This window comes from Cuculus canorus, chromosome 1 (genome assembly GCF_017976375.1).
Source record: "Cuculus canorus isolate bCucCan1 chromosome 1, bCucCan1.pri, whole genome shotgun sequence".
Taxonomy (NCBI): domain Eukaryota; kingdom Metazoa; phylum Chordata; class Aves; order Cuculiformes; family Cuculidae; genus Cuculus; species Cuculus canorus.
The window spans coordinates 60,116,390-60,260,568 of record NC_071401.1 but is presented as its reverse complement, the minus strand read 5'-3'; the positions used below and the strand labels follow the sequence as shown (position 1 = coordinate 60,260,568).

The window sequence follows — 144,179 nt, the reverse complement described above, 5'->3', positions numbered from 1 at the left end:
CTAACTCCACTCCATGATAAGCAGCCTCTCCCAGTCTTTCATGTAGGCCCTTTCTAAGTACTGGGAGGCTGCTACAAGGTCTCCCTGGAGCCTTCCTGCTCTAGTCTAAAGAAGCCCAACTCTCTCAGCCTGTCCTCATAAGGGAGGTTCTCCAGCCCTCTGATCACTTTTGTGGCCCTCCTCATGCAAATAGTTTTTCAAAACGGCTGTACCTTTGTTGTCTTGATTTTGTTGTTGTTTCAATAATATGAAACATAAATTAAAAATAACAAATTGTAACCTTATGATAATTTATTAGAAATCTATTATTGGTGGAAAATGTTTTAATGTTCTGTAGTGCATCTATTAAATAGATCAAGAATAAACTGACTGCAATGTGTAAAGAGGTAATTTAACCTGAATTTAGGACATGTATGTATATATGTGGTACCCCCTCCTAAATATATATATAAGAAAATATAGCTATAAAATACTTATAAACACCCCTCTTTTTCCCAGAAGAATCCATACCAATGCCTACCAGAAAACAACTTCCAAAGGAGGTGATTACCTTACAATGTTAATGTTTTTAAGCCTTCTGATACATGCTCTTTATTTTTTTCCAAAAGCTTTCATTGTCAGAGTAAAGTGATTAAGGAGGAACTTCAGGTTTCATTAAGATTGTTAACATTGGCTCCTATCTGACAGGTCATACAAATGTATTGCCTAAACCATTTGACTTTTGTAGTCACTCCAACTTTAACCGTCACACTGCAGAAGCTGAAATGGCATCTTCTCAGTGTTTGGGTGTCTGCATATCCTCCCTTATTTCAAGTCATTCTCCAACTGTACAAATACCTTGATAAACAAAAGAGGCCATGATCCCCTCGGACACTGGATCCTTGATTTTCCGTATTGCTTAAGTACAATTTCGTTCCCTGACTCCATTTTGGACTGCCCCAATTAGCTGCCACTGTGACAAAGCTCAGGAGTGGTGAAGGAGGGTTCATTTCAGAGGACATGACTGTACCAATCTGCCCTCAATCTATTGTAAACAATCTTCTGACAGCATTCCAACCCTCAAACATCCATACAGGCCTTTGCAGTACCCATTAAAGAAGGCAATAAATAACCTCATTCTTCCCTGGCAGATGTGAGACAGCCCGCATGCTATCTTAGACACTTTTAACTGGAACAAAAAATGAAATTGGTAGTAAGAACATCTCAGGGACTCATAGTACCAAAGAAGACTCTCGACCAACAGCTAAGTAGCATGGGCACGGTCAGCCAGTTCTAGGCGACACTAGCCCTGAGATCAGTGACACTCTCTGAATAGTACAGTGGGCTTTGGAAAAAGTGGCTTCTCTGTTTGTATACAAATGTAATTAGTGCATTATTTTTCATTATACCAATTTTCCCCAGCAGCCAAGCCAGATCTCCATCTACCAGATCATTAATGATTTGTGTGATAATCAGATCTGTGTGATAAATTGATTTTAACTGTTTGTTTTAAATCCCTGGGGATTAGAATACATGGGTGTTTTAATGCTGTTGGGGACCACTGAAAATCTCACCAACTAAGTAATGCTTGGTATGTTTGTTCAGTTAATCCTAACAGCTCAAGCTTGCTCCAGTTAATTTTATACCCAGACAACTGCCTGAACTTTTCAGTGTATTGTAACAATTTGTGTATAGATCTTTACAATTCACTTTAAGCAGAGCAGTTTGAGCCCCACCTTTACTGAACAGAAAAGTTTCAAGATTTATGGAATGTTTCTCTGTGCACTAAAAGATAGGGCTCTGCTTGATTTAGCCTGTGCAGCAAGTATTCATGCCTGGGCTTAGCTTCAGTACATGAAGGGTTCTACTGGAACTGGTGGGATTTTATCTATGCTTAAATCTTAGCCTCTGTTTACAGCTGCATTTGCTGGGTTCATACAACAGCTTGCTCATTTAGGACAGTCCCAAAGGCCATTCTTACTGAGGGACTTAAAAGTCATAAAGGAAACATGTAGTTATCGGCCCATTTTCCTCCAAGTTCAGTTTGCAGTAAGCAGAAATGGCAGCTCAAAACCATTCTGATACAGACCACTGTTTTTTTCTGGGGCTAGCGCAGATTAGGCAGAGTCTTGCAACAGAACCAGAGGCAGCCGAGCTTCCCCACTTATGAGGCCACCTGGTGTCCCTCTTGGTCCTATCAGATTAAATGCACTAGGAGGCTCTTGACAGGTTAATGGCCTTCAGCATATTACGAGGAAAAGACGGGCAACTTTAATAGATGCAGTGTTCTAGCTTGGCCCTTAGAAACAAGGTCTCCCATGGTACCAACACATTTCTGCAGGAGCCTTGCTAACAAACTTGGGGGCTACTAGTTTATTTTTCATTCAGCTCAGGTAATTCTATTATGCATGAAATAAAATTAAGGGAAAGTAAGCCTAAATTTCCAAAGAGATCACTCAAGTATTTTGCCATGCTCTCCTGCAGGGTTACATGCCCAGGACTCCCTTCTTTTCTACCAGCCTTGCACCATCTACCTCAAGACACAGGTGCTCACACAGGTGCCTTTCATGGCTTGATCCTTGCAGACACTGTTTCCTGACTCAGGTTTCTAACATTGAGGCTGTAGAAGCCTACAAAATCGGTAGGTGTTTAGCCAGTGTAGCCATCTCTCACATATTTAGAGGAAGTAAAGTAGGACTGCTGCTGAGGCGGAACAGATGGATGAGTGGCCTTCCCTCTGCAGTGTATAGTCCAGTCCATGATTTTAAACTGCTAGTCCACTTTTCTTGTATCTCTGAGTTGCTCCGTCAGAAAATGTGGGTAGTCCTAATAGTCTGTGGTTATCATGGAGTCATGACTTATTGGCTCTTGGCAAAGTTGTGAGCTGCCCGATTTCTTTCCTTCCAGCAAAGCTCCTCCACAACCTGAACCTTCTTTGCTGCTTTCAGAAGCTGCTGGATGCTCTCAAAGCAAGGAAGCCTGGTCATCCACAGGAGAGACTTGTGGGGAACAGCACCTTCTGCAGTGCTACCAGTCCTCGTTATGGGGCAGGAATGTGTCTTGCAAGTTCACAAATAGACTGTTACTGGACCAAACAGTCCTTTAAGTCAAGAGGCTATTCTATACCAGCCTGTCAGACACTTAAGCCAAAGGTTCGTTTAAGGAAAACCTGAGGTTTAGTTCAATGCCAAGCATATCCATTATCTGATCTGCCTCTCTTGCACACAAACGGATGTCTTCTCCTCCCTGCACACATTCTGCTCTGCCTCTGCAGGTCCAGAGAATCAGAAATTGACTCAGCAACACCCTGTTCACTGGTGCTACTCCTATACTGCACCTCTTTGGCAATTCACCTATTCAAGCAGATGAATTGGGACATGAGTGACTTCAGTGCACAACTGATGATCTGCTGTCTGGTGATGAAGGATGGGCTGGCTGAAGAGCTAGGGGTTTAGTGAACAAGAGGAGGCTGGGAGGAACTAATGGACAGGACAGTGCCATATTCATATGGAAGAGAGGGCAGCACGTCACGCCAAAACATGTTGGAGGAGGATACTATGCCCAGTAGTCACTGGGGTCATGCGTGATGCTAGTGGCCTGCAGAAAGTTATCACTATCAGAAAGGTATCAGCAGATCATTCTCAGGCTACCTGGAAAAGTCTGCTGGAGGATGCTGGGAGAGGTGGGTACACCCTGAGGTATCATTTGCATTCAGATCTTAAAATATTGGTCTGAAAACTGCGTAAACTGAGGGAGTTCACCACTCACACCAGGAGCTAGTATCCCAAGACAATTACTGCAAGCACTCTGCAGAGCAGGGAAGGCACCTGTGTTCTCTCTCAGAAATACAGGCAATTTAGAGATGCTGAGTAAAGGAAAAATGTAATAGTGACCAAAATGACTGAAAGTAAGAAGCTACTGCTGACTGCCAGTCTAAAGTATTCTGGCTAGATATTTCTCACTCGCTTTTTCTGCCTCCAGAGCAAGAAAACAAGCCAGTGTGTTTTTGTTGACAGCTGCAAGAAAAACAAAAGGCTGGGAAAAAGCTTAGTCCAAGCTCTCCTTACCTCCTTCACAGAGCAGAGAGCTGGAGTCGGGGGGAGCTCACAGCAGGCGGTTTGGAGAGCTCTAGCAGGGCTTGGGAAGGAGATGACAGGAGGAAGCAAGAACCAAGCGTCTCCCGGCCCTCCACAAACACGTACAGACTTAACCTGCAGCTGAACTTTTGCCCTTGAGTGACCAGTGCCATTAGGACGCGGGTCAAAAGGTTGCAGGGTGACAGAAAATGGAACTTTATTGAATGAAAGAGAAAATGAAAAAATTCCTTTGTTTGCTTAACTCCGTGTGGTTTGTATAGCCACTGTGATCCCATAATGGAGTCCAGAGTGAAAAAGTAACTTGATTTATCACAGGCAAAGGGGAAAAAAAAGGAAAAGGGAGGAGGATTTTCACTGAGGGAATAAATAAAAAAAAAAAAAAAAAGAATAGAATCTCCAAATCCCTAAAACATTAGAATAAATGTGATTTTAATCAATAAAAGCCCTTTTATATAAATGAGGCAGAGAAAGAATTTTCATTATTTAGGAACAAGTGTATATTAAGAACACCAATGTATATATCAGTGTATATTAAGGACACCAGTGAGATGCATTAAAAGAATATTCTTCCTGTTTGAGTCAGGAAAAGCGTGCATATGTATGAGCATCTGGCTTAAAAATATTTTGGTTTGACACATGTTTGAGTGCCAAAATCATAGCTTTATATGCATAATCCATCTGCATTTATATGCAAATGCAAACCCCTGATATTTAAAATCAGTCTGAGGAGAAGAAACATCTCTGGATAGGTAGAGAGTAAAAGGGTACCACTAGTAGGGCTTTGCCTGAAACTGGAGATTCCAAATGAGCTCAGCTCAATTTAACCTGAAATCTCAGCACATTTGGCATGTTTAATATGTGTTGGGTTTATTAATTTCTTGACAGAATGTGGTCCATCATTAAAGATATGACTGGTTAAACTCAGATGTTTTAAAATAGTGGTTTTTTTACTTCGGTGGCACATTCTGAATCAAATCCAGGGAGTTACAAAGGTGCTAATTCTGAGCTGTCTCACTATTGAGAATTCAGTGGAGCTAGAGCACAAGAAATCTAACAAAATCCAAAGCTATGCCAGGTAGTAATTTTCAGGATATATAGATACTCTCAGAAACAGCTAAATAAAAAATGTGCGTCAGACCTTTAGGGAATTAAATTCTTCATGATCTGTCTTTTCAGAGCACCAAGGAAAAGATTTTGCCACTGTGCATATATAATATAAAAGTGCTGTGAGTGTGATGAGTGGTACTGTACCCAGTGTGTGCATAAATAGGACTTGAGGGGCAGGAGTCTGAAACTCTACTTGATATGAACAGGGCATCAGAAGTTAGCCTCCAGCTGGGACCCCTGCATCTCCGTTACTCCTCCTGGTTCCTTTGCAGTGTCCTCCTTTCTCTCTCCCTACCCTTCTAGTCAGTTAGCCCAAGACTTGCATGTCTGCAACAATTACATCCATGTCCTCAGTATGCCTCAGCTTCTCCTTTTTTTATCACTATGAACAATTTAACCATCTGGCCTGCACTTAGCTCCAGAGAGTGACATACTCTACAGATTGTGTCTCCAGGTGTCCTCATTTCCAGAATATGTCTACATCTTGCTAATTCTTTTTGTGTTGTGCCACAAGTGCAGGCCTTTTCTTCTCATCCATACAGCTAAAACTCTTGTCCAGACTAATTTTCGGTGATGCAATTGTGTATCTCAGTTACTGCGCTATCCTGTATTTTTGTTCCTGACAAATGCAGCCATGCTCTCTTCATATCTATTTGGACTGCTGCTGTCAAGATCGTTATCCCCATCTGTTGCCTTGAGCTTGTCATAACTCTGCCTCTACACTGTCTCCTCATTCTCCACTGCAACAAATGCACTTCTTTTCCCTATTCACATTTAAATTATGCTGTAATCAGTAATAAAAGGCCAATTGTTACCTCCATTTGGACTGTGATATCAGTTTCCATCTCCTTTTCAATTTTCAGACATGCATGCCCAATTTTTCATCCTTCTCTCCAGCCAGGTGAAGGAAATCCCCATAAACACATGCAAACCTGCTTCATTTTCTGACCTCAAAAAGTCTATTCCACTGACTGCTGCTATTACATAGTTTCCTTCAGCTCTCCCATAAGGCTGTCTAGTTCCATCTAGTGTAAGTGCTCATATACCAAAAATCTCCCTTTTTGTTCTCATTGGTACAATGCCTAAAGCAATGGGGTCCTCAAACCTGACCAAGGTTTCCAGTCTGCTTGGGTAATACAAATAGCAGTTATTATTAATAACCTTCATCAAGAGTAACTCCATTAACTCCAGGTATAAATAACACATGTTTACATGGGTATAAAGCAGACCAAAATTTTCTCCTTACTTTAGGTTTTCTTTCCACCTACAACTTGGTGAGTACCATATAGGTTGCCTTATATCCACCAAGATTGCAGGAAATATGGCGTTAAGGAGAATACAAACCCCAAAGTACATAATGGAGCGTATTTCACATGCAAAATTATGAATGAACTTTGAGGCTGTGAATGAAATGCCTATGAAATTCCTTAAAATGCTATTTTAAAATAAACTTGTTTCTACATGAAATCTTGAAGACACTCTTAAGTTTCTTTTCTCACTGTTTTTTTCTCACAAGCATAGTTAGACACATCATAGTTTACTGGCTTGCAACATGTCACTTTGAAAACAATGAAAGCTGCTTTTAGGGTCATGGAAAGAATCTGAAAGAAGGTTTTTATATTTTGCAAAGCAAACTTGCCTCTGGCCTCACATCCTTTATGCCAAGTTTCGGTGAATTTTTACAGCCAAGTTATACACTTCCTCTGACAATTTTATAATGCTACCAGATAATTTGGCTACATGCTATTGTTATCAAAATGTTAAAAGAAAAACTCAGCAGCTTATTATGTTGGGGAGCTAGTGGCACTAGATAGTTATGATTTTTAGTGTTCTTTCTGTTCAGCAGGTATTAACATGTTTGGAAAAAGGGAAGAAAGGATGGTAATAAAGGCTAGAATTTTTCGTGGGTGGATGAATGATTAGACCTTAGCACACTGCCAGAGACAGTAGGTAATTTGTGGAAGGCATTGTTCAAAGCAGAGACATTTTGGGAGTAGAGGTATTGTGCATTGTATACCATATGCCAACCTTTTGGGAGGTCACGTCAGAATGGTGGAAGAAATACAGAAAAAACACCCCAAACACCAAAACCACTGCATTTCATAATCTTCACCTACTCACCAGGGATATGGTGCCTGGAAAATATGAATCTAGGAAGTAAACTTGCCTTTCTCAACAATAATGTCTACTAGACAATATAGATGCATCTTTATAAGCAAAGCTAGTATATTCTGTACAATGATAGAGGTTCTCTGCAGCTATTGCAGAAGAGAATGTAAAACACGTTGAAGACTTGGAGTGGAATTCTTCTGTAACCTTCTAACACTTTTGTATGGACAAAGCATCTGTAGATGCACTTTTTCATAGAGAGATTTGGAGTACAGGGGCAGAGTAAGTGATTCACTTAGACCATATAATAAGATTATCTTAAGATAATAGGTGACATTGGATATAAGACTTTTAGGTAGTTAAAATTAAAGGGTATGAATCTCACTCACAGAAACTACCTATGTTTGTTGTTTTGGCACTCCTTATTGTGTGTAAAGAACCAATCTCAGATCACTACCAGCAACCCCTCAAGAGTAGTCAAGATGTGTATGTAGCAGAATCCATTTATACAAAAGCAGCAAGATGATCCTGCTTAATATTAAAAAAAAAAAGCCCACTGTGACAAAATATGGATCAGTTGAAAACACAAATGCCCTCCTAAAAAAACCCAAACTGAACAAAAATAGGTTAATTACTTTTCAGGTATCTGCAAGTGCCACGTGCAATCAGTCCATATCTCCTCTGTGAAAACTGCCAGCTTGTTCTGGTACTGCTAGAAAAGGGCTACTGCTGGGAAATGACTAAGATGGTCCCTCATTTAACACAGACCACAGAACAGCTGCCGGATATGAATGCCTTTCAGTCACCATTGATCAGGGATTGATTCAAATTAGTGACCTAGAAATAAAAGGCTGCATATTGAAGAACAAATTTCCTATACCATTCTGTCTTCAGTAATAAGAAATGCAACTGTCTGCCACATTTAACTTTCAACTGTCAAATATAAAATAAATAGACAACCTCAAAGCATGCCAATATGAAAATATCTCTAAAACTTAGGGCATTTTTCCTGTTGAGTGCTTTTATATTTTGTGTATGTTTGACAGCTTCCTTACTGAGGTTGTTTGCTAAGTGTTTACAATGTTAGGCAAATGTAGGAAACTAATACTTTGTTTTCAACATTTTCTCATAAAAACTTGCTTTAGAAATGGTTTCTCAATACTAAACTTCTTATATTACATTAAAACCCACAGGGAGATTTTCAATTGGTAGCCTAGAACACTTAGGATTTGGATTCCAGTCCTTGACTTTACATGGAGTACTTCCATGGCCTTGGAAATCTGCTTATATTTTCTTCATCTCAGGTTTCTATTTAGAAATGGGAAAAGTAACATTTCCCTATACTGTAAGTGTTTTGAAACTAAAGTTACATGTAACTGAAAAACACTTTCCTACGCATATACAAATGATCAATTTGACAGTCTTATTGGACTCTTTTGACTAGGTAATGTTTCCTTTGAAGGCTGAGTTTGGAAAACAAGGCTAAAATGCAGGATTTATGGATATCATTTTCATGCTTATGGTCCTTGGAGATAAAAACAAATAACACTCCTCTCTCCCCAACCACTAAAGAAAATGGGTCAATCGAAAATTATCACAGTGACAGGTTTTTCCTTTCATTAGGATTACAAAACACTCAGCATTAGTAAGAATTGTAGAGATTTTTCTGACAGAATTAATTATTCTGAATGATTAGTTTGTTATGCTCCTTGCAGTCACCAAGTTTGGAAGAGGAAGTGCTTTGTCTTTCGATTAAAAATATCCAAACAGCTCTGTGGAGTCATGATCTGAGAAACCAAAACAAGTCCTTAACCATAGATAAATGAAGGTTGGCTGATCCCAGTTTGTAGAAAGCCAGAGGAAGCCCTCTGCTCTGACCTCGTGCCCTCTGGCATCACAGCTGGTGCACGAGCACAAAGACAACTTGGATGTAGATGCTGCTGTGGGCACTTTACACAGGCTAGATTGTAAATTTGTCCATTTATGAGTGTCCTGCGGGGGTTCCCACCAACTCAGAAGACAAAGCAAGGGCTGAAACTAACAAAGCATATCCGTAAAAGCTCCTCTGATTGCCACTATTAATAAAGTGGAGGCCATAAACAAATTTACTGAGCACTGTTTCTGAAGTGGGGGAGCAGGAAAGACGGGGATGCCTTCCTTGAACTGAAGGTGTATGTGCTACACAGGATGACTGCAGAAAGTGTTTATGCTCTATGAAAAATAAATCTGACTGCCAGAAATGTTCTCTTTTACACTTCCTACTACTAGGCTGTGGGCATGAATTTAATTCTACCTGAAATCTCAAATTGCCTTGGCAGAAGCCTGCAAGTTTTCATATGCAACATGTGTAGAACAGATACACTGGGATTTCTGGAGTGGTTTTTGTTTTTCTTTATATATATTCAAAAAGAAAAGAGTAGTTTTGAAATTGTCCTGGCACATATCAGCATACTCCAGTGTACTTCAAGGTTCACCTTCAACTTGCATATTTTTCATTTTCATTCAACATTTCTGGTAATAAAGACAACACGCTTACTTTTTAAGCAGATGCCTATTATGAAGCATTAGATATTGTCCAAAAATCACAGCAGTTTTATACAAGTGACTCAATTTTGGGGCAACGATGGACAGAGAAGGATACACTTCTTTCAAAATGCCAGACAGGTCTGATGGTTCCCAGTCCCACATACAAAGAGACCAGTTCACATACTGGTTTCACTCCACACCATAGGTGTTCACACACTTTCCAGTATACCCTGTTCTGGTTTTGTACTCATGCTAAGGAGTTCTGTGAAGTACTGCAAAGGCTGTTCAAGTGGAGAATGAAGCTTGGATGGAGGTGGTAACGCAGCAACGTTTTCAGTTGGAAAACAGGTTTTTTATGACTCTGACTCCGAGTTGGCCTTTGCTGCTGTAGTCTACCTCAGGCTTCAGGTACCCATCCAGAAAACTTGACTGGTTCCCAAAGCTGCTACTGTGAATTTCAGTACATTGATTTCTGACTGGGCAATGAAGACTCAAAGGGAAAAACAGTGGATATTCCCACTGGGTCTGCAAGTCAACCAGGTGGTAAGGAGTATCTGTGGCCCAGCAGTGGGATGTCCAATAAAGGGCGTAGACCTTTAGGACATCTGGGTTCAGCTCCTGCCAATATGACCCATTGAGGTGCACAGCAAATGGCATGTATTAGAACATGAAGATACTACTTGTGCTGTAGCTTTCTGCATTGCACTTGGATCTTTTTTTTTTTTTTTTCAGATAATTGCTTTCTAAGACTTAGGAGAAACTTTATACTGAAGAAAACTGAATAACTAGCATGGCACTTTATCTGCTGCCCAGGGACCATGCATCAAATATAGCCAAGAGGTCCATCTGGATTTTTTTTTTGTTGTTTTGCTTAACTTTAATAAGTGCCAGGTAAGTTCTGGGTGGAAACTGAATACCTAGCTTAGCTGGAATTCATGGTCTGGAAACCACTAAGAAAAGCCAGTTCCCATGTTTAAGATCTCAAGCCTAACATCACGTGGCCACACTCTATCATCCAGTAATGCTGACAGGAAATAGCAGGAAATAGCTTGGAGAAACACCCTCATTCTGTTTCATTTGGAGCTCATTTGTTCTGAAACTTCCAGTGACAAAATTATGGTGCGGTTTTAATAGGAGTATGTGTCTAAACTCATACTCATGTTTTTTCTGCAAATCCAGGTTAGAGGATCTCATTTTTCTCCTCCCACACATACAGTCTCTGCCAACTGCACAAACAATGACCTGTATTCATCCACACTGTAGCTGTGTTGACATCATCAAGCTACAACGGAGATAAATTTGGTCTAGTGAGGTAAAGTGCTATGAAGTAGTTTGATTTTTCTCTTTTGCCAAAGGAAAATGCATCTGGAAACATCATACTTTCATGCTGACACACAGGGGTGTCTTCATCATTATCAAGTGATTGCCATTGCTGCAGATTCAAGAGTTGTTTTAAATTGATGCTTATATTTCAAATACAGTGCATATTTTGTTTTATATTGCAATACAAACCTATATACTTATGATGCCTATAGTATTTTTAGAATTTTTAGAATTATCAGCATGATATTTTTTTTTCCAAAATACTAGGGTTTCCCTGCCTTCCTTTTGTTTTGGATAACATTTGACTTCACTTCCATGAGGTCCATGATCCAAAGATGGAATATTCAAAGTGCCTAAGTGTTTCAGGTGACTAATTTGCATTTCTAAAAGTACCTTTAGTAATGACATCAGTAAGAGTCAGGAACATAGAGTCAGGAAGAGCTCAAGAATAGTGTCACTCAGCACAATAAAGTCTTTCAGCTAGTTAAATGAGAGTGGTGCACACAACCTGAAGTTCAGAAACCTGGTTCATGAATGGGTAGCAGTAGTGCCGAAGAGTAGGATTTGCAGCACCTAGCATGCTGAGCAGAAGTATGCTGCTGTGAAAAAGAAGAAGCTGTGAAAAAGATATATCTGAGATTGTGTCTCCTGTCCAAGCACAATAATTTGCTACATCCTTGAGATAGATGCCTCTGAATTGAAGATCTACAGCCAGATGTTGTACATGGATACACATGACTGGGTTGCTGTTTTTCTTTATAAATGCAGCTTGGTAAGAGTAAAGTATCCTTTACTTGAAGGAATGTAAACTCCTTTTTCCATGCAGTACTGCATAACTGGAGAAAGGGGGATTTCCTTAAAATGGATTTTATTTGTTAACCTCAGATTTATGACGGAAAAAGTTATTCGCAGGTGCTGTTCACAGAAGAGAAAGCTCTTAGATATTCTAGCTAATATAAGCAATAAAGTGTGTTGCTAATAAAATCAGTTATCAGATTTTATACAATTAGATATGAATGGCCAAGCCATGATACCAGCAGATTTTTTTTCAGAGCTCCTCAAAATTTCAAATGCTGCTATAAAATGTGTTGCAAGACCAACATTTCAGATTCACATGTAAACTACATGTTACAGGTGGGACTTAGAAATGACAATGTCTTAAGTTTTTTAGTTTTCTTTGGCTTTGGTATAACCAAAATTCAGATTATTCTCCTGAAAACAATGGCATAATAGTAGTTAAACACTTGCAAAATAATTAATTAGTTGTTTAACATTTATATAGTCATCAGAGATCCTTGCCTGCAAGATATAATGCTAATTTTACTACAAGAAATTTCACTGAGAATTTAATAAAAAAAATTAATACAAGGGTTTAAATGACTTACTGTATTTGAATTAAATGTATTTAAATTATTTTATATTACTTAATAAAAAAAATAAAATTTAATTAGTAGAACTCCTCACCCACATCCCACCTCTCCAAAAAATAAAATCAGGGAATAAAAGCTATGAAAACAAGTGTATGGGAGCAGGAAGATTTTGTAGTAAATAAAGAATCATCCAATGAGTTTGGAAGGGAACCAGATCTTCCTCCTATGCCCTATAAAGATGATTTTCATCTTGTTGCCTGGTTTATACATACTACAAATAACCCCATGCAGAGAATAATTCTGCATGATGGGAATTCAGCCTCTAGTGATAATCCTTCAAGAAGTGACTCCATGTAGTGCCTAGAAAACTGAATGAAAATGAAAATGCCTGGCTAGTTCAGAGTGAAGCTGTTGTCGGATTTGGGACCACTTGCTCTCAGCCCAGATAACTTTTTGCAACTGTTTGATTTCACTGTATGTGCAAGGGCAGAGAGTCCTAAGCTGAAACTCAGGTGCGGTTGACCATGAGGTTGATTTGTGACAAAGCTGCCCACAGTGCTGGCTAACCAATTTGGAGAGTAAATGAAGTACAACTAGAGTCCATGACCTCCAGATAAACTGAGCCAGCACGGTACACTACACAGGCTCCAAAACAACATCTCATGGAAATGTGAGTGTTTGCCTCATAGCATGTCCTTCAAATACCCATCTTCAAGTTTTGTATGTAGTGAGGAAAAAATACCAGAAAAAGAAATCAAGCCCTAGGAATTGGGGAGACTAGCTTTTGTCCATATCTGATGGAGAAGAAGTTGAGAAAAAGTCTATTGTGCCCAGGCAAGTAGAAAACAGTGACTATCTGAATCCATGTAATCCATCACCATGTCAGCCTTTGTCAGGCTGACCTATGTGAGAGCACTGCAGCTCAGCTCAGAGTGAGGCATTGGTACCAGATCACAGCAGTACCTGTGTTGCTAAGGAGTCACGCACAGACTGCCACAGGCCATTTTCATAAATTTCTAAACTGAGAGGAACTATTTATTTAACTGAATTACCCCGAATCACAGGAAGTTTGAGGCTGTTTTGAGAAACTCCAGAAGTGTCTCACCAGGACTGAGTAGAGGGGAATGATCACCTCCCTTGACCTGCTGGCAAAGCTCTACTGCAGCCCTGGAGCCTGTTTTACCTTCTTTGCTGCAAAGGCACACTGTTGACTTGTGGGTGAATGCAGCATCAACCAGGACTCCTTGCTCCTTTTCTGAAGATCTGCTTTTCATCTGGTTGGCCCTTAACATGTATTGATGCATGATGATATTCCTGTTCAGGAACAGGACATTGTGCTTGCCTTTGGGAAACTTCATGAGTTTCTTGTCAGTTCATTTCTCCGGCTTGCTGACTCCCCTCTGAATGCAACCATCTGGTTTATCATCCAATGTTACCAATTCTGAACTGCCTGCAGACTTGCTGAGGGAGAAGTTTGTTCCATCATCCTTGTCATTAATAAAGAACCTTTACTGTTTTCAGTGCAGAAGATGTTGTCTTTAAAATTAGTGGATACCTGCTTATTTGTGAAGATGATGTGTGTATCACCATATCAAATGTCTCAAAAGAACTGGTAGATCATACATACTTTGTATAATTGTGTGATGACACATTTCTTCTCTATTTGTATTATAACATTTTGGATGGCCTTTCTTTGAATTGTGTAGTATAAACAATTAATGAGCTGGTTCTGTCACTACGCAGATCATATGCTATTTCTCCCTATGGCTAGGAAGCCAGTCTCAAGTGAGTTGTTGGTATACCTCCACAAAGAATTAAAGTTGCATGATATACAACACAATGTATGACTGGAAAATTATGGGAAAAACTTACTGATAGCCCTTATTGACAAATTCAGTCTCAAAAGGTACTCTATTCAAAGCCAAAATCTGTTTAGATCTAGAGTCCAAGAAATTCTAGGTATCTCTATCTGTGCCCTTTTTCTGCACAAAAAAAGATATCTCTCCAATGTCTTATACCTTGTGAGATCAGAACCGTAGGTGTGACAGTTTGAAATCTCAGTAAACCTTTCAGCTACATAAAAAGCCCACTCCCTGGTGCTTGTGCTACAGATTAATTCTTTGGGGCTGGGCATGTGAACAAGACTGCCATAAGAAGACAATAGGGAAGAACACCTGGTGCTTTCCATGGCTAGAAGCCATCTCTGACAGACGAAATTTAAGTATGGCAAGAGATGAGCATGCTCTGAAAAAAGGCAGTAAGCATGCTCTGACACACATGTGGACATCCAGCTGGCTGCAGATGACATCTTTTGAAACTGGTCAAATACTGAGGAAACGTCTAACTTGAGTACTAATCAGTTTCTTCAGTAATCTTTCTGATGTATATTATGGCTAGAAGGAAATGAGGGTGTTTTCACTTCCAGTTCTTTGCATGCCATCTTAAAGGGCTGCTGAGTGATTCAATACACAAATCCCATTACTCCAGAGCAAATGAATGCTTGAAAGATAAATCTACCCATCAGAACCTGCAAGAAATGTCGGACTTGGGGAAAAAAAGATCCAAAGGGAAAAAAAATTACCCACACGCTGATTGCTCGGGCTTTCATTTGCCATCTGCTGATGAGATATGGGCTGAAGGTGATAATTTCTTGAAAGACTGTTGCATATTGATTCCCTTCCTGAGGAAAGGAAGATGTGATGCATCATTATTTCCTACCTTCCTGTAGCACTTCTTACATACTGGGAGTGCTATGCAAGTTTTCTATATGACCTGAATTGTAGTCCTCGAACCCTGTGTGTATATGTTGTGTGACCCACCAATCCAGCACTGTAACAAATCTCAGAAGCAGCAGGACTTTAATCTTGTCTTTTGACACTGAACTGTGATCAGCCAGGTCAGCAGCACTCAGTCGTATAAACCAAGTCCTACTGCCAAACCAAAGTTTCCTGTAGGTTTTGCTTTCTAAGCCTTTGATCTCTTTACTAAAGAGACCATCCCATTTTCTCTCTCGGTTTCGGTTATCCTCTGTGTCCACACAACATGGATCACTTCTTTCAGTCCTGCAAGCACATGCAGCTGGCTGCTGTGTCACAATCTCACATTCACAGTACAGCTCAACAACTCTCTTCCACTTGAGGGACCACTCATTATTCTGTTTTCTGAAGCCATGAAGAAATGTTGGTCATTTCTATGACAGTCAGTTCTATGCTCAACTTTTCTGGAAGGCATCTTTCATTGTGTCCTGGTTTAAGCTAAGGTAGAATAAGTTTTCTAACTTTTCAGCTAGGCCTTGCCTAAGTAATTTCATTTTCTGTAAGTTAATTGCATGACTTTGGACAATGTCTGTCTCAAGAACTGATAACAATTAAAAGTTATGATTATCACCAAAGTAATGGGGCATTGGTATGCAGAAAGGCTATTATTTATATCTATGCCTATGGAGACAAAGGTCATCCTCAATTTGTTGGAATGCCATAAATGAAAGGGATGAAAAAGAGTTGCATCTGCAGGGAGGGTTGGACAGGTGACCCTAAACTGACCAACAGAGTATTCCTTTCTATGTAGGCCATACGTAGTATAAAACTGAGAGATCATGAGTGTCAAGCTTTCTTTTCTGATGGCCAGCATCTAGTATGGAAATTGTCTGTCCTTTTATCCCTGATCCTGGATCCATCTGTTCCTGAATCCAGTTCCTGAGTCTGGCTCCCATCTGCTGCTGACTCCAGCCTGGGACCTTTTCCCTGTGCCTGCTCTGCAGCTTCAGTGGTGACATAGTCATCGAGTCGGGACCAATTTCATGTATTTATATATATTTTATTATTTTCCTATTAATACTGTTTTTCTTATTATTGTTTCATCAAAGCTGGCTTAATTTTAGTTTCCAAACTGCAAGTCTCTTTCTCTCATTTCCCTTCCCCCTTTTCCCACATATGTGTGTTGGGAGCGTGTGTGGAACTGGGGTCACAGCTGCCCATGGTTAGCTGCCAGTCAAGCTGTGCTGGGGCCAAACCATGACACATTGGTAGAAGCCCAACTGAAAGCCTTCTCCACTATGTTCTCTCACAAGCCTATTGGCTCACTCCTCAAACCATGCCAAGAACCTGCACATCAACTGCATGATTTCAACACCTCACATGGCTGCCTTGTCACCAAATTAGGAGGTTTGTCAAGCATCTGAGTGAATTACATTTTCCCCAATGTTGGTTATGTAAAAATGTTTTCACCTGTTATTCCTTAGCTCAAAATCTGCTCCTACAAATTCTTCATCAAAACAATATTATTAAGATTCAGAAATGAAGTATTTATTTAAAAGATATTTCTGATAATGTGGTTAATATTGAATAGGCAAAAAAAAATGAAATTAGAATGAAATTTTCAATTAGAACCTAATGTCCTAACAAATATAGTCCTGTTGATTTCAACAGAATAACATGAATTAGTAAAATGAGCAAATTTTAGCTGAAGTAAAGCTTTAAATAAAAAGTTGATGGAACTCTTGATATGAGGGACGGTTGACTGAATTTGAAATACATACCTCTGATTTTGGAATAATTTTTTACTTTAAGACTTAGTATACTTGCCTATATACATTTTATCCAGTGCAGAAAAAAGGAGTGTCGCATTAGACACATGAAAAGTCTGCATATTTCGATATTTCTCCTCTTTGCTCTTGCCTGGATCACTATTCTATACATGCTGAATCCTGCTTTCAGTGAAGCAGTGAAGAGACTGCATGGCCCATGCCACCATCTATTATATGTACGAATGTAAAGAGATACATTCCACAAGGGTATGCGTATTCCTACGCACATGGATGTGAGTGTGTGCAGACACACTTGCTCATGCACGTGTGCACTTTGCCCTCTCTTTGAGAGCCTGATGTGCAGCGAGAGAATTTTAATCCCATTTATTGACCTTTCTGAGATGTGAAGGGAAAGAGGGGAGGGGCAACCATACACACCTGAAGTTTATTTCCTTTAAAGAGATGACTTTAAGATAATAGGGATGAGATGGAAGAATACTGCCCATTGCCAAGAGCTTTGTTCACATTGCATACAATACACAGCCTCAGCAGCTGATAGTGAACTGTTGCCTCTGGAATGAAGAATAGTATTGTTGGGGGGTAAAGAGCAGTGAGTGCAATTGATTAGAGGCATAAGTCTTATGATGGCAGCAGGGAAAATGTTCAGTGACCAAATCAATCTGCTAAATGACCTTTCCCCTAGATGTGTACAGAGTTATTATTTTAAAGCTGAATTTGCATTCAGGTGCGTTAGCTCAGCTAGTTTTGAAGGCAAAGGAGGCTGACTGAGCAACTGTCTGTGGAAAAACAATTTAGAAAAAAGGGATCCGGAGAGCATTTATTTAACATGGAAAATAGCTGCCTGATATTTGAAAATGGAATTACAAGGGAATCCAGAAACATGGTGCAAGAAACATCATTTAGCTAATGTTTATTTGTGATAGGTAGTCAATTGCCATTTAAAGGACATTCCTAGTCCACTGATGGGACTGGATGGGCCTTGGATGAGCATCATCCCCAGTCTGTGGAGATCATTTAAACAATATGATTGGATACTATTTAAGGCAACACACTCCTAAATTAGATTTTTTGTGGCAAGCCACATTTAAACCTGATTAAGTATTTAATTCTCTGCATTTCTGTTATGAACTTCATGAGAGTTCAGGTATATAAACGTTAGGACTGAGATATTTGAACTGTATTAAAGCTGTGTGCCTCTTTGGCCTTGCTTCCTTCTGGTTGCAGTATGGGTTAAGTAAAACTTAACCCATTTTTGTATTCTTGTGACATATTTCTGTGCACTGTCATTCATTCCTGACAAAAAAGCCCCAACCCTATGTTTTAGTAATAAAATCTTTTCCAACAACAGAAATATTTTCTTCTTCAAATTCTGTTTATGCCATACTATGTCCTGATTCTTACTGATGTGGAAAAATTCACAGCTCTTTTATGATCTAAAGCAGATCTGAACACAACATTCCACAGATGAAAGCTGCATGAGCAGCAGCATGGAGTTCCTGGCAGAAATCTCTGTTCTCAATATCCTCGGTCAGAAGAAATGTTTTCAGCTACAAGACCAATTTATGCTCTTCAGAACAGAGTAGTGAAAGTGCTTACTCCCAGATAAACTGCAAAATTCTGCAGATCTGACTATGCTGTTGGAAGTGGCAGGAGAGTTTCACTGGTTGTGTTGATATCTTGTATTTGCACTAGAAAAGTTTCAGCCATGAAGACAAGTTACAGTTTTCAGCTTCAAATATCTCTTGATGAACTACTGAATATGAATATCTTTTAATTTTCTGATGGTTTCGGCTAGAATTCACTCTGCTAAGAGCCATTAATTCAGATAGAGTGAAAACTAGTGTTTTTGAATAAAACTTATAAAGCAATGTTACAACATTGTTTTTCATATTCTCCATGGCTTCAAGATCTTTTCGTAGGACAGCTTTTCATTTCTTTTAAGTCTGAACATGATCTTTGTTATGTCAAAGTATTGATGCTCATGTCTAAGAAAGATACTAAGCTGATGGAAAATGTCAGAAAATATTTCCATCCCCGCACTGAGAAGTACAAAGGTTACATCACCAGTACTGGTTGTGCTTACATGTAAAAATAGTACTTATTCAAATACCTTGAACTCCCACACTTGCTTCTCTTTTATATTTTTTATCATAAGAATTCCTACAGCTAAACTCATCTTTGAATAATATTTGTTGAAAATTAAATAGTGCTGGTAATGATATATTTCCCTCAGTGTGAGTATGCATATGCAAGAGGAATTTTGTTGTTCTCACATCCTGTTTCATTCAGTGTTTTCATAACCTACAGCTGGCATCTGGGAACAGACTAAGTACCTGGTATAAGAAACTACCAGCATTTTACTATCTTCAGAAACTACCCACAGGCACTACTCATATACATCTCTGCAATCAAACCCAAATCTCCTATTTCAGCTATGATATACAGCATTATATCTCCTAGTTGCTGTAGCCAGGAGAGAAGAATGTGCTCAAAGCTTTTTTTGGTTTTTTTTTTTTTTAAAGGGTAGCACACTTCAACAATCAAAGGGCAAAACCAGCTAAAAAGTCACACAGGACTGTATTTAAAATCATTGATTTGGGAATATGTTGTGTGTGTGTGTGTGTGGAGGTTATGTGTGGTAGAAATCCCCTTAACTAAACGCATTAGAAAAATGGAATGAATGTAAAATTCAACAGTTTAATTGGATCCTGAGGAATTATCTTGGAACCTGCAAACTGGCTTCCAAGCACTGCTAACCAACTTACCTTCATCAAATGCTTAAAGGCTTTCCTCACATTGTCAAAAGCATTTTAAGCAAGCACAGCGCTCAGCTACATACCATGACAAATTTTGCCTGTAGGCTGTTAAAATGGCTTTAAACAAGTGAGGCGTGCTCTTGAAAAGAAAAAAAAAAAATATAAATATATTGTACTTATTTCATCCCACTTTAGCTCCCTCTTCCCTAGCTGTTTTTTTTTTCTTTTTTTTTTTCTTTCAGCCTTTATATCTTCCGAGTCTGCCAGGGTTATTAATTAATGAACTTGTGTATTTTCCGTCTTTAGCTGCTGAAGAGTGAGGAACTGTCAATCAGCGGGTACCCTCCTGAATTAGGTGAATGCTGACATTTGGCAAGTGTCATCACAGTTGCCTGCCCATGCCCTTGTAATGCTCTAAGCCAGTGACCCTTTCCTCTTTGTCACACATTTCAGGTAGCACTCAGAGCTCATTGTGTGCAACTGAGGTCAACCGCCAAACAACCAAGTGCTCTGTCCTGCTTGCACAAAGCTTTCCCTGAAGGCAAGAGAAAAGAATAATAAAAGGGGGAAATGGCCTGCTGAGCAAAGGCTCTGAGTCTTTTATAACAGGAGGTCGTTTTTGATTATAGGAAGGAACCTTCAGTGGCCATGGAAACCAAAATGCCACACAAAAGCCAGAGGGTGCTTGGGAGGTAAACAAGATAGATGAAAGGTGATGGTGCTTTTAATCTCTGCAATCAATGTGCTTAGGTGGGTGACTTTAATTTAATCCATGTCTGATTAACTCTCTCCCTTTGTTTACACCATTATAGGAGGTTTTCTCCTGTAAAATTTTTAAACAAATGTTAAAAAATTCCAGGGGAGGGCTGGCCACTGCAATGTTTTCATCCTATTCACCCCCGTGATGTAATCATGGATGTTCTCATTATCCACATAAATGCCTAATCCTTCCTACTCCTGCTAAGCTTATCCTCAGTGCTATATTTTTGAATGAGAGAGTGAAAGTTCTTATACAAATACAAATTCTTGTGACTTTCTATTTCGGACACCTAGCAAGATGAAATAACTGGAAACAATGGCACTCAGTAAGGAAACCTTTTCCATCAAGATGCCTTGGAGCAGTTTGGTGAAAACTGGTTTTCATTTGGTTGAGTTATGAGCCCTTGAAAACTGCACATCGTACATGCTTAGACATTCTTAAATAACAGCAGTGTTTTTAATGACAGCTGAATGTTCGGAAGGAAGTTGTGCTGTGCATGCTTGCATGGCTAATTTACCTACTTACTGAAAAATGTACTCCAGGGTAGTGCTCTGAATGAACCCTGCCACATTCAGTTTGGGTTAGCTTGTATGACTGAAAATTCTCTCAGATTGTTGTGCAAAGTTTTCCGCAATAACGAGCATTCTATGGATGAGACTTTCTAAAGCCAGTCCATGTTTAGGAGAGCAGATCCCACTCAGACAGGAAAGAGAAGGGAATTTTAAAAAAGGCCCAATGTAATTTTTGTTTCTACATTGCTTGGAGCTAGGGGGTACATTCAATAAAGACAGACATTTAAGCACTTATCTCAGTCTCAGTGCCATTAGAGTATGAGCTTTAAAACCTCTCTGAATTTTGTCCAGGCTCCTGAATGAAAATAAAATGCACACTCATTAAGTTAAGCCTCCTAAACCATCTGAAGGAAGAGAAAGATTCTTCAAAATAGTATTTTCAGAAAGAACTGCCTAAGCTCACTGTCTTCAAATCATCTTAGCCCTTACCAGAGCTGTCTTTGCTGTGGCAGCCAACAGCTGCCTCAATCCAGCCAATAACTAGGTCCTTTCCTGAGAGTGGCTGCCTATCTCAATTATTTGAAAAAGCAAAGCTGAGCTTAATGTTTCATTTTAAAATACAGGCAGAGAAAGCACTGTAACTGATGCTCCCCACTCCGTGTGCAATAACCTGGCAGTAAGAGTACTTGATCAGGGAGCAGGAGAGCTGAGCATTGTGCCCTCCTCAATTCCAGGGTGCTTGAACCTGGTTTCCTGATGCCCAGCCAAGCAGGCTGAGCCTGGGGAAGAGGATGTTGCTGGAGCTAGGTTGTTCCTGATGACTGGAGACCCAGAAAAAAAAAAAATGTCTGTGAGCTCCTAACTCTGTAACCCTGGCAGAATGAGAAGGTTCCTCTGAGAAGATGTCACTTAGGCTTATCTGGGAGTGATGCACCTGAGTGCTAGGCCAGAGTAGTTCCTTGCTTGGACTCTAGTAAAACTGCAAATACTTATGGACTATCAAGGTAAAATAAGAAGTCATAAAAGAAAGACAAAATCCAAGCACAGCTTTCTGTCTACAATTTCAGGCTAATCAACCAGGTCTCTCTAAATCCTTATTTTTATCTTACTTTAATTCCATAAAGCGCCATAAATGTTTCAGTGCCTAATTTTTAGTTGATCTGCTGTTATTTGCTTGATGGTAATGTTGGATGCAAAGATTAAGGATCCTAATTATGAACTCTCCAGAAGTTACAAAGAAAGAGAGTCAAGCTGCCTCCGTTAGCCAAAAGGAAAAGCAAAGGAAAACGTCTAGTCCCTGGCTCTAGGCAGAGGAGAGGCTATTCTTTCTGTTAGGGTTGACAGCTGTGAACCGTCCTGTAGAGAGAGGCCTCAGCCAGGTAACAGTGTCTGTGGAAAAGCACAGATGTTGTTAGCTGTTTTCTTCTGCTAATAGTGAGCATTCAGCTGCCATTTGAAATATTCAGATCCCGCTCTTCTGTTAGGGCTGGGGTGTGACACTTTCCCCACAGCACCCTGGTGGGACCTCTGTCCATTGAGCTGTAAGACATTCTGAGGGAAACATCAGAGAGAGCTCTTTGGCCTAAGACAAACTCTTCTAACAAGGCGAGATACATTTCACTTTTCATTGAATATATGGCTGTTTGTTATTAAAGAGACTGCATACAAGAACTTAATGTATGCTTAAGCTAGAGTCATTGTCTCTCTCAGTCAACTGGCATCTGAATAATTTATTTCAGATGGAGCAGCATAAACAAGCAGGAATTGGAAGGGGACCTCACAAGCATCCTCCAGTAATTTTCACCCCAGCAGCAGAAATTTTGGGTTACAGTATCTGTGTGATATGAATCTGGTCATAGTTCAGGGACACAAGGAATTTCTCTATATTTTCTTTGATTAGTCACAGTCAGAGATTACATTCTGGAACTCCTTGTTGGCAAATCCCCACCATAGAGCTGAGCAGTGTCAGAAGTTTGAATATTATATATAAAATCAAAAGGACAAATGTCAGAATAGAGGGCCTTCCAGGTGACAGATCAGCAGTTATGGTCTGAAGGTACTTCCAGGATTGACTATCAGATGAACAATCAATATTCAGAGTCTTTGTTATGAATAAGTTTTACAACATGTATTCATGAGTCCTTCAATAACTGAAGCTCTTCAGCTCTTTCAGATGCCGCTAACATGAGGTGTTCTGTAGCTAATATTTTGCTAGGTTTGTGGTCACTCATTTGTCACAAGAATTGTCCTTGTGCATTAAACCTAGACGTGAAACAGTGGGAAGCAAAGAGCTTTCCTTCTCCCTTCCTGCTTGTATCAACGTAAAGGTTGCCTACAGCTGCTGTTATAAAGATTCAGATTTGAATTAAACTCTCTGAAGAGGACACATGAGCTGGTAAGCATGTAATACTAACCTCTGATAAATTTCTTCTTTTGTCGAAGTATGCTCAGGAAAAGTTTACAGAGATTCTCTGCAGCAAACAAGGTTTGGTTTGCTTCATCTAACAAACCAAATTTATTGTTGATGATGTATCGCCTCAAAGAGCCTGAATCAAAGAGCCTGTGGAATATTTCTCAGATGACTTTGCAGCAGGACAAGTGGGCAGATCAGCACAGTAGGATGGAAGAAGAAAAAGAAAGGTTTTTCCAGTACTTTGGTAGATTTCAAAAGAACATCCACTCATCTATTAAAGGGTCACATTCTCATTTTTGTCTTGTTTATTGGAATTTTTCTTGGTCTCTAAGAAGGTAAAGAACAAACATAAAAAGCAAATAAAGTAAGTGGTGGAAATACTCCCCCATATAATAGGACCAATGTCTTACTCTGTAAAGATAAAAGCAATGTATTACATCATTTAGACAACAAATTATAGAACGACTCAAGAAACAGAAGATAGTGACTGAATGGATGGGAAAAGGCTTTTTACTGACCTGAAGGAAATGTGAACAGTACTAATACTGAGAATATTGCTATGAGCGTAAGGAACTGAAGACAAAGATTGTAAAGTGCTATTTTAGATTTTATTTGTGCTCTTACCAGGAATTTTGGGCCATTCATCACTGTTTGTAACTGTTCCCACTTGTCTCCTTTGACTGCTTGAGTAACATTTTTCAAAAGAAATACAATACTTATTATTTTGTGTGAATCTCCCAACATTTAAGTTGTCAACTTTTCTGGTGTATTTTAAAATACATTATTTTGAAAACCAGAACCACCATGTCCACACTCAATAACTTGAACACATTGGAATGAATGCATTATTTATTATATGCTCCACTCTGCCGAAGGAGTTGCTGAGTTGCTGTGCATAAACCTGGGATTCTGAAAAAAAAGAAAATATCTGTTTTTTATTCACAGTGTGGTCGGATTGTGACAGGCACAGCGTCTGAATCCAGACAAATTGCTAGGGTCCTGTGAAGTTACAAGTGTTCATGCCTGCTGCACAATAATGTTATGATCTGGCCAATTTAGGCAATGCAGTGACCACCATGAAATCCATTGACGTTTTCCTTGACTTAATGTGGATACTCAGCCAAACCTCTTTGACTGAGCAATTGAGGTTTATCATACTCCTTTCCTCTTCTCCCAGCTAAAAATATAAATACCCTTATATTTATGCTAGTGCAACACCACCTACTAGGAGGCAAGGGTAAGAAAGCTAGCTCTTTTCAAAATTAATGAGCCTTGGAAGGAAATGAAGCTGAGAGAGTATGAAAGCATATGACTTTCTCCTATGCAGAAGAACCAGCATTCATTAAACTGTAACTTTACACTGTTCAAAGCTCCAGTCCACTTCAGCAGTAGATTAGTATGAGTAAAGACTATAGAGTTCAGGGTACGTGTTTTTCTCTTGCCTGGAAAAATATATTACTGCATCTGTGGGTAACAAGATTAGCAAAGACATTTGCTTTGTCACACTGACATGTGTCTACCTGTAGACTAGATGCAGTAAAATTTGGGTTTGCAATAGTCTGAAAAAATGGGAGATTTATAACCAGTGCTAGATTTAGGGCCCTTCGCAATGGTAGCATTGTAAGCATAATCCTATTTTTGGACTGTCAGATGATGGAAATCATATTAACTAAGGATTTTAAGAATGGCAGCCTGGAGTTTTTAGTCCTAGTTAATATTAGAATTTAGAAGAAGTGAAAATGAACGTTCTTACAAATAGTTCTATTAAGCAAGACATTTTTTAATTGTTCCTTTGTGGCTCCTTTTAAAAAGATTAAAATTTTAGTTGTTTTTAACCCTCTTTTAAATGCAAAGATGTGGAAAACTATTGGAAACCAATAGATTACATTATTTATAGATATTTATTTCCCAGATAAGACACGTAACTCAGATTTTAGTATGAGAGGTTGTTACTTCTTCTATATCATCCATCAAGAAATAGTCTCAAAGAACTCATGTTCCAGGTCAGAATGCTAAACAAGAGCATATTGACCTGGGTTCTTCCTGTTCTATACATTTTAGACTTTTTCACATATTCAGTCTTCTACTAATGGTCATTTCTATACAAAAAATTTCTATCAATATGTCTATATCAAACGAAAATTAACTGATATATTAGTGCAAACATACTGTGTTCATAGTTACATAGGTATAAAAGTTATTCCTAATACCATCTCAGATTAAGCTACACACATACAACACAGATCATACAGAAATGACTGTACCTATGCTAATGAACCATTTTACCTGAATCATCAAATGTAAATAAAGAAATACAGCCTTGCAATTCTGAAGGGAAATTGCTGTCAAATATGATGGATTGTATTTCCTGGCTCTGTGGTTGGTAAATTTATCTTATGTCTTCATTTGATTATCAGCTATCCATGTCATGTTTATTGCATCATCAGTCACTAAGGGATGATCAATTAATTTCCATGAAGACACAGATCCACCATTAGAAATGGAAATCTTTGAGGAGACTCGATTGCTTTTTCTTTGACAGACGAGCTATACAAAGGGTGATTCATCAAAAATTAAGAAGATCGAATCAGACCAAACAGCCACTGTTGCCATTTTTTAACAACATTAATAAATGCAAGTGAAGCTGAGCTGATGGAACCCAGTATCTGAAATAGTTCTGCTTTTCTCAGGCAAATACAGGATGTGTAGTTCCAAAATCAAAATAATGTTCAGGTGCTAGTCACAAGAGGGAGCTCAGTACTTCACAGCTATAATAGAAATAGATCTGAATTAAGAAATGAAATTTGAATAGTTTGTAAAGGATATAGAATTTCCAAATAAGAAGAAATTTTCGGTGCTTGGACTATGTTAACTCATCTTGGGTTTATCCTGGAACATTAGCCTTTGGCATCAGAAAAAGAAGAATCACACTCAGATTATATATAGCTTTCTCTGTTTTTCATTTTCCCAGTTCATCATATTTCTATTTATCTGTCGAATGTAAAGTTAAAATGGAGTGAAAGCTGACAGTTCATAACAGCAGTTAAAGGCAAAAAATTACAGTAATAATATATTGGTCTCAGGAGTGGACAAGAATCAAAATTTCTATCATAGTTAAAAACATTTAGAAATATAATTATATTGGAAACCATATGATAAATGCAGAAAACCAGAAGTGGAGTATTTTAAAAAAATCTGATTGCACACTTGAGAAATCCTGGCTTGATAACAGTACTTTGTAGATAAGCTACAAAGCATCACGGATATGGGCATCATATTGGTATGCACCCAAATGGTCAGCTACACCAATAGCCTAGAAATCAGAGAGTGGACAAACTGTCATGGAAATAAATTGGTTCCTTTTGGAAGTAACACTTTTGCTTGGAATATTTTGGTTTATGAATCTAGCATTCTTGAACTGAGGGACCATGAACTGATAAAATTGCCATCAAATAGACTTGAAAGCAAGGAATCATGACAACTAACATGAAATTTTCAAGAAATCCAAACTTATTCTAAACTTATTCCAGTCTTTGGACATGCGTACTACTTAAATCATGTTAAGACTGCCCCATAAGATATATCATGGGAAAAAAGTATGATTTGGGCATTTCAGTGTTTGTTGTTCCAGATTAAACTACCCTGATTTTTTAACAATGGTTCTTTTCTTATTTGCCTCACCCACTCCTGGTGTTGCCTAGGTGATACAGTTTTTCAAATGTTGTGGGCTTCTTTGAGTGTTTACTTACCAGTAGTGCAAAGCCTGTGGAATGGACTGGCTTACTGGATTGAATTTACAACTGTTTTCCTTCCCCAGAACAGTGGAAAGTAACTGAAATGGTCATATATTTCATGCTTCTTCCTGTAGATTCCCTTATCTTCTCATGTCTCTTAACCTATACTGTCTTTGACATTCTCTCCGTTTTTCACACTCTAAATTCCCTGGCATATTTCCCACTCCTTTTTGCAAAACCTGCATAATCCTCATCTTCTCTTGGCCATTTGTTTTGAAAAGGTCTGATCAAATGGATAATTTAAAAAGCAGACTCTGTACTTATCTCACCGGAAAAAGATTTGTGATGGTTGCAGACTACAAGCTAGAAGATACAGGATATCAATACAGAACAAATTTTTAATACTGAGACAAAATAACCTCTGTAACAACTTTCCTAGCAAGTTCTGGATCCTGTGACAGTTAAGGTTTAAAAGGTACCCGTTCAGGGTATGGTCATGGACTTGATGTCAGAAGGAGATGATTCTCCCCCTCTACTTTGCTCTCGTGAGACCTTGCCTGGAGCACTGCATTCAATTCTGGAGCCCTCAGCACAGGAAGGACACGGATCTGTTAGAGCAGGTCAAGAAGAGGGCCATGAAGATGATTAGAGGGCTGGAGCCACCTCCCATATGAGCAAAAGTGGAGAGCTGGGCTCTCTGGGGAGAACTTATAGCAGCCTTCTACTACCTAAAGGGGGCTTATGGGAAAGCTGGGGATGAGCTTTTTATCAGGGATTGCAGTGACAGGACAAGGGATAATGGTTTTGCGCTGAAAGAGGTTAGATACAGATTAGATATTAGTTTGAAATTTTTTTCCTGTGAGAGAAGTGAGGTGCTGGAACAGGTTGTCCCGAGAAGTTGTGGGAGGTGTTGAATGCCAGGTTGGATGAGGCTTTCAGCAACCTGATTCAGTCAAAGCTGTTCCCTGCCTATTGCAGGGGGATTGGAACTGGATTATCTTCAAGGTCCCTTCCAACCGAAACAATTCCATGATTCTATTCTAAGTACTTGTGGAAATTCTATGTTATGCAGTTGAGTAAAATAAATAAGCCTAATGATCTCTTCTTGCCTTATGAAGATTTGCCCTTTTAATTTAAAAGGGCCACCATGTCCTATCATTTTGTATAAGAATGAAGTAAAGTGTTTGTATGTAACTAAGGCAATTTACTAGGAAAAAAAAGCAGAAAATGTAATTGCATATTTTTTAAAATGTCCATTTTAAATAAATCTATGTATAGATTATTTTATTTGTCATTTTTAGGGAGTTTTCTAAATTTGAAGTGAAAGTACTGCAATTTTGGAGAACTTGTTCTTCCTAGTAGTTGCATCCTTGCATTAATTAAAAAGCAGCCTCAGTTATGAATATAAGCAATGATTCTATGATAGACATGCACAGAAAAGTTACAGAATTACATTTCCACATATATGTAATTGATATATAACGTATAAAGAAAAAAACTTGATTAAAATTTTCCACCAAAAGTGCCTTTGGCATAACAGAAGTCTAAGCAGCCTTCATTTCTTTATCTAAAATATCTCTTAACCATTAAAATTTTTCTTCAACATTTTTTTTGACCATTACATGTAAATGTCCAGCTTTAGGATTGTTTTCCCCCTCAGTTTTTGATAGAAATATAGATGTCTCATGAGTTTATTCAGTGTTAGCCAACTGTTTGGAAGAAAGGGTCCTATTTAAGGAAATGTGTACAGAGATCTTGTCTTTTCTGGATGAATGTTCAGAAGTCAAGATGCAACTACTATCTGAACAAGTAGGATTTGCATAAATAACTAGCTAATCAACACATAACAAGAGGCAGATATAACAGACAGTGCCTTCTCTTTTCCAGGAAGTGGACAATTTGGGAGGGAAATACAGATATTCCAGTGTATGGAACAGAAGACACAAATCTGTAAGAAACTTGGCTACATTAGTTGCTGTTCTCAATCACAAAGTCAATTCACATGACAGAGGAGGAGCCTTGTCATATGACCATGAAGTAAGTTCCAAAGAGGCTGGCTGGCTTACCCTGAGAGGAACTTTATAAATCCTGCTTTTAACCATCTAGAGGTTCTTGCAATCAAGGCAACAAGCAAAGCTGTAAAATTGCACAGGATAGTATGATTTAATTCCAGTAGTTTACAGACAATGTCTTTGCAGCCAGGATGTGACAGCTGTGAGGCTCCTTAGCCACACTTCATCCTAAAGACTGCTAGATGTACCCCTTTGGTTTCTGAAGGAAACCTGAGGAGGCACAGATGGTCCAACCGTACAGCTGTAAAGGCACTAAGAACATCAAAGTGTAGCTCAGGAAGTAATCGCAGTCTAAACTGGCAGAACTAGATAACTTCAAATTGGAAAATGCGCAATTAATTTCCCAAATGCAAGGTGACATGGCTGAGAGGATCATCTGTATTTGAAATTAGGGAAAGTTGATTAAAAATTGTGCTCTCTACTAAGAAGGAAATAGTCATCCTGGATCTGTGATTTAGAGCATGATTTTATTGTACTCTCATCCAAGTGTGCATTGCCTGATTGGAAACGAAGCAAATCTAATTAATTTTGGCCTCCCACCATCATGCATGTGCACCACACTTCTTGAATGACAATCCTAAACATCAGAAAAATATAGAACTCTTTATAATCAACAACCTTATAAGCAACAAAATAAAAAAAAGCAGAACTCCCCAAAACGTATCCTATTGCTAAGAATAATCCAACGGTATTTAAACCAGTCTGCTGAACAGACAGGCCTTACATTACACTCTAAATTTTGCCAAACTGGGGCTCTGGCGGAGGGCCAAAGGAAGCAGGTTTCAGCGTTGCAGGCCCTTCGCTGCGAACACCCTACTGCTGGTCCTCCCAAGCCGGGGCACTGCACACACAATTTTATGTGTAGTGCTCCTGTGTTTCACAACTGCTATGTCTGATATTTTCTTTATGACTTCAGCTTATTTGCAGATTTGGCTGCAAGATGTATTTTCACACAGTACTCAATACAAAGTCTAAACCTGAAACTAAGAAACATAGTCTACCAAATTTAATTGAATTAATTTGATCTCTGGAAATAACAATTTTGGAAAGACAGAGGAATCTATTTCTATTCGATTTTGACAATTTCTGGCATGTATTATGACACAAAAAAGTGTTTACCAGAAGTATATACAATCTTAGCCCTCTGTCAGGTGAAATTTCTTCACAGATACCTGACAGAAATACAGAGAAGCCAGAAAAATAATGTTAAGTCACTAGTAGCAGGTAACAACCAGACCACCACTTTTGTACTGTTTCGTAGACTGGCATTCTAATCTGTCTAACTCTTCTCACTACAGCTTCTCTTTAGAAAGCTATGAATGGTGAGTATATATATATATTTTTTGTAGGTCATTGTGTGTGAAGGGATAAGGTGGGTTTTCTGATGGGGAGGTAAAAAATAAAATTGCCATGTATAAGGAGCAGAATCACAAGTGCTTGATCTGTGGGTATGGTGTCTCTGTTGTGTGTAAAGTTATGGATTGGTGGGTGGAAGAAGGGATATCTGTTGGGTGGCCATAGATTTTCTTTTCTTTCATTTCTGGGTTTCTATGTCTTTTGTATTGTAATTTAAAGATTAAGTTCCCATCTCAGAAAATATGAAATAAAAGTCAGCCTGCTGACAAATAACATTGCTTCAGATGTTTATCTTCTCAGCTGTTCATTGAACCCCATTCCAATTTGCACATAAACTTCCATGATGAAAAATAATTCCTTTTTTTCATGAATATGAGCACCTATTACAATAGATCATCATTCAGTGTTTCAAGAGGCTGAATAATATCAAATGAATTAAAATAGACACCTTAATTTCAGAACAACATTTCTAAACAATTAGGAGACTGCTGTGGTTGGTTTCTTCTTTATTCATGCTGTAAGAATTTAGGGCTTAAAAAGAAAAAACTGTATGTATATTTTCCACAGAAAACTATGCCAGTGATCTGACTTCAGTCAATGAACTCTTAAGAGAAAAGCACAGGTAGTAGAGATGGCTAAGAAGAAATGACTGGAGAAGCATATTTATTATTTTTATTCTGTGCCTTACAAACACTTGTTGATTAGTACACGGCATCGAACACTTTCCAACAGCTGGAATAAACCATTATTTTTTTATCTCATCATTAAAATTCCCATCAAGTGATGTACTGTAAAACTTCTGCCTGCAAATCCAAATGGAAAAAGGGTCACACAAAAATCAGTATTTTTTCATGCAGTAAAAGCTTAAAAAACTGTCCAACTGGATATCTTCAGGTCTGCTGTTAATATCTGGAGTGAATTCCATGGACAATACTTGGATTTGACAAAGTATTTAAGCACATGCTTGACTTTAAGCTTTAAATAATCCCATTTGACTGCAACAGAATTTAAGCAGGCATGCCAAACTAAGGGTGGAATTGGAGCCAGAGAGCTGTCCTTCTCACCCCTCAGTCAGCACCTCAGGGAGCTCTGCTACCTGGTTGAAGGTGACCTGGCTGTTTTGCCTGAATTTATGTTTAGCAAACTTTTCTCGGAGGACAGGATAGAAATGCCAGAAAAAAGTTGTCTGAAGACTATCATATTGATTACGAAGCAGTATTAAATGAATATTTTCTATGACATTTCCAGTCAATGCTGTGATAATAATTTTATGTATGACCAAGTGCTTGGAAACTTCTAACTGTACATTAAATAAGGAGTCTGAAGACAGTTATCTGAACATAAAATTGTATGAGTGAGAAATTCTGCTGGATTCTTCTGTCACAGGCAGAGAAGAAAGAGAAGGTCTCAATACAGTCTTCAGGGAGTCTTTGTGCCTCATTTCTCTGGTACAGCAATTCTCCTATCATTAAAACCAATTATGTAAAATTTATTAATATCCCCTATTGTCATGATAATCTATACATTGTTTGAATGTATATATACATGTTTACAACTGGCCACTAAAGTATCCAGTTATGGAGTTCCATGTTTGGCTTTTATGGATAACATGCTGCAATAAGGGAAAATAGTAATGTAACTACAGTGGATGTAATGAAAGCCTGAATTTTGCAATGTATTTTATATGCAAAATGAAGGATCCCTTAAAAGAAGCTTAAGAGTGGTTTTAGAGAGCTAATTTACTCAGAGTTGCTACTGGGTAATTGCAAAAAAGAACAATTGTTTTTTTCTTAAATTCTGATGATTTTAAATTCTGTAATCACAGTTGTTGATAAGTCTGTCCTCAAGGTTCCCCTGTCACTAAGAGTTTTCCTCCTACCTTCACAAGAGCAGAAAAAAAATTCATCAGTCTGGATTCATCATGTTAAAGGTCTGTGCTGGAAACTCATCACGTGGTCGGTGTGGGTTGGCGAGTGCCTGATTTTGTTAGCAAACTCTATCCACTAACCTTACCACAACAGCTGAACCTGCCAGAGACCACTTTCCCTGGTGGCACTAGTGACAGAGTCTTTGTCAAATCTGGAATGTGAAAATAAGTTTAAAAATTAAAAAAAATAGACTTAAAAATCTGTGCAAATCTCAAAGTGTGTTTCCAATGAATCAGTACTTTGGTTTAAAAAAAAAAAAAGCTGACATAACCTTTCCTGACTGTTTTTTGTTCTGTAGTCACTTTTCAAATCCCCAGTTTTAGCCAGGTCAGTAAGTGAAAACAGAAAATGCTACAGAGCTACCTTTCTTTGTGGGGATTTTTACAATAACAAAAAAAAAAGAAGTTGGATGAATCTCACAATCTCTCAAGAATATCTCTTTTTACAACTTTTACCATCAAGTTCTACAAATTCAAAATTAAGCTAACTTAAACTCAATTTCCCCCCTGCCCCTGAAAATGTGAATGGTAGAGACATTTTACATCAGAAATCTGGTGTGACTCGGGCTGGATTTAGACATGGATAGAAACTTCCTTAGTGGTTTAAGAGATAGAACTATTGCCAGAATTGTGCTGGTATGGGAAACAAAGTTTCATGTAAATAGCCTGAAAAAATTTTGTATTTTATATTGATAGCATCTGGATATAGCTGGGTTTGAGGGCTGGAAATTTTCTTCCCTTACCGACAGGAGGTAATGCTTTTATCATTTTTGTTTTGGCATAGGGTGAAGAGATAATGGTAGTCCTAATTATAGCAGATAGCTTTGACTCCTGAGTTGATTTAATTTAAATTAAATATAAAAGCAAACACAAAATAGACAGCAATGATAAGTCTTTGTTTCAAAAAGACAGGCCTGAAGAACTTTACAAAAACTATTCCCTGACCCTGACATCTAAGTGAAAGAATAGTTAGATGTGAGGTCTCTCAGCAGTAAAAATGGGATTTAGATTTAACACAAAACAGATAAGACACAAAGGGTGAGTATTTAGTGTCATCCAGAAGGGATGACATTGGCATAAGGGCCAATATATTAAGATAATAAGATAATTTAGGCAGTTAAAACTAGATGTAGTAGTTAAGAATATTGCAGATAAAATAGAGATCAAACTCAACACGTTCAACAAAGGTGTTCAGATCGTTTCCATCTTATGTTGCTGAAATAACTAACCTATGTACCTGCAAGATCTTGTAGCAAGGACTTACGATAACTTGTCAAGTTGAATGAGTTAATGCTTCAGGTGGTGCAACAGTTCAATAAAATTATAAGAACAGGTATGTCTCTAAGCCACTGCACTGCAAGGGATGATGAAGCCACTTTAAACTCCCCAGACTTAGGACAGAGAAGATTAGCCAGGAGAAGATGACTCCATTGACTTCTTTTCCTTTACTTTTGTGGGTTTTTCTTTTCAATAGAACCTCAATGAATACTGAATACACAGTTCAGGGTGCAGGTAAAGAGAGCCTAAAATCTCTTCCTCCTCTTAAAGGGCTGTGCTCATCACTAATTAAGAGAATTAGCTTTCTTCTTGCTTATTTTCCCAATGACCCCATTTTGCTTTGCACAGTGGAAGACCTTCAGCTCAAGGCTCTGTAGTGGTAACACCAATTACTGAGGAGGTGAGAGCTACGGGACTATGTTATCTGAAAGTGAAGGAGGAGTTCCTACACTTCTACTAAGAAACCGCAAAAGTCTGAGCACAACTTGTTCCTCTGCCTATGTGTTTAAAAATAAACTTCACAGATGCATAATGAGGGAAACCTCATTCTTACCTCCAAGTGTGAGAGAAGATTTCAAGCTGCAAAAGCCAGCTGCATGTACATTTTGGTCTCAATTGTGAAAAGATTCTTCCATGTATATGGGAGAGACAAGATTTCAAACATGCCTCATGCCTCCATTTCCTGGCTTAAGGCTTCCTTTCTACTTTAAGTCCAGACAACTCTCAAGTCCAGAGCTTAATACAGGTGAACACCTGACTGAAAACTGAATGACGTTCTTAGTCTGCACACTAAACTTAAGGTGCTGTTATGGTTAGCTAAGTAATGTCAACTAAGAATGACATTTAATAGAAAGTGTTTTAAAAAAATAAAACAAACAAAACACTCCATCATTTAATGCCTCTCTCTCCACCTTCTCTGTGTGCAAACAGCCTTTCTTACCTTTGCACATGTCTTTTAGATAGCTGAGAATGAAATTGACCCCTTAGAGCTTACTGCACCTTGGTACTCTCGGATTGCTCTTTTCCAGAACACAATATTATCTTTTCTGGAGGCACAACTGCCAGGAACAGCCCAGTCTGAATGATCTCTTTCTCAATTAATTTGAAATTGTCAGCAATATTCCTGGTTTTTAGAGGACATTGAGGATTTGATCCCTAAAAATTAAGCACTTTTAAGTGGTCGTGTAAGGGAAAGCCCAAACCACTAGCCACTTTTGAACACGTAAGTTTTGTCCCGTAGTTACAAGCTTGACTGGAAAAGTGTGTTATGACATTTCTTTGAGAAAAAATACAGGAGAAAATGAATCCCATTGACGTAGATGGTATAAAGTTGAAACAGGGTTTATATAGTGAGAACATTTTCTTCTGCTCTTTTTCTTGCTTTGCTATTATACTGCCGTTCATGATATTTTTACTTAATTCCTTGATGATCCTTCCTTCCAAAATAATATCAGTGGAACAACAGAACATAAGTTTTTTTTAGAGCGTCTGAAAGGAATGTAGCTACTAGCAGGTGTATGTTTGATGCTTTAAAATCAAGAACAAGCAGTTCATCTAACTTTGTATCCCTGGGAAGAAAGGATAGTCCCTCACCAATCGTGCTTGAAAATATAGATCTTTACATGTACAGGTTCAGGTTCATCTCTGTGAGTATTGGTTTTTTTTTTTCTATTTGAATTGCATTGATTTTAGCAGATTTACAGAGATGTGAAGTTGAAATAATACAGTGTCAAATCCAGCACTTTAAAAAAAGGTACCTCTATTGCTGTATTGATCCAAAATAAATGTAAAGTCACATTCTCCTAATCTTTGCCAGACACTTTATTTTACGTCTGCCTTTATTTTGCAAGCTTTTAGGGAAAGAAAACAACATCATTTATTTTTGTTTACATAAACTGCACTCTTTAGTGCAAGATAAATAATGCATAAAATCTATTCATGTTGTTTGAACAAGTTCGAGGAGACCTGCAAGGAGAGCTGAAAATGCAGACTTAATAGTTTGATCAGTCAAAGCACAGATTCCCAACAACTGAATCAGGTTGATTCCTAGCAATCACCAGTCACTGAATGCATTGTAATTTTGCATTATAAGTAGGGAATTGATTTAGTGGCATCCCCTGAGCCTTAATATCTTTCCTAATTGCTTGTGATGTATTTTTCAGGAAAGTGGGCAGTTTTGCAAAGGTTTGAGTTGCTCTGCTAAAGTATCTGTTTTCTCATCTAGTAGCATAGACTGACTGGGAATCCAGGGATACTGGTTTTTTTTTGTGTAATTTCCAGACAGATTTAATTAGGAGTAGTTAATTAGCAAAACAAACAAAAATACTTTTCTACTTAGCTTTTCTTCATGTTTCTGTCCCAAAACAAAACACAAGCATATGCTTCTGAGAGAAGAGGGAGGATGAGAAGGAGTGTAGTACCATCTCCATGTAGTAAAACTTTCTTGACTAGAGCGTCTGCATCCCATGGAGAAAAACATCTGATCTCTGGCGGACATACACATTTGAACCAGTCCCCTGAGTTCTCTTTAACAATGAGGGAAAAAAAGGTGCTTTTAAAGAATGGTTCATCTCATTCTAATGCAAATAGTTAACTGAAATGAATTGTTCTTTAAGAATATTTACTTCCCTCTTTGGCTATGGAAGAGGCTCAGAGAAATTAACTTAAATGAAGACATCTACACTGAAGACCGGCAGTTAGGTTAGGTGAATCATTTCTTGAGGTTTTTGTCTCTACTGGCAAATTATGCAGTGCCAGGGAATGTTCCTGGGTACTGGAATTCAATCATCTATAATATTCGATTATTTAAACAGACTATGTTGTGGTTTTGGTCTATTCCACTCAGAACTCCACCAAACAATTTGTTAGCCTGGTTTAGGAGCACACACAGGCTAGCAACCATTCTTAGTGGGCAATGTGAATGTAGTCACCCTGTCTTTGAAGGCAAAACAGTTTAAAAATACAGATGCAGCTTGGCCCTTGCCACCTCGCCTCAGTGCCAGAAAACGGTTCAAGTGATGTCTATTTTTCTACTAGAGATGTATCCTGAATATCTGAGGTTGAGAGTAATGGTAGGGGACAGTAAGCCTTTATTATGAAACATCATATAGTTTCATCAATGTGTTGGCTACAGCATCTTAGTTTATCTGTTAATAGCAAATTCATACACAAATGAAACCAGGATAAGTCTTAGACTACTTCCTCAATATACAGCGCAAACCACAGTGAAAAATGGTCCTGAATAATGTGATACATTGAAAAAATAACATAGCCTAAGTATCTCTGACCACTCTGATCACTTCAGTACAGCTTGTGCCTGAGAGTCCTGATATAAGGAAAATTATAAGAACAACCAGTCCATTTTTAGGTGCAACTTGCTATATTCTATCTGCTTCCTTTTCTTGTCTACATATTAAAATACATGTATTTTTATTAAACAGCTACTATAATAGCATTCCTCTACTAAGAAGAAGTGTTTGACTTTGTACAGTTAAACGACAGGTTATTATTCACACTGTTGCAAAACTTTATTTTAGTCTAGAAGTTGTTTTCTCTACTATAACCAGGACTTTCATATGTGATATGGAATTACTTGCTTGGAAGCTAGATACATATGTAAATTTTGCATAGACACTGGTATGGAGCAATTATATAGGTTTCCTCTCTATTGCCTATTTTTATTCGTATGCTATTACAAACAATGTGAATATAATGCTGGATGTCTTTTGAAAAACAGAAAGTCTAAAAGTGGATCTAAATTCTGGAATTAATTATTCCATGACAATGACATTTGCAACTCATTGACTTTACTGTGAAACTTTTATCAAGTAAATAAATTATTCCTTTTAAATATATTAAATTCCATGTATGGAATAGGTACTGTGCTCTCTGATTCAAAAAAAAATTACAAAATCGCTAAGAAAGGAGAACAGACTGTTGGCAGTTTTTTGAGAGCATGAAAAACTGCTGAGCCAATTGGTGATTTTGACCCACTAGCTTATTTCTCAATTAACACTCCTGTAAAATAAAGAATAAACAAGCTTTGCTCTGTCTGTTGCTTAATTAGCCATAACAAAACTTTCTGAAGTGTGGTACCTCAGCAACTGAAGGTATCGTGGCTGTAGGCAGTGGCCTGCCAACAACAATATGAAAAACTTCTGAACCTTGCCAAGGCTGCTTCTTAGCAAGGCTGAGGCTTCTCAAAGTAATATGAACAATTTCCTGCAGATGGGTTGGACTTTTCCTTCAACATAATTTTTTAAACTTATTTATCATATTCTGGGTATCTTCTCATAAAAATACCGTCTTGGGGTCATTCCTAGAAGAATTCAGATAATTAGATCTGGGTTCCATGTAGTAAGACTTTTAACTCAGGGCCTTGTGTTTCAGTAGATTCCTGCAGTTAGTTACACACTGTAGTATAAACCATATTCCACTGATTTTCCACAAGCAGCTGAGATGAATCAAAACTTTTCCATTACGTTCTGCATGGACTTACTGCTGGACAGTGGTTTGGATTACCCAAGTGAAACAGTGATGCCCAGAAGAATTGGTGGCCCTCGGTCAATGGTCTGCTGAGAGCAGGTGGACAGTGAAAAACTGGGATATGGTGGACCGGGAAGGGTTGAACATGGTCTTTATTTACTGGCTAGAGCATTTGAGCAAGTGCTGACAGGGAAGTAGTTCAATGCTGATGTAAGCCTGCAGTTAATTAGTAACATTTGGGAGAAAATGGGAAACAGGAAGGAAATTGTGCCTCAGCACCTCAGAAATGCTCTGATTCTCAAGACTTTGCTTCGGTAAGTGCCACTGAAGATGCCATTGTTTGCCCTGGAGAGGAGCTAAGTTAAAACCCAGATCTTGCTCGAGTGCGTGCCAGCCTCACGCATGCAGTATCCGCAGGGAGACTTAACCAAAGCCATGCACGTGTGGCTATGGTTTTCAGAGAGGTCTTTTTGCGATGAGATTTCTGGAACCATGGCTCTGTGTGTAACGTATATCTAGTAAATTCGTATGTACAGATATGCAAATAACCTCCTTGCCTGGATTCTCAGCGTCTTCCTTGGCTGTAAATATTTCCTTTCACGGTCATGGAATTCTAAACACACATTTGCCTTGCAACTGTAATACAAACTTGGCTCAGAAATGCTCTGTGTTTTCTTAGATTAAAATCCTTTCTCCAGCTGCATCTATTTTAAGGGTCTGATCAACTTTATAGTTGGCTCTTGTGCTTCCTAAGGGTAATGAAAAATCGTGGAGAACACATAGTTTGTTCCACAATTAAAAAAAGAGCAGAAACTCTCTTGAATAAAAGGTTCAGTTACTGCAGCATACACTGTGACACCTCTAATGACACTTGGATGAAAATGATAGACTTCCCATTAACAAAGAGACAGGTTAGGAAATGCTGGTGAGAAAATTTGCAAATCAAGCTATGAAAAATCAATGTGAGGCCTCTTCAGACAAACACTGACTGTCTGCAATTGTTTGCAGAATGTCCTAGGTACTGTTTCCAAGCATTTTATATTTTTCTAGCATTTGTTCTTCAATTGGTGAGGCCTGTTTGCTTGCTTAATGGAGTCTAATACATGTTATACTATAAAAGGCATGTCCAAGGAGCTTATCATCTACTTTGTCAACCAGCAATGCTGCCCACAACTTCCCAAACAGCCATCTAAATGCAATTCATTCTTAGCTTGCAAGGTCTGTTGGCATTGCAGGATGATAGAAATGAGGATGAGAGATACATTCATCATCACTCTTTTATAGCTAGTTGCCTTTGGGGAGACTGCCACTCGTGAAGGCCGTCCTTTGGCTAGACTCGGAATAACTGCAGAGCCCAATACAGCCACTCTTAATAGGCTAAATAGGAGTCAGCTTGCATTCTAGCAAGGCTAGATAGCCAGTACCAGGCTTAATATACCCTCAGTCCCCAGACCCAGATGCTGCACTTTGTGCCTGTACTGGCCTTGTAGGTGGTCTGGTTTGTGAGTCTGGAGGAGAAGCAGCTTGGAGAGTGGGGTATGTGTGCCCATGGCCATGTGACTGTTATACTGAAGGGAAGATGCTAAGCCAGAAATGAACAGTAGGGAGAATCTGGGAGAGGGTAGTGTTTGTGAAGTAAATACTTGTGAAGATTCATAGAATCATTAATGTTCGAAAAGACTTCTAAGATCATCAAGTCCAGCCGTCAGCCCAACACCATCATGTCTACTAAATCATGTTGTGAAGTGGCATGTTTATGTGCTTTTTGAACATCTCCAAGGACAATGATTCTACCACTTCCCTGGGCAGCCTGTTCCAATGCTTGTTCCAATGCACCCTTTTTTTATTAGAAAAAATATTTTTTACTATCCAATCTAAACCTCCCCTGGTACAACTTGAAGCCATTTCCTCTCATTGTATAAAGTTCACCTTTGTTTTTTGCAGATCTACAATTCTTTATTTCTTTGGAAAGATGACTTCAGTTTGGGTGCCAAATGAAAACCTGAACTGGTAGTATTTGGTGCTCATCTTGCAATTCTTTGGAATAATTGTAGGTGTGTGAACAAGGCAATAGATAATCAGTCTCCTCATGTAGGTAGGTATGTATCTTCCACTTTAGAAGTCAAGGAAACAAATTGTGTAATGTGGTTGCTTTGAAGGTGTTTTATTTTGCTTTTTAGCTGGTTCTCTGAAAAAAAAACAGTAGTGGCAAGCCTTCTCAATTGGAGAAAGAAGATAGATCCTTCTTATTTTGGGGTACTTATTGAAAAGATTTCAGGGAGGTGCAAAGAAGAACAAACTTGAAAAAAAGATTAATTACTGGTTAAAACTTTCAGTCAAGGTGTTTTTTTAAAATGGAATAGCTATTTAAATTTCCAGATGTAATATTGCAATGTGAGCTTTCTGGTATCAACTTGAGAAGAAAATTAACATCCATATTTATTTTTGGTAGATTAGCATTAAGTAGTCAACTAATTTTTAATTTTTAAGTAAGGTATTGGCACTCTTAGATCAAAGATTTATTTTTACTTTTCAATCTAAAGCTACTCTCTACCTACCTCAAAACTTTTTTCTTAGAAAAAAAAGATTCATTCAATTGAAATTTTAAATGTTACTTTGAAAAGAGCTTCAATCTGTACTAGCTCCCTTCTCTATAATTCTTTTGCTTCTTTGAGATTTCAATTTCCACTTTTTTTTCTTTCTTTTTAGTGAGAGGTGCATCTCAGCTTTTGCTGTCATCATCTCTCTCCATGTTACCATTGCAGCAAAATTACCAGTGGTTGTTGAATTAGATTTTCATTATCCCTTTTACAGTGATTCCAGATATATGGCATGTGAACTTTCTAATATTACTTGTTTGCTATATTCCTTTCTAATCATACTTGTCCCTAAAATATGAGTAACACTAGCACATCAGGTAAGGCAAATTAGCTTCAGCAAGTCTAGATGATTATTTCTCTTAACTCTTCCCAACACACGTTTGTGAAGATCAGCAACCTGGGTTGGTTGTACCTTCAAAGGACTTATGTAGGTAGACCTGGTGGCATGCAACAAAGGCTTTCTTTCAAAAAGACAGCAGCAGGAAGTGGAGAACAGGATCCCCCCTTTAGGCAAAAAAGTGCCTCTTGGCCAGGCAATTAAAGATGCTGTTGGTAGGATGGGTCTTGATTCCTGAATTTGGCTATCAAAATGGCCCCTCTCTGTGTTTGGGACCCAGACAAGGCCCCAGCCTGATACGCCCTTTTCTGCTGCACTGGAGTTTCTGACCAAGTTTGCCATTGTCTCTGAGGGCAATTAACACAAGCTTTGGCCTAAAGCTTGAATAAGATTACCATAAGCATCTACTACAGTAAATATTTCATTAATGCAACTTTGTCTTTTTTTCAGTCTAGGTCACATGTATTTTGTTTTGCATCTTAAAGTGATAATTTCATGTTGTCTATTGCAACTTTCAAGCAATGATCTCAAAGCAATTGGAAGACATCAGAAAATGTGTGCAAATTCCTGCAATCCTTTGACTGTACCCTTTCAGTGAAATCTCAGAATGAATTCCGTTGGGTTTTCCTTGAGCAACGAACGAGTAGGAGCTGGGTCTGTCAGAGTAAGGATTGCTGTCACCAAGGCTAAAATTAAGGGCAAGGGCTGCAAGCACAGTGGCAGGGACAAGAGAGGGAAGCAGAACCATTATGAACATCTCTCAGGTATAGCACAACAGCAGAGGGCTCAGTAAGGACTATAAGATGCCTCTCTTAAGCGGAGGGGAACTCCTGTCTGTCTACAGAGATTGCAAGTGGGATTCCATCTGGCCAAAAGTGGTCAGAAATTTCGATTGGCAGCTGCCTGGAAGTCTGTCCTCACAACAAGCTGCCATTTCCTGACCACATCCCGTGCAACATGACTGTTCTTCACTTAGTACAAATGTGTTCCTATAGAATGTTAGATAGTATGAATTCTCTAAATCCTGAGTTGATAGAAACTAAGGCAATTATATGAAGTTCCATACATTGTAAAAATAGCACTGCTTAAATGCATTTAGTATTATTAGACTGGATTTCCCAGAAGAAGAAATACTGCTATGAATGTAAGATCACTTCATGGGTTTAGCTTCTTAAATCCATCTGCTTGTTACAAATTTCCTGATTTTTTTTCATTTTTTTTTTAACCTCTGTTTCTGCAGTGGAGCTGAACAGTGTGTTTCGCATGTTTCTGTTAACATCAGTACATATATTTCCTCATACAGGCAGTCAATCCCTATCCAATTACATATCTTTAACCAGGTCACTAAAAATGGAGCTTAAAAAGGACATTTCTGTGTGTAGGGGGATGTGAATGAGAACGTAGCTCTTTCCCCAAGCCCATGTAATTTATGTGCAGTAACATCATAAACCTGTCTCAGTGTGGGAGGCTCCATGAACATAACATGAATCTGTCAAATTCCAGTCTCTCTGGTATATTTGGCACCAGTTCAAAATCTTCTAGAGACAGAAAAAAAAGAATCCTAAAACCAACATTTCCCAGATATATAAATTAGACACCACAGAGCGCAGTGATAAGCATTTCATGAGGAATATTGACAGAGCTTTGTTTTCTTCTTTGGCTGTGCTTCACTTCTTACAGGTTTTCCCCTGGTTATAAGCCTGTCTGCTTTATCTGCAATGACTCTGCATTGGTATTGTCACCTGCAGGCTGGTTACTCTTCTTAAGACTGCCTCCACTGGAAAGAAACAATAAATTGCAATAAAAGTTTTATCTATGTGCCTGGTCAAATACAATTTGCTGGAACTTTGAAAATCTACATCTGTTCTGTATACATTTTGTATTGCCATTTGTTACACAGATGTGTAACAAGACAAATACCTGTCCAGGCTTACATGTGATTCAGAAATGCATGTGTTAATCATGCTGGTGGAAGGAGGTGAAGGAAAAAGACAATAAATCAGCCTACGAATGGTTTCACTTGGAAAGGTCTAACAGAACAGGGTTATTTTTATCCTAGGATGCTTTTAATTTGAATCAAAAACGCTTTACCACATGTTCTGCCAGCAGTTCAAAAGGATTGGTAACAAACATTTAATCTTTTTTATTCTGGGATTGGCACTAAGCCCTCATCAAAAAGCGTATGCAGTCAAACAGCTTATCTCCACTGAGCTGTTTCCCTTAATGTGTTCCTAATTATAATCCTATATATTGCTCACTGTGGCCGATTGAACAATATGGCAGTAATTTCTTTACAGACCTTGCTGTTCTTTGAACTGTGAGTTGCAGAGGGCTAGAACAGAACCAGATCAATGGGATTGAGTGCAGGGGAATCCAGCCAGATGCACTCTCTGGAGAATGCTTTTCCAGCTGTTCTCCAGAAAGTGACTGGAGCAGCCAGCTGGTAACTGTGCAGCCCCTTCCATACAACCCCACAGATATGTGCTGCAAGGTGTAATCCTTCTTATCTTTATTGCATTCTGTACCTCTGGGGAAAGACTCACCCAAATTCCATGCAGAGTGTGTTTTTAACAGCGGGGATCGGAGTAATAGCCTGCTGACCCCATCCTCCTAAGATTTCATTAGACTACTAAAAAGTTTCTGAAGGGATATTTGAATCAAACTTGGGCAAATGATTCCATAAGCTGAAAGCTGTAATATAAATCTGAGAGGAAGCAGAAGTATTTGTGCTACAGTTTTAGGTATGTTGGTTTTTGGAACATTTTACAATACATGAAGTCTGGAAAGCTAAGCATTTTTTTCTTAAAGTGTCTGTAGCCTTAGGAATTGCAGCCTTCTCTGCCTCCTTTAACTTATATGGATGCCTGGTTCATAAAGAACACGTATAGGTGTAATATGACATATAACATGTAAAAGAAAATGCTTACAATTGAAGTTATGTTTATGCCCAAACAATTGTTTGTTTGCCAGCTTCCACTTAGCTCTGATAGATAACAGAGCAATGGTAGATAACAGAGAGAAAAAATTAGGATTTGATACTCCTGTGCTTTCAGTGAAGTTTCCCCTTGAGTGTCATATTCTTTCATTCCTGATAAGTTTATTCACTTCCTTTAATGTTATGTATTCCCATTACCCACATACCCCTCACGTACAGAGGGCCCAAGCAAAACAGAGTATAGAGCTTAAACTATAAACCAAAGCAGATCAGAGGGGCAAACTCCTCAAACTATCCCTGCATAATTTGCAAACTGGGTAGTCTGGGGCTATGAATCAGCTTTAAGGGAAAAAGGATGTACTGTACAAAGTGCTTCTAGTGACCCTCAAGCCCCTCTAGAAGAATTTTGGGCAGGTACTGCCTGCCATAATAGCCCCAAGCCTGGAAATTGGGAAGTGGTATATTTCATATGTGTATATTGCTTTTGTTAGAGGGAATGAAAGGCAAGTGAACTAATTTTTACCATCCCCACAAGATACAAATACAATGATTATTTATTTTAACCTCTGCATATTGACAGGTTGATTTACTGAAGCTCTGTAGGGGCATGTGGAAGTACTATTAGAGACACAACTTTCAGAGCTGCTGAAGCTCCAGCTGTGTGTTGTGAAATGAGGGCTATGCAGACACTGGCGTCAACAACCACAGCAAGAAGTAGGCACTGGGCAGCACTGAGGAGGTTGGAGGTGGATATGGGTCCCTGAAGAAAGTCCTTATGATCCAAAGTCCACTGGAGTTACTAGAAAGACATCTCATGATCACGATAGGCTTTGGACCTCCTCCTGCCTCTGTAGCATCTTCACATCCACTGACAGAGAGAGAATTGTAAAGAGACTGTTCTGAACTTACGACTTGAAGGTTTCATAAACCCCATTAATTTTGTACTTGAGTCTAGCTGCCTTTGCCAAACAATACTGAGATCTTCATAGTACACCACTTGCACTGTTTTAAAAGACCTGGTCTCTGTTAAGTTAAGGTGTGGAATAATAACACACGAAAACCAGCATTACTTAATGTACCATTGCACATACCGATAATTAATCAAATAATTAAACTTACTGAGGATGTTTAATTGGTCTGAGGCAGTCTAGGGTCACCGTGGCTCCCCAAGGAATAAAGATCATTGCTTTCAGAAGGTGACACTAGTTTTGTTTTTTTGCTTTCACGTCTTATGCCTCTAGTCCCTCAACTTTTGGGATCATTGCCTGCCATATACCTTAATTTTCCCTCTTCAGACAGGTGGAAAACATGTCACTGTTTGCCTATGATTCATATCCATCTAGAGTGCCAACTTCTTAAGACTAGACTACAAGGCATCTTACTGGTCACTAGTTCTGTTCATGTTAATCTTCCCCCCCCCCCCCAATAGTGTTTCACAGCACTATTGTCACAAAGCGTGTTCAGATATCAAATCATATTTTATGATACAAGATATGTGTCTATTGCTATAATTGCCTTTTAAGTACAGTCAAGTCACCAGTCACTTTGTTTCAATTTTAGAGACTGAACATTTTCCAATAAAAAGATGGGTAAACAACTTCATGCTGAATGTTGATCCCATCCCATTTGTTGTGTCCTCTAAAAAGTGTGCCTATAACTGTCAAATTGTTCTGAAAATCAGCCGTTTGTAACTGAAAGAGTATTACCTGTGGGGTCCCTATTTCTGGAGTGCCTTTTTAGCCTTGAGAACAACTTTATGGGCAGTTTTAGTCACTAGTATCTTTACATAAACAAGAGTATGAAACTTTTTATACCACTGACCAAGGCCAAAGCCCTCTCTCTTTGTGCAAATAATTGTTAGAATCGGTGATGAATAAAACACACGTTTCCAGTTTCTGTTGTGCTGCTATATGAAGACCAAGCCAATAGCTTGCTTGCATAATCTTCTAAGAACTTAATGTTGTTCCTCATGTCCTTATATTTCAGGATCAGGGCCTCTTTTCCCGAGTTTCCCATGTCTTTTGAACAGTTTTGCACTGTAAGATTACTGACTAGTCAGTTTAGGCTGTTAGACTAAGCATGTTTACATAAATTTCAAAGAGTTTTGTACCAGTTTCACATTTATTAAGATGTGTCTACTATTGATGACCTCAGCTTTCAAGTTACTACCTGAACACATCCTCGTGTTACTGTCTCACCTGCATGTATGTCTTACATAGAAGTTAAATTTCTACTTGTTTAGATTTACCCAGAGCTGCTCCATTCTTTTTCCAAAGCTTCTGATTATGCTGGATAACTTTTTCTTTGCATAGTTCAACATCATATTTATAGTCTTTTTTGTCCTCCATGCCAACAAAAAATGTTACATTTTGCAGTCAGACCCCTCAGGGGCTGGGAAGAACCCAAATGGTAGTCTGCAAAACCAATATTTCTCAAAAGGACTGTTGAGTGTGAACAAATATCTTATGTTTTTCTTAGGGCACCCTGTTGAAAACTATTTGGCATTATCCAGGTTCCCCAATACATGTCCTCTCATAGGAAGAAGAATAGTGTCCCATTTTATATATCTAATTGTTCGAATTTAAAGATTTGTCTCTTTTTTTAGTCTAAAAGGCTAGCAAATATAAACACCCTAGTGGGTTTTTCTTGTTGCATGATTTCCAGAGCAATAAACAGCGTAGTCAGTCTTAGGGTAAGAGGATCTTTCCACTGCATACAAGTTGCTGAATTTACGGTTCTTTAAGCTCTATTCCCAGTTCTGTGGAACTTTTCCTCTTCCTGCTCCCCTCTCTTACAGTGGTTTGAAACCTCTCACTGAAGTGTCAGACAATGTCCACCTTCAGTAAATATCATTTGCAACTTAGAGGTTTTGTCTCCTTTCAAACTCCGACTGTTCTATTAATACTGATTTCTAGATTCTTCATATGGATTATTATTCCCCACATCTCCCTGCCCTGTTCCCTGCTATTCACCAGGTTCTTGTGACCTATTTTCTATCAGGGAGTTGCCTGTTAATATTAAAAACATTTTAGCCTCAGATCAGTCACAAATTGCTATATTAGTTTTGCCCTCCTCCTGCATCATCTCCTAGATAAGACTGTTTCTGCAGTCTTAGATTTCTTACTCTCTTTTCATGACTAGCCTTAGCTATCTAAAACCTATTAAAACCACTAAGTGCTTCAGAATTAGCTGTTATAGAAATAAGCTGTTTTCTAGATTTTATTGTTTTGACTGTCATTGGTGTCTCAGAGACATGGGATGAATGGTCTGTTTCATCTTGACCCAGCCACGTCCCAATTTTCCAGAGAGTTACACATTTGACACATGTTCTGACTGCTGCACTATTCCAACATTCACATGACTTTGGTTACTTCTTGTTTCTTTAACGTACGATAACCATAAGATAATCATCGGCCACATTTACAAAGGATGTAGCATTTAATTCAATTTCCAGTTCAACATAAATATTGTCATTTGCAGCTTATGTGACTTTTAGTTTTATGATTTTAAATGTAGGCACCTAAGCCAGGTTTCAGTGCAAACCTTTTTGTTATATGATTCCATTGAAAAATGTGCAATATGTGAGCAACAAGCAGACTGAATGCACAATTCAGGCCATCAATACTTCCATTCCTAGTAGATTAGGACTAATTTTCCATCTAAGACTCACAGAATTTCAGCAAGCATGACGACTATGGTCAGCAAAGATGAGAACTCACAACTGCCCTTATAGAGGTCTGTTCTAATCACAGAATAACATGATAACAAGATGTCTTGATGAGGTAGCTTGAAAGCAATAAAGCCATTCATTTAGATTAGATTCAGTTCAAGATTAGGCTGGATTCATCCCACTGAACCTAAGAATTTAACTGTAAAGCCTAGTTTGCCCTAAACTCCATCTATATTCAATAATTCTCCCTATAGAAAGAGAGTGGGATGGCAAGGCTCCTATTTTAGGCATGCCTCAGCTAAATAGTTGAAGGCAAGTGGGTAGATTCAGGCCTGAGGGGTGTCCTTTTAGACATTTAAGACTCTAGTTCAATACTGCATTTAAGCACTTGCTTAAATACACTTCTGTTTGGAAAAGCACATAAGCATATGCTTGCAGTTAAGCACCTACAACTTAGGCATAGAATCCTGCAATAAATCATCTTTTTCATGACTATTGACTGTGACATATTTTTGAAAAGAGAAATGACTCTTGCACTTCTATTTTTCTGAAGTGATTTTAAACCTCCCTATGGTAAAATATTTCCTACTAAGCTAAACCTTATTAACTTTCTCAGGTTTTGATGTTGTGTTTCCATCCTGTCTTTCAGGTCTGGAAAATTCCTGAAGTTTATAGTTCCATTCACCTCAGTTTGGAAATCTGACATTATATATTGTACTCAGATTACTAGTTATATTTGAAGAGATAATCTGGCTATGTTTGAAAAGATGAACTAGAAGAAAATAATTATAAGAATGGCAGGAATATGTAAAACTGCTGCACTTTCTGTTTCCACAGATTGGGAAATCCAGCATATCAATAGAAGCATATTCAATATTTGTCTTGCTGATCTTTCAGTGGAACTACTTATTTATCTTATTAGTTAGCACCCAGTAAAAAACACGTTCTTTGGTTAATGAAAGTTTAGCAGTCACATTTGGGATTCTCTGAAAAAAAAAAAAGGATCTGATTTTTCCAAGCATAAAACATCTACAAGATACAATAACTGCAGAGATTACAGTATGTTTATAAAATGTAACCTAAGGTAGCATCCACCTATTTCCTGAATACAGGGATTGATTATGCATCAGCTAAGCTAAAAGAAAAATCCACTTCAGGTATTGGAAAAACACATGAGATCACTGGGCTGCCTTAGCCCTCTTGACTCCTAAGGGTCAGAATTTCAACCTCTATCACACTAATAATAGGGAGATTGCAGCAAGGCAAATCTGTGTTTTATTTCTGTATGTCTCTAGGCCAGAAACTTGAGGAGACTCTTCCCTCTCCAGCACTCTAACAGCATTGTCTTTTTCAGGCATGTTCCTTGTTTCCTAAGGTACCTTTCACTGACTTCCCCTGTGCTAAAAACGCTCCTTGTCTTTCCTCACTCCACAGTGGGCCTCCTTTCATGCTGTACTAGCATCTCTGTAATGAGCTTCTCAAGCCCTCTTTCCAAGCCAGCTTAACCATTTTTGTTTGTAAAGAGAGACCAAAGTATTTCCCTAAGGAAGGAAACATTTAAGTGAATGTCCACTTTGTCGGTATGATCGCTCTTTGGATTATGATAGAAACTAAAGTTATATACCTACCTGGTAGACAATGACTGAGCCTGAAATAATTTTGTATATTACTGTTTTAATCTATATTGTATCCAGAGATGGTCCCTGAAATTTTCATCTTCATCTTGATGAAAGTGTGACTAAATAATATCAAAATGAAACAGCCGAGGCAGAAGGTTTTATAGCTGTCGCCAAAATAAATCTATGGGACCAGATTTTTTCCCACCTAGATTGTTTCAGTCTAAACACACTGAAAAGTTTTCCCCCAGGTAAGAGAGAAGCCATTAAATAAGTGACTTTAATAGCTTAGTCACCCCCAATTTATTTGGTGTCCCTTTGAGATTATCGAGTGAAACAAAAATAATACCTATAGAAAGTAATGAATACAGAACATACTTTCACACTTTCCAGACTTTCCCTCCATGCTGCTTAGCCTCATTTCCTTATTTTTAATGATAAATAAATTAACATTAATTTTCAGTGTTCACAGCACGCCATATACATCAGCTAAAAAAGAAAAAGAAAAATGGTTAATAAATTCTTTTTAATGGAATGCAACATGTGCTGCCCCTTCTGTGAACTCACTGTTCATTCAGGAAATTGATTTGTCAAGATGTAAAATAAAAATGCATCATTTCATCACATTTTTAAAAAATATGGGTCCAATCTTATAAGATGCAGAGAAAGCTCAGGTCCCTTAATGCTTTTCAGTGGAAGCACTTAGCACCTCACGGTAACAGGCAGATTTTACATGTCATTTTAATGATTCTTTTAATAGTTCATTCTGGAACTAGCAACACTGAGTGTTGCAGTGCCTAATTCCCTTGTTCGGCCTGGCTCTAAGCCAGCTTTATGCTTTGCAGCTTATTTCTACCAACAATCTGTCCTTAAAAAATATTTGTTTTCCCAAGGATGCAGGTGTTGATATAGCTGCATTGTAGGTAAGATTCGTGGATCAGGTTGTAAATCAGGGCATGGTGCTGACTGGGGAACAGAGTCCAGTCCTCAGAGCAGATCTGAACAGTTGCTGCCCTCCTTCTCTGCAGTGATACTGTGCAGCGCAGAAGTGGTCCAAGAAAAGCAGCTTGTACAGGCACTGTAACGTCTGGAAAATCTCTCTAATATTGATCTTCATACAAGAGGGGTATATGTACCAGGCATGACTTTCAACACCTTACACAAGTTTTATACCAGTGCAAACGGACTTCCTTGAAACTTTGCTGTCACAAAACTGATACTACACGACAAACGATATCTCATTGCTACCAGTACTCTTCTTTTGCAATATTAGAAATTATCATCTTTGTTACATTTTAGAATATGACCAGTCATGACAGAATCATTCATGGACCCCTGATCCATCTAGTACTGTAACCTCCAAGGACACAAGTTGAACAGTCCTATTATTGTTCTCCAATATTAATAACCAAAAGTATCTGAAAAATGTATTGTAAAGAGCTAATATCTTGTTATCTGATCATATCTTTGATTTGTACTTGATATTTTGCACCTTGAACTTTGGCATTCCTCTCTGTTGATGGCTCTGCAATGACTTGCATCAATTCCTTCTGCTAAACATAAAACTTTTGAGTTCATAATCTTCGTCTGCAGTATTAAGTCAAAAACTCTTCTGGTTTTTAACTCTTCACCACCTTCATCCTCATTTGTTTGTACATATTTCTCAAGTGACACCCGGACACCTGCTGAATACTACAGTCCTACCCGATATTTCATTTACTCATTCATCATTTAATATTATTCTGTACTTAATTAAAGTTAGCAAATGTCTGCAAGCCAGCAATTACACATTATATCACTTTCAGCAAAGTGTGAGAAAAGACCAAATATACTAAATAAGGCACTAGAAGAATCCCTAGGAGTTTCAGAACAAATCCCTTCTTTATCCCTTTCTATGGTCATTATTCGAGTAGGATGACATATCTTGTCTGTGAATGATGAAGAAAATAATTGATATTTTGGTATGTCTACCAAATCCTAAAGTTGGTAACTGGCAGCTGCTGTTCTCTCTAGCTACAGAACTTGACCAGCTATCTGCAGCCCTCTTGGATCCTGGTACACACACATCTGCCACAAGATCAAGAAAAATTCCACTTCCAGAAACTCTGAGATGCTGAAAATGATAACTCGAGGTTTCTTACTGTTTTTCATCAAACCTGTATTTGTCTGAAAACTGCCAACCTCTTCTAGGTATAAGCAAGCAAAATACCACTTTATCTGATAGATTAGGAAACATGAATATTGTTATTTTTCTGTAGGATGTGATCTATTTCATCTGTGATTCAGCATAATGAAGAAGTGAAAAGTAGGTGAATAATTCCAGGAAAATCCTGTGATCTTCACCCTGATTTAACACAAGCTGGCTAGCTCTTGTCCATTCAAGGGAAATTATTTGAGTCGAGTCTGAGTAAAACCTGAGTAAGGTCCTCAGTAACTCAGAATTTCCTTTCTATTATTAGCCTAATGATTTCGGGAAAAGTAGGAAGCAGAGACAGGGTGTGTTCTGTGGGACAGTCATAAAATTTTGAGATCAAAGGCTGTTAGGAATTTTTAAAGATGGGTTTTCTGTGCCTGTGTAGTGTATGTTATATTCAGAACTTTGGGGTGATATTTTTGTAAGTTGCCATTCGCAGAAGAGCATGTGAGAGAAGCCAATCTGATCCTTGAAAGTATGAAATTGGTTTTGGTCTTTATTCTTAGTTCTCTGCAATAGATAATCTGTCCAGTAAAGTGATATCAAGAAATTTGAAAGGCAAACAGGTAATGGAAATGGTCTGGCACAGGGTGCAAAAGTGAAACTACATTAATATTTCAGAGGCATCTACAAGTTGTACATACATAACACCTCAACTATTAGTCTATGAGGAATGTGCAGCAACAGTTTACAGGTAATGTTTTATTTCAGAGCAGGTAGTGGTTAGTACAGGGCATTCAGTACATGGGATGGTGATGGCTGTGGTGTGACTTACACTGTTAGAACAAGGCTGTGGTGTGGCATTTTGCCAGTGGTTGAAGTGAAAACTGAAAAGTGACAACAGTATCATGCCAAAATCTGGTATTGTCCCACAGGTGTTTCATTTTATTCCAAAGGTCATAACATACCTTTTTCAGCCAAATCTGCTTCAAGAAATTCCCACTTGAGGAAAAACACTTCCTGACAGACTAAGTGCTCGGCTGCCTTTTTTTAAATTTTTTTTTAAAGGAATTTTCTTTGTGCATAAATAGGCTTGGAAAGTAGTGTCTGTGTGCTAGAAAGTAAAATCCTGTGAAAAATGTGGCACAGTAAATGGATAAATCTTGTAGCTTGGTAATTTGTGTCAGTGTTTTGCATAGGAGGAAATCCTGTGTGACACGTATCAGATAATGGAATCATTTCATATAAGGGTGCTTAGTGTATGAGGGCTCTACTGTTTGCAACACCATACAGTGGAGTACATCAGCAGTACAGCACAAGTTTAATACTAGGCATTGAAGGCTGAGTCCTGCTTTTAGTTATTGCATCAGCAGGAGTTAAAGAAGCCTTGTTCTAAAAGTAAAGGCCAGAGAGGCAGGGTTGAGAACTAGCAAATACCGAAGAGTGAGGCTTTTTGCATAACTTGGACCAGATTCCCTTTCCATTGCTGTTTTTACGTACTGACTTGTGCTTCTTATTTAGAAAAACACACTTCACAAACCACTAGTTTTAAAAATCAGATCTATTTTTCCATCTGTCTAGGTTCTTTCACTTCATTACCTAAGTGCCTCCATCATCCTAAGTACCTAATACCTCTCATTATCTTAGTGAGTCATTTAGGGGTTGGCTATTTAATATCATTAGTTCGTTATGAATAAATAGTAAGGCTAAAATCTACATTGGCTCTGGAAGATGGAAAGCCTTTTTAATTTCTGAGGTCTAGGTTACTTAGCAGCGTATGAAACCACTGAAAAGGTTTTATAAAAAAACCCTGAGAGTGAAATAAATAGCAGCTTCTCAATGAGATATAATATTTGCCTAATAATAAACAATATCTATAATTTATTTCTAAACTAACAGGTGCTGATGAACAGGTAGACTAATTTAGTTCTGAAGTGGATTTCTTTCCAAGTTGAACTTTTGAGCTCTGTAAGCAAAACTTTGCCCTCAAATGTGAAGAAGGATTCAGTCTTATTTCCTCCTATAGAAAGAACTCATGCTGGAACAACGGGCAGGTCGGACATACCAAAGCAAGGTGAAATGTATTTCTTTTTCAATGCTCTGTCAGTTTTGCTGGCCATTCAAAATGAAACAAAGCAGTAGTCTCATTTTCCTACACTGTCATTTTGATGGTTACCATCTAATGCTATGCTTTGATGAGGGAGCTCTGACCTCTGGAATTTTTGTTGTAGGATCATCAGGGTGCCTTTGGCCTCCAAAACTAGAATATCTGTTTCTACACTGCCTTGGGACTCTTCGGATCCAAAGTATATGCCAATAACATCAGCTTCTGCAGTTTTTATTTGTTTACAGTTCACAGAAATGCTTACGCACATTTCTGAGTGTGTCTTCCATAAGACATCCTAAATGGACACTTCTGCCTGTTCTACCTTGGAGGACAACCTAAGCTCAAGGATGTGACTGCAGTATAGATGGGCGGGGAAGACATAATCACAACGAAGTTATTCATCCAGTATCTGGTGATGCCTTATGGGAATGTCAGATGGTCAGGGTCCAGTAAGCAAGCAATGTGGTTGCCTTACTAGAAGGGCTTCATGTTGGCAAGGAATGATGGGAAATGTAGGCAGAATAGATTTGCAAGAGCATCGCTCAAGCTTTGTGATAGCCTTCTCTTAGATTCTCTTTGCAGATATCATGTATTCTCTTCATCTCACATTTTTTTCAATATTAATCTCCTTTCAGCCTGAATTAGGACTGAGACCACTGAAAATGCAGCTTTAAATTTGACAGTTTGGGTGAAGAAAAGGCGAGTTGCAGTTATTCGGAAAAAAAGTTATCTTGATTGAACAGAAATTTAGAAGTTAGAGGGATCTCTGTGCCTGTGTCTTTTCTTCCTATATGTCTTACCACTTGCTCAGAGCAGTACCTAAAAGGAAAAAAAAATTCTTTCCCATTGGCTATAAGAAACACTGCAAAGCTCAGACAGTGTACTACTGTATGGGAGCACAAGGCATGCTGCGTTCCAGCCTGAGCTCTCCTGGTTCCCTTCTGACTATGTAAATATCAGTCTTTCAGGCAGGTCTGGTGCCTACCCATTTCTTCTTCTACCAAATCTGAGCTTCTCTCTTGATCAGGCAAGAGCAGAGAGTTTCAGAAAGCATTTCATAAAAACTATCTACATTATGCTTCTAGCAGGCAACCGTTTAGGAGTGCCTCTGATCTTAACATTGCCATACCCTGCTATCCCTTTTGCTTCTCCCAGAAGCTTCTTGTTCTTTTTTTTGCTATACAAAGATCATTTCTCATAACTGTGTTTCTGCCTTTACTTTCAGGAACTGGCTTTGATTCTCTTGGGGTTTTTTGGGGTGGGTTTTTATTTTATTTATTTCCACTACCCTAATTCTTTTTGATCTTATTTCCTGAAAAATTCTGACCATCAACGTATGTCTTTGATGTCCTCATCCCTCACCCTCCAATACCTCTTGAAATCAACAACATTTGATAAAGCATAATCTTAAAAATACAAAGTTTGCTCTAGATTTGTACTGAACAATGGGTGATTAAGGGTCAAAGATTGCAGATGGTCTCATCTCTCCTCTCCTCTCCTCTCCTCTCCTCTCCTCTCCTCTCCTCTCCTCTCCTCTCCTCTCCTCTCCTCTCCTCTCCTCTCCTCTCCTCTCCTCTCCTCTCCTCTCCTCTCCTCTCCTCTCCTCTCCTCTCCTCTCCTCTCCTCTCCTCTCCTCTCCCTGCTTCCACCCATGGAAAAGCTGTGAATTGAACTTCACGGTATCTGCTCTGGCATGCCAGCTGACCTCTCCATATGTGTCTTTTGTCTAGCTCATCAGCACATATAACACAGGAGTCTATGGGTCTATCAATCAGGAAGGAGGAAGGCAGAAAATAAAGATATACTAAGAAATTCAGAGACCTTACCAATGGGTGTGAACCTCAGGTGGATAACTGTGTGAAAATTGCTATGGCTGATGGGAGAATGGAAGACACATATCCCAGCCAGTCCTGCTGCTCAAGAGACAACTAGCTTTCTGTGCTAGAAGGGATCTAACAGGTTATTTGCCCGTTATTCAGGACTTCTTTTAGCCATTCCATCACTAATTAGCATTTCTTAGCTTTGATATCAATTTTCATCTATGTCTGTACCACAGAGAACACAACAAGAGTGACGACCCTCGCTTGATTTCTAGCCATGCATGCAGCGTGGAGAGACCAGGACTTATTTTGCCTGTCATACTTACCACATTTTCAGGAGAGATAAATATTCATAGTCAAGAAAGAACTTTGATTCAAGAACTGAAGAAAAACACTGTTGAATCTCCCCTCAAATTTAGTTTAAATTCATGAGCCCAGTTTTCACTTTCAAGTTTTACTATTACTGTGGTTTTCAATTCTGTAACACTAGAGTTTTACAAGTCAACACAGAGTTTGGCAATGCATTTTTGGTTATTATGTATGGAATAGAGATGCCAAAATAAGTGCAGTGAACCTTTGTGCATATTATTTAATAAAAACATTTTTTTATCTTGATGTGGGGTTTCTTTTCAGTATAAAGAGTAAAATTGCTGATGTATGTTTCCAGGAAAACCCACCATTTTTATTTCTTAGCTCTTGTCCATTCAAGGGACATTATCTGAGTCGGGTCCTTTTGGACTATTTCTTTAAACCAAATACATTTCTTTCATGTAGATGCAAAGATTTGAAAGGAATAAAACCAAACATGGACTCAGCGTTTTGAGAATGCATTAAAGACTCCTTTTATAGTTTAATTTCCCCAGAGTGTTCATACGTGGTTACTTACTCTTTTGTCAGAAATCTCTAGGGAGTTGGGAAGCTGGCTGTCTTGTGATTGGGAGCATGAACCAAAGCATTGCTCCCAGTAAGTAACATCTGAAGTGTTTACTGGAAAATTAGCTTCTCTTGGATGCTACAGAACGCTGCAGCTTTGCAGTGCCTGTGCTATAGAAAGTAATTCATATATTGAACATGCGGTAATCCCAATGAAGATGTGATGTGTGAAAGTGGTCTGGGAAGACGGGATGGTTTTTTTCTGCTCACTGTGCCTAACAATGCTGAAATGTTTTTTCCCTGTCCATTTACTTTAACAATGTGCCATTCTGTACCTCATAAGCACTTAATTTATTCCAACTCTTTGGCCTGACCTGTAATCCCCCCTCTCCTTACCCATCTGACCCATCTGTGTTTCATTTCCCACTCATCAGCATCCAAAGAGCCAGGCCCAGGCCCCGTTTGGAGCCATTAGACAGAGATTGGCACTGTTCCCTCTTCCTGCACCACATCCTCTGCTGAAAAAAATGACCATCAGATCAGAGAACAGAGCCTGCTTTGTCCCCAGCAACCAAGATCTGGAAGCACTTTCAATCATTTGCACTCTATACCCACTCAAACGCATTAATGTGATCAACATTGGGCCTGTTGTGGGCATTTTTTTTCCAGCAAATAGCTTGCTAACATTCCAGGCATGTACTTCCCTGAAAACAAGACCGAGACAGGGCCCTGAATATTCAATTGGAAAATCACCAAGAGCAAGAGCTTAGCTTGGCACGGCTGGTGTTGATTCTTAATAAGTGACTTCCTAAAGCTGAGGCATGGGGCTTACAGCTTCAATGACTTGTTTGAAAAATATTTTGTAGGTGCCTCATACCACTTTATTTCCTGTGGTATGCGTCATATTGTGAGCTATTCTGAGCCAGGCTGTTTAAGCACACTAACATTTTTTTCCAAGATTGCGGTGTTTAACTAAAAATGTGCTTATACAAGATGAGCTCATAGCTATTAGTGCTGATGTAGTTTTAACTACTTGGATACCAATAGCCTGAGGCCTGAAACCTGCTGAACACGGAGGGAACCCTAAGTAAAAACCATCCTTCATGGTTGTTTAAGGCTTCTCGAAGACAAGGCAACAGGGAAAATATGTCAAAAGTCAGATTTTGTTCCTGGAGGATCTTTGCTATACTAAGTACCTTTTGATCTCGTTACAAAGGCTCACTATTGAAAATTTTACAGATATGAACAGCTGAAGTGACTTCAGACTGAAAAAATCATTTCTTTAGTGTTTCTGTCTGCGCTATGTATATTGCGTCCAGCAAAAGCAGCTTGCTTATATGTAGTCTCTAGTGCAGCTGGACAGACTAGGCACATTCTAATGTTTTATTCATTTGAGCGGGTCTTTCACTGACACAGCTACCATGACAAGGCAAGTTTGACTGTGCTGAAGGGGGTCAGCAAAGATTTTTGTCAAGGCTGTCCATTGTAGAGGAGAGTGTCTGGCTGTCACAGCGCTATTGTTCAGTGATGCTGTCTTGTACAATTCCCCATTCTCCCAGCTGAGAGAAGATGGCAGTATTTCGCGTACGACACTTGAAATATCAGGGGGTGGGTGTTTTGGAGCTTACCTTGGTGCCTAAAAAGGAATATGAAGAACGCTGTGAGACACCTCATGGAAGCCCAAGTGCCTCATTTCAAGGCTCATTTTAGAGAAACTGCACCTGCCGGCATCATAACAGGTTGTGTCAGGTATAAAGGTCTAAAAAAAAAAAAATTAAAAGGACAGAGTTGGATAGTTATATGAGATGTTTACTCTGTTCACTTTCAAGACAAAAGCTGCATTCTGGACTTGTTCTGCATGTAGAAGTTTGATGTAGAAGAGATGAAATGGAAATAATTACAGGAGAGAAAATGGAAATAATTTACAGTTTTCCAAAACATACTATGTATGGAGTAAGAAAAAAAAGAAAGGCAATGACTTGCAAATTGCAGATAGCATGATCACTTCTTAAACACAAATTATTTAAGAGGCAGGGATTCAACTGTAGAATAGCTTATATAAAAGTACATTTAAACTTTCATCCAAACTCTTTTCCCTGTATTTCAATGAAAAAGAACTCAGACAGATTTTACAGCTGAAAATGTCAACAGGAATGCTTTGCTATTTGCATTAAAAGATCTATGTAAAAAAATTTTGTAGAGATTACTTTTGTAATTAATGCATACATGCGAGTTAAATTCAGACCCTTTCCTAACAAGGGGTCTAGTAGTTCCTTCCTGGACTACCAAAAAAAAAAGACTTTTGTATAATTCTAGTAATTCTGCTTATCCTTTTCTGTGAATCCCATGGTAATTTATGGCACTGTGTTAAAGTGATAGTACTTTTTGACAGTATTCAAGTGTGTATGTTTGTATTTGCATATCTGAGTCTTAACTATGTAGATAATTCATAGGAGACACAAACCTAGATTCTGTCAGAAATGTGCATAAGTCAATGATTATGCTATTCTCCTCTCTAATCTTTATAAATAACTTCTCTTTGAAGTAGGTTAAGGTCCGGGTGGAGGATTGTTTCAGCTATAGCTACCCACAAACTCCCTGCAAAGGAAATTTCAAAGCCTCAAATTCCTCTTATAATACACTATGCTTATTACAAATTGTTTTTTATTACAGAAAATAAGCTTCCCAATTTAGCAAAGTAATGGGAAGAGAATGCCTGTAATAGAATGTTGTACTAACAAACTGTGATCAATCACGGTATTTCATGGCAAATCCAGTAAAGCTCTTGGTGTCTGCTGCAGTGGTGCTGAAGTTCTACCCTCACGATGTTTGAGTTGATTTGAGTTTTCCCCTTATTTGGCCCCATAACAGAGCTTTAATGTTTAACATGGACATAAATTCACTGTAGCCCTCAAGTGAAGACTATATTTGAGAACTGAATAGAATGCTTGAATTTACTCTCCAGATTTTTCTTCCATGATCAAGTAAAGTTCCATGTAACTTTCCTTCCCAGCACAGTGCACACAAAAATCTCAGGAAACAGCAGGGCTTAATTAAGACCCTGGTTTATGGTTTCACCTGAAAAAATAAGTTTTAAAAATCATATATGTTTGGCTGTGCAGATTTTTTAGTCAATAAATTCTTGCTAATTAATCACATTAACGGCACTCCTTAAAAGTTGAAACAAAATCACAAAACAAACCAAATACCCCATAAATATCAGGTATAAAGAACCATTCACCAATGCGTAAACTGCATGTCTAAAAACATTTAGAGGTATTTATTCTCTATTTCTTTCTTTTTCATTCTTCTTCTCTTTTTTTTTTTCTTTTTTTCCCCCCTCCTTCTTTAGTCCCTTTTGCTTCTTCATTCTCTTCTTCTTCTTTTCCTTTTCCTTTTGCATTTGAACTTGCTTTTGTTTTGTCTTTTTTATTTTGATTTTGCTTTTTATTTTTCTGATGGTGCTGATGTGGATAAATATGGATCTGCTGCCAGTGCAGAAAGGGTAACAGCATGTGGGGGTGCAGAGCTGAAGGGTGTGACTACAGCTATGGATATTTTTTGTGCGCCTTGGAAATGATGCTGAAATGAACAAAATCTGAATCATGCCTGGATCTGTGGCAGCATCTGTAAACATAATATTTTAGATTTGTTTGTGATATGTGACTTAATAACAGTTGGTCTCTACAGATGATTGCTCAAGATTTTCATGCCTAACAAAACATTCTGCTGGCCTTTTACCAAATTTTGTCTTTCATACAGGTGTTAAAAATGGGTTACTACAAAACTTGAGGCTGAAGTGGAACAGAGGTCTGGCTGGTCAAACACAAGATTCTACAAATGGTGATCAAGCAGAGAACTGGGAAAAATGGGTGATCTGTGCCAGAAGGGAAGGCATTGATGTAAATGGTGGATCCACCAATAAGGCCATGCATTAATTATTTTTTTGGGGTAGATGTTAATATAATATTACAGAGTTATTTGAACAGGTTGGATCAATGGGCTGAGACCAATAGTATGAGGTTTAACAAGACCAAGTGACAAGTCCTGCACTTGGGACACAACAACCCCATGCAAGCACTACAGGCTTCGGCAAGAGTGGGTAGAAAGCTGCCTGACAGAGAAGGACCTTGGGTGCTGGCTGACAGCCAGCTCAATAGGAGTCAGCAGTGTGCTCAAGTAGCCAAGAAGGCCAATAGCATCTTGGCCTGTATCAGAACCAGTGTGGCCATCAGGACCAGGGAAATGATTGTGCCCCCCTACTCAGTATTGGTGAGGCCACACTTCGAATCCTGTGTTCAGTTTGGGGCCCCTCTCTACAAGAAAGACATTGAGGTGCTGCATTGCGTCCAGAGAAGAGCAATGAAGCTGGTGAAGGAGCTGGAGAATAAGTCTTATGGGGAGCAGATGAGGGAACTGGGGTCGTTCAGCCTAGAAAAAGGAAGCTGAGGGGAGGCCTTATCACTGTCTACAGCTGCCCAAAAGGAGGCTGTAGTGAGGTGGGTGTTGGTCTCTTCTCCCAAGACACAGGTGATAGGACAACAGGGAATGGCCTCAAGTTGCAGCAGGGGAGGTTTAGATTAGACATTAGCAAAAATTTCTTCACTGAAAGGCTTATCAGGCACTGGACTGGGTTGTCCAAGGAGGTGGTTGAGTCCCCATCCCTGGAGGTATTTAGAAGACGGGTAGATAACTGGACAGGTATGGTTGGACTTGACGTCAAAGGTCTTTTCCAATCAAGCAGTTCTATGATTGTGTAATGAAAATGGATACTGTGAGTAAATAACTGCAAAAAATTACAAGTTTCATCATTATATATGATTAATTCAGTTTTTAAAAGTTTACTATAAAAGCAGGAATCAGAATGGACATTGCAAGATGGAAACAAACAACTTCCAAATTCCTAACATATATTTTGAGTTTCATATCAGTATTCTTCTGAGGCAGTAAAATGTCTTTTCCATTAAAAGACAACTCTGAGGGAAAGCCTAAAATTTCTTTGGGTCAGATCTCATTTCTTTAATAGCAAAAGGCATCTTATTCCTGCCTGAACACATAATAGTCATTGGAATTACAACTAGCTTCTCAAAGTAGAATTTAAAAAAATACTATATTTGTTACCCAGCTATATATATGAAGAACTGGGAAATTAGCAGTCAAGACACTCTTAGAGGAAACATTCAGAGAAAAGAAAATATGGTATTGCGTATTAATCCTGCAGAATAATCAGGGATATCTCCTTGCTAAAGAAACTGTCCAAGAGATCATTTGCATGCCACATGGCAAAGTGAATGGATGGTTTTAGATGAATGTATAATTTAAATTAAGTCAATGAGTGGATGGATGCTACATGTCAGTGAGATATATGTGGATATATAAACAGAAAATTGAAAGAACATGTTTTCAGCTTCAGCAGTGTAATTAGCTATGTCATGTAATTAAAAAGTGAACATTTAGTTTATTTTGACAAGATGTTTAAAGATTTCATAACAAAGGGGGTTTTATGAAATTAGGAATTTTGAAACAAGCAAAAAAGTAGAAAAAATAAACATCTGAAGAGAATTTTAGTTCTTTATTTTGAATAGGATGTTTTTAAGAGGAGTAACTAGGGAACCGTTTAATTTTGATATATGTGTGAAATAGTTAGAATCTAAGAAATATTGGTTATTATTCAAGCATTTGTATTATCATTTATAGATTAAACCTGAGATCTGAATACTTGGCTGAAAGCTGGTAACTGAGACACCTGGATTCTTTCCATAATTGTTCTCTCCTCAAACATTTAATTAAAAAAAAAAAATTGACACTTCTTTTCCTCCAGTTTATTTACTTATTTTTAAGATAGATCACACTATTCAGAATATTTTTTTTTCAAAATCAAGGGGTGAAAACCTTGTCTGATAACTTTAATACAGAGGTTTTTATCAATTCCACAGCTGTTAAAACTTGAGCAATTTAGACTTCTATAAACACTTTTAATTAATTTATTATTTCCACTTCTACCATAAATAGCAACCTTAAAATACTGTCCTGAAAATACATATCCTATGATAAGTTCCACAGCTGTGAGCTTATTCACTCCAAGAGCTGTAACGGTCAGTCTCTTTTCAAACACCCAAAGCTGCTGACCTGAACAATGCTTACTGATGTAGCATGGAAAGTAGACCACTTCTTCAGATGATGAGAATACACGGGGACTAAAGGCTTACAAAAGAGACATTTAAACTATAAAATAAGACGAAATAAAAATCGCACTCAAGCTATTTTAAGCAAAAATATGAATTTTGGAAGAAAGAAGAAAATTATTTGGGTACTTTTAGGTTGAGACGGCCAAATTCTGACCGGTGTAATCTGTGATAACTTTGTGGAAGATTGGCTTAGATGAGTCTCTGGCTTGGGCTATGCATAAATGAACATACAGACATCATGCATATTTGATTTAACCTTGGTTAATGTGTCTGAGCCTGCAGTACTGCTTAGGGGAACAAAATAAATGGCTTTGGATTTAACCATTAGTTTTTCGCTTTCTGGTTTCTGCATTATGTTTGAGCTTTGACCAAACTTATTTTTTTTCTTTCCAGAAGTCTCAAACCATGAACTGGGAATGACATATCACTGAGAAAAAGAGTAAAGGTAAGTAAAAAGCAGACAGATATATTAACATTTTGTATTTTTTTGTTCACAGAGATCTAGAATAGATGTAGAAAATACCCTAGTTAAGCATTGCATAGAGGTGATGTAGTGACACAGTATTACACTTAGATAAACAGTACAGGTTTTTTTAATTAGAGGTGCAACAATGAGATCTGATTTGCATTCTTTTATCCTCAGGAAAAATATTCTGAGGACAGGAGTGGGATCTACTGATAGAGAAGGAAAATAAAGATATTGTCTTACATAGCAAATATTATGACTGGGTTTTGAAGGATTCTGCTCCTTTTTATTTTGTTGGTCATCTATTTTCTACAGCCCCTGACGACCCCTCTAGCACCCCCAGAGTTATGAAAGAAAATGATGATATGTCCCATATTTTTTTGGCAAAGCAGGTCATCAATCTTTGATCATGCAATGTATTCTCGTGTCATATATATGTTGTAGTTTATATTAGTTAAGAATAATCTTTATTAAAATATACATGAGTTCAACAAAAGAAACTCTAGGGTAGCCTTTTTTCAGTTTTCCATTTTATAGAGGGAATGGAGAGAAAAAAAGAAATATATTATTTGGAACTTATTTTATTTTTAAGACTGCCAGATAGAGTGTGTTTTCCTTCATGTGCTTTGATTGGGTTTTTTTCAGGAAAAAAAATTCTGTGTGTAAAATACAAAAACTATATTTTATGGATTGTGAACAATTGGCCTTGGATAGGCTTAATAGGATCAAAGTTACAAAAGAGTTAAAAGCACAAGAGAAAAATTAATCTTTTACTTGTCATAAATGGAAGCTTTTCATTCATATTGCACATGAAGCAACAACTGCCATATTTTCTTTATGAAAAGTAGAGGGATAATCACTAAAGGTAGTTGAAATTTGATAGTTGTTTTTGCTGAGAAAAATGACTCCTTAGCCCAATATTTCGATGACAGCTGTTCCTCCTAACAAATGGGAAATTTGAAATGTCAGTTTTCAATGCCAAATTTCTTGTGTTTTCCTCTTTTATTGATGAATTCTAAAAAAAAAGAAAAACCCACAAGCAATTGTTTGTCTCCAGCTCTTTTTTTGTTATATTCGTGATCACTAGACAGTGGTGTGATCATGAACTCCTTCTCCAGGGAATAATATGGAACATAGGCTGTATGTGAAGTGATAAAATTAGCTATCAAATGATCAGCTATTCACACAGCAAATTAACAGTGGAAAGATGCTACCATAGAAAGTAAATTCTTATTATATCAGAGGTGCATCAGGCATGCAGGGACATATACCATTTCCCTAAACAAAGTGTGTCCATCTCCCATCTCCCTGCAGTCAACATACACCAACTGTAAAGACGTTTTACTCTAAAATATTCTCTGGATGATCTTGGGAACATTACCATACTGAATATAAACCAGAGCTACAGCATGTGGAAAGAAAATAACATGTCAGTTGACTTAGAACAACTTATAATTCTATCTCTTCCCTTTTAATAGAAGAACAACCCTATGTAATCACAAAAGAAGATAAATTACTTCCTGCCTGCATTTTTTTTACTGGAGTAGCTAGATGAATTTACTCTGGGTATTCAGAAAAGAATGTAAAGAATGACCAACATTTTTCCATACCTTCACACAAAATAATACATTAAAGGAAAAATGTTCCATTTACTGTAATAGCAGTTGGGACATTTTTGACACAGCCAGGAAAGTGTGATCTGAGTTTCTCCTGGAACATTTGCTATGACTTCTTGCAGGTAACATTATGAAAGGGCCCTTCATAAAAGTTATTTTGCACCTTAGTTGGGGTGATGCCAGTCATTCTTAAGGTTTTCGTGTCTTTTAGTTGGGATGATGACAATCATTCTCATGGCTTTCTTGTTTCAAATGAAACAAGACAAATGAAAGAGGACAAATGGTAGCTAACAAGTATGTAAATGGACCTTAAAGATACAGATATCCAGGGACCAGAGTGTGAAGATGGCAGCAGGGAAAATGAGAAAACAACACAGATGATACGCATCTATATGGAGCAGGAGAAAAAAAAGGAGGAGTGGGACAATATCTTCTTTGCATATTTTGTTCCCAGCCAATTTATGCTGTGATCTACAATGCTTTAAAGACATTACTGTCCTCCTTGTTCTTCACTAGCACCTAGCAGATCAAGGAGTCCTCTAAGAATTACCAAGCCCTTAAAACCATCTTCCCCTTCAGTCACTGGGCATTCACCTGAAGCTTCTTCCAGCCTCCTGAAGTTTCCACAATTTATTACTCTCTCATGCTGATCATGCTTGAGGAAACCTGCATCTGTAGTTGATAAGCAACAGCAATAGTATCATCAAAATGGTGGATATGATGCAAATTTGCACCTGCACATGTTCTACTCTCTGCTCTTTCTACACATCTTCTCCTCAGACTTTTAGGTCTCTCTTGAAGAGGAATCCTTCCTGTGAACTTCCTATAATTATAGTTCACCTCTCTACTGAATTAAGTGGAACTTCACAATTCTTGTTCCTAAGCCCTAAACACAACAGAGCTCGAATTACACCTGTCTCAGGCATTGAATACAGGCTGAGGTATGGTGGGACAAATGTAGCCTAAGAAATCGAAGCATTAACTAACCCATATGACCCAATGAATACAATTGATGTAACATGCTATTCAGCAGCGTATAGACTCAAAATGCAAAGGATTACTTTGGGGTTTTTTTTCTACACTGCTAAGAAGGTAATTCTGTGCAAAGGGATTAGAATGATGTATGTTTGATTGGTTAGCCTTACAAGCTGAAATTACAGCGGAAATTCTTTTTAGATAAAGTTGTTTGCAAACTAGATCAGCATACTGTGTGGGTGAAGAATAGGGGCAGTGAACAAAATCCTGTACTTCGAAGGCCAGGATCTGGCCTTAGCTTTCTGGTTGCATTGGCTAAGTTTTGAGTAATGCAACTTCAACACTAAGTTTTCTTTGATTAAATGCCTCATTCATATATTCCTAGCATCTAATGACCAGTGAGAAAGAAACAGGTCTGTTATTTGAAGCTATTGCCAGTTCTGTCACTGAGGTTAGGCTGCCAGTTATTAATTTCTAAGAGCAGGTGTCCAAAAATAAAATCAATGAAAAAATGTTTTGGAAGGCATGTATGGCACTCATACTTGAGGGCAATAGTCAACCTCTAAGTATAAAACTCCCTGGGCAAAGGATATCTTGTAACTGACTATTCTGAGGTTTTTTTTCACTTCTACCAGTGAAGCAGCTGACAACAAATATTGTTGACGATGCTGCTATGCATGGCAATTATGCCTGCCAGAAGGAAAAAAAAGTATAGGCATTTATGTCTACAAATGACTCGATCTTTGTCTAAAATGGAATATTCCAGACTTTGTTGGGATTCCTGAGAGCACTGCACTTAAACAGCTTTTCATTTGTTGGCATGAATTGACTTGATATGTGTCAGCCAGTAAACAGATATCATTATGGCACAGATGGCATACATAGATTATTACTAAGTCAGCAATGGCAAATACCGTAAATGATTACATTAAATTATACATAGAAACATCGTTGAACAGATCAGTAGTAACAATCATCTGTCATTCTTATGTAAATGTTTTCAATGAGCTGTTGAAAGTAGTCTCTCATTTGTGCAGAGAATTCAGCCAGTGTGCTGGACAAATGACTGAGTGTTTCTTGCAAACAATCTGGAAGCACAAGGAGACAAGGTGAATTAATTGGAAAACATGAAGTGATGTCTGTTAATTAGGAGGACTAATCTGAAGAGAAAAGCATATATTTGTCTGTAACTCAAATGTTGTAACATCTATTTGTTTCAAGAGTCTGGAGCCCAAGAAATGTTCTGATCCAGCTTTGCTAGCATGGAGAAATGAATGGGAAATAATGTGGAAGCACTGGCCGGAAGGTTTTGTTCTCTTATGCATTTGTCAGCACCCTGCCCTCCCCCCCCGCCAAAATAAGAAGACTATGCTGATGTAATTTATCTCTAGATTTGATTACTAATTGTATTCCTTAGAACTACATGTTGTATCACCTCTGGTTATGTCTCTTCCTGGCTGACTGTGTACCCTCGCTAATATAAGCCACATAGAATCATAAAATTGCTATATTGGAAAAGACCTTTGACATCATCAAGTCCAACCATACCTGTCCACTATTAAACCATAACCCTGAACACCTCATCTACCTGTCTTCTAAATACCTCCAGGGATGGGGACTCAATCATCTCCTTGGACAACCCATTCCAATATCTGATAAGTCTTTCAGAGAAGAAAATTTTGCTGATGTCTGAACTGAACCTCCCCTGATGCAACTTGAGGCCATTCCCTGTCATCCTATCACCTGTGTCTTGGGAGAAGAGACCAACACCCACCTCACTACAGCCTCTTTTCAGGCAGCTGTAGACAGTGATAAGGTCTCCCCTCAGCTTCCTTTTTCTAGGCTGAACGACCCCAGTTCCCTCATCTGCTCCCCATAAGACTTATTCTCCAGCTCCTTCACCAGCTTCATTGCTCTTCTCTGGACGCAATGCAGCACCTCAATGTCTTTCTTGTAGAGAGGGGCCCCAAAATGAACACAGGATTCGAGGTGTGGCCTCACCAATACTGAGTAGGGGACACAATCATTTCCCTGGTCCTGATGGCCACACTGGTTCTGATACAGGCCAAGATGCTATTGGCCTTCTTGGCTACTTGAGCACACTGCTGACTCCTATTGAGCTGGCTGTCAGCCAGCACCCAAGGTCCTTCTCTGCCAGGCAGCTTTCTACCCACTCTTGCCGAAGCCTGTAGTGCTTGCATGGGGTTGTTGTGTCCCAAGTGCAGGACTCGTCACTTGGTCTTGTTAAACCTCATACCATTGGTCTCAGCCCATTGATCCAACCTGTAGACCCCCACACACACCCTCAAGCAGATCAATACTTCCTCCCAGCTTAGTGCCATCTGCAAGTTTATCAGGGGTACATTCAATCCCCTCATCCAGATCATTGATAAAGATATCAAACAGAACTAGCCCCAGCACCGAGCCCCAGGGAACACCACTTGTGACCAGCCTCCAACTGGATTTAACTCCATTTATGACCACTCTTTAAGCCCAACAATCCAGCCAGCTTCTAACCCAGCAGAGGATGTGCCTGTCCAGGCCAGTGGTAGCCAGTTTCTCAAGTAGGATACTGTGAGATAAATTATCAAAGTCTTTACAAAGTCTTTACACAGCCTTTCCCTCTTCCATCAAACAGATAACTTTGGCACAGAAGGTGATCTGGTTAGTCAGGCAGAACCTACCTTTCATAAACCCATGCTGACTGGGCCTGATCATCGGGTTGTCTTGTGTGTACTTTGTGATAGCACTCAAAATGACCTTCTTCATGACTTTCCCTGGCACCAAGGTCAGACTGACAGACCTATAGTTCCTTGGATCCTCCCTCTGACCCTTCTTGTAAATGGGCGTAATATTTGACAATCTCCAGTCAAGCGGAAGTTCGTCAGTCAGACAGGGGATGGTGAAATCCAGGTGTGCACAAAATGTATACATATACAAAATATCACACACACGTAATTGCACACACATGCATAGACAGATATACTGTATATATAGTACACATATATACCCCATCACTCTTACTTATGTATGGGAGTTTCTGTATGTAGCAAATCCAAACCCCTGCCTCGAGTGAGAGCAAAGGAACACTCCAAGAAAGCAGCAATCATGATGTCTGGAGGGCAAAGACCAAAAATGTGCTGTGATACATATCAAAAGAGGAAGCCTACATGTAACTTCAAAAACTGGTCACAGAGCAGTACATGATAGCATTTGTGAAGGACTAGACGGCAGTTCTTGCTATACCTATGGCATCAATATTCTGATGCATTCTAGCTGTTTACTGAATTATGAGTAAACCTTAAAAGATTGTTTCTGGCATCTAATAGGCTTTATGACATGGTTCTTTGCTCAAATGCTATTCCAGGTACCTAGATAGGGGATCAAAATTGACTCTCAGAGTGAGGGCAGTCACCTGAGAGAGAGGGGGCTGCTAGGTGGGTTCTCTCAGTTAGGAGCCTTGAAAGTAGAAATTTACTCCCATACTCTTCATCTAACAATAAGAGTAATTTCCTGCCCCCCTTGGATCTATTCTTTCCATTTATGGCTAGGGAAAAGAAAGCAGGTAGTGGTATTTGTCACTGATGTTGTGGTAAATGAAAAGGGTGAAACTACTCTGGTGGATCTGTAAGGTGAAAAACTTTGATGTTTTCCAAATCAGACATGGATAATTCCTATTTTTTATATATTTATTCTCAGTGACAGTGAGAATTACATTTGTTAACAGTACAGGTCTTTTTTTTTTTTTCCAGGAAGTTAATTTAAATTTTCATTTTCTTTTTACACTTATTCTCTGATTAAAAAAGCCTGCTGGGTATGCCCTTATATAATTTTATTAAAGGACCGAGCTCAGAAAATTCATGTAAGAAACTATTTTTTGTGTTCTCTATGTTGTTTAGTACTTTTAAAATGTATTTTCAAGTCTGAAAACATGCTGCACCTGACTGGCCACACCATATTTTTTGTGCAAATATGCCTGGTCAATACATTTATAAAATGCCTTCATCATAATTTTCCACTAAATTTTGTGTAAATATAAATTAGTGCAGTGTGCAAAGCAGCAAAGAGTTATTTATCTTCTCTACTGATCTGAGCATCTGATATGAGCATATTTTGCATTAAAGACCACCATGAAAAGATTTTTCTTCTTTATTCATCATGATTTACATACCATTTTTCATCAGTAATTTTGAAATCATCCCCCTGTACACTGTCTTTCTTACAAATTCTGGAAATGGAATGAGGTAAATGACAGACAATAATCACACGTTTACAAACTTAGATTGGATATTTGTTGTACTAGGTCAGAGCACAACTGAAGGTACTACAGTCTAGTTCACAAACATTGACCAGAATTTCAGCAGTGACCAGATTTGGAACAAAATATATATTAGGCTTAAAAATGAACTTTTAAAACTAGGATGAGTGGAAAAATATACAAGTTTGGGAAATAAGATGGAAGGAAAAAGAAAAATACGTAGCAGAAATAAGTCTGTAATGGCATGAAACGGAGACAGCGTGGCATCACCTATCTCACTCTCCTTCAGTCAAGTAAGATTTCACAAAACTTCCTGAATAACTCTAAAACTTCACAGGAAAATTTTCTTGAAGCAACTTCAATATTACAGAGCACCTCAGGAGGTCTGTAAACTTGTTAATATATTAAGAAAGACATAGCTGTTAAAAGAGCAGTTCTTATATCAGCTCCCAGGTGGAATGTGAAAAAAAAAAAGCTCCTAAGGGTTCAAAGTAACACTGTTGCATTGAAAGCTGATGTTGCTCAGTTCATTTAGAAAATACTATAAACTACTTTATTATGGGAATTTGCTAAAGGAATATTTCAATAATAGCAAAGATTGGACTGTGCACTGCAAATAAAGTAATGTTTACATAATTTTGAAAGATCTTTCAAAGATTCAATATCCTTCTGCTGTGGCTTAATGCACCATATTAAACTTGCCATTTTTAATAAAATGAAAATGTCATAATTAAGTAATTACACTGTGGGGAAAAACGCTTGCACTTTGGACAGATATAGAATTAGATCTTTAGTTATTCCTGAGGCCTTTTTGTTTTGAACAAAAGCTTTTGCACTAAAACACGTTCCCCTAGGGGTGGTTGTCAACATACATCAAATTTAGTCTAAGATCAAATTCTGTGAGGTTTATAAAAGGTCAAATTTTAGGGTAGCTAAAGAATTCGTTTAATTGCAAATAAAACTGCCCATGTTCATTTATGCCTGAGTAATTTCATATTAGGATGCAATATGAATGCTCTTTCATTTCAGAGTTCAACTGTTGTCCTGTTTATGGCTTTTAGGTGATTCAGTTTTTCTCCAGAATGTTGAAAGGAATTCTTTTTACCTCTGTAACAGCTGATACAAGAATAGGTTGAATAGATTTCCTCATGATTTACTCTACTTCTTGATCTGTTATTATTGTTTTCTTTGCAGAAACATTGTTAAATTTCCTCCCACTGTTCTACAGACGGGACAACAGGTGAGACACACAGGCTTTAGTGCACATCCTGTTTTTATACTCAGACTGTAATTTCAGAGGGTTTGGATGTCAGTTGCACCTTTCATCTTAGTTTTGAGATTAGAGTGGAACTAACTTAGACCTTCAGCACTACACAAAAGGCAATGCAGATTTCTGAAGATTTTGTTGCCCCACGAGAATGTCAGACATCCTGAAGAATAGTGGGCATGAAAAGGACTGTGGGCTTGCTGGTGTGTTCTGGTAACCATTGCCTGGCCAAGTAGCACAGCAAAACTGGTATAACTGGAAATAGAAACAATTTGTATGTAATACTGTAGAAATGCAGAGGGAAGTATTTTATGTCAGACTTGGTTGAAATTAAATATTTAGATATAGATACGTATGGAATATATAAAGTATGTATAAGTATTACCGGATAGGTTTGGTTATCTGGATTTTGTAGAGCTCTTGTTTGTTTTAAGTACATGAAAATGAGGAGTTTGCAAGATAAAAATACGTGACATTCTGATGGAAAGGGAATTATTTTTTTCCATCTATAGTATTAACAGTTACCTCTTGACTGGAAACAATGAAAGGGAACTTTGGAAGTAGTAGAAAGAAAAACTTGTTGAGGGAAAGGAGGGAGGAAAGTTCAGGGAAAGAGAAAGATGAAGTATATATCCCTGCATGTAAATACTAATGAGCCTCAAGTTTAAGCTCCATTAAAGGAGATTTAAGATCCACTATGACAATTTTTCATAGATCTTTTAAGAGAGCATCCTTTTTGCAGCTTCATAGATCAGCGTAATGAATAAATGAGTTAACAAGATACACCAGCAATTTTTTTAAGTCAACATTTATCTCTAGTCATCTTTTTAGTGTCATAGTTAATTTGATCTAGTATCTGTGACTTTCTCTTTATTTAGGATAATACACAGAGTAACCTTGTTCACTTGTGTTGAGTGGGAAAAAACCCTGCAAAATATTTTTGTAACTTGAATGAATAGACATCTATGGTTTCTTCTGCACTGTTTAACAAAATCAAGAGAACAAAATTTGCCTTGAAATTTTGATATACACCTCACGGTACAAAAGCTGCAGCTCATAAAGAAATTGTGATTGAAAGATTTAACTTCTGGAAGAAATCCATGTTGATAAAGTGGCTAGATAAGAGAGGATGGAATAGCATACAGTAGAAGTAGGTTCTTATGCTTTTTGCAAATGGCATTCTTTTGTTCATTGTGTAAAATATTCTAAAAGAAAGGTTCAGGGTACATATTAATTGATGGGATTTAGGAGCAGCAGATATGAAACCCACACACATTACCTCTGATTAGCTAAGGAATCAAGTTTAATGGAGTATAACAATATAATTATATAATGTTTTCTTTCTAGGTCGTCTGAGGAACACATGGATAAAACGCAGTTGGAAATGTGTGCAGAAAATAAGAGGCTTGTGTCTGTGAGGTGTTGTCCCAGTAGGTAACACATTAGGAAACAGGTTTGTTGTATAAGAAAAAGAGGATTGGGTCCTATTGTTCTTTTTGTCCTTGCAGCAAAGATGTTTGTTTGCTATATTAGTTCAAAAGCAGGTTGGCTTTAAGGTAAGGAAGCCCTTTTAGCTCCATCTAGCTAGAAGTTCTGTCAAAGTGGAACAATTAATCTGATAAAAATGATTTTTTCCTACAAATCTTGTTCATAGTGATAAAAACTTTTCTTCTGGTAAACCCTGGTGTGGGTTTGATTCAGGAAAATGCTTAGGTTTACACTAAAATCTGTCACTTTTCAGACCAAGACCTAACATCAAGACTAACTTTAAGCACGTGCTTATTATATTCATTGATTTTACAAGGAGAAACACACATTTCAAATTAAGCATTTGTTTAAGCACTGTTCTGCAGAGAGATACATTCCAGAAGTGGAGCAATGATAATCACTGTTAGATTAAATTGAACATGGCTACCTACACACACACACACACACACAAAATTCCTTTAGTACTTCATCCCTCTGATTTCTAATAGTTCTGAAAAGTGTTGCTGTTTTTTATCAGTTTGATGTTATTTCACACATATATAAAGCTTACCATGGCAGTCTTGATAATCTGTTTTATGGTTCCTGATTCAAGGATTCACTTGTAAAAACTGGAATAAACAGAAATTTGGTTAGTAAAGGAGGGATAGGAAGTGTTTACATGGTCTGCAATTGTGGTCATCTGTATGCAGCCAAAGGGGAAAAGGGGAACCTCTAATTTTCTAGTTATGTAATTGAATTTTTAACTGGTGTACAGTGAAAAGCCTTTTTTTTTTTTTTTTTGGAAACAACTCTAATTATAATGTGTGCAGGCTGCAACATTTAAATAAGCAAATAGCAGTCTATTCTTGACATTTCCTCTTCTGGAAAAAAAAAAAAAAAGAACTCAAAACCAAACCAAATCCCCTCTCTCACAATCCTGTAGGAAAGGCTTCAACGTTTTATGAAGAAATTGCTTCCTATAATCAAAATTGCCTTGTTTTTAGTCAGGGAATTTGAATCTAGTAGGCATACTAATGATTTTAAAAGACAACCAGATGAATGTTGCAGTTAGCACTTTCTGTTTTTTTCTTCATTTCAGTAACTGTAGCATGTGATCTTTTCATACAAACTATCAATGACTAAAAAGCATTTGAGAAACTGAAATGCAATAGGCAGTCTTGGTTTGGAATCCTGCCATGGAATTGTCCCAGGTATATTGCCTTCTTTTAAATCACGCTTTGCTGATGGGTGTCATCTAAAACAAAGGGAACAGAAAAACTATTTGTGGTAACATCCATAAAATATTAAGACCTCTCTAGATACTCACAAAGATATGAGCTGTACTTCAAGGACTCTGTAAATTGAAATCGATCACAGATAAATAAAAATGCTAGAAGGATGGAAGAAGATCTGGGTACTAATTTTATCTTGCCTGGCAGTATATATAATGAAATGCACTAGAGCAAGCAACTTCAATAAGAAGTGACATTTTGCCTATAATATTAAAAATGAAGCAACAATTCCCAACCTTTTCCTTCTAAGGAAAAGAAACCACTACAATGTAGATTTATGGATAAGTGGTGTTTTTCCAGGCCATCTGCATCTACATGATGTTCTTCAATAGGAACTGATTTTACGATACCCAGAGCTATTGTCCCTTAAACTGTGTGTAGGAGATTTCTTCATGCACAGGTCCCTAAGAGCCTTCTTTAGTGACCTCTCAGGCCTCTGTCTGTTTTATAGACAGTCAGGCTGTTATGGGATGCTTTTTTGTTGCAGCAGTAATGCACAGAAGCAGCCTCATGGATGTTAATTTAAATGTGATTTAGGGGGTCGGATGGGAAATACCACCAGTTGTACTGTACTTCAAACTCAGTCTAGTTCAATATGAATGCTTATAACTGGCAAACTTCAGCCAACCTCACAGGGAAAGGCATGATGAAAATGTCCTTCTTCCCATCTCTCTGTATCTGTCCCTTCCTGGGTATGCCCCATCCCCAGCTTCCCCTCTGACATTGGTGGAAAAGACCACTGTGTTCTTCCTTTTGGACCAGGACTGTCTGGTCATGTGGGGAAATCAATAAACCTCTCTCTCTTTACACACTGTTGCAAAGCTTCATAGAAAGGCTGGACTCACGGAAGCCAGAATGTTTCTTCCCAATGTTCCACAGAATGATGTTATCAGAGGCAAATGTGTTTATCTAGTGTATAAAACCATACATTGGCATTGTCACAGAGGCTGTAAGGAACAGAGGAACATGGTCAGAGTTGGCTGCCAGACAAATAATTGTTTGGACCTAACTTACAGAAAGAGAGTCATAGTATTCAATTTCAATACCCTCAAACATAAATATATTATCTTCTTGCAAATATGGTGAATGTATTTGGATGCTTATCTCGATGTGCACCAATAAGATGTCTCCTACAATTCACGTGGGAACGAATGTAAAGTTCACTAAAATCTTTGTGTTGCTTTCATTGGTCTATGAATCAGATCTCCAAAAAATACTGGTGAACTTTCAAAGTTCTGAACTCGTCTCATTTAAAAGCAGAAATATTTCTCCATTTTCATGGGACCCTACCTTCTTACTAATTCTAGAAATTATTCTGAGGTCCTGGAAGAAATAGTATAGTTTGGGATTCTGTTCATTTCCATTCTGCTTGGACTGGCATGTATCGACGATTCTGTTGATAGCCTTCTCTTTTATAGCATTTCTGTTTACAGGTTATCAAACATGTACCCTGAGATTATAAGCAAAATTCTCAAGTATTTGATAAACCTGACCCTGTGGGAATATCTGTAAAGTCTTTTGAATAATTTACTGAAAAAAGCAAGATCATTTGCATCCTGAGGCTAATTTGTCTGCTATACAGATAAGGTTTCTGTCATATATTGATCAGGAAACAAAGGAACTAGGGTAAGTAAGTGCGTAAAACCAGGAGAATAAATAAATAAACAAATATTAATTATATATGAATGGAAAATGGTATGCTTTCATCTAGAGAACTAATGTAATTATCAGATAATCTTAAAGAAGAAATACGATTGAAAGTAAACAGAAAGAAACAAAAACTTTGGCTTAGATCTTCAGACATACTTAACCATGTTCATTATTGGTCTGTAGTCTTTAACTATATATTACCTATAAAATTGCCTGTGCTGGTTTTGGCCGAGGTAGAGTTAATTTTCTTCAGCATAGATAGTATAGTGTTATGTTTTGGATTTGTGTTGAAAACAGCGTTGATATTAAAGGAATATTTTAGTTATTGCTCAGCAGTGCTTCAACAGAGTCAGAGGTTTTTTCTGCTTCTCACCTCACCCCACCCAGTGAGTAGACAGGGGGTGCACGAAAAGCTAGGAGGGAGCACGGCCAGGATAGCTGACCTCAGATGACTGAAGGAATATTCCATACCATATGATGTCATACTCAGTATATAAAGCTGCATGTGTGGCTTTTGCTTTACCTATTAAATTTGGCTTTACCTCAACCAACGAGTTTTCTCACTTTTAGCCTTCCAATACCCTATGCCATCTCACTGTGAAGGTGTGAGCAAGTGGTTGTGTGGTGCTTAGTTGCCAGCTGGTGTTAAACCACAACGTCGTCTAGGATGTCTATTTTTTCCAGCGATATGCAGGTAGAGTAATTGAATCCCTAAAGCCAAAAACTCCACCATAAGCAAAAATTTTGCTAAATATGGAACAGCCTTCTTACATAAAAAGAAACTTAATTAACTGTAACTTCCCAGAAAATGCTCAGAATCTTGGGCAATTTAGGGTCATTGACCAAACAAGCATGCCTCCTGAACTTTCTTCTGGTGAGGTTTCCAGTGAGAGCACCCTAAGCTATGGAAGGCTAGGGATCAGCACTTTATCACAAGGCACTGATGCAACTTCCATCTCATGTCACATGTATCTCTTTAGACGTTGGACAGTTGTCCAGGTTTGGGTTACAAATCCCATATCACATACATTTTTATATACTCATTGACAACTATTTCTGATCAATTAGTTATTAAAACACCAAAACCACATCCCTTTCTCCTCCATTTCATATTACGTAGTTGGGATTAGGGTATTTACCAGATTTCCACTTCCTCTACTACTGTTGGTGGGGATCCTGGAAATATAATGAGTTCCAAGAACCTGGCAGCAGGACCCTTCAGATTTAGCTGTTGGAATGCTTAAATGCTTTTGAGCAGCTTGTCTCTGTGCATCTGCTAGTTGGGATAAACTTTTGAAAAACTCAAGAAGATTTCTTTCTTAAAAAAGGTTTCAAGATATGAAATTACTTGACTATACAGAAGGGAAGCATTGAGAATTTACAGAGCTCATTGCTGCAGTCTCTGGTGCAGAAAACGAAACAAATCAGGATAGTCTCTGGAAAAGACTGCATAATCCACTACCTTTTCTAATAGCACATTCATAGATATTAATAGTATATTTAATAGTATTCATAGATAGGAACTAGATCATGAAGGTTCTTGTTAGTTTATCACTTGGGTTAATAGAGTAAAATCCAATGGGAAGTAATTTGGAACTTTACTGAGCAAAAGCCAAGTAAGAAATTAGTAAAACCTGCAGAACAAGTTTTTACAAATATAAAAGCAGTTGAAGGACTATAAGTTACAACTGGAAGACAATGTGACTGGAGCCAGAAGAAATCCATTTAATGCAGGAAGACCTTGTTATAAAAGAATGTGCAGATGAATACCAGAAAGAAATTGAATCCTCTCATATACTATGCTGTTTAAATTGATAGATGTGTGGAAGCTACTGTCGTTACCATCCTGCTTTGTCTAACACTGGCTACTGCCAGAGGCAGGATGCTAAAGAAAGTCTGGTACCCTAGATGTGGACACAAATCTGATGCCTGTTGGGAATGATTGCTCCCTGGAAGAGGAGAAAAGTCAGTTCAACTTAAGAAGTGGTGCTAGTTAGGGAGTGACTCTACATGTGCCTAAAGCATGCTTTAATTCCTTGTCTTCTTAGCCAAAGTGTTATGTTCTTTTGCAGCACATTTCTGTGATAAATAGCTCTGATGAACGTGATAAATTCGGTGGTAAAACTGGAAGAAGAGAGAACATAAGCTGGTAATTCTGAAATTCTGCTTCCACTTCAAACTGCCATCTTAGAATTCATTGTCAAAAGCCATGGATGGCCTTAGATTGAGCAATGTTGTTGAATACCATGGAGGAACTGGTTAGCAAAAGGAGGGGTTTAAGCCATTACGCTTAGAAGTATTTTTCAATCGAGTGGAGTCCTTGTTTATTTTATTGAGAAAAGAAGTCAGTTTATTCGGAGGGGGAAAAAAAAGGCGTCGGTTTTATCTATTCAGGAGGCAAAAAGAAGCTATGTCAAAGGGATAACTGTCACACTCACCTAATGCATGATCTGACTGAAAGGGAAAAGGGTTGCACCAAGTATGATCCTGGTGGCTTATGCTTCTGACAAATGTCTCCATCTTTGAGATTGCACTGCTTCTTCTGACAGTAATTACTGCTGAGGCTCCAGAGATGCTATATATTATACATCAAATGTGCCACTTTTTCCACCACTCTTTTGGAATTTCTCTGATTTCTGGGATCTGCTATAAAATAAGCTGCATTCAACCGCACTGCGTACCTGTTGTTGACATCAGCATCTTGAAGAAAAAGAAGAAAAAAAGCAAGAAAAAAAAGCTGCTACTTTATCTTTGAAGTGGCCAAGCTACAAGGGGAAGTAGTTAATTCCCCATGGGTAGGCACAAACATTCCTTCACTTGTGACATGTGTAAAGGTTGCTGTTCAGAGCAGACTCTTTTCAGGACCCATTTCTTCTGGGCACTTACATTTCTAAACCCCTCAAGAGTGCCGTACTTGTGAAAAAGAGAGTGGAAGCTCTGGTGTTCTGGTCTAAGATTATACCAGCATTTTTGTGAACAAACTTTGGATCAATCCAGAGTTGGAAGTGAACATGAAAAGTGTCAGTAACTCTTTTATAAGTCTTTTTGTGGTGCATATGATTGACCCACATTAAGATGTACAATAGCATGAAAGAGTGTTAGTAATCAGCGCTAATGAATACATGTACCTACCTGATTCATATACTGGGCATTACCCCTCAATAATGCTTTTGTTTTGCATTCATTAAAATTCCCATCATGACACAAAATGCTGAACATTTACTATAACAAAAACAAAAGCAAACAAAAAAATGAGACACATTTATTGCAAATTTCAGTCAGAAAAGATATAAATAAGGAAATTGCATAGCACAGGCACATTGTCCCAATCCCACTCTACTTTAGTTCATTAATTAATGTTTTTAGAAAAGATATTTACAGTGAGACCTCAGGCAAATACTCGGAGAGCTTGAGGCATAATCCTCTTCTGTCCTCCCCTCTTTCCCTTCCCCCACCTGCGAAGGAGACTGGTTACTCATTTCTTTTTTTCCTTTAGAGTCTAGAAAGGACCAAGAGAAGTTCAGTCTTCATGGTTTAGATTTGTATAAACTATTTAATAAATCTACTTCTCAAACGAACTTAATGTAGAGCCAGAATTGACATTTGCTTGCTGAATTGTGGTAGAATTATTATTAAAGTGTTTTCAATAAATGTAAGATCCTAGCAAAAATTTGTGTTTGTGAGTATGTATCTAAGTTACTAAAAGCTGGTATTTTACTTTTTTTGCCACAATATTTATTTTGAAAAACTTCCCTGGATATAAAAAACACTAGAAGATTTCATTCCATGACAATTGAATTGTCTGTCTAAGATGTTACTAATACAAGCTATAATAACTGTATTTTATATTTAAAAAGTTAATTTGAGCTCTTTTAAACAATAAAATATATATGCAACAGAATCCATTCCTCACTACATAAAAAAAAAATAGATGATGAAGCATTAACAACTGGAGCCTTTGCAGAGTGCAAGAGAAGAAATACACAGAAGATATTTAAATAAAAGCCCTTTTAGCCCCGCTTTTTAATTGTAAGGGCTTGAAGATACGTTATGAAAGCCTTATTTGTACTGATGATGATTCCATGTAAATTCTTATAGATCACCATATCTGAGTGGTGTAACACATCTACTGAAAAGAAAAGGAGAAGAAGGGTCTATTTGGGGAAGGTACTTTCTGTGGTATCACAAACAATATCAGGGAATGCAAAACAGGATTGTTCAGTGACGAGGCAAAAAGGCTTCTCTGCAAGTAAGACACTATCTCAAAGCATCCATTCTTCTATGCCATTTAGTGCTAAGGAGATGTGACTGATGATTATTTGTGAGAAGTTCAGGAATGGAGGAACCTGGAGTATAAAGAGAAGTAGATGGCCATCTATGCTCGGGAACATGAATATGCATCTACGAATCTTTCCCAAGCTTGGAATTCAAGTACAGGTATATCTTTCCAGCTTGTTAAGGGAAAAAATGGAAATTAAAAGTTTGTTCTCACTGCGATATGTATGTAGGTGTCCCTGCCCATGAAATTATAATTTGAACTGAATGACTTTTAAGGTCCCTTCCAACTGAAAACATGCTACGATTCTGATTCTTTCCTCCATGACATAGAAGCTCTGTGCGAATGGCATTTTTTTCTATAACAATTATTCCCATTCTGTCAACATAACTACTTCTGCTTAAATCTCACTTTCCAGACAGTTCATCACCATTAAAAACAAATCGTGTTTGTTTGTTAGTTTGTTTTAAGTCTTTCTCTATAATTTATACAATGAGCCTCTGGTTCTAGCAATGTGTGCAGCTCATAGAGTTAATTAAGACGTCCTGACTGATAGAGTTCAACTTCAGTCTTATTTGACTGTGTAATGTTATTCAGCACCTCAGGTACACTTTGATACTTTTGTCATAGTGGTATGAATATTTGCCACTCGTCACAATACTTTAGATCTCCCATTTCCTACATGGAGAAATTAGAGTGCAGAAAGCTTGATTTGCCCAAGTTTATGGTAAGTTGGCAATATGAAAGAAAAGAATCCATCCATATTCATGTTTATCACCGTGCTCCAAGTACCCATAAATACCCAAATGAATCAGGTTAATGCTGGAAACTGTAATAATTACTATGAGAAGGGAAATGCATAGAAACTTTTTGCCAGATTTCCTAAAGCACAGTAGTAAAACTTCTAGTTAGCGCAATTGCTTACTATTCAATGCAACCTAATTCCAGTTAAACACCTAGCAATATATTTTATTATATACTTTTTCTAAAAGTAAAAATATTGGATTCTGTTTGTTCTGGCTGAAGTTTGGATGCGGTGCTGGTGTCAGACCAAGGCTGTCCTTCAGCCCTTGCCATCATTCTGTACAACTGGTGTTTGTTTGATGCTGGGAAAGAAGGAAAACAAACAGAAACCCCAAACCAAGAAAACCCAAAGAAACAAAAAAAAAGTTTATTTCCTGAAGAAGAGCAAAATATAGACTTCAGCTGATCTCCACTAATTACTCTTATTGAAAGCTTGGCTTTTTAAAGTTACTTAAAAAAATGGCTTTGATGAGGGGAAACTCTACCACATTCTACGTGATGATGGGGAAGCCCAGAATTAAGCATGCTACATTTTGGACCTCATCCAAATGATCTGCTTCTCATCTTTATTTACTTCGCTTCATTACATGACTCAAGTCATTAAATATTCCAGACTCAGATTAGGTCCAACAGAAAGTGCTTCCATCCTTCTAAGGCATCTTGAGATGGAGCTTTATTATCCACCACAATCTTGGACCTGGATTTCCTCCTGCTTGATTCTGAGTAATAATTCGGAAGTGAAATATTGGTATTACGTCTAAATGACTGAGCAGAGCTTGTAGTTCCATATGAATCACTTGCACAGTAGGTGCACTGAGGAGAAGACAAACTGTGCTGTAATGGATTCTCATTTTGTATCTGGAGTGTATGTGTTCTACTCATTTCATTTGCTTCATCAACATCAATTTAGCTTTCCAGAAAGCCACACCCTTGTCAAAAATTATTGCAGGAAGAAGAGGCTGAGTAAGCATGGCAACTCATTTCCTTTGGGGCAAATTGCCTCATATCACCCTTTAGAGGATGTTCTTGTGAAGAAAACTAGTGATTTTGTTGTTTTTTATTCCTTGGTCAGAGAAAGTCACTGCACGGGCTGTGTAATGGCAATCGCACCAAGCTCCTGTAGTTTCTAGCCTCCTCCAAGCAATGTTTTCACAAACCTTCCCTGGAATTCTTCCACTCACCTTTCTTAGATTTGTTCTGCTTCCAGGTGGAAGACTAGTAGCTCTTCAGATCAATAACCTGAAAAAAACAGTAGCTAAAGAGATTCCATTTCAAAACGAAATTGGCTAATGAGACCAGCTCAGCGCTATCATTCTTTTTGAACACAATTTCCACTATAGAGGCTGAATTGACTTCTTTGGAACATAGCTTTGAAGGCTGTTACAAATTCTCAAATTCCACCCTTTCTTCACTGCAAGGGCCATAGAGCCAGGATTTGGGCCAATAGTTATAAAATTCTCTTTAAGTGCTGTATCCAGTAACAAAGAATTATAAAAACATGGGGTCTGGAAAGAAATCAGTCACCATAGTCAAAGACCAGGCATCTTTTTTCCCTTATGAACAATCTGTGCATATTTTACAGGTATAATATGTTACAAAAAAGAATTGACAGCCAATGTATTTGAAAGTGGACTCAAAGCAACTGGAAGCCAGTTCATAAGCAAACAACTAGATTTTTTTAAAGGTTCAAAGGAAGCTGTCATAGACAAAAGAAGAAAGAGAAATAGCTCGTATTTAAATGCCCACATATGTGTTAAAGGGCAGAAACAAAAATAAGGATTCGCAAATTGTGATGTTGAGCATAACAATGCCTATGAGTTTCATGGACAGAACTGAAAACACTGAACAGAGAACCAAGAACCATGATCAGCAGGGAGTTAAACTCCTAGGAGTGGGACCTGGACTAATCATCACTTCAAATGGTGGGGTACCTTCTTCTATGAGTAGGAACTGATAAAGAGGCATGTCTGAAACTGCAGGAGACTTTGTTTTGAGGAGTCATGAATTACACAATAGACTAGAGGCAGTTTAGTGCCTCTAAATTTGGATTTATAGGCAATACTGTTGCTTTTTTTTTTTCAATAAATAGGTAACAGAGGTAAAAGCCTATCTGCTAGAGCCATGAAGTGAAGTCTAGGGACATAGGCAATGAATGTTGTTGTGAGTTTGTCTACACTGCTAAATGGAGGAGGGTCAGGGAGAAGACTGATCACTGAAACTCTGATTTCCAAATGCTTTATTATTCTCTCTCTGGCTCTGTGCTAGACTTCTCCGTCTAGATTTCTCCAATATCTCTTTGCCTGAAGGAGTCTAACTCTTGGCAGCGAGCCAGCAGTTTCGCATTCTCTTTTATTTACCAGTAGAGCTGTGCTAATTAGTGTAAGCAGTTGTTTTAAGTGAAATAGATGACCTCTGAAGGATTTGTGTATATGGTCCATTGACTTTATCAGACAAGCACCTGGCTTCAGAAAAGGTTAGTTCATCTCTTCCTCATCAGAACTAGATGCCTAAAACTTAAGTAAGCCTAGACACTGGACTTAAATACTTATTGTTTTCTATTTCACACACTAAACACATATAGTGAAAACAAAATAATAGCAGTAGGTAAAAGGGATCTCTATGCAGTGGTGTAGAATCAATAAAGGAAGAACAGAGAAACTAGAGAAAGGGGAAGATATGTTGGTGTTGTTCTAGGTCTACAAAGGAAAAGCTTTCCAGAAGGGTTCCTGTACCTGGAATCCAGTAAGAAAAACTGGAGTTTGAGCAGTGGAACAGCAGTCCTGCTTTGGGAGGCTCAGGGGCAGGCTTTGTTCCAGCTCTACAGAGTGTCTACAGGAAGTGTTTTCCCAGCTTAGTACCTCTCTTACATAAGGGAGAATATAATGTTACCTTTATCTGCTCCTCTTGCTTTCTTAGAATAGAGTCTAATTCTTGCAAACAAGGTGCAGAGATGAACACACTATGGCCCAGACCCTATAAAGAAAATCGGTTCTTTCCAGCGAAATCCTGGCAATGGAGTATTAGGTGTTTCCTCATTCAGAGCCTAATTCTGCAAAGCAGGTGAGGATTGTTCTTTTATCACCTGTGCCTGCCACCAAGAACTGGAAACGTGAGCATGTGTAGTGCTTTGAGGAAGCTGATACTTTGCAAATTACATCTTGTGTCCTTTGCACAGAAGAATTCTCAAGGTGAATGTGATTTGAGTTATCAAAGTGTTGACACATCTATATTACGAATATGCAGTAACAGGTGTCAGTGCAGATCTTCTGTTCTTTATGTTGAAGCTGGAGGCTGCTATACACCACCAAAACGTCAGCGAAGCTGCACAGAAAACTTCACTTGACTGCAATACCTCTAATTCATGGGAACTTCTCCAGGGTAAGCAGGGAAACATTTTTCTACTTTATCTTAGTTTGCTCAAGGAACTGAAATCACCCAGGATTGAGTCACATGCCATTTACAGAGCCCCTGACTATGGCAGAGCAAATTCTAAGAAATCCTTTATTCAGAGTGTCCTCTGGTTCGGCAGGGCCCTGGAATTTGGGTGACCACAGGAAGCAGTTGAGAGGTTTTCCAGCCTGACCATATCAGTCGTCTCACCACAAGAACTTCCTATTTTGGCTGACTTCCTTCAATCAATTTGAGGCTGCTCTGTATGATCAGAAGGAGGGAGTTTAAGGACAGTTTGTTTGCCTTATGTTTGTGAAGTGGTTCTTGTTCCCTCGCTTCTCTTTTTTTACGGCAGAGCTACTCCTGTTTGCTTTAAAGCTTTAAATCATTGCTAATTTTTACAAAGAGAAACAGAGAGTAGAAGGCACATAAAACATTTTATGCTAAGCCTTTTGAAAAGTTAACAGTAAAATAACCAACACAAATAGAACAAATATAAGATAAATGAGATGATAATTATAAGATAGAGGATGATTTTCAAGGTAAACTGCACCTAAATCATAGCATATAGTATGTAAAATACATATATTAAAAGTATCTACAGCTTCTATTGAAATGGAAAAGTAAATGCCTCTTACTCACACTGTCAATATAAATATGATACAAAAATATGGAGAAATAAAATTAATAAACTGCAAATACTATTTGCTTTAATGCAGCCCTTGAAAAGTTTCATTATCATAGGGAGAAAACAGTAGGCACTGTATAAAGCCATTAGTGTGTGATGAAAATAAGCTGGTGAAAGCTACCTCAGTAACTGAAAGAGATTTGCATTCATGATTTTCTAGAGCTGTTGGTAAATGAATGATTTCAGTCACTGGAAAATAGTATTTCCATTAGGTAGCTCAAGATTTGGAAAGAGCAAAAGGAGTGCATCTTGTCTGTATCAGATCGCTGAATCCTATCTCAAAAATAACTATGAATTTATTGTTTTTCATTTACAGAGGAGCTCTTCTTTTTCAATTAGGAATACAGTAGAACAAATGTTTAATTGTTTTGCATAACTCATGATCTTTTAATCTCAAACTCTGCACACACATATAACACTGCTTAATGGGGGAAAAAGAGAGATTTGTTTGATTTAAATAAAAGTGTGATCCCTAACAGGGCATGTAGACTACCCAGAATGGAGTGACTATCTTGTTCAAAAGTTATGCACATTAGTGTTAGGTAATTTAGTTGATTTGTAAGGTCTTTGAGGTAGGAACTTTTTATCATTAGCTGCTCTTTAGGGAATCTTGCACTAAAAAACCTTAATTATAAAACAGACGAAAAATAGGTTTTATTTAATTTTTTTTTTACATTAGAGTAAGCCATTAAACCGTGACAACTTATATCCTTCATCCAGCACAGAGGACCAGTGCTGGTTTGGGTCTTTTAACATATGTACCCACACGTACAGTATTGAAAATGAAACCATATTCCTTCCTTACTTGCTGATTGGTTTCCAAAATCTGGAATGAAGGTTACAGTCCATGAAAGGATATTTTTTTCAGAGGGTGATCAGCTGCCTAATGCGTATGAACCAAAGTCTATTCTATGAGATTAATAGGGCCTAGAGGCAAAATCTATAGCTAAGGTAATCCTAGTATGCTACTTGATGTGAAAACACAGACTTCTCAAGTCTAAGAATGGTGAAGAGCAGAATCAGTCCTCAGACTTAGACTCCTGGTTTCACATTCACCAAGTGTATGGGCTTCTATGAAAAGCATTTGAAATGATATCATAAAACATATTATATCAAACATCATAAGAATTACTCTGAAATATATAATTTCATCTTAAAAGCAACAGTAATAAACAGTGGATACTGTTTCAGTAATAGAGGTTCCAAAGTAGTTCAACCCTCTTCCACTACTATCTTCCAGGCAGGTCCTGCATGACCAATCTGATCTCCTTCTATGACTGGGTGACTCACCCGGTGGATGAGGGAACAGCCGTGCATGTTATTTACCTAGACTTTAGTAAAGCCTTTGACACTGTTTCCCACGGTGTTCTCCTAAGAGAAGGTGGCAGCTTATGGCTTAGACAGGTGTATTCTTTACTGGATAAAATCTGGCTGCATGGCCAAGCCCGCAGAGTTAGATTGGACATTAAAAATTTCTTTACTGAAAGTATGGTGAAGCACTGGAAGAGACAGCTCAGAGAAGTGTTGGAGTCACCACCCCTGGGGGTGTTCAAAAATGCGTAATTGTGACACTTCAGAACATGGCTTAATAGGTATTGTGGTGCTGGGCTGATGGTTGGACTTTGTGATCTTAGAGGTCTTTCCAACTTTAATGATTCTATGATTCTATAATTCTATTCCACAATACTTTCTGCAAAGATAAATTGTGACATTTCTAATGGACACAGATGAAACATGAAGAGGTAAAAGAGTTTGCAAAAGGTATTAAGGTGTCTAGAAAACCTCTTGAATTATTTTATTTTGCTTTCTGTTTTACTCTCAGCTATGCTAATATCACTTTTCTCAATGTTGGTTGCACAAAATAGCTTTGAAAGATATGTGTGAATAGTTCCATGAGAATACGTAAGGAGATCTTCTTTGTACATCAAAAAAGCTACACTGAGAGGTCTTTCCTTGATCTAGTCCTATCATAAAGCTTCTAAAACTGGTGGAACAAGAGCTTCTATTATTCTCATGACACACCTTGCTAGACAGCTTAGTGCTCTCTCATGTGGCTCTCACAGTCTCCTTTTGCTCCAGGACAGCCACACAGCACAGGTCTTTTTTCTCCCCTACTTTTGTGCAAGAAAATTAAACTAATTTGCAGGTTTCAGGCAAAACAATTTTGAAAATTTGGCAAGTGAAAAGAGAGAAAGCAGAAAAAAATTATTAATGTGAGATCGCTTCAGTTTGAACCATCACATTGACAGAAATGCTTGCTTCATTTGCCTTAAACTGAGCAGATAATTTTTATTCTGGCATTTGATCACACCTGTGGCATTTCTTAAGGATTTGCTTAGGTTTGGTGACGTTATAACAAGTCGTAATCTGGCTTATAAAAATAAAATGGAAGAGCTATTGTTTCCCAAACGTGACTATGGAGACAAGTTATTCTCCAAACTATAGCTTGGCTTCTGAAAGCAAAGTTTGTCATCAAGAAAACAGCTGATGAGAAATGCAGCATTACTGTCTGAGTCACTGACATTTGCCGTATTTCCTCAGTGTAGTTCATTATGAAAAATACTGAGTTAGAGTCACAGATAAAGCTGAAAATGACAGAGAGAGATATACCCAAAAAATGTCTGCAGTGAGGAGAGAAAAAAGCTCTGGACACTCCACTAGCATAATATACGTTGTTTATTTCCTAACTTTTAACATATGGAAAAAATATGGAATATAGAAAACTATAACAAAGACAGCATTAGTCTTACATTAGACTTGAAAAAATCAGTTGGACTTGACATTTTAAAAGATACTGACTGAAATTTATTGTACTAAATCAGTGGGTCCCTGCACTAGTGTTCTGTCCATAGTGAAGTTACAAAATTTATTCCTCAACTATTTACATTAATCTTCTGAGCAAATTTTATTAAAGTTCACAATTGTTTTACACATCATGGCTTATTCTGGTTCCTTTATATAAGGTCATTATGTCTTAATGGTTTAACCATTAATCCTCTGTCCTGCGTTTTTTTTCTACCAGAACAAGCACTCTCTGTTACATGGGGAATACTTTTCTCTCTCTCGCAGCTTTGCATAGCTGTAAGGAAGCAAGGTTTCCCTACAGTTTAATTACACCTTTCTTTTCTCACTTCACTTCGACACTTCCACATGCTGGTGACTTCTTTTCCAGCTAAAAACAGACATATAGAATCCTCTTGTCCACTGGACAGACCATAAACTTCTTCCACAGTGTTTCTAGTATTACGGTTGCATTCCTTTATTTTAATGTCAAGGCTAAGTGGCCCACAGCCAAGAAACAAAATTATACCAAAGTCCCAGCATTGCCACTAGATCATCTAAGCCAATGACTGAAATAATATTAAAATTAATTTTCCTTTTTTCTGCAGAACTGCAGCGGACTTGGAGTGCAGCTGTTGTGATCTGGTTTATGGTCTATCATTCCCACCTCGCTTAACCCTTACTGATGCATTTTCAAAGTGAAATAGTAGACATTCTTTCTGCCTGTTTAATGGAAGTTGCATGCTCCAGATTTCACATAATAATTCTTCTCCTTTATAGAGTGCCATGATTACTAAGGTTTCTTTTCAAAGTAAGTAAAAAGAAAGGTGATTGATTGAATTCTTCCCACCATTAGAGTGGTGTGAATCTGCAATGATTCCACCAATTTAGAGGGATGAGATTGGATGTGAATCGGTGTAACAAAACAAAATATGGACTAAAATCCATTCACTACTATTCATTGTGTTACTAATTCACATTTCAAAATATGATAGGTATTGTTAAAGATTCTTTGCTGCATGGTAGGGTACCAGGTATACCCAGATTTATCTACTAAGAATGTAACACTGAGTGAGACCAAAGACCTGCGTCACACACATCATTACTTCCCTGATAACAGCAAAAAGGATCCCCTTCTTGTCCAGCAGGAGTATCAGACTTCCTGTGAGGAGGCCTGAATACACCTATACTGAATTGTGTGTAAGTACTTCCTCTGGATCCTTTTACATTTCATGGGCTTTCTATAGGTGTTTCTATCAGTGTTTTGATTTCTATGAGTCTTCCTATAGGAGCACTGATATTATTTTACCAAGATGCTGTTACAATATGAGAAATGAGGGAAGAATATATCTTTTGGTCTTCAAATTGTGCCTGAATTATACCCTTTTCTTCTTTGACAAAAGTTAATAGAAAAATAAAACTTTTCTAACCACAATTCTGCACTCTAGTAATGATCTATGGAAAACTGGATCCAGCGTTTCCCCAAGAATTGCTCTTTAAGGTAAACAAACTCTGAATCACCCTCTATGCTGGAGAAGGAGTCAGGTAGCAAATACAAACTGCCAAGTAAAAAAATGGTTTTTCCTTGTTTCTTACCAGTTTTTTCTGTCGAGGATTTAATAAATATCCACACAGAAACATATGATTATATAGAATAAAAAACATTTTCTATATGGTAGTGTTAAAATTCAAATGGATTTAGATATCAAAATATTCCTTTTGGCCTGGACATTTAGTGATTTTGTATTTGCATATGGACTATATTACATATTTGTCATGCATGTTCTCTGTTGTCTGTAAATCAGTCACCATGCTTATTTAGAAACCAAAAATTGTATATCTATGAGTAGATGATACAATGACTGAGATATACCATAAGTTAAGCCCATTATGCTGTGTTATGGAAAGGACATTAATAGGTGTATTAATGCATAATGATATTTCAAGGAATGCTTTTGATTTAGAATTTCTCTTTACAGAATGATCCAGATCTGCTTTCATCCTGATTAATATTTTACATAGCGCACCATAAATCTTTCAGGTTTCCTAAAATATGATTATATACTGGATCATAAGCCTCATTCATGCTGTTCCACATGACTCAGGTAGTTGAACTTGATGATGCTTATAGGTCCCTTCTGACTTGAGGTATTCTGTGATTCCATGATATTTGCCAATTGTTCATTTGAGTTCTGAGGCCACTTCTAAAGAAAGGAATTATTCCTCTAAGTAGAGACACACGAAATGTGTTCTGTTACATATTCTGTCATACACAACACTGGGTGAACAAGCACACAAAATTAATGTAAGGCTTCTCTATTGTACATGTACAATTTTGTTAAATAATGTCTGCAAAATTATTCAAATGAATAAGCATAAATGGAAAATCTCATTCCTTGTAAGCTTCTAACCTTGGGCTTTTTGTAATTTTGTTTCTTTTAACTGGAAAAAAATATTACAAGTATCTGTCATCAGTTCTGAACTTCATACTTTTCTGATCTTTTGTCTGAGTAATTTTGAGAATACTTTATTATATAATTATATATTATATACTTTATTGTATATCATATAATTATATAGCATATATTATACATTTTATTATATACTATTATTTATATTATATATGCCTTCTGAAGGGCACTCTCTTGTTTACAGAAAAATCTACCCTTGTGTGTCTGTGAATAGGTAATTCATTATGCATTTTGGAGTTGGAAGTCTCTGTTTCATTAAGCCAGTCAGGCACCTCTGAATTCTCTCCGTTACTGATAATTCTTCAGTTAGTGTGAAAGGATCCAGGTGGTCCATTTAACCTTCTAATGTGTTTACATTTAAAGAACACCATGAAGCTGTTTTAAGTGGTAAAGGCCTAAAATTGCTACAATATCTGTAGGGTTTTCAAGACCTCCTAAAGGAGATTCTGTCCATTGCCAAAGGCCTTTCTTCCCTCCACACAATGTATGAGGATTGTAGCTAAACTGTTGGCCTTACTAGTTTAAACAGTATCAGGAAACGTTCACAGACTCTGAAACTAATTTATCCTATTGAATAGTTGAAGTTTGGATTGTGCTAAGAAGAGTCTCCTAGACAATCTCTGCGCATTGTCTGGGAGTTATTACTGAGTAAAATGTCCTCAATTAAGCATTCTATATATAACCCCTATGGTTCTAGCAGGTGGAGAATTCAGTTGGGTGGATGCAGGCAGAATACTGTGCAAGCTGGACTCTCATGTCAAATGTTAATGAGCAAATGCTGAGTATCAGTACTGATGACAAATGACCCAGAACTGTTGATGATCTAGTTTTGACCACAGTCTTTTAAATGAAAATCTAATCTGGGCTGTCTTTATTTGTGCAACATATGTGTCGCAAATGTATTTAATCTAGATATTTGTAATCTTATTTTATCCTGCTTCAACATTCATCTGTATTTCACAGGGCTTTCCCTCAAAAATTAGAGGTTGCATTATTTTTTTTTCACTTCATATACCATTTATCTCTGTTCATGGCTCGCAGCTTATGAGTTGTGCTAGTTCTTTAATTTTATTATTAACACAGGGTAATAGGATAAATCAGGTCATAACGGATATCAGGAGGTCTCTAGTCCAATTTTGTTCTCAAAGGAGGAGTAACTCTGAGGTCAGAACGAGTTATCAGGCCTTTATCCAGCTGGACCTTGAAAAATTTCAAAGATCAAGATGTCACAACCTTTCCAGAGAGCCTGTTAGTGCAGTGTGATTTTACATTTCACTCAAAAGCACCAACAGAATTGCAAGAATTCAGATTATTTCTTCATATGCCTCATTTTGTTTTGGTTTGTATATAACTTTCTTCAAAACTATGTATTACACACATTTAAGAAAGTACCAGAAGTCATTAATTCTGCATCCAGTTCCACAAGAAAGGAAGTTCACATTTTCTGTCCTGTTCATACTAGCAGTAATAATATTTCCTCTCCTTTTGCAGGGCTTGAGACTTTCTTCCCAAGGTTTCTAAAGTCATGGTTTTATGACAGAGAGAAGCCATATTCCAGAGTCAATATACAGTTCAAGTAAGTTCTAGTAAGAGCAACAAGAGTTTTTCCAACAATATCAAATGTTTACCTACTGAAAACCTATATTTTCTTTTGGTTAGAACCAAATGCCATGAATTCCAGCAACACAGGGGTTAAACACAGTCTTTATTCAGTCTGGAATTAAAGTATATTTGTAGTTGTCATTTCAGTGATTGGAGTGACATGCTGGCTCAACAAAGTATATGGGTTTGTTAATAGATTTGGGAGAGTACAAAAGGTTACAGTTTTGCAGGGGTAGATGCAGAAAATAATTCAGCAAGGCAGTGAAACAGGACAGGTTGGTGAACCTATGTGGAACTCTGCTATGCTTAGCGAAGATATTTTAAGTTCTGTAGGAAGTTAATCCTCCTCCAACAACTTGACTAAAGACTGTAAAAATATCGTTGCCAGGAAAGGGTATCAACATTTTTAATCTTCTTTGTGATGATAAAGAAAAGGAGGGGGGAGGGGTTCGTTTTCATGGAATAAGATTGAGGAGAAACAAAAAACTCCTTGTCTTAAGAAATAGTGCACCTGCATTAAGTTCACTGCTGATTCCTTAGCCGAAATTTGATTTTTTCCCTCTCCTCCCTCCCTTCATTATTTTCAGCACTGAGGAATGTGAGGCATGTAAGCCATCCTTCATGTCACTGACAAAATTCTTTCTTCAACTGTGAAAAAGAATAGACCTTCCTCACCTATGTTACCATCAACAAGTCATCTTAGCAATGCACCTGTACCATGTAATACTATATTATACTTTCCAGGGCTTCATATTTGCATGACAGACTTGAGAGATCCATTTCCTGCTCATCTAAAACCTATGATCAGGAGTCCTATTCTGACTAGAGAGGAACTTTTAGGAATGTCTTGTGGTTTCCAAGCAATGGATCAATGGAGAAATAAATCTTTTTTATTTGATATATAAAACTTTTATTCATGAAAGGAGAAGGTGCAACTTCCATGCTATTTCCCTTCCCCAAATGAATCTTTAGTGCCTTTAGTATGTGGCAGAGAAACTAGTTTTCCTTGGATCTGCTTTTCTCATTGATTTTACACTTTAATACAGAAATTTCTGGGAAATCTATTTATACATGTACAAATAAATACGGTATATAGATACCTTTATAGAAATGCACCTATATTCACATGCGCACACACATTCTTAAAGTCATCAGAAGGGTGATTTGACTTCAAAATTTTTTGAAAGTCCCCTGATGGAGTTTATGTCTATGATACCATGGTGTTTTGTATCGTGCTATTGTATGGAGGGGGAGACATTTTACACAAGACTGTACTGAGGACCAGATATTACTTGAGACCCGTAGACAGTAAGGTCAGCTCACATAGAGATCTTCATATACATTTTAAGCTCTATGGAAGACTGAAAATAGAAGATCCATCTAGGCTGGTCTGATGACCCCAAAAATCATTACAAATTCTGTAGGCAGGCAGGTACATGAAGTTGAGTAGAAAGTCTCTATAAAGTCAATGTGATTATAAGGACTCTGTAGATTACACAGCCTTGCAATAGGCAATCATGTACCCTATCATTTCCTAATTCTTAAGACTAATTTGTTGGGTCTTCACTGTGCAATCACCAAACTGGGAACAGCCTGGGAAGACTTATCTTCTAGTACCAATCTCTGCTGATGTGCCACCTTGATACTAGTTGGTTTCCAATTTGGATCTAGTTCAGTCATCAGAGTGGGTGGATTTGTGTATTTTGCTTCAAAGAGCAGTTATCAATATTTCCATTTCAAACTTGCAAGGTATTTCAAATACAACTACCCAAAAGTCCATCCTGAGCCTGATTTTATTCATTCTGTGCAATAACAACTTCAATTATTGAATATAGTTTATATCGATACCATTCACAGATGACAGCAAGGCCACAGAGGTTGTGTGCATTTAAGAGTCTATGATTAGAATTTTAAATAAATTAGTCAAAATTGAGAAAATGTTCAGATTTAGCAAAATGAGATTTTGAAGAGACCAGTGCCCTATGTAGGAAGCAGAAAATAAATTCTTGCTCTTAGGAAGCAAAAATCTCAAAATAATGCTCAGCAGATTATGTCAGTGAAACCACATAAAAAAAAAAAAAGAAGTCCTTAAGATGAAAAATGAGCTCATCATGGGCCAAAACTAATTATGTACTTTGCATAAAATGCTAGAACAATAATTCCATTTCTACTGCACAATAATGTATCACTTGGGACTCCTGCATCTTTCAGTCTCTTAAAAGAAAGGTATAGCTGGTCTGAAGAGAGATCAGAAGACAACCGTCCAGAGGACAGCAACACAAAAGATGACCAAAATTAAGAAAAATTTACATACACTAATAGTGAAAGGCCCTAGTATTCCTTAACAAAAGAAAGACAAGTGCAAAGAGGAACCTTGTCTCATTATGTTATAAGGTGCTATAAGGTCAGTTCAGCAAATCTGTCAGGTTAATGACAGGACAAAAGCTATTTGACTGCTAATGAGATTTGAGCAACATATTCAAGAACTGGCATGTGGTACTACAGAAATGGAAACATTTAGAGATTATAGTATCTCTAAAATCAAGTTGGAGAACAATCTTTTACAGATAGAATATTTGGTCCTGCAGATCAAATGAATTTGGTTCTATGCTTTCTCAAAATTATTTTCTCAATTGAAAAGTTGTTGCATAAATCTAATATTTTATTTCCCTCAAATCTGTTACAATTACCACTACTCATGGTAGTGTCTTTTCATTTTTCTGTTGGTAAAATCCCATAATTAGTCCCTCTCTTATATTGACCAATTAACTATCTGTATCCAATTTCTTTTTTTGCATGCTGAAAAAACAATACCTTTCTTCATCCCTCTGGCACTTCCCATTTTCCAAGACTTCTTTGAAAACTTCACTGGAATTCTAAAGGGATCCTCTTCCAGATGTTTTAAACATCAAAGGTGTGAATTTTACAGTCTTATGACTTAAAGTGTCTAACTTCAGAGCTTGCTATTTGGCATCCTAATGAAATGGAAAGAATTTCATAATTCTCCTTAGTGACAGAAACATATTACCTGTCTTCCTTTGAAGTCCTTAAGTCTTTTTTTCCCCCCAATTTTCATTTCTAATTCTGCCTTTTCTATAAGTCAAAAGGAGGATATTTAGACCAAACTGAAGACTAACTGTTTAATCAAGAAAAAAAGGAACTATGGTAGCCTCTGATAGCTCTTCTTTTGTCTGCAGAAGATGAATTCATAATCTTAATGCTGTTCACACAGAAACACAGATCTGTATAACCAAGATGCATATACGCTGAAGGACATGTCAACCAACTCATAAGAGGCTAGTTGTGGATGCACTTGAGTGTATGTCTATTCAAAGAAGTTAAACATTACGGTGGTGAGTCACCATGAGACACCACTATGATCTGATTTGCATTACTCCGCATTTAGAGCAGACCATGACTATTTGCATAATCAGCTGTCATGGGTCAACTGATGGAAGATAACTTCTTAAAGTGCAACTTAAACACTTACCTGATATCTCAAGCTGGCTTAATAGAAGAGTTTCCAGGCACTTCTAAGGATCATTTTTACTAGAATTGACTGAAAACTTGCATTTATGTAAAAACTTGATTTATGTAAAAGAGCATAAAATGTGTTTGCATATAAATCTTTCAAAATCTGTTTCAGCACAGAAATACCCTTAGGCACCAATAAGAATCATAGAATCGTAAAATCATAGAATCATAGAGTAGTTAGGGTTGGAAGGGACCTTAAAGATCATCAAGTTCCAACCCCCCTGCCATGGGCAGGGACACCTCCCACTAGATCAGGCTGCCCAAGGCCCCATCCAACCTGGCCTTGAACACCTCCAGGGATGGGGCATCCACAGCTTCCCTGGGCAACCTGTTCCAGTGTCTCACCACTCTCAGGGTGAACAAATTCTTCCTAAAGTCTAGTTTAAATCTGCTCCTCTCCAGTTTATACCCATTCTCCCTCATCCTATCACCACAAGCCTTTATGAATAGCCCTTCTCCAGCTTTCCTGTAGGCCCCTTTCAGGTACTGGAAGGTAAGAAAGAAACTTTTATCACAGAGATCGGGTCTGTATTTGCAAATGTTTGTGGGTTTTTTTCTACTATAGTTTATGTAGATTCTGAAGATGAAATAATGTGCACTGATCAACTCTCTGTTTTCACAAAATAATTAAGCCTTTCAAAGTGATATCTGTGTTAATTACAGCCATGAGTCTTTTCATGCACTGGACTGACGTGAAAACTTCACCAAAATCAGTTCTTTCGACATTAAAGCTGAAAATATATGAAAGGTTATAATGCATTATAGAAATTCCGATCTGTGGTACAATTTTTCTGTCAAACACAGAATTTAAATGATATAATGTGATCATGACCATTGCCAAAATACAACTGTCACAAATGCAAAATTAACACATTAAACAGTTCCTCTGACTGAAGCTATAAGAATTGCTCGAAGCATCAATAGGCTTCAACAATGTTCTCTTTTTGATCAGCTATTAATATTCAATATATGCATTCTGTCTTGATAATTTTTCTTCATGAATAGAATGCTCTTCAGATCCCTGAAGCTGTAACTTTTTTTGAGTCATTTGATACTACATAATAGCAGTTTTATCCTAGAATGCCTAGGCATTGTACATTATATGTTAATCTTCATCCCTTAGTATGCCATTTGATCATGTCCTATTTTGTGATTTCTGAAATTTCCCTTCCTACTGTATATAGATTTGTCATTATGTTCACATCAATGTCACTCTAATTATTTTTCTTTATGGGTGAGGAAACTTCTAGATGAAATTTCCCAGCTGAGATCAAACCCAATCAACACTCATTAGCAAATCCCACGTGTTTAGTAAGCAGTCGATTTTGGAGTGAAAGAAAAGGACCTACTTTTTAAAACACAGCACTTGATTGTTTTCTGAAATATAAAGGAAAGAAGAATTAGTGTGAACAGTGAATGAGAATATCTTTGAAAGGCAAATATTTGTCTGAAGAGCTAATAGAACTGAGTCTTAACCGGTGGCAAAGATGTGTGGAGCACAGAGCTCCACAGGAATTATTCTTTTAATCCTAGGAAATGAATAAAGCTTGATGGATTATAAGATTCTGTCCCAACGGATGCAGACCAATAGATGACATTGTTGACGCTTTAAAGACCTCTATTAAGGACAGGGTCACTGAACCTGCATCATTTGTTATTGCATTATGGCTCCATGTACTCAGTTCCAAAGAACATAAGCATGCAGCATTTTCAGTTGCAGATAACAAAGATGAAAAAGTGTTTCCCTTTACTTCCCCTTAATCATGTATTCATCCCTCAGTTCTTCTCCTTCATGGAGTTTGAAAGAAGTCAAGGAAATTGTGTAAATAACCTTCAGTGTAGGCAGTGAACCCTTAAGTGCTGCAGAACCCAGTCTGACCTCACAGCTGTCCTTGTTTTGAGGAGAAGGTCAGACTAGTGTAATCCTGGCATCCCTTTCCACCTGGATTTTCCTGTGATCCCATGATTCTAAAAATCTGTCAGCAATTAAAGACTCCAAGAAGATCTGAGGATTCTTAATGTCTTGCATTACAAAATATAAAGCATACGAAACGGTTTTTTTGCCATATGCGCTTTCTCTCTTGGAATTTCTTTAAAAATCAGTAAGAACTAGAGAAAATATATAATTCAAGTATGCTATAAATGTCCATATAAATCTGACACTATCTGGTTAAACAGCACTGGAAACTGTTCCTCCTTCACAGAAATCACCACAATCCAGTTTCCCTTCAGCTTCATCTATCTGGCATTTTGTCAAAAATAATAGGTTAAATGCAACACATACTAGCAATGTGGCTGACCTTTATGTAATGATGTGAAATTGTCTAAATCTATCTCAAATTCTTTAATTTGTACAGCAGTTATGATTTTCCTCCTTCGAGCAGCGTATTGTGGGATTTTCCTGTATGAGAGACCTCAAACAACTACAATAATATTATTACTTTTTTCACAGTTCATTTCACCTGCAGCTACATCAAACTTCATGTAATCATGATGCACATGGAACTAAGCAATTCTCCTGGAGAGGTTTAACTCAAACATAACAGACTAGACTCTAAAAGTTAAATCTCCTAGTACTGACAATTACAAATGAATAAGCAATAGAATTTGATACTAAAATTCGGTAAAACCAAATAGTTCAAATACATAAATCACTAACTTCTGTCCATTAGCACTGTCTAAAATCCCCACTAATTTTTGTGAATGATGTTTGACACATTTCTAAATTCTCATTTATTCTTTCATTGGAGAAAACTGGTAACTGTCCTAAATTTTCTACCTTATCTTCAATCTTTTTATCTTTTTAAAATTTTTATTTATTTATTTTGAAGTTTGCTACTTTTGCAGTCTAAGGGGGCTTAGATGGCCCACTCGGTTTATCTGACTTGATAGGACAATTTCTCTATTCTTTCCCACTGCATATCGATCACTTTAACTTCTGCCCCAGTCCTTGTGAAGGACAGCAACAATAGTAACATGTTTTATCTGGAATTCTGTCTGTTCCTGTAAACTGCAGTGGTAAATGCAATTTAGGAGTCTAATAGACCAGCACTGTATTTTAAACCTCGTTGCTGGTCTTCCCTGTTTGTGAGGGAGAATTCCCATAATATGTTATATCCTTTCACCTGGATGTAACTTGGTATCAAGACATGGAAGAAGAACAGAAACTGCTCAGGACCAGACCTGGAGAGAAAAAAGGGTCTGTTTTAAATGCAGTAATCTGAACTCAGGCACATTTAAGTAGACAGTGCAGGAAGTTAAAGTAAAAAGTATGTGATGTATAATGAAGTAGAAGTAGTGCAGCCTCTACGTAGGACCTCTGCCTGTTTTGAGATGTGGATATCCTGGAATCCATATGCATGGCATGCAGTTTTCCTCTGTGTGTATGTGCATTTTGTAACACCTCAACATTCTCTCTGCCTGTACTGGTTTGCATGGCAAGCTTTGAGTAGCAAAGGAGCTGCAGAGATGACTTCTGTGAGAAGCTGCTAGGAGCTTCCCTTGTGTATGACAGAGCCAAAGCCAGCCAGCTCCAAAACCAAACTGCCGCCAGACAAGGCCAAGATAATTGGTGACAGTCATAGTGCCTTTGTGATAATATGTTTAAGAAGGGGGAAAAGTTGCTGTGCAGGATTGCAGCTGGGTGTGACTATGTAAGAAAGATAACTCTGTAGGCACCAAGCCCAGTGAAGAAGGAGGGGAAAGAGGTGCTCCAGGCATCAGAGCAGAGGTTCCCCTGCAGCCTGTGGTGAAGACCATGGTGAGGCCGGCTGTCCCCTTGCAGCCTATGGAGCTCCACAGTGGAGCAGATATCCCCCTGCAGCCCATGGAGGACCCCACACTGGAGCAGGTAGATGCCCTAAGGAGGCTGTGACCCCATAGGAAGCCCATGCTGGAGCAGGGTCCTGGCAGAGCCCGTGGACCTATGGAGAGCGGAGCCCTCACCGGAGCAGGTTTGCTGGCAGGATGTGTGACCCTGTAGGGGACCCACACTGGAGTAATCTGTTCCTAAAGAACTGTACTCTGTGGAAAGAATCTGTTCTGGAGCAGTTAATGAAGAACCGTAGCCTGTGGGAAAGACTTATGTTGGAGAAGTTCATGGAGGACTCTCCCATCGGAGGGAATCCACACTGAAGCAAGCAAGGAGTGTGAAGAGTCCTTCCCCTGAGGAGGATGGAACAGCAGAAACAATGTGTGATAAACTGACTGCAACACCTCTTCCCCATCCTCCTGTGAGGATGAGGCAGAGAACTTAGGAGTAAAGTCAATCGCAGGAAGAAGGGACAGCTGGGGAAATTGTTAACGTTTTGAATTTATTTTCCTATTAAGCTACACTGGTTTGACTGGCAAAACTTTACATGATTTTTCCCCAAGTTGAGTCTGTTTTGCCTGTGATGGTAACTGGTGAGCGATTGGTTAGATCGGTTAGAGACTTGCTTGCCCAGCTAGACACACACAAGTCTATGGGGCTGGATGGGATCCACCCAAGAGTATTAAAGGAGCTGACGGATGTCCTTTCCAAACCCGTTTCCATCATTTTCCAGCGGTTCTGGCTGACAGGGAAGTTCCACTGGACTGGAGGCTGGCTGATGTTGTGCCCATCTACAAGAAGGGTTGCAGGGAGCATCCAGGGAACTACAGGCCTGTCAGTCTGAACTCAGTGCTGGGGAAAGTCATGGAACAGGTGATCTTGAGTGTTACCATGAAGCACATGCAAGATAACCAGGTGATCAGGCCCAGTCAACATGGGTTCATGCAAGGCAGGTCTTGCCAAACTAACCTGATTGCCTTCTATGACAAAGTGACTCGACTACTGGATGAGGGAAAGGCTGTGGATGTAGTCTTCTTGGACTTCAGTAAAGCCTTTGACCCAGTTTCTCACAGCATTCTGCTTCAGAAACTGTCTGCTTCTGGCCTGGATGGACGCACACTCTCCTGGGTTGAAAACTGGTTGGATGGCCGGGCCCAGAGAGTGGTGGTAAATGGAGTTAACTCCAGCTGGAGGCCAGTTACAAGTGGGGTTCCTCAGGACTTGGTACTGGGTCCAGCTCTGTTCAATGTCTTTATCAATGACCTCGATGAAGGCATTGAGTGCACCCTCAGCAAGTTTGCGGATGACACTAAGCAGGGTGAAAGTGTGGATCTGCTGCAGGGTAGGGAGGCTCTGCAAAGGGATCTGAACAGGCTGGACTGATGGGCTGAGACCAATGGGATGAGGTTTAACAAGGCCAAATGCCGGGTCCTGCACTGGGGGCACAACAACACTATGCAGTGCTACAGACTAGGAGAAGTCTGGCTAGAAAACTGCCTGGAGGAGAAGGACCTGGGGGTGTTGGTTGACAGCCAACTGAACATGAGCCAGCAGTGTGCCCAGGTGGCCAAGAAAGCCAATGGCATCTTGGCTGGTATCAGAAACGGTATAACCAGCAGGTCCAGGGAGGTTATTCTCCCTCTGTACTCGGCACTGGTGAGGCCGCACCTTGAGTACTGTGTTCAGTTCTGGGCCCCTCACCACAAGAAGGATGTTGAGGCTCTGGAGCGTGTCCAGAGAAGAACAACGAAGCTGGTGAGGGGCCTGGAGAACAAGTCTTATGAGGAGCGGCTGAGAGAGCTGGGGTTGTTTAGCCTGGAGAAGAGGAGGCTGAGGGGACACCTTATTGCTCTCTACAACTACCTGAATGGAGGTTGTGGAGGGGAGGCAGCTGGCCTTTTCTCCCAAGTGACAGGGGACAGGACAAGAGGGAATGGCCTCAAGCTCCACCAGGGGAGGTTCAGGCTGGACATCAGGAAAAAAATTTTCATGGAAAAGGTTATTGGGCACTGGAACAGGCTGCCCAGGGAGGTGGTTGTGTCACCTTCCCTGGAGGTGTTTAAGGGACAGGTGGACAAGGTGCTGAGGGGTATGGTTTAGGGAGTGTTAGGAATGACTGGACTCGATAACCAAGTGGGTCCATTCCAACCTAGTGGTTCTACGATTCTATGATTTCTGTCTGTCTTTATCTTGACCCACAAGCTTTCATTACATTTTTTTCTCCCCTGTCCAGCTGAGGAATGGGAGGCATAGAGGGGCTTCAATGGGCACCTGGCATCCAACCAGGGTCAGCCCACCATGCTACCTAAATATACTACATACAGACATTACAAGTGCTGTCTTTTCTACCCACTTTCCTCCAGAAACCACGATTTTTAGGTGCCTGGCCACGCATTGACATCTGTTCAAGATAAAACGTGGACTTCACTTTCTTTAGTCTGTTCAGGAAGAAGTCTCGTATCTCATCTTTTCTTTAAAGGACAGAGGGAAGTACCTTTCTAAATTGCATTAGATGGCCAGGATTAGATCACTAAATTTGATGTACAAAGAGCCAATGAGGACCATATGTGATATGAACTAGATCAATCTCTAGTGCTTAAGTGCTAATTTGCAGGTAGCCTCAACTATACAGGGGCTTCAGAAGACAAACCTTATGTACGTGGACTGTCCTACCTCTTGTATTGTCTTAAGAATTTTCTGCTAATCACTATTAAGGTCTGAGGATGTGGTGAGCTGAAGCATTTTGAATGCAACTCAGGATGAGAACTGTAACAATAAATAGACTTTTCCGTTCATTGAAACTCTTGGAAAAAGAAAGAAATATCATCATGACTACAATGAATCATTTAGTTCTAAATATCAACAGTTACTTTTATTTAAAAACAAAATTTAAAAAAACAATTGAATGAATGAATAAATGTTCCTAAAGATGATAAAACATTTGTCTTTAACATGAAAATGTCAATAACACATACACACAAATGATGTATTCACAATTCATCTTCCTGTTTCTATACAACTTCTGCCAAAAGAATTTAGGCCAAAAGTTAATTTAGCATTATTTGGGGTTTTTTTTCTGGAATTTGCTCTGTCTTTTTAGGTCAGAAGAACATTTTGATAAAGTATGTTCCTGAAAAATCATCTTCCAAGCCATGCATTTCTGTGTATTATTTATAAATAGCTCCTTTGACTAGATGAGAATGGTTCAGTAACGCTGAGTTTACATTCTAGCATGTCCTTAGAAACCTATTTTTCAAGCATGATGAAGATATATTAAAATTAATGTAGTACACATTGAGTATGTCAAAACCTCACAACTTCATTCAACACATACCAATGCTCTTTGGTCCAAATTTCAGCTTTGTGTCCTTAGGCTTTTTAGTTCCAAAACATTGATATTTTGAATACTGAGAGCCAATATGAAACCTTTTATAATTACAGGTAGCTGAGCCAATTTTGATCAGCTTGTCCACAGTGTGGGTAGAGATTAAACTGGGTTTTAAATAGTGGAATTTTCAGTCAGATATGCCCTGCTTCATTGCAGAAATAGACATTAGAAACAAAACTGTTGCACAAATTTATCTTAGAAGTCTTGACCAAACCACTAGCATCATTTTTTGGTGGAAAAGAAAATTGAAAACCACAAAATGTACCCTTTAGATTTTGCTTTGATACTGCTCCAGTATCATATTTTCTGTATGCTTCATTAAGTTTCTTCTTTCTCTGTGAGTTTCCTTTTCTGCACAGGTGGACCTAGAAGATGTTATTTAATTTCTGTGACTTCCAGTAAGAAGTCAAGAGGTCTTCAGGAGAGTTTGCTTTTTAGAGATTGTCACTATAGTTAGTGCTTTCACTTGTTTTTGCTGACAAATATTTCTTCACTGTTGCTTGAAAATGAGTTACATACAATGGCAAGTCATTGAAAAATATAAAGTAGAAGCACCTATGTTGCAGATAAGATACAAGAGAAGTTTTCCTATGTTTATGCATTTTTGAGATTAACATTATTCACAGACAACTGAAAGTCCTCACAAGTTTTACATTAATGAATTGTCACTTTCAGGCTATAGAGACTTTCATGAGTTGGTGCTAGGCTCTGCTGTTCTGAAGTGGCAATGACAGAGTACACTAAACTATTTGGGTTTTACAGTATTTCTGCTTCATCCATCATGTTAGAAATAGGACTAAGCCTGTAGACTTAGGTTATCCCATGTAGCCTATTTCCCTGCTCCAAAGGCCAGAGTTCAATAAAACTGGCTGAAGTATTAGGTTTCCAATACGATCTTATTCAGAGGTTGCAATTTGAGTTGGTTCCAAACCACAACTGAATCATAGATTTCTTCCATCTTGGAAACATCATGGTTTGTTGGTGATAATGAAAATTATGTTAAGTACATGGACTACAGATTAAGTACATGATTACACATATAAGAATCCTAGGGTGCATCCTGTCTTTATTTGTAACATCTACAGCTTGGTTATTGCTTGTTTTCTCTTTTTACTTGGAGTGGTTTTATTTCTGCAATTACAGTTTTATTCTTTAGAAACCTTTTGAAAAAACAATGTGTAGTTTTTCCATGTGCCACAAAGTATAAAAATACTAACATCAAGTCCTTTACATCCTGAAGCGCTAACAGTGGATACTCAGAAGGTTTCTCAAATCTGCTTAAGATTAGACCTAAAAATAAATTGAAGTGAAAAGAATGTTTTTATGTACTCAGATATTAGGACCAGCTTGAGCTGCAGATCATCTTGGCAGCCATTGCTAGACCTCCCTGGTGTCTAAGGAATTGCAAACTCCTTTCCAAATCCTTTCGGAAATTGCCAGTTTGATAGAATAACATCGCAGGAAACCACTCAAATTTAGCATATTTGTTGTTTCATGTTCTGCCAAAACAATGATGGGAGAGTAGATTAGGTCATACTTTGAAAAAAAGCACAGACAATGGATTCAAATGCTGCATTTTGTTATTTAAAAGATATCTTTTATTTTTGAAAACGTGGAGTGGGAAGAATGTGTACAGTTCCCTATATCATTCCTTTCTGGCTAGTTTCATAAAATATAGCATGAACATTCTTTTTCAAGAAATGAATCCTACTGCTTCTTTACAGAAAAAAATGTTACCATGCAGCTGGAAGGGATATTATTTATGTTTTGTATTACTGGTCCTATACAGAGAATGCACTTGTGATTGCAGAAAAAGAATAGTCCTGCACCCAAAAGATTTTGGATTTCAGTAAGATACAATGCAATATTTCTGATTTTAATATTCCTATATTTGGTTCACAAAGTAAGTTACAAATTATTGTCTACTTGCATAATTTTTGTTGTAACTTTGATCAGACTGCAAATTTAGTGAGTTACAAATAGTATTTTATAGAAAAAATAATGATCTGAAACTGGTGCAAATAATTGCCTTCTTCTCATACTTGATGACGCACTGAAATATAATTAAGATGCTGAAGGACATCAACCACAGTTTCTATAGGTGCTAAATTCAGGTGAGCCAGATACAGGTAGTTAAGTGATGTCCTTATAGATGAAATATGTTTCATATGTAAAGAAAAATGTTTCTTCTGCTCCCTGGCTTTTAAGAGATTAGTTGGCGATGTCAACATAACTAATCACAGAACTGGGAGGGTGAGATTGTGACACGTTTTGAGAGCCACTGAGTCTTGCTATAAATACAGTGAGAACATCTATATTAACTCCTGAGAAACAAGCAGTATGTAGCCCATATATATTAGTTCCCATGTAATAGTGTTGGCAAATATTGATCTCAAACCTAGCAGCTGAAGGAAGATTAGGCAATTCTTCTGCTGTTCTAAGATAGTAAAGAGACTCTGATTTCCTCCAGCAGAAGATGGAATTCCTTACTAATTTTCTGGTCTTGTATACTTTTAGAATGGTAGAACCATAGAATGGTTTGGATTGGAAGGACCGTCGAGTTCCAACCCCCGTGCTGTGGGCAGGGACACCTTCCAGTAGACCAGGTTGCTCAGAGCCCCATCCAGCCTGGCCTTGAATACTTCCAGGGTTGAGGTATTCACCAACTCTCAGGGCAGCTTGTTCCAGGGCCTCACCACCCTCACAGTGTAGAATTTCTTCCCTATATTGAATCTAAATTTACCTTCTTTCAGATTAAAGCCATTATCCCTTGTGCTATCACTGTATAACCTTGTAAAAAGTCCCTCTCCAACTTTCTTGTAGGCCCCTTTTAGGTAGCGGAAGGCTACTAGAATGTCTCTCCAGAGCTTTGTCTTCTCTAGGCTGAACGACCCCAACTCTCTCAGCCTGCCTCTATAGGAGAGGTATTCTAATCGTCTGTCTTCATGGCCCTCCTCTGGACTCACTCCAACAGGTCCAAGTCCCTTTCCTTGGGGCTGCTCTCAATTCACACTCCTCCCAGTCTCTGTTTGTGCTTCAGATTGTCCCTACCCACGTGTAGGACCTTACACTTAGTCTTGTTGAACTTCATGAAGTTTGCGCAGGCCCCGCTCTCAAGCCTGTTAAGGTCCCTCTGGATATCATCCCTTCCCTCCAACATCTCAGCCACACCACACAGATTGGTGCCATTGGCAGACTTGCTAAAGGTGCACTCAATCCCACTGTCCATGTCACAGACAAAGATGACATGAGTTGCTCTTCCCTTATCCACCAGCACTTGTAAACTTGTTGTAGAAGACCATCAAATTTGTAAGGCACAATTTGCCCTTAGAGAAGTCGTGTTGGCTGTCATCAGTCACTTCCTTATTTTCTGTGTCCTTTGGCACAGTTTCCAGGAGGATCTGCTCCATGATCTTGCCAGGCATGGAGGAGAGACTGATGGGCCTGTAGTTCACCAGGTCTTCCTTTTTACCCTTCCTTTTCCCCAGGTGGAGTTGTTTCCCTTTTTTCCAGTCAGTGGTAACTTCACCAGACAGCCACAATTTCTCGAATATGATAGACAGAGGCTGAGCAACTTCATCCGCCAGTTCTGTCAGGACCCACAGATGCATCTCATCAGGTCCCATGGATGTCTGCACCTTCAGGTTCCTTAGATGGTCTTGCACATGTTCTCCTACAGCGGGTACTTCTTCCATCTCTCAGTCCCTGCCTTTGCCTTCTATGCCTTGAGTGGTGTGGCTTGAGCCCTTGCTGGTGAAGACTGAGGCAATAAAGTTGTTGACTACCTCAGCCTTCTCCGTATCTTGGGCAACCAGATCTCCCATTTCCTTCTGGAGAGGGCTCAAAATTTCCCTGGTCCTCCTTTTATCATTGACATACCTATAGAAGCTTTTCTTGTTTTCCTTGATATTCCTGGCCAGATTTAAATCTACTAGGGCTTTAGCTTTCCTAACCCTATCCTTGGCTGCTTGGACAATTTCTCTGTATTCCTTCCAGGTTATTTGCTCTTGCTTCCACCCTCTGTAGGCTTCCTTTTCCTGTTTGATTTGGTCCATGAGCTCCTTCTTCATCCATGTAGGCCTCCTGGCATTTTTGCCTGGCTTATTCTTTGTTAGAATACACCACTCCTCCTCAGTGCCCTAAGTATTATAAACTCCACAATTTGTGGGATACTGAGCACTGCAAGCTATGACTGATTTTTGTTCCCAGCCAAGAATGCTCAGCTTTGGTATTTTAATATCTCATTGAACATCTTTCCACTAATAAATGCTGATTCAACAAAGATAAAATATTTCCTGAAAATATATTTATATTGTCAACACTTTCTGTAAAAATTATAAAATATGTTGCTTCGAAACCAGTGATATTTTTTTTGCTTTGATTATGAGTCAACTGCACTTATATAGACGAGCACATATTAGAGTACTTTGGTTTTTAGACCACTTTACTGTCAATAATAATAGTTTTATTAATAATAATGTTTTGAAAGAAAATTTACTTTTACAATTTCTCATTCAGTTTAGCATAACTATTTTTCAAAAAGGCTGAACTTCATTTCTGACTGAAAAATTTAGCATCCACCAGGACTTATTAATAACATATTTATTTTTCCTTTTTTTGATAGGTGCTGAGCAGAAATGATATAGCTTTGAGGGAGCATTGGGCTCTGGAAGCACTCCCATTTTCTGCAGTTTTCAGTTCCTTGTAAACTTGATACATAAAAATGCTGTAACATAAGAAAATAAATTATTTTAACTCTTAAAAAGGCTTTCTACTATTATGCATAGAGGATATATTTTTTAAATGTTGGCTCATCTGTGTTATTAAATGTGTTTAAGAGACTCTGAAAATGAATGGAAGGATCAGTCTATTTTTCTTCCACATCAGATAAGAGGCCCTTGTTTCCCTTTTAAAAATTGAAATTGCAGCTGTTTTGGCAGCTGCATAGCCATGTAAACAAGATACCGTTTTCAAGTTTCCACATATTTATCATATTACAGGCACTGGGAGACTGAATCAATAAAACAAAACAACTCTGAGTAGAGACTGAGTCGGTTAGAATACCAACAAGGAGTTGTGTTGTAAACCTAGCTCAAAAGAGTCTAGGGCAATGAGGAATTAAAGTGTTAAAATTAAAGCACAATTTTCTCCCTACACAGGAGATATTTATATAGAACACAATAAAGATACAACTATTTGAATGCACAAATAGTTTAAGATAGAAATAATATTTTTGTTGCATTTTTTTCCCAAAAAGGCAACTGTAAAAGCACCTATTGAGCAAAATTACACACATAAAATGCACTTGGTTTCAGACTACTTTTAGCAGTATTAAAATGCAAAACAGAGTAACAGCTATCTGCATTTTCTTTTGTACAAGCTGAGTCATTAGTTCCCTTTCTTCTTGTACTCATAGAACACTGGTCTACAGAGAGATGGAAATATTCAGCTGGAATTGTAGAGGGTAGAAAATAAACTATTTTTAGCAGAATAAATATGAAGATATGTTTGGATTGCATTTTGGAGGATTCTTTTTATTTTATTTTCTAGTCCTATACATTCAAACATGACCATCTGTGATGTAGATTTTCAATGCAGAGACATCAATAAATTCTGTTAAATATAAATTATTCACTTAAAACAGATGAATGTAAGAACTCAATAAAGTGGTCAAGCACTTGTTTTATGTTAAGCACGTGAGCAGCCCCACTAATGGTAACAGAGCTCACTTTTGTTCTGCTCTTAGTGACAGTATCGAGGTACCCAGTGTTTTGCATGTTTTTGTTTGTTCTGCTGAATAGGTAACCATATGTTGTCTTTATGCCATATAGATAGTTTTGTCTTCTCCATATGCTATGGGTTTTGCAGAAAACTATTCTTTATATACTTCTTAGGTATTCCAAATTTTGCTTAATGTCTTTAGGGTAACCGAGGTTATTAAAAAGCTGACTATAGGGGACTTTCAGAAAGTGATAAAACCTGTAAAAATGAGTCACTGAGAGTTTAGTCTAGAGTGTAATGGTTTCAATATTTCCATGATAAAAGTAATTGGGAAATGTTCTGATTACATGAAGACTGCCTTGTTTTGGATATAGCAGTAAGAGTCTTCTGTAATCCAAAAAAGTCATCCAAAAATCTTATTCCCAGTATACCTTATCTTATACCTACTCAGTGTTAAAATTTTGGACAACACTGTTACCTAACTAGGTATATGTATGCAGATAACAGTGTGCTTATTTAACTCATTGTTTTTCTTGGAAAATTTGGTCCTTATGTCCATTTTGAAACTGGGAATATACTCTTTATAGCAGGAAAACCTAAAAAGTCCAGTTCTGCAGGGCTGGAAAAAAATCTTTTTGTAATTTTAACCAATGAAGTATAGATATGTTGCTGCATACTAGACCCAGGTTTTCAGGTAGGGTTGTGTCCTTGTGGAAGATAGAAATATTTTATAGTCACATAGAAAAGAGAGTATGGCAGTTGCCTGAGGTTTCTCAGATGTATGTTTGGTTTCCAAGACTTGTCCCAAAGGACCCAGGTATATGGAGCAGAGAGTAATGTGATGTGGGATGGGTAAAAGCATGTAACTCAGTTATGATGTATCTGTCTCATATATTTAGATATGTGGCATAATATGTGTGTGTGTGTGTGTTTGCATGTATGTGCGTAGCATGTCAAAGCAATCACATGACATTCCATGTGCACATATATATATTTATATACGTATATATTTATGAGCTTTTAAAATATTTTAGCTGTGTGTGTGGCAAGACCATTTTAAAAAACCCCAACAAACCTATCTTGCCTAAAGCACTGAATTTCTAAGGCCAGGCCTGACTGGTAAGTTAGTTAGCATCGAACGACGATTTCTTGTGCAAGGACCGGACCACAGCATGTTTAAAGTTCATTGGCAGCTTGCCTTCCCTTAAGGCAATAATAAAATACCTTCTTTAACATCCAAACAAATAAAACTAATCAAGGGATTCGTGCAAAAGGGATGTGAACCAGGAGACTGGGGGAAAGTAAAAAAAAATAAATAAAGGGGTCTTTCAGTTATGCCAGAAGAAAGAAATATTGAATTATTCTTTCAAATGTAGGACAGAGAAATTGAAACAGGTGTCAGAGGCAAACAAGGTCCGCACGCCACAGGCAATGCTGAAAGGCTGCATGTGCCAATGGTGAGCTAAGGCACTGGTGACAAGATCACCGCATGGGTGGTCAGACAGATACCTATCATCATAGAGCTGAAATGCAGCCAGAACATCAATTTTGACTTCATCTAAACTGAGCTGCAGGTGTGCACCACAGTATGCCCTGAATCAGGAATTTGGTGGAAGCATGTGATGGCTCCCATCCAGACAGCACTCCCAGTTAATGTTCCTATAGAAAATAGATCAGAGGGAGAAAACTTGCTCTGGTTTGGAGGCAGGGCCCTGTCCAGATCCATCAGCTCTGAAATGTTCCCAATTCTCCTCCTAGTTTAGATTGTAGCCTGTAAGTTTTCAAGTACCCACTGTACTTCCTGGTTTTCTGCCAATTTGTACAGTAATAGTAATAACCATACCAATTTTCAGGGTGGAGTAATAGGTCTGTAGCTGCTCAAGCAAACAAATAAATGCTTTTGCCTTTCTAGAAGTTATGTCTTAATACAGCAATTCAGTAAACTATTTGAGCACCAAATATGGCATTTATTATCCTAAATTTTGGGAGGAACAACATAATCCACTTTGCACTTGATATATGCTGAGCACCTAAAAGGCGAGGGAAAAGCCTGTCTGTATGCTCTGTAGTTATAAATATATAAATGCTGCCTAGCATCCTGCCTGTGTAAACTGAACGTCTAAAAACTCTAGTTTGTGGCAAATGGCATCTATTTCCTGTGCTTGTTTTGCTAAACTGATATGAGAGGGGTCTCTAGGCTTATCCACTGTATCTTGAAGACCGATGAGTCCCGCATCGCTTCGGTCACCAAAGTGCTGCAGTATTGTTATCTTACTCAGTATCTGGAACAGGTCAAAATCACCAGTTTGATAACAATCAGTACTTTTTTTTTATATATTCCTGCCTGACTAGCTAAATTTTCTAATGAAATGAGAGTATCAAGCAGTCCTGCAAAGAAAACAAAAGAATGTGGAAAAAGTTTTCAATTATAGCTCAATCCTGCTAAAATTAGAAATCTTTTACTTTCTCTGCTAAGACTGATAAACTAACACTGCAAATCTACTAATTTGAACCTGGTTGAATTTTAAGTGGCTTAAGATTTGGAAGACGGATCTGTACTCGGCAGAGTGTTCAGATTTGTGACTAAACAGTTGTCGCATCAGCAGTTAAAAATAAGAACCATAATTTTCAAAGATTTAAGGCAGCTCTGATTTAAGCCTGTGACTGGTAACTGGTCTCCTCTTCCATGTGGTTATCTCTCTGTCTGTCAGTCAAGCCAGGAGTTTTCCGAGGACAGAGAGAAGCAGCTGCATATTCAATAGGAGCTCTGAGTAGCTCATCAGCACAGCTGTTCCCCTGCATTTGTTTCCAGAGCAAAAAGTCTTTTGTGTTTATATTAGGTAAGGAAATGTACTATTTGTGCCTATGAGACTTTTCATTAAAACTTCCGAAAGGCAAAGAAGGCAAAAAGTATGCTTAAGGGATGGAATTTTATAGAAGAGCCCTGGATAAGGAGCTAATACATTTCAATAACGTTTGCTTTACTAACATCTTTTGATGGGATCTTAATTTATTAGGAATAAATTGCATGTTAATATTGGTGAAGACTTTAGAATTGTACTGCTTGTAAAGTGAGCCACGGCATAGCTGTCAGTTAAACTTTTATGGCACGTTCCTCTCCTCTCCTCTCCTCTCCTCTCCTCTCCTCTCCTCTCCTCTCCTCTCCTCTCCTCTCCTCTCCTCTCCTCTCCTCTCCTCTCCTCTCCTCTCCTCTCCTCTCCTCTCCTCTCCTCTCCTCTCCTCTCCTCTCCTCTCCCCTCCTCTCTTTGCTTTTCTCCTTTTCCTTTCCTCCCCTCCCTCCTACCCTTCTTCCCTCCCTCCTTCCTTCTTCATTCACTCCTGTCCTTTCTTCCCTTATCCCTCTTCCAATCTTCTCTTTTTCTTTCTCAAGAGGAAGAGTATAAAGTCGATACATTTAGAGAGATTACATTCATGTTTATAAATTAATCTACAAATGCAAGAAAGTCATGATATGATTTTCAGTGCACATGAGAATAACATTTGACTTTAAAGAAAAACCAGACAAACAAACAAAATTCTTCTCAGACTTCTGAGGCCTCCTGCGTCTGAAGCTCAGGGAGAGCTGTCTCTAGTCCTTCATCCTCCTGAGAAGACCTCTATTTCAAGAAAAGAGCAATATTTCTGCAGTGGGAAGATTCATCTGACACTTCAAGAGAGATCATTCTCTGATTCCTAACTGTGCCAAAATGCATACAATTTGCCTTGATTTTATATTACTTTTACTCACATAAATTCTGCGTTGCCTGTCTAGCAAGCCTTATTTAAAGTCATCTGTGATTTATGTTATTTTTTAGCAAGATTTTGAAGCAGAAAGACTTGTGAACAAAAGCTGCACACCAAGGAAGACAAAGTGATTTCTTATTAAAATACATGAGAAATCACTGTTCTTATAAAAAAAGTACACACACAGATCAGCAGTTTTCTTTTTGTCTTTGTACATTTAGATCTGGTGTTTCATAAAAAGCCTGACTCAAAACCATTGAAATCATTGAAAGTTTCTGTTGAGTTCCAAAGGCTTTGGACCAAACCCAGTGTACACATTCATGGCTTCAAAGTACAAGACCCATTAAAAAAAAAATTCAGTTCTTGGTGTCTAATGCTACAGCCTTTTGTGTTTTCATTGTAACAATTACAACAGAAGATCTTCGTGCCAGATGTTGGGTCACTCACGAGAAACATCTGTTACGAGCACGCGAAACCTGGCTGGGTCAGGGCCATTAGGAAAAATAAACAAAAATACATTCTTTGTTTTTGTTACAAGAATTATTGTAATTCTCCCAAGAACATGATCTTTCCCTGCAAGAGGAAGATTTTGTGAGCCATATACACTAAAAACTAAAGACATGAAATTAGTGCTAGTGAGAGGTTTCCTGGAAATTTCTAGACTCATTTGGATCTGGCCCAAATCAAAGTAGAGAACCATCTTGTCTCTTATCTTACATACTAAATTTATCTTTTCCCTGCTGTCTGAAAGCAGAAGTTGTGCATAGGATAAGGGCTTCTACAATTCATTTTTTCCTCCTCTAATCCCCTTTTGCATCCATTTTTTTTTCTCCTCCATAGTAAGACATTTGGACCGGGTTCCATTTCAAGCTATTTAGATTGCTGAATGTTTAGCAAGAAGCTAGGTTAGGCTTTTATGTAAAAACCATGTGTCAAGTCAGTTTTCAAAGGCTGGTAGCCAAAGTTCACACAAGGTAGTCATGTACCCCAGTGGCAGATGGGAATCCATCCCAGTGGATTTGCTCTTGGCAGAGCATGTTTGTACTGGTTTGTGCTAGTGGGAGAGATGTGGCCTGGGACACAGATCCGAGGTCTTCTCTCTGGGAAGGGTCATGTGTTTAGCTGAAAACTTGGGGCCATGCCCAGCCATTCTTAGTAGCTGAGCTCACATCTGCAGAAGATCTCTGAGAGGAACTCCCAAAATTACCCAGACTGACCAAGGGGAAAAAGATAGTTTCCCTGCAAAACAGCATAGCTCTTGTGCCACTAAAATATCTTTAAAGTAATGAAGGAAGGTGGAAAGTTCAAAAATAATGGTGATTGCACAGACACTGTGATTTCAACGAGCACAGTGACTAAAATAAAACACATTGGGGTCAGGGGTGATGGTGGAACAAGGCCAAAGGCTCTAGTAGAGTAAGGATTAGGTCTATTTGAGGAAGAGGACAGATGGAACAGCTGCATTGGAAATTTTCTTATAAAATGTTAGGGAGATAGTGGATTTTGGTGAAAGTGAAAAATTCTCAAAATATATAGGGTTTTTTGCATGAATACATTGGGTTGTTTCAGTGAAAAGTATGGATTTGCAGATCAACAGTTATCCTAAGAGCAAAGGTGAAATTTCTTATTCTACAATTAAAGAAACATTAAAAACTCAGCAGAAACAATAGTTTAATGACAATCTCTTAACCTCCTTTTTTTTCACTCTTATGACACTCAAGCTACATTTGTTCATGACATTTTTATCCTCTGTGCTCACACCCCCTCTATGTGTTTTTCGTAGAGGACATTGGGTTTGTTCTGGCACAAAGAAAGTAAAACCAGCCTCAATGTGTACTAGTTGCCTATTAGAGTCTTGGTGTCGGTCCTGTACACACAAGTAAGAGACAGATACAAGTGCAACAGCTGTTGAGAATTTCAGAAGAGAGGAAGTTTAGGGCAATATTAGTCCATTCCTCTTCATACGTGCATTTGCATGTGGAGCACATCGCACACACTGCCCACGTGGGAGACTGCATATTTCAGGCCAAAATTTTTCGTGACCTGTCTCAATATTATTCTTCACAAGACCTCTAGGGTGATGCTGTGAATCCCTCAGTGAATTTTGCTTTTGCTGGCTGACACTGGCTCAGTATAACTTTCCTGCCTAGAAGGTCCTGGTCATATAAGGAAAGGAAATGTGGACGGTCACAAACCTCATCCTCCTGGAATGAAACAAAAACATGCCTCTCTGAGAACACCTGTTACTGGTTTAAATGTCTGTTTACACTTACCCTTGAAACAAGCTGAAACTCAAAGAAGGGTGGAGCTTGGAAGGGAAAAGACAGCTGAGAAAGATCTGTCCTGCACAGGGTGAAGATTTTTAATTTGATGGGAAAAAAAAAAAAAAAAGAAATCAGACAACACTGTCTAATGGTGTCTTGAAGCGGCCATAGATTATAACTTCTGTCTAATGTCAAGCCAAATGCCCAACAGGTGTAAATTCCTATAAATCACTAGAGCTTTTCTTCTTTATGTTGTGTTGGTCTGTGTTGTGAGGCATACAGACAAACCTCTGTTTGGGCTTTCTACAGTAGGTCACAGATTTTTTTGTACGACCTCTTTCCTGGTTTTGATACCTTGCCATCACTGTTTCAGACAAAATTGACTAGCCTGAATCGCCTTCTTTAATCTTTTTTGGTCACTCATTTCTTCCTGCATGTTCGTGCTCTTACCTTCTGTTGCTCTCATTCTTCCCATTCATAATCACGTGCATGAGATACATCTCTTAAAAGAGAAGCTGATTTTACATCAGCTGGTCAATGTGATGGCTTGACAGCTGCATGACTAAAAATGTCCCTTGCTTCCTGGTTTCACCCAGACAATTCTACATAATCTCCTCGGAAGCAGAGGCAGATATGCAGACCAGAGCAGGCACGTGTACCCTGACTGAGTAGAAGCCGTCAGGAGTTAGTAACTCTGATTTGGCAACAGAATTATTGTTTACACTTTCAAAATGATAGCTTTACTGTTTTAATTATATGAGTTTATATTTAATTATATAAGTATAAGTATACCACCGATGATGGAAAATTTTAGTTTCTCAGTCTCTGCTTATCTCCACTAACCTATTTCTTTATTTTCTTCTGAACATTAGGTGTTCTGCCTTGAACATACTTTAAGAATTAAGAATTGCAAAAAAACCTGCTGTCTTTTCTCTACAATATGAAAGTTGCTTGGAATCCCTTGATAGTCTGGGTTTATCTGTTTCCAATACAGATTACCTTACTTAGTAGAAATTATCGTTTGTTTGTCTTTACCTGTGGGGTGCATTTTTTTCCTTGAAGCAGTCCAGAGCTGAAATGAATTGGATAGAAGTTAATTAATTTCATCCATAACAGAGATTAAATGGATAGAAGACCCATTGTTAAAAAGTATAGGAGCACAATATGTCTCCTATCCCGCATGGCTAAAGGCAATACAGACAGCAAAATATAAAAACAGAACACTTCACTATGAGCATTTCTAGGGGAAAATGGCCTCAGAGGTTTACTTTTCCTTGCAGGTCTTGCAAAACATCTATATGGTATTGCACAATCCAAGCAATAGTTTAGAGTTTACTGATGCCCTACATTTTAAAACTGGGGATGGAAAGCAGGGGGGAAAAACAAGCATAATTCACACTGTTGATGGCCTAAGTCAGATTTCAATTGGTCTTTCCTTTGTCTTGCCATTCGTATACTATGGGAAAACTGGCACTCTGAGGACACTGCTGCTCTTCAGATATTAGTATTGCAAAATCATTGCTCTACCAATAAGCTCCAAGGCAGTTCTTTACTCATATTGTATAACAAGTCATGCATGGTTGTAGCTGCAGTTGACTGTAGAGAGTGTCTGGGTTTTCTGCATGTGACAGCTGTGGAACAAATCCTGTACGAACCTGTAATCTACACAACACACATCCAGATGGTTAACATGATACTGTAGATTAGGTCTTAAATAGAAGGTAAAACTTTAGGTTTTTTCTCCTAATAGCAATACTTATCCTGGTGTCAGAAAACTTGTTTCTGTTCAGGTTTCACTTATTGCCAAGATTTCAGGGTATTCCTAACTACAGGCACATTGCTATAGCACACAGAGCACAAGCTGAGAAAGAGAACTAAACTCTATAATTGCAGCCTATCATTAGGCTTGCCTAGCTTCTTAAAGATTTCATGAAAATACCAGAGTAAATCTTAATGAAATTAACAGACAAGCTTACCCTGAATTTCATTTTATTCAATACAATAATAGATGATGTCCAAAATCTGTTTCCCAAGCTGTGGTCTTGGACTTCGACTAGAGGTATATTAACATTGATACAATAATGGAAATGCAGAAAGTAGAGATTTTATCAAGTCAATCTGCAAGTGAATGACTAAGTAAAGTGCTTTCCTGAGAAGCAGTCAGTGTTTCAGTAGTTTTGAAGGCTTTTCAAACAGAGGCATTTCAAAACCAGACAAAAAAAACTGTGAGTAATGTTAGAGATCTATTTTAGACAAACCAAAATTTACTCGGTGTGGCAGAAGATCTTGTTTCATCATAAGAAAGATAATATCTTTAAATAACAGCTATGCTTACCACATATTGATACAGAAAACAAGATAGTACTTGTGGAAATGTGTAGATGCAGTTTGGGAAATCGGTGTTATTCACTATATAAAGATGTTAAATAATTATTGAAATGGAATAGGAAAATATGAAATTACAGTTCCTTCAGGGAAGAGCTTGTGCCATAGAAATGGTGGCAACAAATATAGACTTTGTATATATTTTCTTTTTGATATTCCTCTCCCTGTTAAAAGGCCAGTGAAGCCACCACTATAGCACTTCGATTGTTTAATTCCAGATGCAACACTTAAGTTCATTACACAAGTTTTCAGACTGTGAAATCACTGTGATTTTAACCTAAGTAATTAAGGTGGACATATTGTAGAACAGAAGATTTGTGTGGTAGACAATGCCACATCGTTACCTGAAATGTTTATAAGTCCTCTCATCCCAGACATGTTTCTTCTGAAATCTCCAACTTCATGGATGATTTTGAGCATCTGATTAAACAGGCTGTGAAAAGCTGAAAGAGAGACACTTATATGCATAAAGGAGTTTTTCATCAGTTTCACTACATAGGCGCATTGCTATAGCAGACAGTGAGCAACATTAGGCAATTAATCATTTGAATTTTTTATTTAAACCCTAGTGTATGCAGAAAAGCATTCAGACAGTTGAAATCTGGTTTATTTCATGTGGAGCTCTGCTAGCTAAGTCCTTGTTGTAGTTTGAGCTAAATTAGAGTCAGCTTTGTGACTAAGCCAGTTGCTCTAAGTAACTTCATTTTCTGAAAGCTAACTGTATGCTTTTGAGGCAATGTTCTTCTCTAAAAGTGATAACGAGTGATATCCAGCAAGGACCCTGTCTATCTGGTTGTTCCTGATACTGGATCCAAGCATTCCTGAAGCTAGTTCCTGAGCTCAGCTCCCTCCTAGTCATGGACCCATTCCCTCCTGTCTCCTCTACAGTATTTGTGGTGACGTATAGTCATCGAGGGGTGGGCTGGGGGTGTGATCTCAAATATTTTATTACTTTCTAATTATTTTCATCATCTTCATCATTATTATTATCATTTCATTATAGCTGTAGTTTTAGTTTTCTTCTCATTTTCCTTTCCCCTTCTCCTGGGGGAGGAGTTGAGAATCCAACTGCATGGTTTTAGCTGCCAAAATTTAGCCAGGCAGGGGCTAAAAGTGTGAAAGTCCTTAAATATAGGGCTTTTTTCTGCTACCAACCAGTCATGATAAACAAACAAATGATTCCTCAAGACTCCAGCTCAGTCAGGTTACGGAAATTAACTTTCAGACAGATGTTACAAGCAAGTGAACTATAGATTTAGTGCTGGGAAATCAACGGTTTGTTGCACCATTTCTTTCAACTGAAAAACTGCGTGTTTCATTGCAAGGCTGCTGTGTCATGATGTTATGATGTATAACGATAGACTCGGATGTTGTCAGCAAGAGGAAAATACCTGTTCCCTTTAGCCTGACCCAATATTCACTGAAGTTACTCATTTCAAGTAATTATCAGTATACATAAGGTTTTTAGCATTTTGAATGGCTGCATTTAATAAAAGTGTATTAATTATTGCAGTTGTTGTTACCCCATGTTAATGACAAGAAAGAAACTGATGCATAGAACTTTTAAATGGTCAGTCATTAAATATCATAAATGTTTTCAGGGTGACTATCTGGAAGAAACACACCCACCTTGCTGACTAATTAGCATATTTTGGCAATGCTGGTCAGATAAATATTTTATTTAAAAGTATAACAGGTTTACTAGCAGCAAAAACATTGAGAGAGGCTTTACGTTGATTGAGGCATTAAATATTGCGGAGGTGATTACTCATTACACCCTTTCAGGCACAAAAATATTTATCAGGAAAACATACTTATGTTTTGAAAGTGTTGCGAAAACCTTGCTGGAATGTCAGGCCTCTTTTGATGAGATCATTTTCTGCATGCTAAGTACATTGAAATACTAAGTGCAAGTGAGAGGAGCAGATGCCAGTCCTGTAGAGCATTTAGCCAGGGCAGAACTATTTTGTGTAGTTTGGTTAAACTTTGTTTTTAAACGCAAGATGCAGAGTTCAAAAGAAGCTCTATAAAAGATCATGAAAGAAAATCGTATGGGGCTCTGTGCTGCTGAAAAGTGCAGATAAACCTGTTGGCCTACAAAAACCTTATAACCCTTCAGTTCTTTATAACTGTGTTGTCTAAAAATGCTGTTGAAAGTTAAGAACTACATTTGCCTTTGTGGCAGCTATAGGAATGTTTTTCTTTTAGGCTTGATAAAGGATGGAGTCCCAGTCAGAAAGAGTGTTATTAGTAGAGATCTTTTTAAAAATCTGTAAAAGCATGCAGAGAAAAACTTAGAGAAAAGCTAACATCAACAGTGAATATTGTGAACTTTAAACTACCTGTGTTAACCTATTTGTATAAATGTTGATGAACAAATATAGCAAAATCTCCGCATAACAAAATGCTCTCTGGTTTCCCCAAATGGGTACCCATGTACTGAAGACTCCTAATAAGATCTGTGTTCCGCACAATCTAACAACTCCTAATTGACTTATGTAAACATAGGTGTTTATTATATGAATTCAGAGGCTGGTTCCAGTGTAACCCATTGTCTTCAGCTTTGGTGGTCTTAATCATCTCTTGCACATTATAACAACTTGTTGTTTAAGAGAGAATTTTCTACCAAGCATGGCTCAAATCATGACAGGATAAAAATGGAAAGATGTGTTTCAGATCAACACTGATGAGTAGTTTAATAAAGTATGCACAACTGACTGCTAATAAGAACATAGCCATAGTTTCCTTATGATTATGAACCAGTTAAATGAGTAACTCTTCTGTAAGTTGACACTTGACAAAGCTTGTTCATTAGTCTGCAAGAAGCTTCTTTTCTGCATTCAGTGTAGAATGTCTAATGAGCTATTAAGGGGCGGAGCAAGGAATAAAATTACCATGGAGTGATTCAAGCAATGAAAGATAAATTATACTCTTGTATCTTTTGAGACGAAATCTTTTACTCAGTTCCTTGCACTCCATTCCCATTGATATCAATAGGCATAGCTAAAACATCTATTAAAGCAAAAATTAGCCCTAGAAACTATATTATGATATACTGCATTGATGTCTCATGGCTTCTGATAAAATGCTACAAATTACATACTAAAATACTTAATTTAAATAAAAAAACAGGTCAGAAGCTGCAAATATGTGTTATTGTCACAGTGAAAGATTGTAGTTGTTGTTTAGACTGTTAGCAAAATCTGCTGTGGTTCATGAGATGAGTTTCACAGCTTATGTCTTTGAGACACTGTCATATTTCATATTTTACCCAAACCAGTATGAAATCATGATCCTGTCAAAGTCTCTAGGAGATTTTGCCCTAAGTTAAGTGAAGCTTCGAATTTACTTAAGAATTACTGAACTCACAAGGGGATTATATGACATAGTTTATTTGACTTGTCATGAAAATCTGATTCCAATTAGATTGTAGTCAGATTCTCCAAAACCCAGTGGCAGAAGAGGGATGCATTTTCCAGCCATATAGTGGTAATGAGAAGCCTATTTCATATAGGGCAGACCATCACCTAAACGTAAAAAGCAATTGGAGATGAAAGTGTAGATCCATACCCTGGGACAGATATATTCTTCAGGATTAAAGAAAGCACCAAGACAAAACCAACAGCTCTCAAACAGAAAACATTATGGTGGATCATCTGTCTCTAAAATGATACCAGCAAGAAGAGAAACTTAAGCCTTCTGAAGCTCTGAAACGTAAAGTTGATTAAAAGGCCCTTGGATTTCAAAATGTCACTGATAACACTTAGCCCAGCAAATGATAGCAGGTAAGTCAGGAATCTGGGCAAGAGCAAATTGAAATAAATAAAAAACCTGCAAGACATTTCTTGTGTTCTCTGTATTTCTAGATGTTTATCAAGGTCACTGCTATTATGATGTACTGAAGACACCTTAAGTATTTAAGAGTAAGTGTAACAGTTTATCTTCTTTCTCACCCTATAACCAAAGTAACATTGGGGATTCCCCACACAGGAAATCTTTTTCAGCTACAGCAGAAAGAAACTGTTAGATCAATGTAGTAGTGTTGATCACTCCCTTCAAAGATTTTCCTTCTCTAAAAATAAAGAGGATTTTTCTCTCTTTACTTTAAATCACTTTCAAAATAGCATACATTAAACTGGAAATGGATGTATTTCTTCCTGGATACAGTACTGATAATTTTGAAACAACATCACTTCTTATTAACAACTCACCTTTTGTGATTTTAGTTTTGCAGGCAGATAATCTTTACATCACTAGGCTTGGGTTTTGTTTGCTTGTCTTACCTGGGCGTGTGGACACAAACATGTTGTAGTTGAGAAGACTGGCATGAAAGACCTCAACTATATTTCTTAAAACTGAGCATTCATGTGCAAAAGATATTTCAAAATGTTCTAAGATTCACTTGCTAATGTAGAATATCTCTGTGTGTGCTGTGAGAAAAAGGACTGATATGCTCTAAATATGGGACTGTCTATAAATTACATATCCAAAACATAGTAATTTTTTTTTTTTTTAGAAAAAAGCAAAGCCCCCTCAATCTATTAAATATTTCCTGTTGCACTCTTCGTGTTCAAACTCTGTTTATGTTTTGGTGGACTTCAGTCTTTCAGTAGTTATCTTTACTAACACATGAAGGTCATTTGTCCCTTGGAAAAAAACTATCAGAGGTGATGTTTAAGGAAGTTAATGGCTTTTAAAACTGGCTAGAAATTAATAAATTAAAAGAGCATGTACTGCTATGAGACTGGTAATAACTGCTCATGATCTCTACAGTTTGGTGTGAATTATTTTTTCCATTTGAGGGAGTATTACACGAGAGTAAAACCATTAATTGATAATTTAGCACTGATTAGTTAGTGCTTACAGTGAAGGCAGTTGGGAGAAGGTGTTCCTGATTTTTGAACAATGGACTTAGGCACTCTTAAGACAAAAAGAATCTTGGGGTGCATAACCCCAGCACCCGGGCTTACAAAACTTTAGATCTTTTAAAATTTTTCTGAGCGAAAAACTAGAGAAGGGCAGGGGTATATGTTGACAGTGCCTTGTTTACATCTTTATTTCTTCATGGGAATTCTATTCTCCCTCACTTTATATTACAGCAGTTGTTAAACTCACACACGTAAAAAAACAACCAACTTTTATTTTTCATGCAGTAAGATTTCATTAGCCAAATTCATGACCTAAGTGACAAAAAATCCAAATCTATTTTTGGAAAATGAAACTTCTGTCTTATTTTCCTAAACTATTCTCTGGACTCACTGACATAAGAAATGTTAGGGACCTTTTTTTTCTTATCTCCCCATCCTTAGCCACCAAAATTTTATTTCCATTTATTTCTGATCCTCTTAGCTTTAGAAAGGCATTGTACTTTTGTGTTTGCTTTCCCAATTCCTGGTTGTGTCACTGGTCTTTTTAATGAAATTTCTGTAGCCACTCTCTACTGTGTGAGCTGTCAACATGCTCAAACTTTCCCATGAGCAGTGCTTCTTGGTCATTGCTGATCTACTAACAAAAACATCTCATCTTTTAAAAACAGCTCATAGAAACTCACTGAGCTACGTGGTGGCAGCGGAGGACAGTGCTTTACAGTTACTCCTCATGCCAGAGCTTTCCTCGAGCTTCAGTAGATGAATCATGGGGGTGTTCCAGTACTGACTCAGAAATCATCTCTCTTCTTTGCGCAAGTCATTGATATTTGGTGTTTAACCTATGCATACAATTTTTTAATGAAAAAAGTTTTACTAAAGAAGCAGGGGGAAAGCCCACCGTGTCCCTTGACAGAAATCTTGCATTCCTGACTTTAAATAAGTTTTTTCAAATTATTCTTTTTTGTAACTCCCCAAACAGGACCCGTATTTGCAACATTTGTATCTAGAAGTTATAAATGCAGTTTGTTGAAAAGATTGTTATAAAGACAATGATATATATACGCGGGGTGCACTATTAACAAATGAACAAGGAGCTTTCACGTGCTAAAAAATGTCTTTTCAATTACTTGTCTTGTAAGAGCAGAGACAAAAAGGTGATAGTCAAAAAATTGCTTTTGTAGGACAGTTGAGTATGTAGCTTGAAGTTTAAGATGTTCTTTAAATAAAATTGGTTAATCTTTCACTGTTGACATAAAACCCCAAATCTTAGTATAATATTTACTATTTGATGGGAATATTGTACAACTGTGAATATAGGGCCAGATCCAGAATAGATGGTTAGGCACATGAAGAATGGTTTAGGCAAGATCCAGGCACTTCAGTCTAACAAGTCGATCTATAAGAGTTTACTTACACTGTTGAATACTCATGGAAAGCTGGAGGTTGCAGAGGCCTGATGTTTTCTTAGATTACATACGTTTCCTCTAAATTATGCAGTGATAAAGACCCCAGAGCTAGCTTTGACCTGATCTAATATACCCATAAAAGAGGATGAAGAATTGTCTGGAGATGTTAATTAGTGTCTCTATGCTGAATAGCTGTGTTAGCATAGCTCTGAACCCCAAATAATAAGCCCTATTTTTCAAAAGGGTTGGTTTAGACTCAATTATGTGTTAATTAAACTATACAATTTCCAGTTTGGATGAAGCACAGCTAATGATAGCTTGGAGGTCTGAGCACCATAGCATAGTCCATGTTGCAAACAAACAGAAACACCATTAGCATGGCTGAACTGAGTAATATGGTTGGAAACAGTGGTAATGGACATCAACAAAAAAACCCTTATTTTTGTGGCTTAAAACAACAAAAAAAAGAGCATTTACCAGCCTAGGTGTACACAAATAGAGTATATTCTAAGAACTGTGTGGTGCACTGCAATAGTCCTGCTAGTGTCAGCAAGCAATGGCATGGTAGAAACAGAAGGCGATGGCTGAAGAAATGCTGGTGTTCCTTCTTTAGTAAATCACAAAGATTTCATAAATTTTTCATTGCAAGCTTTGCCCTAATTACACTTGGAAGAAATGAGATAAAAATCAGGCTTATTCTCTAATACATATTTGTAGAAGAAAATATTACTCTTAGAAGGCATGGTTTTAGAAACCTTATAGGTTTTCTCTTGAAGGTATTCAACAGTCTTCAAAATAAACAGATAGCCCCTTCCATCATATCTGTTCTACTAGTTTTTATTTTGTGGATCAGTAAGAGGAGTGGATTGTTTTAACATTGTCATTGATAGACTTCATTACACAAGGAGCAGTATCTCACAAGAAAATGTTTTGAAGGTCAGCAAACAGGAGGAAATACATTCATTTCATTAATTACAGAACTTCTAGAAGTAAATATGTAGATAACAAAGATAATTTTTTTATTTAATTGTTACTCTGCTGCTGTACCTTTTCCCTCCAACAAGGACTGTACACAGGTCTAAAAAGATCATACACTTCATTCTTCACAGGTTGTGAAACAAGAGAGCACTTTTGATTGAGTTTAATAGGACGGCTGAAGAAAATCTGTGTATAGTTGTTCTGGGATTTGTAAGACTGTTTTGTAGTCAAACTAAAGACAATTTCTTGTCTGCTACACAGCTTATAAAAATCTTTACCTGTTCCAAACCCAGCAATGTGAAGGCATATAAATTCCTGGAAGTTATTAACTTTCTTTCTATTAAAAGTACAAAAAAAACCAGTTTCATTGATGAGCAGAACATGAATTCCAAATGATTCTCTAACTTACAATAAGAAAAATAAGGAGTCCAATCAAGCCATAAAATTGATAATGTTTTTCTTCTCTATGTTCAGGTCTGGGTCTATGACACCAGAGACTAACTGATTTGCTGTCTAAACGTGAAATGTGTTTTTTTTACTGTTATTTCTCTGGATGAAAAATGTTCATAATAAACTTGTCAAAAAAACCTTGTTCACTTGTTTTTGCTCACAAGGAGAATTTCTGTAGTCATTAGACTATATTTTGGAACTATAAAATTCATTAGAAGCAGAAGAATAAACAGAGTAATAGCTTTCTTTCAAACTCTTAGCAGCATAAAAGCCTATATTCACTATAAGAGAGATGATATTTCATAGAGATTGATTCAGGCAATAGAAAATACAATGAATACTTAGAATGTATATGAAGAAATGTTCAAAATCTAGTTTACATGGCTGACATGGATAGTGCTACAATGATATTTGTGAAAACATCCTAATTTATACTCAAAAATATTTGCAAAGAATTCTGTAAATGTGGTCACAGTGAGAACTGTGAATGTAGGAGCAACAGAAAGTTAATATCTTGTGTTACTTTGATAGCCAAGGCTATTCAGAGGACACGTTCCAGGCAAATTTTGCCACAGTACAGGGTATGTTACTGTGACCCTACCTAAAAAACCTTAAAGGATTTCTTCATCATCCAGAACTAAGCTCTCAATTTGGCTACAATAAGGTGACAACACTAAGGTCAGACTGTCTTCATTTAAGCAAAGCAAAAAGAGATTTAAAAATACCTGTGTTTAAACCATAACATCATGTGCTTTTATTTCACATTGGCTATTTGTGATTAATGAATATTTAAAATAAAAGTGAAGACCAAGTACATGAGCTTTGACATTGCCTTAAGATATCAATTTTGTGTTAGAACACTCAGAAAAGATCAGACTAGACCCAGCTTCCTTTTACAGTGTCAGTATTGAAAAATTAATTTTTGGCACACTTGAGATGACTTCAAAGCAACTGTAATATGGTAGGAGTCTGGACCTAAATGAAACAGGTAAGTCAGAATCTGATTTATATTTTCATTGATCTCAATGGGAATTGAGCATATTCAATGTTTCCAGAATTGATTTCTCACTGCATACACTGCCTAGCATGATAAATGCCACATTTTCTATGAGGCTTTTAACTGAATTCCAATTTCTACATAAACCGTAGAACTTCAGTTCCTGAAGTGCAACCTATCCCTCATTTTGGTCCTGCATTAGGCAAGCCATTAAACACGTTTTCAGTTTACGCTTGCAGTCAGTAAAACTACTAATGTTTCCTCATGTGTTTAAGTGCTTGCTCTCCTAGCTGAGAGTCATACTAAGGCTGGTTGTTTTCAAAATTGTCTTTGACAAGCACAAATCCATTGCACTGACATTGTTTTTTTAACAGTTATAAAGAAATTAAGAACATTAGATTTCCTATGAAGAAGGGGCTTCCAGATATTTTTCAGGCAGTCCCTCTTCTGCTATTTTCTCCGCCTCTTTATCCTGCTTTCCACTAACCATTCCACTGCCTCTTTCTTCTGCTCTGATCCTGCCCACCAAATTCTTCGCAACTTTCTCCTTGTGGCAGCACCAACTCCTGAATAAAACATAAGCTAATAAACCCAGAGAGAACTTGGGTTGTTCCCCTCCAATATGTTTAACATTGGGTTGCCTTGCTAGTGAGAAATTTGTCCTCATGGTTCAAAACTGTTTCACCTCATGCTCAGAGCCTCACCAATGTGTGCTCTTTTCTCAGTCATGTTTGTTATCAGTGGACAGAACTGAGTATGACTCATTTATTTTCTCCTTCAGACATATGAGACTTTTCCTGACATATCATATTAAGCAAGTTTTCACAACGGTTTAGTCCATTATAATCCATCCATTTCAAAGGATACTAATTCAGGAGAGAGACTAGGTTCATTTCACATGCTGTGAAAGTCCATGGGCTTAATTTTCCAACAAGTGGAGAGCCTATGCATCTTGCTGCAGGAAAAAACAGTCCCTGTTGTAATTTCCATCACAGCAAAAAAAGAGCATCTAGTTTTTATTTGAGACTAGATGGGACTAATGTGTTATCTGTTCATTCCCGAACTGTTCCATTTAAATGCACACACAAAGGTGTTTATCCCTTCCTCTTCCTGAGCAAAAGGACAGATGACCAAATTCACTTAACAGCAACTTATTTTGTGCTGTTGAGCTGGAAATATTTTTCATTTGTTTACATTTTGGACATGAAGCCAATATCATGTTTCACAGAAAAGTCAGTAATATTTACACAGGACAGTGAATAGCTTAAAGGCTTATGTAATATGAAGGAAATCTCATCTTTATTATTCAATGTGTGTGTAGCTGAAACAGAGATTTATTAGTATTTATTCCTTTTTAAGAATAGTATCTCTCCAAACCACTGATTTTGTCAGGTAGAGTGATACAATCTACCCAGAAATGAGAATCAAGAATGAGGAGAGTTAGAAGGTACTGGGAACAGCTGCTGATCTAGATTTCTCAAGGTTACTGTTTTCAGAGTTACCCATGTAAATGTAGCATAACTCCTGCCAAGTCACCCTTTAATATCATAAAGGAAAGGGATCTGGCCCTGCATATTCTGATGACATTTCATTACTCTTCAACTTACTAGTCTTTTTATAATTGTGGATCTGATTTCTTATATGTATTATCAATCTTATTAAAAAAAAATAAATACAATATTGAAGCAAGCTTATTTATTTTGCCACATTTCAATTATATTTTTTTAAATAAAGTTGTATGTTAAGCTTTAGGTTCTTCTTGAATTAGTCCACCATTTTTCAATCCCATATCTCCAATTAACTTCACCTGAAACAGGCTAAAGAAACTGATCGGCTCAGATCTGTTTGGAATTGGGTTTAACCATTGGGTTTTTACCTGCAAATTGCAGTGAACCTTTCAATGATCGTTGACCAAATAGCATGCAGCAATGGAGGTGAATCAGATGGATGCGTGTTTATTAACTTTTACTGCAAATGTTTTCCACTCTCCTTGGTGGGCCAACATCGTCCCGGGTTTAAATTCACCAAGGTCAGTGAAATTCTACCAAGGAATACATTGGCTTGTTTATTTTTAACAGAGTGCTAAATGAAACTCCGATTGCATTTTGGAACTCTAGGTCTACTCTTTCAAAAAGAAAAACAAAAAAGAAATATTTACACAGGAAGAGTATTGAAGCATCACCTAGTTAGTAAACTGTGCATGTCCATGTTTGCTAGTGTAGATTTAAAATGCTTGGAGAATATATGTGTATCACTGATGTGGGGTTTGGCACTGTCATTTGATATCTGGGTTGCAACAAGCATTTCTTTTATTACTGACAAATAGAAAACATGTGTTTGACATTATTTATCGTTTTCTGTAGAGCACATGTCAAGATCTGAAAGTGTGTATTTCACTAGTCACGTACTAAGTGTAGTTGTTATAATTAAGTTGCTAATATCTGGCACAGTAACCAGTCAGCGGGATTTGATTTTCCTGTTTAGGAGACTGGCTTGACACCTCTGGAAGCTGAAGGAGAGACACACAGCAGCACGCCATCGTGTTCTTAATGATTCAGACCACATTTTCCAAAGTAGTCATTAATTGTAAGTGAAAAAGCAGAAACCATCCATCAGTATCCTCACTTGGCTATAGCTGTATAAAAGCCACTTGGCTAGAGCTCCAAAAATTAGGGAAAGTTTTGCATAGAGTTTTGTGTGTGTGTTGCTGCTATTAAGGAGATTTTTTTTAAAAAAATAAATACAGTCAAGATTTCAAAGCTTAACATACAGTTTCCTCATAAAATGGTTATTTCAACATTTTCCCCTATGATTCTGAAATTTCTAGAATAACTGGTCAAATCTGAGCATTGTTATTCCATGAAAGAATCTCATGATTCAAAACTACTTTAAATTTGCGTTGGAATGGAAACAAATGACTTTGCAGCTCTGAAGAAAATGTTTCTAAGTGAACTATGGTTTGCTTAATTTTTTCACTTTTATATATGTAGATATGAATATGAATAAGAGAAGAAATGGCATTTTGATGTGTAAATTCAAAATTATTATTCCTTACATTCAAATAGCATTTGGCATCTAATTGAAATTTCAGGCAGGTAAGTGTGCTTCTGCAAAACGTTTTTATTTTGAGAATTTTCTTTCATTGAAAATACCATTTCACAGAAATTTAGACTTCTGGCAGTATCCTATTGCAAAAATGAATATGACCCACCTACTCAATGCTAAAGTAAGTAGCAGGTTGTAAGTGTTATACACACAATGAAATCTGGAGTTAAATGCTACATTTTGGGAACTTTTCTTTGTCTGTTTGTTTTTTCATAACGTTCTGAAGAATTCAAAGTATTCAGAATTCTTAGATGAGCCAATGCAAAATTGCATTAGACTGCCAAAACAGTCATTGTGGGTGAGATGATCAGAAAGTCCCTTTTAAGCTTTTACAAGAACCTGCTGTAAGCAGCACCGACAATTGCAAACCAGTGCTTCAGTCTGTGCCCTAAATCTGTTTTATTGACTAGCAGATGCATAGCCTCAACAACTCTTGAAAATTTGCCTGTAATAATGAGGATATTGCTACAGTAAGCCACCTAGAGTCACAGAGAATATTTGATAGTTCACATTAAAAAACAGCAACGGCATGAGTCTTTAGAGGGCTGTAGCCCTGTTAGTATCCAAGAACAAAAAGCAAGAGCAGTTTAATAAATAAAGTAAAACAATAATGCTTTAGTTTAAGAAAATAAAGCAGGTCTTTCATTTCTTAATTTATAGTGGCAGTCATAAATTCAATGTATAAAGCAGTATAGTTGTGGCTATTAATTTGCCCAAAAAATATTCAGAATATATGTCTGTAACCTACATTTCACTAGCAAACAGTCTGGGGATAAGCTACACCATACTGTTGCACAATGAATAAGTAACAGGTAATGTTTTACAAAGTTGATATAGAGAGTTACATACTGAAAATTACCTATCAAGGTGAAACTGGGTGCCATATGTTTTTGCAGCAGCAGAGCTCTCTCATACTTCCTAGAAGAGAAGTAAGTGACTGCTTGACTGAGGAGATCAGCAATGTGATCAAAAACCTCTCTTCTTACCTCCCTCTTTCAGTTATAGTATGTTTTGAGGCATGAGGGAGTTTTACCCACTCATGGCAGTTTTTGCCTGTGATGGCCATAGTACAGCTCTCTGTTTTGTCTAATCCTTAATTTTTCTATTTTTTAGTCTTTCTAGGTAAAATAATAGATTACAGTGATTATGAGAGTGAAAACTTATCTGATTAATCCTTTTCAGCAAAAAATCTTGTGGGTGACTCCCCTAGGCTCAAATAGAATTAATGGATCCCAGCACCTCTTACACGAAAGGATAGGCAATGCTGTTATTCAGGAGAAAAAATTTCATACACAGATCCAGGACCAAGAGAAGCTTAGATTCTCCTCTAAGACAAGCCAGGAAACCTACCCCACATGTAACAAATGAAGTTATACCAATAAGCATTGAGTAGAGATGATCTCAGGACATTACAAATAGCCAGCACTATAGACTCTATGGGTCAAGCTCCAAATGGGGAGCAAAATTTGGTCTCCATTTTAACAAAAGATATGTTCCCTTCATCTTAAGATGAAGTATATTGTGCATGGCTATTTCTTCATACATTATAGGTAACTGGGACTTACATATAAATCCTGTTTCCAAGTAATAACTTTCTCTGTGACCATTAATGACCATTGAACTTTTAGCAAATTTTATTACAGTGAGCATCTGCCAGGATCTGTCAAAAGGAGGCAGAAAGAGCTCAAAATACTTAAGCACTCCAAACAGGGGGCTTTTCCTTTAAATATTTGTAGTACTATCAGTCACATTAACATTTTCCAGCCACTCTCGCTCCTGGTGCCCCTGTGTTAAGGTACTCAGTTATCTGAATTAGCAGGGCTTGCACAGGTGTGACCAAGGGCAATAATTAGCCCATTCATTCCACAGTCTGTGCTTCTTTGAGGATCCCCAGGGAACATATTACTGGCAAAGGCATTTGTGGCACTTAGTAGTTTCGTGCTTAAAGCTGAATACAATATCTTACTGTGTAAATCTCCCAGGATTAACACTTTGATTAAATCTGAGACTAGACATGCTTGCCCAGGAAGAATGGGGAAGAGTGTATTTTGTGCCTGCCTGCACTTTATAAGCCTAAGGGTGGCAGAGTGACTTTCCTAGGATACTAGTTTATCTGGCAGGTATGAACTGTTAGCCCCTTTCACAGCAATATGTGACTAGTTTAATCGCAAAGCTAAAAACTTGAAAAATGCAAGCACTGCAGTAAACACATTGAAATGTGGACAATTCCTTCATACGTCATTTCTGCTTCTCCAGGTGGAGAGAGCTCTGCCTAAGGAAAGACAGTTGAATTTCATCTGCTGCATGCTGCCAAACTTGAGATGTTGGCTAAAAATATTTTGGCAAGTATGTTACTTATCACAATCCAGAGAGCAACATTGTGAAGTTATGGCTGTTAAACACCGGAGTCTGACTCTGCAGAGTGAGGTTGTGAGGCCATAGTTCTGGGGCTTAAAAATTCCAGTCACACATGGCCTTATCAGATGGCCTTATTTACAATCAGCTACAGGTGTCTTTACTCATACTACCTGACTAAGATGGGTGGAGATACCTAAAGAAAAGAACTTTTCTTCATTCATTTCCCAGAGCCACAACATACAATTCTAGCTGTGCAAAGTAGTCTGGGCTAGGAGTTTGGAAGAATTTTGCACTGCCTACTGCAGCTGAAAGAATTTTCTAATGTTTTGAATACTTGAAAAAATCATTACATCTGAATTTTATATTGAGCGCTTAAATCTGCTTTCTGTCTTCAGACTAGTTCTACTTCATCTAGTCTCCAGATAGAAAGTCATAGAATCAAAGGGTTGTTTCAGTTGGAAAGAACCTTAAAGATCATTTAGTTCCAAATCCCCCACCATGGGCAGGGGCACTTTCGATTAGCTCAGGTTGCTCAAAGCCCCATCCAATCTGTCCTTGAACACTTCTGGGGATGGGACACCCACTGCTTCTCTGGACAACATCTTCCTGTGCCTCACCACCCTCACAATTAAGATTTTCTTTATATGTAGTATACCTTCTTACAGTTAAAAGTCATTACCCCTTGTCTTATCACTACATACCCTTGTAAAATGTCTCTCTCCAGCTTTCCTGTAGGCCCTGTTTAGGTACTGGAAGGCTGTTAGAAGGTTTCCCAGGAGCTTTCTCTTCTCCAGGATGAACAATGCCAACTATTGCAGCCTTTCTTCATTAGAGAACTGCTCCAATGCTCTGATCATCTTCATGACCTTCCTCTGGAGCCACTCCAACAGAACCATGTCTTCTCTGTGCTGAAGATTGCAGTGCTGGATGCAGTACTCCTTGTGGGGGTCCCACCAGAGTGGAGGAGAGGGAAGAATCACCTCCCTTAACCTGCCAGCCACATTTTTTTTCTATGCAGCCAGGATACAGTTGGCATTCTGGGCTGCAAGTATACATTGGCTGGTCATGTTGAACTTATCAACCAACACGTTCAAGTCCTTCTCCTCAGGACTGTTCTCAATGCACTGTATGCTTAGCTTACATTTGTGCTTGGGATTTTCCCCACCTATGTGCAGGACCATACACTTCCTCTTGTTGAACTTCTTGAGATTCACATGCACCCACCTCTCTAGCCTGCCAAGATCCCTCTGGATGGTATCTCTTCCCTCCAGCATCTCAACCTCACCACATAGCTTGGTGTTGTCAGACAACGTGACGAGGGTACGCTCAATCCCACCATTCATGACTCCAACAAAGTTGTTAAGCAACACAAGTCCCATTACTCACCTCTGAGGAATGCCACTCATCATTGGTTTCCATTTGGACATCAAGATGTTGACCACAACTCTTTGAGTGAGACCATCAATTCCTTATGTACTGAGTGGTCCATCCATCAAATTCATGTCTCTCCAATTTAGAGATAATGGTGTTGTGTGGGACAGTGTCAAATGTTTTGCACAAGTTGAAGTAGGTGAAGTCAATTGCTCTTCTTTTACCCACAAAAGTTACAGACCTGTCAGGGAAGACCACCAAATGAATCAGATACAATTTGCCCTTAGTGAAGCATGTTGGCTGTCACCAGTCACATCTTTATCTTCCATGTGCCTTAGCATAGTTCCCAGGAGGATCTGCTCCATGATCTTGCTGGCCACAGAGTTGAGACTAATGGGCCTGCAGTTCCCCAGGTCTTTCTTTTTTCCCTTCCTTTTCCCCAGGTGGGAGTTATGTTTCCCCTTTACCAGTCAGTGGGAATTTCATTGGACTGCCATGACTACTCAGGTATGATGGGTAGTGGCTTAGCAGTTTCATCCACCATTCCCTAAGGACCCGTGGATGAATCTTATCAGGTTCCATAGACTTGTGCACCTTCAGGTTCTTTAGCTGGTCTCGCACCTGATCTTCTTTTACACTGGCCAGTTCTTCATTCTCACAGTACCTACTTTTGCCTTCTCCATGTATTTTTTGTGAGCATAAAAACTCAGGAAGCCTCGTCTCTCATGAATTTACGTCTTGTCCTTTGATTTCTCTATAGTAAGTTGTAAGTCCACATATAGAAATCATATAGCTTTCCCATGTACGGACTGTCTTGTACGTAATAAAGATTGTGCTGTAAGATTTAATGTTTTCATGAAATTTAGAAGAACAACTTTAGAAGGCCAATGCCTTCTAAAGTGACAGTCAGAAGGGACAAAAAGCATATCTATCATATGTAGACAGTGAAGTCAACATGCTTGCAATTTCCTAGGAAGCCAGAGTAAGAAACAGCATCTAGGGAAGGTGGGACACCTTTAACATGTTATCTAAGATTTTTGAGCTAAAGCAAGGCTTTTTAATTGCATATGAACCTAAGAGTGCTTGTGAGTTCTGCAGATGGCTCCTATGCAGTGCTGGACACTTGCATAGAAGAAGAGTGGGAGGAAGGTCAAAGACGTGGTGTCCAAATAAAGTGATATCCTCTGTCCAGCCAATGAGTCATTTTCCTCCACGCCCCATCCTGTAGGTCTCTGTTTCTCATGTTTTCCATAGCTGCCCCAGGCACCTGTTAAATCAGAGCACATCTAGCAATAACTGTCTTAAATGAAAGTGACTGACTACAGCTATGCATCAAATAATCCCAAGTGGAAGTCTGGGGGTGGGAAGGTGTTTTGCAATTGCAAAAGTCTGTTTTAAAAGAGAAGTTGTAAAGAAAGGGAGCATTTGTTATGTATTTTAATTTCCCAAAATTTATTCAAAGTCCAATGAATTAATACAAATCCCAATATAGGCAGGTGATTCTGCTTGGTGAAAAAGTCCACATACAGTTCCTTACTGTCTGCTGCATCTGTTAGTTTTCATCTTAGTTTTGTGTCTCTCATTTCTTGAGATGTTGCTGTGCCCCTTCTTTCTTGCAAGGGTAATCATACACATCCTTACACACCCTCATTGTCACAGCTCTAGTTATAGTCTACGTAAGTATAGAATACTGTTGAAAGCTATTTTCCACAAATACCTCTTCTTTGTCTCCAAATAGACCCCTAACTTTGCAAGCTGCAACATCAGTAACAAACTTACTGTGGTCAGGTAAGTGCGGTGTGAGATGCTTACTAGCTTCTCTGTAATCCACACAATAAAGGCTTCCAAAACCAGAGATATAAGAATCACTGGGCATTCTCATAATGTAACATATTTCTTCCATGACAACAAATGCTTTTATAGAAACCATAGAGATAAAAATAACCCAATCATCACATACCAGATTGAATTTGCTCAAACACTCAGTAAAGGATGGCGGCACTCAGTTCCTGGGAAGAGAATGTTTCCACAAATCATCACCAATGTCTCAGTTCAGAACTTCAGTGGAAACCTATAGAATAATTTTCTAAGTTTAGTCTGGACATTGAAATCATGGACTCAATGGATATATTTATTTCATTGCACATATTGTTTTCTCTAACTAAACACTGCAAAGGTGTTATTTCATGGATTTAAAGCATCTTTTCTTTGCAGTATGAAAACCAAGTAAATTTTTTTCTCAGACACTTGATTAAATATAATAGTTGCATTTTTTTTTAATTTACATGTGGAGTATTCATTCTGCAACTGTATTTAGCACTGAAATTTGCTTCTTCCTCTTATAACCGTAGGCTTCTCTGAAAGTTTATGCTTCTTTTCCTGCTCTTTCAGTTGGTTATATGACAGGTATTACTAACCACAATATTATTTTTCTATTCCGCATCAAATATCATCATGACAACAAGTACAGGAATACTACCTTATGCATTTCTTTTTCACACAGTAAAGTTATTGAACAACTTAATAATATTTCATTCAGAACTGTCCATTTCTAAATGTAGTAATTACTGAAGTTCCACATAACAACTTTATTTCAAAACCTGGAAGTTCTGGAGATCAGCAGTGATTTACAGATTCAGCTTAATTAGTTGTGTTTATTCTATGTTGTCAAACAGGGACACAGATGCATTCAATAAAATTGAAATGCCCTCCTGTTTTCTAAAACTGTAAAGTTTTACAAAGCTAACCTAATTTTGCAGTAGTTTAAAAGCCAGTGCTTTTATTTTATTAATTTTTACAATGTCCTTCCTTACATCTTAGCAATCTCCTTAAATTGAATGGTGGCTCTCCAATGATTTCTCCTAGAGAGATTTCTTCTGCATATTGAAAAGCAGTATTTTCCTGTCTATGCATATTTTATCTTCCAATACAATATTTTATAGTGTCAGAAACGTGCCAGCATTTACAGAGAAGGATGCAGAAACCTCTGAATGAAACCTCTGGGTTGCAAGACATCTCCCTACTTGCCAGAAAAGATACATTTCTTGCTTCTGAACTATTGTTTCCAGAGCTAAGAGATGTTATATTGTGACAAAACTGAACAAATTTCGTGTCTTTCCTGCAGTTAGATATAATTCTTCATCAGGAGACATGTTTACTCTTGATATTTTTAGGTCTGTTTTGATTTTACAACGCATTCCCCTTAGCAGGTTAGTTAATCTGTCCTACAGAAAATGGATATGTTGCCAAGTTTCTGTTTAAACAGAGATGGAAATGAATACGAGTTTACTCTCTGAAAAGTAAATGTGGGAAACAGCCTTCCGTAAGAGGAGTGATTGTCTGAACTATTTGTGTCGAAATTCTTTCCAGTGAATGAAAATTACAATGTGTCCTGTAGAGGATTAATTCCTTTGAAAGCTAAGATTAACATATTAATAACCTATTTCTATTATGGCATCAATATATAGCTGCCTGTTAAAACGATGCTTTTACTGTTCAGTTATTGAACTTCGGTAAGCAGATAGGCAAATAACATAACCCACAATAAATCAGCTCTGAAGTTGTAAAACTGTCCTAATGAGAAGACAGTTGCTCAGGGTAGTCTTTTACATAGGATGTTAGTAGAATAACTGTAATAGTAGCGTTTGAAGAGAGTTGAAAATTTCCATGTCTTTTTTAAAGAGTCATCCCAGATTTCAGGTGTTCTTCAGTGGGAAGAAACATAGTATTTTAGTATTTCAAAAGATAGAGATTTGGCAATATTTGTATAATGGGAACAAAATAAGCTCTAGATAATAATAAAAATATATTTTTTTTATATTACAGTTAAGTGTCCTATTAAGACCAAGGAGGAAAGACTATTCCAGGGATTTGATCTTGCTCTGTGTTGTCAAAGGGCAATTTCTCATTAAATTCTAAAGAATAAAGTCAAGATTTCAATTAAAAAAAAAATCTTAATAATCTTTTTTTGTTATTATTTCTGTGTAATGAGAGTCTCACAAATCAGGACAAAGTTTATAACTTCCATGGCTATGATATGCGAGATGGTAGATAAATATACACATATGTAACCAGAAGCCAAAAGCTCAGCACTATTTATCTGAGGCAAACATCACTGCTTATTATGGATTTCTTGTTAAGGAGAAAAGACAAGCCCTGTCTAAGGAAAGCTGAATATTTAAGCAGACAGCTTACTCAAATTTGGGCCCATTTAGGCGATGCAGACCAAAAGAATGGTGACTGTCTCTGAAAAGATAGGATGTAAAAGAAAAGTATGAAAAAATTGCTCTCTTAGTTTTGGCTTTGCTCTGTGCAATGTATCCTCTGGTAAGAAACCACTGCTCTCTAAATGTAGTTATGGCCCATTCTGTTCCCATGCAGAAAAAGTAGCGAATTATTTCTGCCCAAGAGAAAAAACAAATCAGCAAGATAAAATTATTTGGAGTTTGTTTTGTGATGTTTTATATGTTGGAACTTTCCAGTTCCACAGAAACTGCCACTAAGTGCACGCTTTGATTTACTCCAAGCTATCAGCACAGAAAAGAAGCCATCATATCAGATCCTGTTTGGAATGACTACCTTTCCTGTTTCACTCATGACAATCAATGTTCCTACTTAGAATGGAATTTCTTTTTTAAGATATAATTATCTTCATACATTTGGCTCAGTCATTCCACCTCCTTTATATTTATCCTTAACAGAAATCTTCACTGATACACAGAAATGTGGTTTTATCTTTTTTTTTTAGTAATAGACGGTGTTTGTGGCAGTGATTTATCAGACCAGAGAAAAACAGTACTAAATACTACCATGGGCATATTCTTCTTATTTATTAACCAATACAGAGAAGAGCCTGTAGGTTACAGCTGGAATAGTGGTGAGGAAGTTTTACAAAACTAGATGCTGCACCGCTCCTCACGTGACAGAAACCAGGCATTGTATTGCATGGATCTAACATGGGGATATAGATTCCTCTCCCTTCCTTTTCCTCTTCTCCTTCCACTTTCTCTTCCCCTACCCTTCCTTCTTCCCCTTCTGTCTTTTCTACAGTCAAGGTATAATGAAGAGAAAAGAGAAAGACAATTATTGAGTAAAGAGAAGAAAAACATGCAATAAGTTTCTGAATTGGAAAGAAAATACCCTTCAACTGAGAGAGTAACTTCTGAAAAATTCTGGGAGAATTCAGCCAGAAAGTAAAGTGAGCATGAAGGTTTTCTAGGAAGGTTTTACAGATATGTTTTTTTATTCCTATGTCTTTAAAGGCAATATTGTCTTTGGTAAAAGGCAAGCTATATAATTGGTAGAAAGAACCCTGCAAAATTATTGTTTTCTCACTAGTATCTTGTCTACGTTCATCGAATAGATACTAAGTGAAAGACTGTGACCTTCCCTGACATAAGCATTTCAGGAATGAAGGGGAATGTAGTGCTCAGCCCCACCTGCTAAATGGCTTAAATCATGCTTCCTTTCCTGTAGCCCACTTGTTGGTGGTTAGCAAATGACAGAAAAATGGTCCACACCTCTGCAGTCATCCTTTTAAAAGATTAATTATAGTCTTCCTTCCTTCCTTCCTTCCTTCCTTCCTTCCTTCCTTCCTTCCTTCCTTCCTTCCTTCCTTCCTTCCTTCCTTCCTTCCTTCCTTCCTTCCTTCCTTCCTTCCTTCCTTCCTTCCTTCCTTCCTTCTCTACAAGAGTCTCTGTTGTTCAATACTGATAGTACAGGCTTTACTTCTCCTGTTCTATTACATATGTAGAAACCACCAGGTGCCTCAGTTACAAATGCAGTTTTGTCAGATGACCTCCATAATCAATAGTGAGAGGGAGAGAGAAATCTTGCTATGGAGACCTGAATTATGATCTGGAGATCACAGCCTCTCTCCAGTCATTACAAAGGAAGTCGTGGATGACCCCACAGGCACTGACAGCTGGGCTGGAGAGAATGAGCTCTGGTGCCTTGGTGCTCACTGAAATCATGGGGAACAAAAGTTATATTAACTCTCCTTAAAGTTATCATCTCCTTTGTTTACAGGTGTCCTCATGTGAGGAGTGGCAACAGTCTTTCCACTTTAATAGGGGCTCAAGGTCAGATAAATATGGTCAAACTATTGCACATATTTATCGGTTGCTAGACAGGATTTTCTTCATCTGAATTGTTTCAAAAAAAGGAAATTTTTGAAAGATAATAACATACGACAGTATTTATTTTTGTTTGTAACTCATTCCCTGCTCTTGTGGAAGCTGTCTCTGCCCATGGCAGGGGAGGTGGAGCTAGATGATCTGTACAACACCTTCTAACCCAACTCATTCTTTGAGTTCCCATTGCTTTTTTTTTTTTTTCAAATTGTTTTTCTCTCCTACATGTTTTAATGCAACTTCAGCAAATTGTAGAATACATGCTACAAGTGTTTTCTCAAGGAAAAAAAATATTCTTACATGTAATGTAAATATCTCTATCAAAATAACCACAAATAATTTTTCTAACATGCAGTCAGAGAAAGTTCCATAACATTTAGGCCTCCAAAATTTGATTTGTCAATTTCCCTTCCTTTTCTTATGAATGTAGGAAGGGAAACAAACTTACAGCAGTGACATCAACAATCTTTTCCAATTTTAGCCAGATTAAACTTTCAGTCTTTCTTGTGTTTTAGTAGAATTACCATGACAGCCATCAGAGACAGGAAAAAAATTATTCCTCTGGTTGACACTTATCATGCCATTGGACTTCCAAAAGTATTGCATATTAAAACGCAGAAGATCATCATCCCTTAGCGTATATCATACTTCTGTACAAACAAAATTATTTTTAGCATATAGATTCAGAGACTCTAGGAAGAGAAAATAAAAATATCCCTGTCATGAAATGAGAAGACAACAAGGAGAAATCAAGACATTATTTGAAAAGACTGAAAGATTCTGAAGGCTGAAGTAGTCCAGACAGACAGAGAGCAAATACTTCCTCTACTGTGCAATAGTGTCTGGATACTGTGAAAGCTATCCTCATATTTTGAGGACTCTTTTTGTTAGTTCAGTGCTTGATCTTTATTGCCTTCTGCAAGACATACTTAATATAGCCAAAATGTCTTAAAGATAAACAAATGCAAAGAGCCTGTGAATCTAGGTAATGCTTTAAGATAGACAAAAAAGACTGACATGCATATATCCTTTATCAGCCAGAAGCATTGAAGCTTAAAAAATATTAGATGACTTTTTATCTAAGTATTCCTTGCAGATGAACTGTTTTATTTAGTCTGTTGTTTATACTGGCTGTGAAAAAGTGTCCCTTCCTAAGGGTGTGTTCCAACATATGGACACCTGACTGCCACAAGAGTGGTAAGAAGAATAAAGGCAAAGATAAGAATATTTAATCTTTCTTTCTAAACGTATGATTTATTTTCTTGAGTTAAATATTTCTTGTCTCTACAACAAGAAGACATGCTTCTTCACTGTTGATATGAGAATCTCCAAGCCACTCCAGGTAGGTAAATAACAATGTCATAGAAAACATGTTTTTCTCAACATCAGTCATTTGCCAGTCGTATGCAAATCATCCACTTCTGTTTCTGAAATGGTGATATACATTTGAATTTGGGCAGCTGAAGCTGTTTAAGAAACAATTACATTCAACAGTTACAGAGTTGTAGTCCATACAGTCAGCAGATTCTGAAGACTAGTTTGGTTTTGGTTTTAGGTTTTGGGGTTTTTTTTTTTTGATCAGTAACAATTTAATGCAATTTAACAGCTCTCTTTACTTAGAAACTTGTGTAGATGTTTGCAGGCAAAGACAGTAGAAATGCAATCTAGACAGCAGTTACCTTCTGACAGTGTCTGTCATTTGCACAGCAAATCATGCATCATCTTAATTTATTTATTTACAAGACTACTTACATATGGATTCAATCAAAGAAAATATGTAGGCTGAAGTTTTTTTTACTTAGGGAATTCATTGTTCTGAGAAGTCCTTTATACATTCTACCCATCTTTTCAATGTCCTACTGCATCCTTTTTTGTCTTATGGAAAACAGTAAGAAAGAGTAATTGTTCTGTATATCAAGGCCACTGTGAACTTAAGACATAGCATTTTGAGAAAAAAAATAGAAGAAAGAGAGGAAATTATGATTTTTGAGAAGTAACAGATGATTTCAATTTATTTTTCTGTAATTACATTCTTCTGCAGTGTTTGTTCTCCTTGCATTCACTTGCAAAATAAAACTATTTTGCAGTAAAATAGATTGAAGTTAGCTGACAAATCAAATTTTGGAGGCTTAAATGTTATGGAACTTTCTCAAACTGCATGTTAGAAAAATTATTTGTGGTTACTTTGATAGAGACATTTACATTACATGTAAGAATATTTTTTTTCCTTGAGAAAACACTTGTAGCATGTATTCTACAAGAACTTCCTGGTGATGTTTTATACAGTTTGATGCTAATGATTTTGGTCTTTTTTAAACTTGGGCTGGAAGGATCGTGCTACCAGAATGCCAACTCAAGTTTTTCAGCATGCTCAATTGCACCATTCTGTAAAATCATTAATAACAGAGACCGTCTCTGTATATGCTGTCCAATGATACATCCCGTTAGTTAAAATACTGTTTAAAAGTGTTCTTTTTAAAATGTTTCCAGGACAAGAACAGATCAAGCATTTTTTTTACCATCCTACTTATTCAGATTACATCTAGAATTATTTTATTAAGGGAGTCATCTTGTTTTCAGAATGTTGTTCCTGCCTAGGTCTGAATATACCAGAACGGAAGAATATTCTTCAGCACTGGATCATCACGCTCTGGGGGTAGATAACGGGTTGTACTCTGCCTGGAGACCAATTACAAGTGTGTTGTTGTGACCTGTCTTTTGTAATGTCACTACCAATGGCATGGAGGAAGTGGCAGGGTACACCTTCATCAAGCTTGCAGAATGCACCAAGTTGAGGAGGTCAGTCAAAGTGCTGAAGGGCAGGGCTGCCTTGCAAGGGGTCTAGGCATACTGGAAGGAATGGGCCAGTGGGAACCAGGCTTTTCACAGTGGTGTGTGGTGGGAGGACGAGAGGCAATGGGCACAAATGATGTAAGGAGAAACTGGATATAAAGACAAGAGTTGGAGAGTGGCCAAGGTTGCCAGAATTTATGTTGTCTCTGTTCTTGGAGGTTTTCAAGACCCAGCTGGAAAAAGCAATGAACTATCTGGTCTCACTTCTGAACTGATCCTGTTTTGACCTCCCGACGTCCCTTTCCACCTGAATTACCCTATGGTCATGTGATTGCATCTTTTGTGTGTTCCATCTATTCCACATTTCTGACAAAGATTTTTCCAGAGAAGTTTTATATTATTGTTCTTCTGCCCCAATGGTGAAAGGAGCAGAATAAAAAAAAAAAGACCAAAAAACCAAAAACCCAGCTGTACAGAAGATATTTGGGTTTAATAAATCAGTTTCGGACTGAAATAACCCCTTTCATTAATAAAGCACCCAAATGCCATTTGTGAGGTGTCACTGAATGTTCACTATATTTTTTTAAGGTCTTTCATTATAGTTGAATCCTTGTCTATTAGTAGATTATTTAGATTTCTTTCTTGTGTACTAGTAGTTTCAGATACTTGTGATTTCATTTTGGCAAACTTTATCTTTCAACATTTGGAGTAAATGTCTTATCTGTTTGATCAGTTGTTTCTCAAAATATCCAAATGATTTAATTTCCTGATGGTGGATAAAATTATTTTTCTTTTGGACTGGTAGACTGCTCTATCAATCCATCACTACATACAAATTCTTCTGCTAATATTAATGTATTACCAAACAAATTGGACTCATTTACTGCACCCCCTCTGTTGTAGCTAAAAGAGAAATGAGGGATAAAAAAAATATCACAGAGGAAAAAAGTGTTTTCACTTCAAGTGAGTTTCACTCTCCCACTAATATTTTAATTTTTCTAATGTTCTGGTTTGAGCTAAAGTAGAATAAATTTTCTAACTTCCAAGAAAAAATTCTGACTAGTGTTGTGTCTAGTATTCTGTATTATAAAAGATCATCTCTTAACCACTTTGTTGCTTATTTCACTAGAAAGTAACAGCTTATGATTCTTGTTTCATAAGCTGCCTCAGCTGCTGTCCCTATTTTTTAATTACATTATTGTGTCCAGGTGCAAAGCACAGGTAAAACAAACATGATGTCAGTGAACTGATACAGAATCTGTCCTATCATAGAATCATAGAATCATTAGGTTGGAAAGGACCCACTGGATCATCGAGTCCAACCTTTGCATATGAAGCAAAGACCTCAGTATTCCACAGTCTGTCTGAATATATATTCTCAAATTCTGATTTTTTAACTTAGCTATTCTTAGGAAAATTGAACTCAGTAAAGATCGTTTCCCATATCCAAGGACTAAGTAAGGCCAATACAGTAATTTCACTGTGATAAAAAGTATTCATTTGCTGGGTTTTTAAAGAACCATGATGTTGACTGACATAGACTCCATTTTTATTTTAAATAGATTGGCAGCATTCTGGCACCATATTTTTTTTTGTAATTGAATCAACAATATTAATTTTAGAAAGGCTTTGGGGGGTGTTATGTAGTGTGTAAACTTGTTCAATTTATGCAACTCATATAGTTTTTATTAAAGTTAGCCAAATGCTTTGGCCTTGAAGATGCATCCTAAGATGTGTTGGAGAAGTGTTGAGCTCCAGAAAACAAAGTAAAATAGAGGAAAACAGAGACAGACTCTGTAGCTAGTCGGTAAGGATACTAACCTGCAACGTGAAAGAGCCCCATTATAGTTCTTGGTTTTCTAGATTTGGAGTGAACGATCTGGAAAACATTACTCTGAGTTTGTCAGAGTCTGATTGGCATTACGAAGTTCAAAAGATTTTCTTCTTTGTGCCAAGGTGGAACAAAAACAGGATTCTGGAATCATGCAAATGACTGTGGAAGAGAACTGTCATTTCAGGTCAGCTGTCCCTGATTAGAGTTGCTTCCTGACAGCTTGTAAAGGAGAGGTTTAGCCAATAGCTGGATCTTCCCACTGCACTGCCAAACATTTTCTCATGGAACAGGCTTCACACTGGACTGATTTGCCCCACTATTGTAAATGTAATATCAAACACTAACTTTAGGTCGAAAAAGCAATAAGACAACAAATGTTGACATGACACTGACACCGAAATATTTTTAGGAAAAAGGGGGAAGAAACTTCTTTGATCGACAAACCTCTTGATCACTCAAGGATCACAAGTTGCTACTGGTAGAGAAAGAGGAAGGAGGGGAAAAAAATCCCAGTATTTGGATCCATCAGCTATTAATGTGAAGTTCTGAGGGATATAAAAGAATGGAAAGTAAATCAAAATAGGTTAAGGTAGCCAAATGGCCTAGTGTCTGATGAATGTAGGCTCATGCTATTCTGACTACTACCAGATAGTGGCTGCTGTGCAGAACCCTGTATGACTCCAAGAAAATGACGTTTTTACTGTGCGGATTTATAGATGTGAAGATCTAGCTACTCATTTCAAAACTAGACTTTGCTACACCTGAATATCAGCTACATTTCTGTCCACACTCTCTCAGTAACTGTAAGATAATGAGTTATTTCACGGAAATTTCTTAGGCTGACCAATCAGACAGTAAAGTGACCATTGCTATACCATTATTTAATGGAATTTGCACAATTTATCTAAGTTACTGGAGATGCAAAGTTCTCATGGATGTCATCTTAGCTTTATTTGTCAGTATGTGCTACATTTGCTGCATTTCCAGTGCAAAGAGAATCTGAGATCTCAACGTGGTCTTTTGTCCTTAGTTCTTAAAAGTGCAGGAGCAGGCCATCCCCATGTACCGAAAGATGAGCCGGTGGGGAAGATGACTGGCTTGGCTGAACAGAGAGCTTTGGCTGGAACTCAGGAAAATAAGGAGAGTTCATGACCTTTGGAAGAAGGGGCAGGCAATTCAGGAGGTCTACAAAAAAGTCATGAGGTTATGAAGAGAGGATATTAGAAGGGCAAAGTCCAACTGGAACTTAATCTGGCTGCTGCAGTAAAAGACAAAAGACAACATTTCTATAAATATATTAGAAGCAAAAGGTGGGCTAAGGAGAGTTTCTCTTGTTTATTGGATGCAAGGGGAAACACAATGACAAAGGATGATGAGGAAAAAGTTGAGGTACTTAATAGCTTCTATG

General features: G+C 37.9%; 1 long non-coding RNA gene across 6 annotated transcripts; it reads left to right on the top strand.

Annotated features, from left to right (window-relative positions):
- The first annotated feature begins 23,355 nt into the window (after positions 1-23,355).
- LOC128850984 (uncharacterized) lies at positions 23,356-79,268 on the top strand. Of its 6 annotated transcripts, none has more exons than XR_008448263.1 (8): positions 23,356-23,480; positions 29,120-29,269; positions 60,205-60,285; positions 63,024-63,075; positions 71,140-71,185; positions 72,560-72,642; positions 73,779-73,890; positions 77,694-79,268. It is a non-coding gene; the product is annotated as an uncharacterized LOC128850984 (long non-coding RNA). The 6 variants fall into 6 exon arrangements; XR_008448259.1 differs by adding an exon at positions 30,603-30,626 and having other exon boundaries at positions 73,779-79,268; XR_008448261.1 differs by lacking the exon at positions 73,779-73,890.
- Positions 79,269-144,179: the final 64,911 nt, after the last annotated feature.